We start from the raw sequence: 123,972 nt of genomic DNA, 5'->3' as shown, positions 1-123,972 counted from the left end.
TTTCCTGCCATTATCAGACTCCTGAATAAATCCCAAGAAATTACATTTATACTCTCCTTTTTCAATTCCAACTGAACTCTCTGTAACTGGACTTTGTATACTGCCTTGTACTATGTATGAGATGTCTGACCCAACTTACCCAGGCCAACCAAAATGTCCCAGCCAGTTCCACATGCCTGCATTTATCCCATATGCCTCTAAACCCATCCCATTCAACTATCTGTCCAATGTTTTTTTTTAAAACATTACAACAGTACCTGTCTTGACCACCTTCTCCAGCAACCTTTTCCATACACTCACCACCCTCGTTTTTTCAAGTTTCCTCTCAAGTTCCTATTGAATCTCTTCCCCTCTCCTTAAATCTATGTTCTCTGGTTACTGATTCCCTTACTCGAGGAAAAAGACTCTCTGTATTCACCTGATCTGGTCCTCTTGTGATTTTGTACACCTCAATAAGATCACCCCTCATCCTCCTGCGCTCCAAGGAAGAAAACCCCAGCCTGCTCAAACGCATCTGTAGCTCGGGCCTGGCCACGACTTTGCGAATCTACTGCTTGGCAGCATCTATTCTGCAGCACAAACAAGGTGTGACAGTGAACGAGAACTTGAAAATGGACCGACAATGTGCCTGCAGAAAGCAAAACATCATTAGTCGGTGGCAGAACTCAGCAAGTAAGCAAAGTTTGAGGTTATTGTCACGTACCAAGATGAAGTGATAGAGGTTGTTTTGCAAGCAGCTCGGTGGAAATCTTGCACGTCGTACAAGTAAGACAGTCCAGAGTGCAATTTTACAGTGAGATCCAATCATATAGAGCAGGGGCAGTATAATGTTGGTGTCCCACAGGCTCTCTGGGCTGCAATTTACAGTAACCAGTTATTCTACTGACTCTCAGGCATTTGGGAATGTGGAAGCTGAGTACCCTGAGGAAATGGGAAAACACTCTCTCTATACACACACACACACACTATATATATGTATATACATTCTATTCTCTCTCTCTCTCTGAAGCTAAACACCATCTGCTGGAGGAACTCAGCAGGCCACGCAGCAATGGTTGACGGGAGGAATTTGAAGAGTTGAGGGGTATGTTTTCCACACACCAGGCGGTGAATATCTGCAGCGAGCTGGAGATGCAATAATGACAAATCACTTTGACAGGTTAGAGGATGAGAAAGGTGACGAGGGATGCAGGTATAAAGGATTTGCATGGATGGACATCAAGGTCATTGGGCTGAAGGGCTGGTTTCTGTGCTGGTGAAACTTGAGGTTGAAGCAGGCACAGCTCCTGGCTCCCAATCTTGACAATATTTTACAGGATCACTCTGAGACTGTCCTGTTCAGCTGCATCATTGAGAGGAGAGTTCATCGGACCAGAGGTCAACGCAGAAGATCATCAAAACAGCCAAGGGTTTCCCTTTCCTCTATTAATGATGTTCACTGGGAGCGTTGCTCCAATATAGCTCAAAGAATTACCAAGGACCCTTTCCATCCAGTACACAGGACCTTTGACCCACTACCATCAGGAAGGAGGTACAGGTGCATCAACATCAGAACTGCCAGGCTGGGAAATAGCTTCTTCCCACAGGCTGTGAGATTGATGAATCCACATAAATCATAGTTATATTTTTAAAATTATATCTGCATGTTCATGTCATGATTGTGCCAAGATCCGTGTGCTCCATGGTGCAGAGAAAAGCTATTTTCAATCATTGTTTTTACAGATCTGGGTGTTACAGCTAGAGCAACATTTACTGTTCCTAAATTATTCTTAAGGTGAAACCTCTCGAACCACTTCAATCCCGTTGGTGAAGGAGCTCCCAGACTGATTTTGAGGAAGGATGTGAATGGAGAAGGTTGTGAATAGAGAAAGATTGCAGTGTTCTTGTGGAAGGAGACCTGGGAGTGCTTGTACTTGAATCACAAAAGGTCAGTTCGCAGGTGCAGCCACGCAAATGGGGCGTTTGCCTTCATTGTTGGAGGAGTTGAATTTAAGATTCAAGGAGTTTCTGCTGCAACTGGAAAAACACAGCGCTGGAGAAACTCAGCAGGTCAAACCGTGTACTTTAGAGAGCAAATTTAAAAGTACATGACCTACGTTTTCGGGCTTGAGGCCAAATCTATTTTATTCAGGCTACATTTTGCTCAGAGCTCAATGAAGCTCTGACACCCAAAACATCGGTTATGTATCTTTCTAAAATCTGCTGTTTGACCTACTGAGTTTCTCCAGCGCTGTGATTTGACTTCAATCACTGTGTCTGCTAGACCTTTGTTTTACTGCTGCTACTGTACAGGGTACCGGTGAGGCCACAGCTAGAGCATCATACGCAGTTCTGGTCTTGAGAAAGGTTGATTCCTGAAATGAAGAGTGCCAGCTTATGAGAAAAGGTGGAGCAGACTTGGATTGTTGGGAGTTCAATAGGATGAAGGAGGAATCTTTTGGAGACATAAAATAATCAATAGATAAAACAAGGGAGGTGGTTTCCACTTGCAGGTGAGACATAGCCTTGGGATTTGGGGAAGTAGATTTAGGATGGAGATGAGGAACTTCTTCTCCCAAGGAAGTACGGTGGGGCTCCCTCGTTAAACTTTTTTAAAGATGGGAGCTGTGCGGAATGGTGGAGCCGACTAGATGACCTGAATGAACTGCTTCTGTCATGATATATTTCTGTGGGTTTTTGGTGAGAGAAACGGCAGCCCTCGTGTGCCAACTGCCCTTTACTTTTCCCGCTGGGAAATGTCAGGGGTTTCGGGGAGGGGCTGTCAGTAGGGGATGAGGGTGTGTAGTTATGCGTCTTGAGGGCAGTGACACTGTGTACTAATTTCAGTATGTCCCAAGCTAAATGAATAGAATTTTAATGTCAAGATGTAAAACAAAAAGAGGTATCTACTTTCTGAAACATGGGAGATTTAAATTTTTTTTTTAAATTAATTCTTTTTAAAATTTTTACACCCAATTAACCCAAAACCCAGTGGGAGAAAACTGAAGCCCCCAGGGGAAAACCCATGCAGACACAGGGAGAACATACAAACTTCTCATAGGCAGTGTGGGATTCAAACCCCAGACCTGATCTCTGGCGCTGTAAATGCGTTGCGCCAACCGTGCTGCCCCGATAATTGGAACTCGTGCAATTGGTACGCAGTGATCCAAACCACGTGGCAGTTCACCACAACAGCTGATCTAACCCGTCCATTCTCCCCGATGGGGTACAGACTGAAATCATAAAATATTTTTTAATGTAGTCGGTAGAAGTATGGAGGAAACCAAACTAGACTGCTTCACAGGGAAGGGGGGCCCATAAACTTTGAACAGAGTCCTGGGGAGTGGGGGGAGAGCATAGCCAAGAAAAGGTTGGGAATGGCTAGTCTAGAGGGATGTTTGTACATTTTTCCTGTTGTTTGCATGGGTTTCCTCCCATTAAAATCCACCACCATGAGGGGGTTTGGTAGATTAATCAGGTGTCATTGGGTAGCATGGGTTTCAATAGCTGGAATCAGTTTCTACCGTGTCGTAAATAAAATTTTTAAATTTAGAGTAGGACAGTATAGCAACACCTATTACAGTGGGCAGTGACCTGAGCTCGAACCCTGTGCTGTCTGTAAGGAGTTTGTACGTTCTCCCCATGACCAATGTGGGGTTTTCTCCAGGGGCTCCAGTTTCCTCCCACCCGTCAAAATATATGGGGTTGGTCGATTTTTTATTTAGACATACAGTATAGTAACAAGCCATTTCGGCCCTCGAGTCCGTGCTAGCTAATTTATACCTACAACCACTGGTACATTTCGAAGGGTGGGTGAAAACTGGAGCCTCTGGGGAAATCCTGTGCAGACACAGGGAGAATGTACAAACTCCTTACAGACAGTGCGGGATTCGAACCCCAAATACTGGCACTATAAGTGCGTTGTGCTAACTGCTTTACCAAGTGTGCCATAATTGTTTTTGGGCGGTGTGGGCTGTTAGCATTCTCTGAATTAAAATGAAAAGATACGTGGATAGGAAGAGTTTAGAAAGGTATGGACCAAATATAGGCAAATGGGACTACCCCTGAATACCAACTTGGCCAGCATGAGTGAGTTGGACAAAAAGGCCCTGTTCGATGAGCCCTTGAATTTCCAAGACTGCAGGAGAAGAGCTGGGAAATCGGATGATCAGAGCTGGGGGATCTGCTGCCCATTTTTTCAGGCATGACAGGTTTGGCGAAGGCAGTGAAAAGTCCATGCATTACCTCACAGAACGCGGGTTGGTATGTTCTCCCTGGGGGCTCTGGTTTCCTCCCACATTCGAAACGTACCGGGGTGTTAATTGAATGGCCTTTTACTGTGGTGTACATCTAAATTAAAAATTAAATTAAAACACTGAACAAACCTCGATAGCTGTTCTCGCGTTCCTTTTCTCTCTTGTTCTTTTATGTAATAAACTGCATCTTTATTTAGTGCAATGTTAATAGTTACACAGCGCAACTCATCCTGGGTCACCTGTTAGCCGATTCCACAATCCCATGTATTTAACAAAAGATCCAGTAGCAGAGCTTTAACATAAAGGACACATGTTATTTGCATGAAGTCAGTTCCCCCAAATCTGCCCAGTGGTTTGCAGATGGGGTGAATAAATATAGTTTGCTGCCCTGCCTCTTGTTGGAGGGAGATTTTTTCCGTTGTGGGACCAGGTCTCCCTACCAGAGGTCCGCCATTCTCTGCTGCAATGTGTAGCAGGTCACTTTATGGATTTATTCAGCCGTGATCTATTTACACCCCTTCCCCCCCTATCCTTTCTCAGCCTCCGACTGTTCCACGGGGTGGTCATCTTGAGAGCCATGGCCCATCCGCCGGGCCACAAGTCCACGGCTGCTGTCTGAAGGCAGAACGCCCATCCTCTCTGGACCGGAGCCTCTCCTCTCCTGCTCCCCCGCTATCTAGACGTGCGTCTCCAGCCCCAGCAGCCGGTCCATGCGCTGCATGTTCTTGCTGATCGTGGCTTGGCACGTGATGACTTTGGCACACTCCATCGGAAACCAACCGATCTCACCGTCTCGCAGACGCTCGCCTTCACACCAGCCTGCAAGGCGAAGAGGTTGTGTTAGTGCTCGTTGTACGTCAGTCTACAGGGGCTATACAGCACATTAACAGGTCCTTTCAGCCCATCCAATTAGACCTACAACCTTCGATACATTTTAAATGGTGGGAAGAAACCGGAGCACCCAGGGTAAACCTTCAGACACTGGGAGAACGTACAAACTCCTGACAGAGTGCACTGGATTCAAACCCCTGTCCTGATCACTGGTGCTGTAACAGCGTTGTGTTAATTGCTACTGTAACTGTGCCTCCCCATCTGTGGAAAGTGCACTGGCCATTTGCATCACAGCCTGATCTGGGAGGTCAGCTGCCCAGGAATGCAGAAGACTCCAGAAGGCAGTGATTTAAAACCAGGCCCATCCCAGGCACTAATCTCATTGCAGAGATCGATGTGAGGTACTGCCTCAAGAATATTAGGAAGGACCCCCATCACCCTGGTCACACCTCTTCTCGCTGCTACCTTGACAGTGAGCTTCAGGGAAAAGTCAAACAGGTAAGGACTTTATTTCCTGAAGCGTAGAAGAAATGAGGAAAGATTTGATCGAGGTATGCACAATTATGAGGGGGACAGAGAGTAAATGCAAGCTGGCTTTCTCCATTGAGGTTGAATGAGATACAAACCAAAGGCCATGGGTTAAGGGTGAAAGGGGAGAATTAGGGGGAATTTCCTCACACAGAGAGAGGTGGGGAACGAGCTGCCAGGTGAAATGTTGAATATGGGGTCAATTTTAACATTTAGGAAAATATTGGACAGGTACATGGAGAAGTGGGGGATATGGATTGGGTGCAGGTCAGTGGGTAATGGTTCAGCACAGACTGGAAGGGCTTGTTTCAATCCATGGACCTATCCACGTGGATTGGAGTTAAGTTGGGGGGGGGGGGGGTGTTTGTATCTGGCTTCTACTTGGAATGGGCGGAATTCCTGTCAGGGTCTGTGGGGGTTGAGCAGAGGGAGGGGCTGGAAGGTGGCCGGCCTCTCTCTTTTCACTGGGTCGGGGGTGGGGGGGTGGGGAGAGACACACACACTCACCGTCCTCCACGTGCTGGTACAGCAGCACTACGTCAGCCACCTGGAGGGAGAGCTCGTCGGGCTGCTTCGCTGGGTATGTTCTGATGATCTCCACCTGAGTCAGGGCTGCCGGGGGCGGGAGAGAGAGAGAGAGAGAGAAAGAACAATGTGAGGTGTCCACAAAGGTACCAAGACCCTGGGGGAGCCTTAAACCAGCAGCTTACGAGGAGTTCACCAGCTTGTACTGAATACTAATTGGATCATAGCTGTGAAACTGCACCCACTATGGTCTTCCTACTGGAGTCGTATTGCAATTTTAAAGTTTTTTTTCAGGAGATCTAGCTCAGGTCCACGAGTCCATTGTGCTTAATTACATCCACCTGACCAATTAACATCGAAATGAATCCAGAACACCTAGCGGAAACCCAAGCAGACACGAGGAAAACAAACAAACTCCTTTCAGACCGCGTCGGTTTCAAAGCCGGGTCACTGGCACGTTGATCGTTTTGCGCTAACCGTGCCACCAATTCCAGAACTCTGGAAGCAGCAAAGACTAAGCTGACAGCTCAGTTTTCTGCAGGGAACCCCCAACCAGCCCTCTAGATTGAGCAGAAGCAGACCATTTGTACCCATGCTGACGACACCTTTCCCTAACATCTGTCTCAGTGCCACTAATCCTGTAACCCCATGTTGCTTCATAACCACAACTCTACTGGGTTTGCCCCACAGCCCCCTTAGATGGAGAGTTCCAAAGTTTCCTCACCTCTTGTGTGAAGAAATATCTCCTCTTGACCCAAGTAGATAGGGTAAAGAAAGCTTTTGGTACACTGGGCTTTATAAAGCACAGTATTGAGTTTAGGAATCAGGATGTTATGCAGAAGACATTGGTGAGAACAAATTTGGAGTATGTGTTGGTCAGCTAACTGCAGGTAAGATATCAATGGAATCTGTAGATCCATCACTGGACTCCCTGTAATGCAAGTGTCCTGAGGTGGGCAGACCAGCCAAATGCAATCATTTACACTTCGACCTCCTTACAGACAGCGTTGGATTCGTACCACGACAGGCATTCTCTCACACTTCAATGAGGGGCTCAAGCCCAAAACGTCGGTTCTGTATCTTTCCTTTTGTTGCATAAAGGACACGGTTTGACCTGTTGACCTTCTCCAGCATTTTGTGCTGTTACAGCCCTTCGAGTCAGTGCTGAACCATTATTTTGCCTACTCCCACTGACCTGCACCCATCCAGGTACCTGTCCAAATTCTTAAATGTGAAAATTGAGCCCACATTCACCACTGGCAGCTCGTTCCACACACCCATCGCTCTCTATGTGAGGAAATTTCCCCCTTTCACCCTGTCCTCTGGTTTGTATCTCACCTACCCTCAGTGGAAAAAGCCTACCTACATTTATTCAGTCTATCAAATCGCCCCTCATTCTTCTACACTCCAGGGAATAAAGTTCTAACCTGTTTAACCTTTCCCTGCAACTCAGTTCCTGAAATCCAAGCACCATCCAAGTTAATCTTCTCTGCTTCCTTCAAAATGTACAGGGTTGATGGGTTAATTGGTCACGTGAGTGAATTTGAGCGGTGTGGGTTCATGGGCCACAAGGGGCTGTTACCTCTCAATTAAATAAAACTAATTTCTCATCAGGTGTAGAGCTGCAATCTTCCCCTTGCCCAGTTGGTGGCGCTGTGTGTTCACAAATGGCCAGCTCCCTCTTTTTTCCCCTGCAACCCAGATCCCTCTGCCAGACACTCACTCGCCCTGTCTGGGTGTTGTCTCTCAGCACCGTTCTGCCCCAAGGCCGCCAGCCAGCGAGCGCGGTCACTCCTGCGGGGAAACAACCAAGACCAATTAAATTGCATTCCCCCTCCCCAGCGACTCCCGGCTTCCGCAGCCCCCAGCTCTGGACCCATTTGCTGTAGTTCACTCCTCCTCACAGTTGAGTGAATCTCGGCCGGTTTGCAAAGTGGTCCACAGACCACTGCTATGCCCAACCCCCGGAAAGCTGTTGCCTCAGTTTGCGTGAGCACTCCTCTCCCACGAGAGACCATTTCTCTCGTTATCCTCCCTCGATCGCACCAGCTCCTGACTGGCTCCTCTCTCGATTCAGCCCCAGCAATGGAGGCCTCACAATTTAGCGCCGACTTGTCAACCACTAAAGTGCGGGGACCTGACAGAAGCGAGATCAGGGCAGTACAGGAGCAAACCCTATATCGCTCAATGTCTGCAGTGAACACGATGCCCATTAAATTTTTAATTTAGACTCCTTTCGGCCAAATACTCCAAATAACCTACAAACCCTGTACAAGGGAGGAAACCCACGCAGACATGAAAAGAGCATACGAACTCCTTACTGAGCTTCTCGGATGGATCTCACCAGGACAGGCAGCGTTGATGTTTCTGGTTGGAAACCCTTATCGAGACTAAATTGATATTTGGGAGATGAAGAAGAGGGGCTAAGGTGAGGGGGCGTTGGACAGAAGGTGCGGAGAGGTGGAGGAGGGGCAGCAAGGGGGAGAGACCACTGGGAAGGTGGGGGGGGGGGTCCGTGGGGGGTTGAGCAGAGGGAGGGGCTGGAAGGTGGCCGGCCTCTCTGAAGTTAGAAAGAAAAGTAAGTTGCAGGAGTAGGTAAAGAGATGAAAACAATGGAATGAGATGGACCTAAAATGAGAACAATAAATGTTACAGCATGAAGATCGATTTCTGTCCCAGATGAAGATGATGAACTAAACCCTCTTCTGCTTGATATATACCTCTCCATCTTATACATATTCATGTGTGTTTGAGTGTGTCTAAAAGCCTTAAACATGACAGTATTCCATCTGCTTCCTGATGGCCCATTCTTGGCACCCTCCACTCTGTGTGAAATATTTGGCACCCACATCTCCCTGAAACTTCCCCCCCGCTCACCGAGGACACGTGTCCTTGAGTAGTTGACATTTTCACTGTGTTAATGCCGCTCATGACTTTGCTCTATATGGTCCCCCTCAGCTGCCGACGCTCCTGAGAAAACAACTCTGGCAGCGCAGGCGTGTGGGCCAAAAGGGCCTGTTACTGTTCTGTATCTCCAAATGGTAAAATTTTAATTTCATCCCAGATGTTTTGAAGCAGTTCAGCACCAGTAGGAAGGCTGCCCAGAGCTCTCCCCAGAGCTCAAGCCCTCTAAACCAGGCAAAATCCTGCGTAAACTTCTCTTGTCTCCTTTCCAGAGCCTCCATGTCCTTCCTGTAAACAGGGTGACCCAGTACTCCATGTGCTCTAGCTAAAGCTATATATAGCTGCAACGAGACTTCCTAAGGGCAGCATGGTTGGTGTAAATGTTAGTGCAATGGCTTCACAGCACCAGTGACTAGGACCAGGGCTGGAATCCTGTGCTGAATGTAAGGGGTTTGTACATTCTTCCCAGAGTCTGCGTGGGTTTTTCCCCAGGGGCTCTAGTTTTCACCCACTGTTCAAAAATATACCAGGGTTGTAGATCAATGGGGTGTAATTGGGTGGCACAGACTTGTGGATTGAAATGGCCCTGTTACAGTGCTGTAGGTCTAAATTGAAAATTTAAAAGGAAAATTCTTGAGAAAAATAAAATTGCAGGACGATGAGGATCGGGTATCTGGCGGGGAGACAACTTGCTGAGTGAGTGTTGTTTTCTGGGCTGTCTTCTTACTAAGTTCTTCACTGGCGATGAATTCCTTCAGCGCATCTAGTTACATTTTTAAATTTACTTTTTACAATTTTTTCAATTTCGAGATACAGAACAGTAACAGGCCCTTTTGGCCCATGTGCCCGGGCTACCTGAGTACTCCCATGTGACCAACTGATCTACTAGCCCTGTATGCTTTGGAATGTGGGAGGAAACCCACGCACGAGCAGGGGGAACAGACAGACGGCAGGGGATTGGCACCCGGGTCACTGGAGCTGTAAGACGTCGGTGGCAATCGTGTTTGGAAATTCGCTAGACAAACACAGCGCTCGCTGTTGCTGGGTTACTGGGGAGGTGAACAGGTTTACAGTGACACCTGCACTTGTGGGTCGGTGAGGTGGGGGCGGGGCCTGGAAATGTCACCATGCTGCAGTTTCTCTGCACCACCTACTGAGGTAACGGTCAGCAAGGGTAAAATGTTAAACCCAACAGTCTACAGATGATTATAGGAGAGTGGTTGTATGTTAAAAATGGGAAACATAGTGCATTTACCTCACTTGCCAAGAATTGGGCAACAGAACACACACACTCAGCCCATTGCAAAGCAATTCACACACACATACGCGATCCATTAAAGCATACATCACTCAAACACACTCAAAGAGATCCATGAAACCATCTAACTGTTTACGGCGTGGAAACAGGCCATGTCGGCCCTTCGAGTTCACTAGAGCAACTCCACTAGCTCAACCTTCCCGCTCTCTGCCCATAAACCTCCAACCCCCTCACCTCCATGTACACATCCAACCTTCTCTTAAATTTCAGAAGTGATCCTGCCACAACTATCTCTTTTGGAAGATCATTCCATTCTGCCACCACTCGCTGAGTGAAAAAGCATCTTCTAATATTTCTCCAAATGTGTTGCCCCCTTACCCTTAACTCATGCCCTCCTATTCCAACCTCCCCTGCCCTCAGGAGAAAGAGTCTGTTTGTGTCTAGTCTATCTATTCCTTTAATAATTTTAAATACTTTGATCAAGTCCCCTCTCAGTCGTCTACATTCCAATGAATAAAGTCCCCATCTCCTTAATCTCTCCCTGTAATCCAGATGCTGTAAGCCAGACAACATCCTTCTCTGCACCCTCTCCACCTTATCTATATCCTTTCTATAATTTGGAGACCAGAACTGAGCCCAGTACTCCAAACCTGGCCTCACCAATGCCTTAAATAGTCACAGCATATATCACATACACACACACACACTGAAGCATATATCACACAAAGATCTATTGAAGCACTTCTTCTGAAGCATCTCGCGCACACACATACACACAATCTGCTGCCAGTAACTGCCTGTGTTGTGGAAGAAAAACAAGCTCAGTGGCAACACATGATACACTCACACGTCTTGTGAAAGTGCATTGAATCTTCATAGTGAGGGAACGTGAAAGCCCATTGTGAAGCCAGGGACGACCGCGAGATTGTTGAATAGTTTATTTCAGCTGAGCTCCCAAGGCCTTGAACCCTTGCTCACTCCCAGGAGATTGTGCCCAGCACAGAGTGTTAATCAGCATCTGGGGGCGGGGGTGGGTGGTGGGGGGAAGGAGCTGGGTGAGCTACTTCCCCTCCCTCACAGCTTCTTCACTCTCCACCAGCAACCCTGAAGCACTGCAACCTTACACAGCTGGCAGACCCAGAGCTCTGGCATCAAGTGTTCAGTCACTCCAGCCGCCTGCCCTTTGCCACTCACTTCACAAGGGACCTTTCATCCCCTGGCAATGCCCTGATTTGAACACAGCAAGATCCCAAAGCATTGACTGGAAGTGTTGGTTGAGTGGCCAACGATGGACAGGACACAGAACACCTTCGTTCTACACCTGAGCTCTGGCTTGTGGGTTGTAACTCAAGGTGCGAAGCGAACTAAGAAGAGAAACAGGTAGATGGCTGAGTAAAATGGTGGAGGAGGAAGGGGTGAGGAGGGACGAAGGGGCAGGGAAGCAGATAGGAAGTAATGGGTAGGTATAGGTGGGACAACAGGAGGTGCTCCACTTGCACCCACACCTCCTCCTTCACCACCATTCAAGGCCCCAAACAGTCCGTCCAAGTGAAGCAGCCCTTCACCTGTGAAATCAACGGGGTTCATCTAACCGCATCCGATGCTCCCATTGTGGCCTCCTCTACATTAGGGAGACTGAACGCAGACTGGGGGAGCTCATTTCATTGAGCACCCCGGCTCTGTTCACATCAATAGCACATCCCAGTGGACAGCCACATCCATGCCGACATGTCTGTCCATTGCCTCATGCACTGCCAAACCAAAACCACAGGTAAATTGGAGAGGCAGCAGCTAATATTCCACCTGAGCACCCTCCAACCACTCCAGTGTTCCCGGACCCTCTGTCTCCTTTCCTCCAGCTCTCCACTATCTTCCCTCTCCATTCAAAGAGCAATCTTCCCCCTCACCCCAACCCCTCATCACTTCTGAGATGTTCCCTCCGACCCAAATTGACTTCTTGCCTGCAACCGCTCACCCCCCCCGCCCACCATTTAATTCAGGCGCCTGCCTGCTTTTGGCTCGTAACTTGATCATGCCTGAAACATCAGGTATGTACCTTCAACTTTGTGACATAAAGAGCCCTGAGTGACCTGCTGAAATTTTCCAGCATTTCTGTGCGAATGGCATCTTTCCTATTGCTGGACAACCAAAACTGTGTGAAGAAGTCAATGAGTAATTGACCCGATTGGTTCTCAAGGTGTTGACCGGAAGGGAGAATTCCCAAACAAACTGTACTCACGGTGAATCTGCCCCGAACACCATCACCACCTTTTCTCCGGCGTGGTTACTGAGCATTATGAGCCGGAACAGGTAACTGATGGAGCTCTGCCGGGAATACAGCATGCTCGAGGTGGTCTTCATGGGAGACAGGTTCATTCCTTCCGCCTCGCACAGCTCCACTTGTAGCTGACACCTCATGACGTAGTCAGTCACAACGTAGCTCTCCTCACTGTAATGACAGAATTAAAAACGTACACAATGAAGGATTGTAAAAATGCCCGATGCTGAGTCGGGCCTATTGGATCATGGATGGGAGCAGGAGGTAACACGTGGAGTGGATGGCTGAGCGCGAGAGGAGGTGCACTCCTTCTGCAGGACTGTCTGCGTTTTCCTCACACGCGGACTCCCTGCTCCATCCCCACAGTTGCTTCTCTACCTTGTGGAGTCATGGCCCCCAGGGATTGATTGGAATGTGGCCTTTTCTTTCTGTCTCACCTGGTCGGTACCATCGAGGCCATCTGGTCCATGCAGCAACTGCTTCAAAGGAGCAGTCCGAATCATAGGCGTTAATCACGGAACAGTGCAGAACAGGTCCTTCTGCCTGACTCATCCAAGTGGGCGGCACATTTAGTGTAGTGGAGACCCCTAATATGAGTTATTTAACATAATTTAACGTCACTTTATTCAACAAAGGGTGGGGAGGGGGGTGCAAGGTCAGGGCGAGCCTTACTAAAATAAAGCTCAGCCTAGGGGCCCGGGTGCTAGTTAATCCGTCACTGTGTAAGGAGTTTGTACGTCCTCCCTGTGTCTGCGTGGGTTTACCCCGTGTGCTCTGGTTTCCTCCCACCGTTTTAAACATACTGGGGTTGTAGGTCAATTGGGCATAACTGGGCAGCACTGGCTTATGGACCAAAGGAGCCCGTTATCGTGCTGTATATATCTAAATTAAATTGGCATCTGGACTTGTTTCATGCCTTCATTTGGTTCATTTCCTTCCAAGCCTCCATATATCTATCCAAATGCCCTTTGAATGTACCCACACCTACGGTTACCTCTGGCAACCATCTGAGAGAAGTGCAGGCCCCCTGAATTGCTCCCCCATCACCTTAAACCCATCCCCTCCAGTTCTACTCTGGGTAAACGTCTTGTGAATTTAAATATGTATTTCTGCTAATGCTCCAGGAATAAAAGCCCAACCTTTGTAAAACAAATAAGATAGAGAGAAAGATATCTTTACCATCATTAAGAGGAGTGTGGTCAGTGGTTCTCAACCCTTTTTCTTTCCACTCACATCCCACTTTAAGTATTCCCTATGCCATCGGGGCTTTGTGATTAGTAAGGGGTTGCTTAAGGTGGGATGTGAGTGGGAAGGGAAGATTGAGAATCACTGCTCTGGACCCAATTGTTACTGAAATATTTTGCTTGAAAAAAATTGTCATTGGTCCATTTCCTTTGGAGTTCTGAAACCCCGTGCACATAACGAGTCAATGAGGTACGATTAAAACCGTGGTTTTCAAACTTTTTCTTTCCACCCACATCCCACTGTCAGCAATCACTGATGGCATAGGGATTACGTAAAGTGAGTGGAAAGAAAAAGGTTAGATTGATGGTGCAGTAGGTGCACAGCATTGTGGGCTGAAGTGCCTATGCAGTTCTGCGTTTCACAGTTCTAGATCCACTACCTCATCCTCAGCGCCCACCACTGCAAGCTGCTTTCAATCAGAGCTCATCTGTCAGTGCTTCCGAATTTGGTTTTAATTGGCTGAAGAAGCAAACCAGGCACTTGGCAAGCAATGAGGCTGAAAGACACAGGCCATTCAGACTGAAATGAAGTGGAATTACATGGCTAAACATCCCAAAGCACGCTCGGCCTCTGAGGGGCAGATGCTGGAATCCTGAGCATATAAAGCAATGCTGGAGGGACTCAGCGGGTCAGGAAACAGCCATGGAGAGAAATAAACCGTCATTGGGGCCCTTGATTGACAATGATTTCAACTGGAAGGAACCGCCAGAGGGTTCTAGGACTGCACTCATCGGGACGAGGGGGTGGGTGGGACCACAGAGGAATTTCGAATGCTGAAAGGCCTGGACAGAGTAGATGTGCCAAGGGTGTTTCCCCACGGTAGGGGATTCCAAGCCCAAGAGGGCAGAACTTCACAATAAAGGGGTGCCAATTTAAAACAGAGATGCAGAAAATTGTCTTTAGCCAGAGGGTCCTGGGTCTGTGGAACTTGTTGCCACGGGTGGCTGTGGAAGTGAGGTCGTTGGGTATATTTAAGGCAGAGATTGGCAGGTATTTGATGAGTTAGGACATCATTTGACTACAGGGGCTGAATGGGAGGATGGATCAACTCAAGATTAGAATGGCGGGGTAGACTCAATGGGCCTTTATCTTGTGAACTCCCACTGGCTCAGATAAGCAGCCGGCCGCACTAAAAGAATCATCTCATCTGAGTCACCCTCCCCCTTCTGTCAGAAGGAACGTTCATGACTGTGAGATCTTAGCTTCCTTTGCTCCAGGTTTAACGAGCCTGTCCAATCACTGCCCATAACTGAAACCCTCCCATCCAGGAGATATCCTATTTACATTTAGACATACAGGACAGTAGCAGGCCATTTCGGACCATGAGCCCGTGCCACCCAATTTACAGCCAATTAACCTACAACCCCCGGTATGTTTCGAAAGGTGGGAGGAAACCGGAGCCCCTGGGGGAAACTCAGGCAGACACGAGGAGAATGTCCAAACTCCTTAACTGACAATGCGGGATTTGAACCCCGGTCCCAATCACTGGTCCTGTATCAGCTTTATATTAACTGCCATGCTATATAGATCCTGGTGAATCTCCTCTGCACTCACTCCAGTGCAACCACTCCCTTCATCGAGAGTGGCAAGCAGGAAGAGCAGCCACAACTCCAAATACTACCTCACCAGTGATTTGTTAAATTGCAGCATAACAAAGGGAGATCACCACTGGGGGCTTCAATTAAATGCTCCATGATTTTTTATAAATGAAAGATTTCTGTCCAGACTTCAAAATGTTTTGTGCCTGTCATAAACTCGTATTTAATGTTCTCCTCAGAGAAACAAAATCTGGAACAAAACTCCTCCAAGTGACTTCCACAGGAATGTGACACCTGCTGTGAGATTTTCCAACCTCGCTGTTCTCAAAACAACAGCTTTTAATTACTGGAGAAACACATTTCCAAAGCAAACATTCCCAATCCTCTCGGATTCTCATCATTGTTGCCTGATGGAATCAGAGCAATGCAGCATTTGCAGGTGGCCCATCAGCCCGCTGGTTGGGGCGGCCTGCGGGTGGGGGACCTGCACAGCCTGCGGCAGACTGGCTTGTGGGAACCAGGTATCGGAACCCGAGAGGGTGGCTGAGGGCAAGAAGGGCTCACACAGTTGCCTCAGGTGCTGAAGGCTTCCTGATCGTGTCGGAAGCTCGAGCGGCCGAGGGATTGAACAGGAGTCTGTGAAGCTGCGGGAGGGCTGGAGGTGAATCCGCGGACATTCAGCATCTCTGAAGGGACTCCCTTTTACTTCTCTTTGTCTCACACTCTAAGGGGCACCGGGTAACAATAATAGTTACTCTTTGCCCACGATACGGCCGGCAGAAGGCAATTTCAAGTATTCTATGACAATAGAGGAATCTTGAATCATCTCATTACACATCCTACACGAATTCAATTGTATTCTCTCAACATTCCCATCTGAGGTCCTGAACCAGAAACGAGGCCAGAAAACTACACACCCCCTTACAAACTAAAATGATGTGAGTTGTTCAGACCTACATGCTTTATGGTGCTCGCACTGTTTCAGATCCCGGAACAAACTATTTAAAAGTTTAAGAGGCTTTTAAAGTGTAGCTGGAAATCATTAAACACCGCAAAGTTGTTTTAATATAGTGGTCAGAAAATACTCCAAGATCTTTCATTACCCCTGGTCTGAGCTCTTTTGTATGGTTTGCCAGTTAACACAACACAGGCTTGCTTTCTGGAATTAAAACAAGAAAATCTGCAGATGCTGGGGTCAAGTGCAATACGTAAACGTGAGGGGGAAACTCAGCAGGTCACGCAGAATCCAGCGGAAGAAAACGGCTGAACCAACTTTCTGGGCCGGAAGGGCTCAGGCCTGAAACATCGACTGCCTTTTACTTCCCATGGATACTGTGAGACCTGCTGAGATACTCCAGCATGTTTGAGACTCTCCTCCTTCCCCTCAGCAGACCATTTACCCACCGCCCTTGGGAGGGCATTGAAGCAGCTGGGGAAGCTCATGTGGTCACACCCGATACATCCAAGCTCCACACAGGCAGCTCCTGTGGTCAGGATTGAATCCGCGTCTGTGGTGTTTTGAGGCAGCCATTCTCCCTGATACCTCGCTTTGCTGCCCAAATAAATATGAAATATACCTCTCGGGATAAACTTGCTGCCTCCTTCATCCTGTGATGGGGTTCAGGTTTTGTATCCAGCTCACTGACTGACCAGCATATATTCTCCATCTAGACAGCATCAATATTGTCCATTACCTCCTTCCACCAGACTCCATCTTTCCCTTACTCTATCTCCCTTCCTCCAGTTCCCCAGCCCCTTCCTTCTCTCGGAGAGCATCTTTCTCAAATCTCTGCCCCTTCCTCTATCACCTCTCAGCTCCCTCCTTCTCCCACCTGCTAGCCTGTGGTCCTCCTGCACCCCCTCTGGCTACCAAGACCTTGTTATTTGGGCAGCTGGCAGACTCCCAAAGAAGGACTCAGGCCGGAAATGCTGACAGCCTTTTACTCCCTATGGATGTTGCATGACCTGCTGGGTTTGTATACAGCTGGGATCTGCAGACATCCTCCCACTAATCGCCAGCTCGACTGAGGCTGAATGCCCAACTGGCACTCTTTTTACCTCAAAGCCCAACCATTTCCCCTAATCCTAGCCTAGACCTTCTCTTGGTGTCTTGCACTCTTGCAAGTACCAAGCACAGACAACAGCAAATTCTAAGTGGGATATTTAGAGCATAGAACATACAACAGAACAATACAGCACAGTACAGGTCCTTCGACCCTCGATGTTGTGCTGTCCTATATATTCATTCCTAAAAAAAAGTACTAACCCTCCCTACCCCAAAAACCCTCTATTTTCCTTGCATCCAAGTGCCTGTCTAAGACTCTCTTAAATGCCCCTTTTGTTCCAGCCTCCACCAGCATTCCTGGCAAGGAATTCCAGGCACCCGCAACTCTCTGCATAAAAAAAACATACCCCTGATGTCTCCCCTAAACTTCCCTCCTTTAACCTTGTACACTTGTCCTCCGGTGTTTGCTGATCCTGCCCTGGGAAAGAGGTGCTGGCTGTCTACCCTATCTATGCCTCTCATAATCTTGTAGACCTCTGTCAAACCTCCTCAACCTTCCACGCTTCAAAGAGAATAGTTCTAGCTCTGCTAACCTTGCCTCACAAGACAAGATTTGGGGAAATAGATTTCAGACGGAGATGAGGAAAAACTGATTTTCCAAGAGAGTCGTTCATCTGTGGAATTCTCTGCCCAGGGAAGCGATTGAGGGGACTTCATTAAGCATATGGTTCAGTTAGATAGATCTTTACATAAAAAAAGGAATTAAGGGATATGGGGAAAAGGCAGGTGGGTAGAGTTGACCCAATGATCAGATCAGTCATGATCCACTGAATGGCGGAGCAGGCTCAATGGGCCGAATGGCCGACTCCTGCTCCTATTTCTTATGTTCCCAATCCAGGCAACAAGCTGGTAAATCTCCTCTGCACCCTTTCAATAGCTTTTTGTCAGGTACATGGAGAAAAAAAGGGTTTAAACCAATGGATCTCAACTTTGTTTTCCCTTTCACCTATCACCATTAAGTAAGTCCTTACTAATCACAGAGAACCTATGCACGGGTGCTCTGTGGTACGTGAGTGGGGTTGCGAACCATTGGTTTAGATGGATATGGGCTCGTGGAAAATTGGTCAGCATGGGCAAGTTGGGCTGAAGGGCCCGTTTCTGTGCTATGTGACTACGATGCGACCTCTGTGGCTGGAGTAACGATGTAGGAGCAATAAAGAAGGGAACCATGAAAAGTTTTGCTTTTAAATCAAGCATTTTGCACTTGAACTCTACTTATTTGTACTTTTTCTCTTTGGAGGATATCAGGAAAGACTCCTTGTATAGGATGGGCCAGTTGGAGGGGGAGGCCATTTGTTGGGAGAATCCCGAGTCTGGAAAATGGGACATTCCATGAGCTTATGTTAACCGTCTGGCTAGTGTTTCCATTATCTACTCTTCTGGAACAGAAACCCCAAAATCAAGTTACTTTGTGAGGAGGAGAAGGACTGGGGAAGGTTGAGTGGGAACCTGATAGAATGATTAGGGTAGTGGTGAACACAACACTATTTCAGCGCCAACAACCCAGGTTCGAATCCAACACTGTCTATAAGGAGTTTGTACGATTTCTGTGACCTGCGTGGGCTTGCCGTGGGAGCTCTGGTTTCCTCCCACGTTCTAAGGACATAAGGGGGTTGTAGGTGAATTGGGTGTAATTAGGCAGCGCAGGTTTCATGGGCTGAAAGGGCCTTCTACTGTGTTGTATGGTTAAAAGCATTTTTAAAATGTACAAAATCCCGAGGAGGGATAGATAGGGCCGGTGGTGGTAGACAATTGACACAGCAGAGATACCCATCACCAGAGGACAGTGGTTGAAAGTGAGGAGTAGGAGGTTAAGAGGAGATTTGCAAAGGACTCACACAGCCTGCAAGCTGCTGGTCACCGGCTCATGGGAACCAGGTACCAGAACCAGGATTCGAGAGGAACCTGAGGGCAAAAAGGGCTCCACAAGGGCCTCGGGAGCTGAACGCTTCCTGACCATATCGGAGGTTCGGATCTGGAGATCGGGTAGCTGATGGATCGAAGCTGCGGGAGCGCTGGAGGCGAATCCACGCTCGGTGTCTCTGAAGGGACTCTCTTTTGCTTCTCTTTCTCTCATACTGTCACGGGCGCCAGGTGACGCTCATAGTTTTTCTTTGCTTATCTTCTGGCAGACAAAAGTTGAAGTATATCATGTGTATGGCATTTAACGAAGAACTTGTTCCCAACAGGATGGTTGGAATTTGGAAAACACCTCTCAAGAGAGCAATGGGGGCAGAGAATCTCACAGGGTTCAAGGCTAAGTCATGGGAAATGGGGGTAAGTCTCGATCAACCATTCTCAACGGGGGCCCACAGCGCGTTTAAACAAAAGCCTTGTTTTCTTTTCACCTCATGTAACATAAATACTTTTTAAAAAAAATGTAGTCAGTAGAAGTGCAAGAGAGACCAAAACTTGACTGCTTCACAGAGAAGGGGGCCCGTGAACTTTGAGCAGAGTCCATGGGTGGCGGCGGGGGGCCATAGTCGACAACAGGGTGAGAATGGTTAGTGTTGATGGGTATTTAGTGGTTAGCATGAACATGATGGGCCGAGGGGTTATATACCTCTATAACCAATAGCTTCTTGAGGTTGCTAACAATTGCTTGCCTCACAATTGATCAGACACATCATGAAGACAAATGCTTGAATCAGCAAACGAAAGACCAGCCTATGCAACATACATGTGAACATATACACTAGGAGTAGAAGGCCATTTAGCCCCACAAGCCCCTTCATCATTCACCTCATCTCTTTATTCCCGATTGTTAACCCTTCACATCCACGCTATCTGCATCTGCCTGAGAAATACACTGGCCAGACCGTGTGGACGAGCAGATCTCCCTCCCACTTCCGCTGTGGCCGTGCCTGCAACAGCTTCGAGCACCACTTGTCTGGAATACAATAAGCAACAAACACCAGACTGATTTTTGGAAGCACCAGGCAACATCTGGTTCTGATCGTACCCAGCAACACTGTCAACAGTCCTTCCCGCAGAACAACATGCCCCTGATACAAGCTTGGAAAACTAACATGGCAGAAGATTTGGAATTCCTTCATTTCCTTTTCCCAATCTGCACCCAATTCCTGAAAGTGGAAAAGCAAGTAAACAATACTTAAAAATGATTGGACCCAGATGATCTGAACATAGAGTTCATGGTGTTTTTGTTCCTGACTGAGAAATGACTGGTGTTCCTGGCATTGTGGCAGTAAACAAACTTCAAATTAACTTGTTATACTCTGGTTCAAGCCACAGAGGAAAACTGTGACTTGTGCGTCTACCCCTCCTCCCTCACCACCATTCCAGGCCCCAAACAGTCCTTCCAAGTTGAAGCAATGTTTCACTTGGGAGTCTGCAGGGGTCATCTACTGCATCCGGGGCTCCAGCTGTGGCCTCCTCTACATCGGGGAGTCTGGGCGCAGACGGGAAGATCGATTTGTTGAACACCTCGGCTCTGTCCTGGATCTCCCAATTGCCACCCACCCATTTCCTTTCCCCATCCCATTCCCTTGCTGACCTGTCTGTCCATGGCCTCATGTGCTGCCAGACTGAGACCACCTGTAAATTGGAGGAACAACACATCTTCCGTCTTTGGGCACCCTCCAACCAGATGGCATTAACGTGGATTTCTCCGGTTTCCATTAAATTCTTCTCCCCCCCCCCCACCCCCCCCCACTTCTTCTTCCCCATGTTGCCTTTCCCCCAGGACACGATGAATACTCTGACAGCTCAGGACTTGATTAATAATCTTCCATATTCCTTTTGTGTATCCTTGATTTTTGTTGCTTTATTAAATTTACATTTAGCCCTTCAGACCCTTTTGGCCAACACAGCATATAAACGCGGTACGTTTCCGAATGGAAAGAGGAAATCGGGAGAACCCAGGGGAAACCCACGCAGAGAATCTATAAACTTACAGACAATGCTGGATTCGAACCCTGGTCGCTGGCGCTAAAACAGCATTGCGCTAACTGTGCCACCTTAATTCAGGGGCTTCACAGGCAGAGTGAGCATTTAATTGTCCCTCCCTAATCGCCCTTGAAAAGGTGGTGGGAGTACCTCAAACGTTGTCAGGGAAGTGGCTCCAGGATCTTAATGGTGAAGGAACGGCAAATTATTTCCAGTCAGAAAATGGTTGGCCACTGGGAGGACTTTGCTGATGCGGTGGACAGAGTGGAGGATGCTCAACAAAATGATCTCCCAGCCTGCACCCAGTCTCTCCGATGGGAACACTGGATTCAGCAGACAACCCACGTGAAGTGTTGCTTCACTTGGAAGGACTGTTTGGGCCCCGAATAGGGGTGAGGGAGGAGGCATGGATGTGTTTAGCACTTCTTGCGGTCACAGCGGAAGGTGCCAAGGGGGGTGATTAATGAGAAGGGATGTTTGAACGGGGGATTCACAGAGGGAGCGGTCCCTACAGAAACCAGAGACGGGAGGGGAATACACGTCTCATGGTGGGATCCCTTTGTTGGTGGCAGAATTAGTGGAAGTTAATATGCTGGTTGCGAAGGCTGGTGAGGTGGTACGTGAGGACAAGGGGAATCCTGTTCTTGTTATGTCTGGAGGTGGAAGGGGCCAGGGCAGATGTGGGGGCAATAGAGGAGTGGTGGGTGAGATCTGAGTTGATGGTGATAGAGGGGAAGTCATGTTTTCTGAAGGAGGAAGGACATCTCAGTGTCCAGAATGGAAGACCTGGGACCAGATGCAACGGAGATTGGCAAATTGAAAGGAATGGAATCCTTACAGGAGATATTGTGGGGTGTGGTCGAGGTAGCTCTTGGAACTTCCTGATGAAGGGGCCAGACCTGAAGCATTGATTACATTACACTTCCTATGGCCAACATGGCCTGCTTCCACTCCGTAAATGGTTATATGGTTATGGTTATATGGGTGCTCTATGATCTACAAAGTTTCCCCAGCACATTTGTGCATTTCACCTGACCCCAGCATCTACAGATTTTCTGTTCCACTGTGGAAGTTACTGGGTTTACAGAAGATGTCTGTAGATCGCCAAGATGAAGATGGAGAAATTGAGAAAGGAATGACAAGGAACTTGAAGTCAGGCTGAAAGTTGGCAGCAAAGTTGTAGGAAGCAACTCAGGTAACGGAACCGGGATTCAAGAGGGCGCTGATGGAAAGAAGGGGTCTTGAAGGGCCTCGGGCACTGAAGGCTTCCCGATCAGGTCGCAGATTTGGATCTGGACCTCGGGTTGCCGATGGTTTGAACGGGAGTCTGTGAGGCTGCAGAGACTGTGGGAGCGCTGGAGGCAAATCCACGATCTGAAGGGACTCTCATTTACTTCCCTTTCCTCTTATTGTTAGGGGCACTGGGCAATGGTTCTGGCGACTCTGTTTGCCTTATGGCAGGTAAAAGTGGAACTATATCATGTAGATTACATTTTTATGTATTATCACGTGACAATAAAAGGATCTATGAAGCTCTACGTGTACATTGACTTGCCTGGATAGTCTGCAATATGAAGCTTTTCACTGTATCTCAGTGCATGCGCCAATTCAACCGATACTTCATCTAAACGAGAACATCTCCAACACTGTGACACTCTCTGAATACTGCGCTGATTTATTGGTTTGAATGAGAGTCTCGAGTGCAGGCTTGTGTGAGGAGAGAGGACAGGAGCTGGTGACGTACCTTTTCTTCTTCGTGACGATCAGGACGTCGTTGAACAGGAAGAAGTAGACTTGTTGCCTGGATGTGCGTTTGGAAAAAATCCCTGTGTCCTCGACAAAACCAATCAGTTCACCCCGCTTGGAGAGCCACCGAGAAGAAGAGACCAGGGGAAATGGCTGCGGAAATAAATGGCCAGAGGGTTAGGAAAGCAGGGGAAGTGATCACAGTTTACCTGGGAAGAGGAGAAAGGTGGTCTTGGAGTCTGGACCATCATATTGGCCTCCTGTAAAATGTCAGTCTTGGCGTTCAGCTCCATTGCCCTCATTCCCACTGGGCGAGCACTCTTAGCTTCCATCCGGGCACTCTCCAACCAGATGATATTAACATTAACCTCGAATTTCCAACTGGAGCTGATCACAGTTAAGGTTCTAAAGAGAGTAACAAGAACATCCATAGCTGCTGGGGTTGGATGCACTGGAGAAACTCAGCAGGTCATGCAACATCCACAGGAAGTAAAGGATAAACAATGTTTCGGGCCTGGGGCTTCGTCAGGTGTAATTAAAACCAGGAATGCACCTGAATAAAGAGGGAATGGAGGGGGCTGAGGTAGAAGAGAGGAATGGAGGAAGAGGCAGGAGCACAGGCGAACAGGTCATGGGGGGATACGTGGGAGGGTAGAAGCTGAGGTGAGGTGGGAGAGGGTAGCTCCCTGATAGAAGGTGCAGAAATTGATGAAAGGAGGCAGAGGGAAAGGAGACATGGGGGAGGAGGTTAAGTGGTAATTATCCAAGCCCATTTCCATCCATAACACAGTATCCTTGACATACAACCATCAGGACAATCAGGCTTGGAAATAGCTTCTTCCTGCAGACTGTGAACGGTGTCCTGTTACTTTGGTTCTCTTATAAATGATACAAGTGAATTATTCCAAAATATCTACATGTGGAACGTAGACCAGAACAGGGTTAAGATGGTGGGTTTTCTTCTCAGGAGATCATTATTGAACTAGATGGGTTTTAACCCAGTCCTCATTGAGGACTCAGTGGTGGAGAGGATATTCAAAATCCTGGGTGTCAACATCTCCGAGGATCAGTCCTGAAGCCTCCATGTCGATGCAAAGGCTATACTTTGTGTGGTGTTTGAGGAGATACGGTACGTCACCAAACACTCGAAAACTTCTACAGGTGTTCCGTGGAGAGCATTCAGGCTGGTTGCATCACTGGTATGGAGGTGCCAATGCTCAGGACAAGAATAAACTCCAGAGGATTGTTGACTCGGCCTACGACATCACAGGCACCAGACTTCTCTCCATCGTGGATATCCAAGAGGCAGTGTCTTAAGAAAGCAGCCTCTATCCTCAAGGACCCCCACCAGCCAGGCCATGCCCTCTTCGCTCTGTTATCATTGGGGGAAAGGTACAGGAGCCTAAAGACAAGCCCTCAGCGGCACAATGACAGCTTCTTCCCTGCTGCCATCAGATTCCTGAATGATCAATGAACTAAAGGAGCAACAAGGTTGGCATAGCGGTTAGCGCAATGCCGTTACAGTGCCAGCGATCGGGACCGGGGTTCAAATCCCGTGCTGTCTGTAAGGAGTTTGTACCTTCTCCCTGTGTCTGTGTGGGTTTACCCCGGGGGTTCTGGTTTCCTCCCTCCATTCTAAACGTACCGGAGGTGTAGGTTAATTGGGTGTAAATTGGGTGGCATGGACTCATAGGCCGAAATGGCCTGTTATCGTACTGTATGACTAAATTTAACATTTAAAGACACTGCTTTACTTTGACTTTTCGTGAACTATTTTCGTTTCTGTTGTAAGGTGGTTTATATGAATATTTTCACTGTGATTACTGCTGCAAAACAACGAATTTCATGACTTGTTCACGACAATAAATTTCAATTCTGAATACAATCTGGCCAATTCTGTAATGGAAGAAATGCATCAACGAATTTGCACAAGGCATTTCAGACTCAGTGACATCCAGTCATTTTTGTGATGCAGGCAAATGTGACAATCCCTTCAGCCCAACCCATCCATGCTGACCAAGTTCACATAGAACAAGTCCAGCACAAGCCATTGCGAACATGATGCCTGAATCAAACGAAAACGTCCTCTCTATCCGCACCAGTGACACGCCTCCCAGTGGCCAACCACTTCACTTCTGCGTCCCACTCCCATACTCGCATGTCTGCCCTGACTTCATCTGCTATCCCATCAAGACCACCTGTAAATTGATGGAACAACCCCATCTGAGCACTGTCCAGCTGGATGGCCTCGACCTCTCCGGTTTCTGCTTATTCCCTGAAGAAGGGCTCAGGCCTGAAATGCTGGCAATACATCTTTGCCTCCTATTGACGCTGATAAAGCCAGCTGAGTTCTTCCAGCTTTTCAGTGTGTTTTTACTACAGCATCTGCAGACTTTTGTGTTTCACTTCTCTGGTTTCTAACCTACCCTTCCCTTTGTCTTATTTCCCTCACCTCTCCACTCCCTTCCCTCTCTACTCACCAAGCCATCCCTCCACCCCCTGCTTCCTGCTGCACCCTCCCTCCCTTCTCCACCTATTACCTCCTGCCTTTGTGACTACACCTCCCCCCTTCCCACCATCCCCCCCTCTCCTTGCCTTTTTGTTCAGGCGCCTGTTCACATCTTCCCATACCTTGATAAAGGGCTCAAGCCTGAAACATTGGTTCTGCATCTTTATCTTTGCTAATATAAAGGACACTCTTTGACCTGCTGAGTTTCTCCAGTGACATGCTTTTACTTCAACCACAGTGTCTGCGGACTTTCGTATTTTACTTCAAACTAAAATTCTGCTGCCTGTACAAGACCCCTATCCTCCATCCACTTCATGTTCATGTGTCTATCTATATACGCCTCTTATATGGCTACTGTTGCATCAATTTGACATTCTAGGCACGCCCCATTTCCCTCCATATACTTCTAAAAACTTTTTATCCATAAATATTTGTTCAAATGTCTTCCGAACAGAATTTGTTGCCACAGACACAGTCTGGCGTCCCCACTATTTAACCAAACTTCTTATCTGATTTATTTGATCGTTTTTTTCTCCCTTCTGTAAAAATTAGGCTCAAGTTTGAAGTCAGACTAATTACATGAGGCATAGCTGGGAGGAAAACAATCTTTGAATGAGAGTTTTCAATCACTCTTTGATTTGATGTCAAGAATGCAGAAGTTTCAATGGGAGCTGTTTATACCAACATGGAACTTCAACTTGCTGTTCTTTTCCTTTCCTCGACTGCCAGAGAACAACACTTTGGATACAGAGCAAGCATCTGACCTGGTGACCTCCCGGCGCCCAGAAAAGGCCTCCATTGTAACGCGGAGGGGATCAATGGCAGTCTGCACTCATCAGCTCGGGCAAGAAGAATTCAAGGTCAATGAACTCAGGAGGCGCACACTTTCGGACCCTGAAGCAATGAGCAGGGGCTCCGGAAGCCTCAGCGATCGACTCCGCATCTCGGGAGCCTTCCTTCCTTGGGAGATCGCGCACCAGGATTCAACCAGGTCTCACCGAGGGCCTCTGGGAAACCGGGAGCAGGATCCACGAGGGCCACGATGGCGAGCAGGGGCTCTCAAAGGGGCATCGGGTGCTATCAGCTTCCTCGTCGTCTCGGGGCATGGGAACCAGACAGGAGGCCATGTGGCTGCCGAGCCTGTGAGAGTGCAGGAGGTGAATCTGTGGACTCATAGTGTCTCCGAAGGAACTCCCATTTGCTTCTCTTTCTCTGATTGGTGGGAGTGCCGGGCAAGTGGCACCTCTTCATGGGCCTTTACGGCAGGCACAAGTTGGCAGGTTTTATGTACTCAGGTGCGTGAAACCAATTGAAGGCGGTGGGATGACCCTGTGCCAACCTTTTGGGAACATTTGACAGATTCCTGTCTGTAACAAAGTTTAGAGTTCAGATTTATTGTCAGGAGTACAGACATGACATCACATATAACCCTGAAATTCTTTTCCTGCGGGCCAGGATGAATTTCTACTTACCGTTAGTGCTAAAAGCTGTACTCAAGAGAAGGTACATATATAAAAAAGAGAAATGTAAAGAAAGAGAAAAACGTGAACAAACTGACTGTTCAGTGGAGAAAATATTCAATAATAAATAGTGTGTTAAGTGAGGGTCCTTAAATGAGTCACTGATTGAGTTTGTTGTTCAGAGTGCTTCTGGAACCATGCACGGTCAGGTGGTTGGTGACTAAACCGGCTCCCCCAGCAGGCTTGCCTGGCGCAGAGGGTGGCCAGACACTCTGCAGGATGAAAAACAAGACCTGTCAAAGGGCGGATGCACCCTCTCGCAGGGTCAACGGCCATCCAGCGAACATGTGCCGCGAAGTGCGGAAAAGGCCTCCCTGCCATTGGAGCTTGGTCTGGCCTTTCACTTCAACAGAACCTCCCCCCCCCCAGCCATCTTGGACCTCACCGTGCCGCTGGATCTGGGAAAGGATGTCGAGAGGGTGGGCTCTGGATCTGTGCAACCCCCTACTGACCTAAATCCATTCATGCACACGCTGTCCCTTTCTGAGGAGTGGGGTATCCTCATATCAAACCCCACAAACTGACTGAAAGGAACCCTCAACGTCCTAGGGGATGGAGAGCCAGAAGGTGGAGGGGTAGCAGCTGCTCCTGATGCAGGTGGTTCAAGTCTTGTGGCACCGCTACCTCTTTCCTGATGGCAGCAACGAGAACAGAGCGTGTACTGAGTGGTGTGGATCCTTGATGATCGCTGCTGTTCTCCAACGGCATTATTCAAAACAACAATAGCAAATGCTAAGAAGCCAGAATTGAGTAGCAGCAAGAGAAGGGTAACCACGGTTAGCTCTCACTGATGGTGTGGGTTACATCGAGCTTAAGATACTGGTTAAACAATCCAGACAAATGATTCGGGCCCACATGTCAAAATACCATCATGTCAGCAATGGAATTTCACTTAATCACACGAACATTTAAACCAAAACCAATCGTCTGCCAACGGCTTCCTACATTGTCAGGATATAGCCATTCGTAAATTGAAGGAACAAAGCTGAATCGTCCTTCACGGCTGTCTCCAACCAGATGACGTCAATATCAACATCTCCAATTTCTGGTAATCTCCTCTTTCTTTTCCTCATCCCTTCAACCAGCTTCCCAGCCCCTTCCCTTCCTTCTCCTATCACACAGCATCTTTCTCAGCCCTCCGACCCCCCACTCCCCATCACCTCTCCTTTCTCTCCCTCCTCCCATTTGTACCCACTCATCGCCTGCATGCCTGTGAACCTCCCCCTTCCTCTCCCGCCCTTCTCCTTGTTATTTGGGTCCTGCCTGAATTTCCCCATCCCTGAAGAAGGCCTCAGGCCTGAGAGGTTGACTGCCTTTTGTGTTCTACGGATGCTTCCTGACCTGCACTTTAACATTTTAAAATGTTAAATTTTAACAATAGTTATGTAGAAATACCTTCCAATCCATAAAACCAGCGCTGCTCAATTCTATCGCAGACCCTGTATATTTTGGAGAGTGGGAGAAAATTGGATCACCTGGAGAAAACCCATACAGTCCTGGGGAGAGCGCGCAAACTCCTGACCGACAGTGCCAGATTCAAATCCGGGTCACTGGCGCTGTAATAGCATTGCGCTAACTGCTAACTGGGCCATCCATGACACCACAAGACTACAAGATTCTTGTATAAACCAAGTGTGGTGAATTTATGGGGGTAAACATGAAGTCTGTAGGTGCTGGGACTGATATGCTGGAGGAGGTCAGCATTATAAGCAGCGCCCGTGGAAAACAGTTGGCAGCCGACGGTCCTTTCTCTCCCCGCCAGCTTCAGGAATGCCAAGATCAAGTAAGCACAAATGGGGGGGGGGGGGGAGTTCAGTGGAAGTGAAGGGGGGAGGAGAACTGGTTTACAGTGAATGACAGAGGGAGGGAAAAGAAAAGAGATGAGAGGTGATGGGGGAAGCAGGGTTGGTGCCAAGGAGGGGACATGTGTGGGCATTGCCTCCCCAAATGAGGTGCTGTGTTCCCCACCCCCGTACGGTTGTCATCTCCGGCCGACAGACCTGCCCCACTCCCTCCCACATCAGTAGTGTTGACACGTGAGTGACCCCCCCCCACCCCACTGCGTCACTAGTGTGCGTCAAGCGCCAGTGGCTTGACACAATAAAAAGATGCACTCATGCCCTATATATCAGAGGGGCGGATGGCGTTAACAACAGGCAGGTCCCTGCCAGCACCCCCATCCCGTCGGTAGGTCCCTGTGATAGGAGGGATGAAGGAAAGGAGTGGAGGAAGGAAGAGGTGGGAGATGACCAGGGGAAGGAGGGAGAGAAAGGTGGGGAGAGATAAAGAAGGAAGGAAGGGGAACGGTGAATTTCTGGAATTCTCCACTCCAGAGGGTGTAGATGGTTGATCTTTGAAGGGGCAGGAGGGGATACATGTGAAAGATTGCGAGGGTTCTGGGGCAGAAGAGGCGTGATTGTGCGCAGCACATTTGTGTACTACACTCGACCCCCAGCATCTGCAGACTTCCTCGTTTAACTCTAGGAAATGAAGATTTCACATCAACGCATTGACCTCACACATTGTGCGATGTGTGGTTGGAAATGGCTCCCGTGGATTATACATTCAGCAGTACTCTTACAGGCAGTTTGGGGAACGGTTCCCAGGAACACACGCCATTGGGGCACGTGACCCATATGGACATTGGGTAACCACCCTGGGCAGCTGCAGCCACAACTGGCCAGATCGAGCTCAATGGCTCGTGAGCCAGGAATTCGCAACTAGAGCATCCTGCCGTAACCCTGCCTCAGCCTGGTGAACACCTGTCCCCTGCCTGTGGGTGGAAGTTGGAACTCCCCCCTGGCCAACCCCCTTACCTTTTCCACACAGGCATTTCCACTAGGAGGCCAAATGTCAACTTGAAGAGCAGCACCTCTATGTGTTTTCTCCTTAATCGATTTCATCACCCATTCCTACATCAGTCTTGATAAAGGGCCCTGACCTCAAATGCTGACTGACCATCTCTCTCCATGGAAGTTCCCTGACAGGAATTAGGGGATATGGGGAGAAGGCAGGTAGTTGGAGTTAGGTCATCAATTAGATCAGTCATGATCGTATTGAATGGCGGAGCAGGCTCGATGGGCCATTTTGAGCCTACTCCTGTTCCTACTTCCTATGTTCCTATGACCCACTGAGTCCCTCCAGCTTTAACCAGAGTGGAGAACCTCTGGAATTTGCCTCCACCTATGGCTGTGGAGGCTGGGTCATTGGGTGTCTTTTTTTTTTAATTTTTTTATTTTTGGTCATTGGGTGTCTTAAAGTCAGAGATTGATAGGAGCTATCTGAAATAGTCAGGGTATCAAATACCCCTTATTTTACAGCCATTAAATGACAGGACAATCGTCTTTAACTGCTTCACTTACCTGTGTAAATGTCATGAACGCGGGATAGGGGGTCATTTTCATCCCGTGTATTACCCGCCAAGATAGGTAGTATCAGACCCGATGTGTTTCACATCAGCTCCTACCTAAAAGGTGCACTGACCGGGCTTTTCTTCGTTCAGTGTGAACAACCACAAGCTGGCTCACATGCCAATTAAGTGGGATCGCTGTGTAAAAGGGGTAAATGGTAATGGGGGAAAAGCAGGGGAGTGGGGCTGAGTGGGAGAATGGATCAGCAGAATCAATGGGTCGAATGGCCTATTTCTGGCTTTTGCAGGGCAAAGCCAAGATGTCCCATCTCTCTGCCGCCAACGTACGGAAGGACCCATCACCCCCAGGACACACTCGCTCCCCTCCCCCCCCCCCCCACCGTCTTCACCTTAAGAGTTTGAAAGCACAAGTCAATGGGCTTAAAAACAAATGTAGTGAAACACAAAAGTCTGCAGATGCTGTGCTTGTAGTGAAAACACACCAAAAAGCTGGAGGAGCTCAGCCGGTCTCGCAGCGTCCATAGGAGATAAAGATATATTGCTGACATTTCGAACCTGAGCCATTCTTGAAGGACTAACCAAAACTGCAGTATTTATTCCTTGACAGTGAAGAGGGTTCAGAGGAGGTTCACAGGGATAATTTTGGGAATGAAAGGGTTATCATGCGAACAGTGTTTGACAGCTCTTGGCCTGTAATCGATGAAATTTAGGAGAATGAAGGGGGAATCTCTTTGAAACATTTTGCCTGCTGAAAGGCGTGGACAGAGTAGGTTGATCCCCACGGTGGAAGAGTTTAGGAGAAGAGGGCACAACTTCAGGATTGAAGGGCGTCCGCTTAGACGTGGAGGAATTTTTTAGCCAGCGGGTAGAATTTGTTGCCATAGGCCAGGGCATTGGGTGTATTCCAGGCAGAGAATGATAGGCTCTCGATCAACAACGGCATCAAATATTATGGCTGAGTGGGAAAATGGATCAGCTCATGACTACATGGCAGGACAGATGCAATGGGCTGAATAGCCTCTTTCAGCTTCTATGTCTTGTACAATTCTTGTAATGACAGTGTTCCCACACCGCTGCTTGGGATTGAGCGCCAGGACTTTGACTCAGGAACAGTGAACGAATGCCAATACATTTCCATGGCAGGATGATGTGTGGCTTGGAGGACACTTCTTGAATAATATCCATGGCTGTGATTTGCAGGTTTCTATCCCTGAGTCTGCATATTTTTAATGGTGATTTGTTTTTTTTTTAAAAAACCTTCTAATTATTTCAGGAATATTATCTAAATCCAATTAGGAAAGAAAATGCAACTTGTTTCAGGACAATGATCCCCAGGGATGTCAGACACTACACTGCCAAGCCTCTTCAGTGCTGGAACATTGCATGAATCTGATTCCAATCTGCTTGTCTGTAAATCCCTCCCACTCAGTTCTCACTGTCGGGTGTGTCCTGGCGGCTGGCTGATGCAGCTCCTGTCTGCCAAGATCTACAGCCAGCAGCATTCACCGCACCCCGTCACCGACCAGCTCATCTCCAGAAGCTTCTCATTGAAAGATTCTTTTGGTTCCTTCCATCTCTTTTGTAAAATTTAGACACACAGCACGATAACAGACCTTTTGGCTCAAGAGTCCGTGCCGCCCAATTACACTCAATTAACTTACAACCAGAGGCCCCAGGGAAAGCCCACCCAGACACGGGGAGAATGTACAAACACCTGACAGACTCCGAATACCAGTCCCGATCACTGGCGCTGTAACGGCATTCCACCAATGGTACGCAAACCACGCTACTCGGATAAGTTCTATTTAGTTCCACAATGGAAGATGGCAGTATGGCTGGCGCTGCTGACGTGGACGTGCGGAGAGTCACATTGCTCCCGCAGGGTCCAGCCGCCCAGTCCGACTGTCATCAGCTCTGTACAGGCTTTAAATGGCCTGTAAATGGAGCCGACGGTGGTTTTATTTAAAATTTCATTGACCGCGAGATCTGCACCCAAGATGGCGGTGCCGGTGATTGGCATCAGCCACGAAGGGTTACAGATTCTGTGGAAGTGGAGGACTGGTGCCAGGCACCTGAAAACTGTCTGCTGGAGGCTAGCTCAGGACTGGCTGAATGTCTCGGAACTGGGATGCGAGAGAGTGCCTTGGGCACTGATCGTGCTGGAGGTTCAGATCTGGACCCCGGGCTGCCGATGGTTCAGACTGGACTTGGTGTGGCTGCTGGAGCACTGGAGGCGAATCCACAGACTCTCAGTGATTCTGGTGGGGGGGGGGGGGGGACACCTCTCTTTTGTTTCTCTTTCTCTGACTGTAAGAGGCGATTTCCGCCGGTGGCAAATCTATCTGCCTTTCGGCCAACAAAAGCAGATTTTGCACTGACTTTACTACATGATAATTGAACCTTCAATCAAAGGAACTGTTTTTTTAATTTCCTTTTCATTTTTATACCTGTCGATCTGACCCCCTCTCTGTCAAAACCTTTATCCTTGCAACTAAATGTCCAACTCCCATCTCTGTGATTTTTTTTCTGTCTCAATGTCTCTCTCCAGCTGTCCAATTCCCCATCTAACTCTGACTGTATGAAATACAAAATAAAATCTGATGTCGGAACAGGAAATGGTGGAAAGCCTCAGCTGGTCAGGAGAGAGAAAACTAGGAAAAAACACAGAAATGCTGGAGGAACTCAGCAGGTCTTGCAGTGTCCACAGGAGGTAAAGGTACAGAACTGACACTGCGGGCCTGAACCCTTCTTCAAAGACCAGGAAGGAGTCAGAATAAAGACAGAAGAATGGAAGGGGGAAGAGACCAGACCAATAAAAGGTTAATTGGATTAGATAAGAGGAAGGACGAGACTGATTATGGCTCTGTGACAGGAGACAGGATCCCTTTTCACATTGGCCAACCGGTAAATTGGCGGCTCAAAGAACTGGCTCAAAATAGCATTTTTGCCGTCCACACTGCACCAATGTTAAGTGGTTCTCTGACCCCCTTTCACACTCACCACCTGGCATCCCAGAGCAAAGGGGCACCTATCCCCCAGCAGTGATGTCCTGCATAGGCCCTGTCCCATTCACACTGGGCTAACCAATTCAAAATGAATCTGCGATAATGCACCCTCCCTGGGAGATTCATCCCTGGGGGAATCTGGTGCCTGGGTGCCAGTTTGCGAGCATTCATACTGGCATGTTAACTGGTAGATTGGTGGTTAATTATTGGATTAAAATGCCACCGTGAATAGAGGGGAAAGGGGAGAGAAAGAGAGAAAGAGAGAGTGAGAGAGTGAGAGAGTGAGAGAGTGAGAGAGTGAGAGAGTGAGAGAGTGAGTGAGTGAGTGAGTGAGTGAGTGAGTGAGTGAGTGAGTGAGAGAGCCCTAGCGGAAAGGAGAAAGGTGGAAGAAGAGGGGTGCGGGGCAGTTTTATGGAAACTGAAATGCCTTCAGGGTGCTCAGACCAAAGATGAGGTGTTGTCCCTCCAATTTGCGGGTGGTCTCAGTCTGGTGGTGCATGAGACCACAGACAGACATGTCAGCAAGGGAAAGGGGCGGGGAATTAAAATGGGTGGCCACTGGGAGATTCCCGCTATCAAAATGGACAGAGCCAAGGAGAGAGAAAAACCGTTGGCATTTCATCGTGACGTTCTTCTGAAGGCTCCTGAACCTGACCTGATCACTGTTCTCGTGTTGAATCCTTCCAGCGTATGCGGCTTTAATTCTGTTAACCCCATGTCTGTCCTCCACTCTCATCCACTCTTTTCACCCATTTGTCCACACTTCTCTGTCTTTCCCCCCTTCCATCTCTCAATCTATTAAGAGCATAGCAGCCAAGAATAATATTTTGGGAAGATTTCTGGCAAGATCCACATTTAATTTTGGAAATCACATGATACACAAAATTACAAAAAAACCCATATGTTGTCAAACCAAAGGAGGAATAATATTTTTGCATAAATGTCTGCCCCGGCAATCTTTGACTTGTTGAGTTTATGACACTCACAATATATCGCCAAGCTGTTGAAAAGTGAGTCGCTGTCTGCAGAGTGAAGACCAGAAGGATCAGGGAGCAATGAGACCGAAGAGCATTCACCACACCTGAAATGAGGAGATGGGTCATCTGTGGCCTGGGTGGTAGCAGGCTTGCCCCCGAGCTAGAAGGCAGTGGGCACCCATCCATGCATCCTGGCAAAAGCAACCCGCTCGCCATACAGTGGAGTAATTAATGAGTGCTGCATTACTAGAGCGATACATCACGTCTCCCTCCCTCTCCCTATCGCTGTCTAAAGAGGGCATGCAAAATCACAGAGGATCTCTTCCATCCTGCACACAGCTGCTCCCGTCAGGGAAGAGATCTAGGAGGATCAGAGCCAGCACCACCAGGATGAGGAACAACTTCTTTCCACGGGCAGTGAGAATGCTGAACTGACATGCAATCAAGTCATCAAGTTTAATGTCATCTGATTGTACAAGTACAACCCAACGAAACAGCGTTCTCTGGTCCTCAGTGCAAAACACTCAGACACACAACCAGACATAACACATACAGACAAACAATACATATGCAGGACAAGTATTTCATCAATACAAATAAATCAATACATTTTGTTTCATGAATATGAGTGTCGGATGGTTAGTGGGAGCAGTTCCTTTGGTCGTTCAGCATTTTCACTGTTCATGGGTCGAAGCTGTTCCTTAGCCTGATGGTTCTGGCTCTGATACTCCTGTATCTCCTTCCCGATAGGAGCAACTAAAGTGTGGGGTGGAAGGGGTCCTCAATGATTTTGTGCGCCCTCTTCAGGCGACAATCCCGGTAGATCACTTTGATGGGGAGAGGGAGACTCTAGTGATCCTCTCTGTCTCTCTTCAGGCTGATGTGGATTGACCTCCGATCCAGTTCTCTTGCAGCGACCGCACCACATTGTGATGCAGCCGGCCAGGATGCTCGAGAGAGAGAGAGAGCTGCACTTCACAGGGAGTGCAGTCACTGTGATGCCTTCCTGACAAGTGAGGGGATGTTGAGTGTCCATGATAGGTTAAGTGAACTCCAAGGAACTTGGTGCTCTCCACCCTCTACTACAGAGTTGTTGGTGCGTAGCCAGTGTAACCCAGTGGATTAATAATCATTACAGTGAGATTAAAGGGAACGGCAAAAAAAACATTCTAGACCTTGGCTCCGATGAAAATGATAATATTACAATTAGCAGATGCACTGAAATTCTTACTTGCTGCAGCCAAATAGGAACATCATTAAAAAAATAAAGTATTGGAAGACAATAGAGTTAAATATAGTTAAAGGAAGCCTGCAGGTGCCGGGGTCAAGTGCAACAAACAAATGTGCTAGAGAGGCTCAGCAGGTCACACAGCATCTGTGGCAAGTTGAGGGGAACCAATGTTTCAAGCCTGGGTCCTTTCTCAGGTTCATCAACGGGACCAGTCCCGAAACTTTGGCCACCCTTCACTTCCAATGGATACTATGTGACCCTGCTAAGTTTTTTTCCAGCATGTTTGTGTAACACATACTAAGTACTTAATTGAACGGGCATCACGGTCGGCGTAGTGGTCAGCGCAACGCCTTTCCAGCGCCAGCGATCGGAACCTGGGTTCGAATCCCGCGTGGTCTGTAAGGAGTTTGGTCGTTCTCCCTGTGTCAGTGCGGGTTTCCTCCGGGGACTCCGGTTTCCTCCCACTGTTCGAAACGTTCTGGGGGGATGTAGGTTAATTGGAGGCTGCCTCATTGAATGCATTAGATAAGAGTTTAACCAGGCAGGGAATTAAGGGAATAGGTGGGGAGGTGGAACCGAGTCCACAGTAGGATCTGCCATGATCATACTGAATGGCGGTGAAGGCTCGACCGGCCATGTGACCTGCTCCAATTTTTAAATGTTATGCTTTACTGTAGAATGTAAAAGGCAAATGGGTCAATCTCGCAAAAAGAGAAAATCTCAACACTCATTCAGGATGAGGGGGGGTGCAAGTGGCTTTAGTACAACAGTAATGGCAGAATGAACCATCAATACTCCTTCCAAGTTTCCAACTTCCCTCAGATACAGGGTAAAGCAGGTACCTTTATCCTGAACTCCAGCTGACTGTTGATGGTGTACATCATCTCCGTCCGCTCCATCCGGCGAGCCCCTTCGTTGCACTGACGCACCAGCTGTGGAGGACACAGGGTGACAGGTTACTCCCTGCACTGGCAGAACTTTCACGTGAAGTTCATCTTGGACAGAAAGTCTGCGGTTTCTGTGGCCACAGAGGTCCATGGAATCGGTGCCGGGATCAACCTGTACTGGTGGCTTGGACTATTCACTGATTGATCTTTCTCTGTAACTAACTGATATTGGGGCACTAACTGCAAACTGGGTCTCTGTTACTGACTGATCTCTGTGTGCGATTATTAATGACCTCTCCCTGTATTAACTGATCTGTCACGAAGTGATCTGTCACGAAGTGATCTGTCACGAAGTGATCTGTCACAAAGTGATCTGTCACGAAGTGATCTGTCACGAAGTGATCTGTCACGAAGTGATCTGTCACGAAGTGATCTGTCACGAAGTGATCTGTCACGAAGTGATCTGTCACGAACTGATCTGTCACGAACTGATCTGTCACGAACTGATCTGTCACGAACTGATCTGTCACGAACTGATCTGTCACGAACTGATCTGTCACGAACTGATCTGTCACGAACTGATCTGTCACGAAGTGATCTGTCACGAAGTGATCTGTCACGAACTGATCTGTCACGAACTGATCTGTCACGAACTGATCTGTCACTAACTGATCTGTCACTAACTGATCTGTCACTAACTGATCTGTCACTAACTGATCTGTCACGAACTGATCTGTCACGAACTGATCTGTCACGAACTGATCTGTCACGAACTGATCTGTCACGAACTGATCTGTCACAAACTGATCTGTCACAAACTGATCTGTCACAAACTGATCTCTGTTCTAACTGATCTCTGTTCTAACTGATCTGTTATGAACTGATCTATTATCAATTTCTCTCTGTATTAACTGATCTGTAACTGATCTGATACAATATGATTGGTTGCAAACTGCTGTTAGTAACTGGTCTATTACTAACTGCTCTCTGTTAATCAATGATCTTTCTCTGTTATTAACTGATCTCCATTATCAACTAATTGATCTCTTTGTCACTCTCTGTACTAAACTACTCTGGTTTTGACTGGGCGAAGGCTGAGTGGGAAAGTGGATCAGACACGATGGGCTGAATAGGCTATTTCTGCTCTTTAATCTTATTGTCTAATTTTCTACCAGGCCTCCATCACCACCATCCCTGGCAACGCATTTCAGGGGGCAATGAGTCCAGGGTGAGGGACATCACGTTTTGGTTGTACAAAATACTGCAGAGGCCACATTGTCCTCAGTTCTGCTTCAAGTTCTATGAGAAGGATGTCAAGATGAAAAGATTCATGAGCATATTTCCAGGGTTGGAGAGCTGAGGTACCAGTTAGGACATTTTCTTCCTGGAGCAGAGGAAGAGAGTCATTGTCTTTTATTCAAGGACAGGGAGTCTAAATTCAGAGGGCAGAGGTTTGAGGGAAAAGGGAATGTTTTTGCACAGATGGTGATGGGCATATGGAACGAGTTACCAGAGAAAAGGGCAAACGTAGGTACAATTGTAGACATTTGGTAAGGGTTGGAGGCATCTGGGCCAAATTCACATGAACAGGACCAGCTCGGGTGGACAACTTGGTCAGCATGGATAATTTGGGCCAAAGGGCCTGAATCCGGCACTGTCTGTAAGGAGTTTGTACGATCTCCCCGTGCCTGCTTTGGTTTCCTTCCACCTTCAAAACATACAGGGGTTGTAGGTTGATTAGAACATGTGGATGGCACTGGTTTATGGGTTGAAAGCTGAACCTCTCATGTTTAAAATAAATTAAAAATTTTAATTAAAAACGTAAAGCATTTGGAGGGCTAGAATTTTGCAGAGGAAGAAGGTTCAGGCAGAAATACAAGAGCAGAGCATTCATTCCTTCACGCCTGGTCTGCATTTGACACCGGGTCGGTGCAGGGTAAATGCAGCCTCGTGACAGGTCACGGGCAGCGGTTTGGATGATGAAATGATGGAGAAGAGTGTGGGGAGAGAGGCTGGGCATTTTGACGAGCCCTTATGCTGGCCAGCTAAACAATGAACAGATAGTGCAGAGTTCCTCTGAGAAGTCGTAAACCTGGAACATTAATCTCATCCTCCTCAACCCCACACGCATAACCCACTGTTTCATTGTCATCCATGTGCTTATCTAAGAGTTTTTAAAATGTCCCTCTTGTACCAGCTTCCATCCCTCTTTCTTGGTCCTCATCTCTCTCTCTCTCCCACTCCATCCTCTCCCTCTCTTTCACAATCTCTCCCTTTTAATCTCCCTCCATTTCTCTCCCTCTCAATCCCCCAGGTTCCCTCTCTCACAATCTCTCATGCTATCCCTCTTTCTCACAATCTCTCTCTCCCTATCTATCTCTATCTCTCCTTTTCCACAATCTTCATCCCAATTTCCCTCCTTCTCTCTCTCCATCACCCCCTTCTCACAATCTTTCCCTCTCCGTATCCTTCACAATCTCACCCTATCATTCTCCCTCTTTCTCTCTCACAATCTCCTTCCATCTCCCCCTCTCGCTCACACAATCTCTCTCTTCATCTCAATCTCCCTTTTTCTCTCACACTCTCTCTTCCTCTCATTCTTGCTGTCGTCTTCTTCTCTCTCTCTTTCTCTCTCTCTCTCTCTCTCTCTCTGGAAATGCTGCCTGACCTGTTGAGTATTTCATGCATTGCTTGTTTTTCTGCCAGTTTCAGCCGCCGGTCCTGTCCCGACCCACTTCACTGAATGTTGCTACACTTGTCCAACCACATTGTGAGTTAATTTAAGAGCCGGTGCATGCTTTGTGTGTAAGATGACACTGCAATTCCTTTTGAAGAAACGATGTAAGAGCATTAATTTCCAAGTAGTGACATCACCAGAATGCACGTTCAGCTCAGTGTTCTTGAAACCATCCCCACCTTCCCACTCCCTGCCCTGATGCAGGGGGTGAAGGGCGGCTGCTTCCGAAGTTGGAAAGGGAACTAACTGCTGGTGCAATGGAATCAGCCTCTTGCACTGATGTGGCTCATGAGACCTGCTCTACCAGAAATCATCAAATACGGCCTGGTCCAACCACGGTGACACATGGCTACGAGTGCAGTGACGTTTCCACTTCCTCAAAATCCTGAGGAAATTCAGCAGGTCCCCAGTATCCCTTAAAAATGTAGAGGTGGCATGGAGAGCACCACACAGCGCCAACGACCCAGGTTCGAATCCAGTGCTGTCTGTAAGGTGTTTGGATGTTCTCTCTGTGACCTGCATGGCTTTATTCTAGGTGCTCCGATTCCCTCCCATCTTCCAAAGATTGGCAGGTTGATGGTCATATCAGCGTATTCGGGCAGCGGGGGCTCACGGGCTTGAAGAACAAGTTACGGTGCTGTATGTCCAAAATTATATAGGGAATATCTTCTATAAAGGCACCTTGGAAAGTATTCTCTCTGATTGTATCACTGCTTGAGACGAGAACGGTTCCACCCAAGTCAACGAGAAACGGCGAAGGGTTGTAGACGTGAGTTAAACAACAACGACTTGCAGATGCCAAAACCCCTCAATGAGGTAGTGGACGTATCGGATTTAAACAGTGGTTCTCAACCTTTTTCTTCCCACTCACACACCACTTTAAGTTATCCCTACGCCATCGGTGCTCTGTGATTAGTAAGGGATTGCTTAAGGTGAGATATGAGTGGGAAGGGAAGGGTGAGAATCACTGCTCCAGTCCCAATTGTTACTGAAATATTTTGCTTGAGAAAAATTGTCATTGGCCCATTTCCTTTGGAGTTATGAAACTGTGCACATAACGAGTCAATGGGGTACGATTAAAACCGTGATTTTCAAGCTTTTTCTTTCCACCCACATCCCACCTTAAGCAATCCCTTACTAATTACAGAGCACCGATGGCATAGGGAATACTTAAAGTGGGATGTGAGTGGAAAGGAAAAGGTTGAGAACCACTGGGATATGAACATCTTTCCTTATGGTTAGAGGGAATATTGTGTCTCAAGGTAGCCATGCTGTGCCACAGGCTTGTCAAAAAACTAGGAGGTTCCTCACCTTACTAACAGTCTGCAATGCTTTCTTTGTACATTCATACTCCGTCGAGTCCTTTGGAGTTTTCTGGTAAATGGTCTGAAAAGAAAAGATCAGGGCTTGAAACCATTCTTTCACTAAATAATCACTGCAATTCACAGAACATTACAGATCAAGGCGGCAGGGTCAAAGTAATGGCGGCCCGGTCAGGGTAAGGGCAGCATGTGCATAGTTGTTACAGCCCCAGCGACCTGGGTTTGAACTGGCGCTATCTGTAAGGAGTTTCTACGCTTTCCCCTTGCCCACGTCAGTTTCTTCTGGGTGCTCTGGTTTCCACCCACCCTTTAAAATACTGAAGGTTAATTCGGTGTAATTGTGCAGCATGGCCTCACGGGCAGGATGGACCTGTCTAAAAAACGCACAGATTATTCAGTCCACGATGTTGGGTTGATTAATGTAAACCTACTTCACATCAATCTAATCCTTCCCTACTTAAACCCATCACCCTCAATATTTCTTCCATCCACGTGCCTGTCTAAGAGTCTCTTGAATATCCTTATTTTACCAGCCTCCACCACCAACCTCTAGCAATGCGTTCCCGGCACCCACTGCTTTCCATGTAAAAGACCTACCTCTGACTTCTCTAAACATTTCTCCGCTCACCTTAAACCCACATCCTCTGGTGTTTGCTAATTATGGGGAAAAAATGGTGCTGGCTGTCCACTCATCATCTATACACTTTTCGTCCACTGCCGTTCCAAAGTGCAAGTTTAGGTAACCCACTGTGCTATTCAGAAATTGTATTTCATCCTGGAGACTAACGAAGCAACCAAGTCTGGGCACGTAGGATGCCATAAGTGCTCTGTGGCTAGTAAGGGATTACTTAAGGTGGTATGTGAAAGGAAAGAAAAAGGTTGAGAACCACTGGCCCAGTCCCACTGATCTGCACCTGGTCCATACCCCTCCCATCCATGAAACTGTCCAAATTCTTCTTAAATGTTAAAATGGAGCCCTCATTCACCACTTCAGCTGATAGGTCGTTCCACAATCACACCTTCTCGGTGTGAAGAAAGTCCCCCCCCCCCCCCCCACTCCATGTTACTATTTCAGCCTTAAACCTTGTCCTCACCTAACCTCAGTGGGGAAAAAAGCCTGCTTGCATTTACTATACCCCTTATAATTTTAAATACATCTATCAATCAAATCTCCCCTTAATCTATCCAGAGAATAAAGTCCTAACCGGTTTAACCTTCCCCTGTAACTCAGTTCCTCATGGACTCGGCTACATTCTGGCAAACTTTCTCTGCATTTTTTCAATCTTATTTACGTCTTTCCTGCAGTTCGATGACCTAAACTGCAAGGACATTGGTGAACCATTCACAACAACCCTGTTGATTGAACGGGACTGGCTTTTGAATGGACTTCCTTGTCTGTGACCTTCCCCCCACAACCCCACACCACCCCCCCCCCCCAATTATGATGGGGGAATGTTTCGGCCGTTCCTTACGTCCATCAGAAGGGGCAAGCGGGTTACCCGCTGCATTGGCAGAATGAGAAACGAGATCATGGGCAGGTTCCTGCACTCAGGATGGGCTTCGATCTTCATCAGGGTCTCTTTGAAGCTTGGATTTGTATTTCTGTGGGTGAGAGAGAAGAAAGCGATCACAGAGCGGTGCACAGAACTCAGCAGGTCAGGAAGCATCCACAGAAAGGACGTTTCGGGCCTGAACCCTTCATCAGGAAATGGACACAGGTGAGAGGGGGACAGAAAACTTATCATGGCAACAGCAAGAAAATTGGTTTCAACGTTATTACCAAAAATAACACGATTCACAAGTAGCTAGCCATTCCATACCATGCTGTCTGACCCCAAACTCCTCCCTTCCAAAGCGGCGGCATGGTTAGCGTAACACTGTTATGGCCCCAGCGACCGGGGTTCGAATCCAGCGCTGTCTGTAAGGAGTTTGTACGTTCTCCGTGTCTGTGTGGGTTTCCTCCCACTGTTCAGTATGTACCAGGATTGTAGGGTAATTGGGTGACACGGGCCTGTAGACCAGAAGGGCCTGTTACTGTGCTCTAGGTCTCAATTAAAAATAAATTAAATACAAATTTCAAGAGCACCACTGCATAGTTAACAGCCCAAGGCATGAATGTCGTATTCTCCACTTTTAGGAAACCCACTGCACCTTGGTCCCTTTCTCATCTACAGAGTTCGTCTCAACGTTTCCAGCTCCTGCCCCCTCCATCTCACCGTTATTCAGTTCCTTTCCCCTTCCCCACCACTCACACACCCATCCCTCCCCCACTGTTCCCACCAGACCATTATCTCTTCCTCACATGGTTCCACCAATCTCTTTCTTACATCACCTGCCTCCACCTTCATCCTTCCACCACACCCCCACTCTCCACACTGCCCCACAGCTCCATCTGAGTTTTTTTTAATCTCTCTCTTTCTCCCCCTTTCCGACCCTCTTTGTAGGCATCATTCTCCTGCCTCTGACCCCTACCTGGTTCCATTTGTCCATCTTCCTTCACAACCTCCTTGGTGCATCTATGACCTACTGTGGGTGGCATGGTTATTACAGCGTCGGAGACCAAAGTAAAATCTGGTGCTATCTGCGTGAGTTTCCTCTGGGTACTCTGGTTCTTTTTCCCACCATTCAAAATATACTTAATTAAGCACAGGCCCATGGGCCAGAAAGGCATGTTTTCGTACTGTACATCTAAATTTAAAACAAAATTAAACTGGCCCTTCCCTCAAGGGCAGTGAGACTGCTGAACGACTAAATGAACTGTTCACACTAACCCTCCGAGACCCAACTATTTATTTTTATAAATCCATATTTGTTCTGCATGAGTATCGCTTGTCAGTACGTGTGGTGTGTCTGCATGTTTTGTACCGAGGACCAGAGAACGCTGTTTCGTCGGGTTGTACTTGTGCAATCGGATGATGACTAAACAAACTTCATACTGGCCGTCTTCCATCTCCTAGTCAGGATTTCAACCCAAAATTCCAAAAATCTTTTACCCTCCTGGAGTGCTGCCCTACCTGCTAAGTTACAGAAAAGGCCCTTCGACCCAACTTGTCTATGCTGACCATAATGGCATCTCGGCCAGTCCAGTTTGCCTCCACTTGGCTCAAATGCTTCCAAACCCTTCCTATCCATTTATCTGTCCAAATGCAAATTTTGAACGTTGTAACTACCCACTTCTACAGTTTCTTCTGGCAGCTCGTTCTAGAGATGGACCCCACTATGAGAGGAAAAAGTTGCCCCTCCGGTCCTTCTTGTATCTCTACCCTCCGACTTTCAACCCACGACCTACTCCGGGGTGGGGCTCCAATACTCACTTTATCCTTGCTCTTCATTATCGGTCTTCGGTCTCCTACGCTTCAGAGAGTTAAGGCCCAGGCCCATCCCTGTGACATGCAGGCATGCCGGAGAAACTCAACAAGTCACGCAGCACCCGCGGGCATCAACAGCATTTTGTGAGTTGCAGATCTTCTTGTAAAACTCCATCCTCCGGTCCTGAGTTATTCCAACATATATGTTTAACGCCTCAAGAATCACTTCTGTTATGATTTTTTTGAAGTTGCTCAATTCACACGCAGTTTTCTGTTGGGAATTGGTTTCTTGTCTACGCTCATTTCCCTCATCTGCTGAATCATACACCTTCTCAATCTATCTTCTGTCTCAACCAAGGCCGTTAAACATGAAAACAACTCTCTGTGACTCTACTATTAAGAATATTTATTTGAATATATGTACATATTTAGTAGGTATATATAATCTTGCATGCCTGACTGTGTTATGTCTGTACGCGTGTTTTGGACTGTTCTGCATCACAGACCAGAGAACTCTGTTGTAGAGGTACAATTGAGTGACAAATATACTTGAACTTGAAGCAAATATTTGGCACTGCATTTTGATTGACAAGAGAGCTGATGAGGACACTCATTGTTGGAATGCAGGAAGTGATGAGACCATTTGGTGCAAAGCAAAATCCTGCAAACAGAACATGAAGGGCCAGACAATCCTTTTTAGTCCAATGGGGGTGAAGTATTTATATGGCACTGTGACTCAGTTGGTCAAGCCACTGTCGATCCTTTCCTCCACTGCTTTCCATGTGGAGTTTGCACGCACTCCCTGTGACCCCCCACCCCCCCCCCCCCGTGGGGTTTCTCTCAGTACTGCAGTTTCCTCCCACATTCCATACACAGGTGGGGTTTGGCTGATGTAAATTGTCCCCCATCGTGCAGATGACTGGTGGAATCGGGAGGGAGAAAGTGGGGAGAATGGATTTAACGCAGGATTTGTGTCAATGGGTCTTTGATGATCAACAGGGAATTGATGGGCAGAAGGTCTGTTTATATCTGAATCTGCAAGAGCACAAGAAACTGCAGAGGGTTGCGAACATGACTCAGGCCAACACACACACCTCCTCTCCCCTTCATTAACTACATCCATAACTTCCCCCTGCTTTGGAAAAGCAGCCAGCATATTAAAAGACACATCCAACCCCGACCACAATCTCTTCCCCATCAAGAAGATTCACAAGAGAGAAAGAGAGAGATCACACACTCCCAGATTCAAGGCCAGTTTCTTTCCCACTGTTATCAAACTCTTGAATGATCCTCACGATAAAATTGTATTGCATTTGCTCTGTACCAGCTGATCTATCTCTGTAGCTCTGCACCTTTGTACTGTGTCTTACCTGCTGTACTATGTACGATGAGTCTACTATTCTGCTCACAAAACAACTTCTGTCCCTGCATCTTAGTACACATGACTATAAACTTGCACTATCTGTCGGTAGGATAACTATTGGCCATGGTACTGGGCTTAAATCATTCTGCTGTGCTTTGCAAAGAACTAGGGAGATGTTAAGTTCCTCTCTGGGGATAGACTGACTATTAATTCTAATTTAAGTTTGACATACAGCACAGTGATAAGTTCTTTCTGCCCACGAGCCTCATTACACCCAATTGACCTACAACTCCTGGTACGTTTCGAACGGTGGGAGGAAACTGGAGCCTCAGGGGAAAATCCATGTAGACACGGAGAGAATGTAAAAATTCGGGATTCGAACCCCAGTCCCAATCGCTGGCGCAGTAACATCATTTCGCCAACCGTGCCACCTAATGTTGGCTTAATATTTCCTGTAAAAAAATGAATCTAATAGACCAGCACTCCCTCAGTGTTCTGATTTCCAGAGTGAGAGTTGAACCTGTGACCTCAGCACCTCTGGCAACATCTGTGGAGGAGACCGAGCTAACATTTCACGTGAACGCACCAAAGGGGAGACGGAGATGAAAGGGGACAAGTGACAGAGTGTAAAACATGCTGCATCAGGGCCTGGTTTGAGAACTCGAGTGGCCAGGAACGCAGAGGGCTGTAGACGATAGCAAACATGTCCAGGTCAGTCATGAGCTCTGACCCGCCAACCACAGACGTCTAACTCTGTGAGGCACAGACGAAGATATATACAACTGTACATGGGACTCCTGTCCCATCCTGTTCTCTTTACATCAGCATCTTTACCACAGAACTCAAGAAACTGGCAAAAAAAAATGGAGGAAAATAAATAGGATAAAATATACAGAAGTTTAAAATTGGAACCTTCTAGTGATTAGTTCACTAATCACTCAACCGGAAAATTCACTTATTTAGCATCTACCAATCCCCATAGATGCCAGACACCGGGGGCTTTACTGTATATGTAACCACTCAATCAAGTGTTTCAGCTCAATTCATGGGCCATTTTTCTCCCACTGATACTGCTCAACCTGCTGAATTTTTCATGCAGATTGAGTTTAGTATTTAATATTTTTGTCTCCATTCAGACATCATTCCACAATTGTTTCTTTGCTTATTTTGTAAAAAGAAACTACAGTGGCTTCACCGGTCAGGCATTGGAGACGTAGCAATGGGCTCGGGAGTACACTCACAGGAGCTTCTGAAGTGTGCGCTGTTGGTAGACCTCATTCGAGCAGTACGTCACGTAGGGTTCAAAGGTGGACGCAGCATGCTTCTCCACGATGTCGCTGATATCGGAAATCACAGCGTCTTGCTGATGTCTGGCTTCCAGCTCCTTGAAGAACCTGTTACAACACCACAACAGAACAGGCTCGATCAGTGCAACGCCACTCCAGGGCCAGTGACCTGGGTTCGAACCTGTCGCTCTCTGTAAGGAGTTTGTACCGGTTTTTAAGATTTTAATTTTGGGTTAGGTTAGGATTTTAAGGTAGAAGGGCCTTGAGGCCTGCGAAACCAATGCTGCCCAATCACGCCAAATTAACCTACTAACCCCTGACGTTTTGGAGGGTGGGAGGCATCCCATGAAGACATGGGGAGGATGTACAAACTCCTCACGGAGAGTGCCAGATTCGAACCCAGGTTGCTGGCATTGTAAGGTTTCCGTCCACGCCCCAAAGTTGTAGGGGGTTAGAGAGTTAATTGGTCACAATGGTGTAATTGGGCAGCGGGAGCTCGTGGGCTGGAAGGGCCTGTAACCGTGCTGTACCTCTAAAATTAAATGATTACTATGCTCGTCACAGTGAGGTTCCCAAGGGAGAAGACCCAAGGGGTGGGGAGGGGAAGGAGAGAGAGATGCTTTCATGCTGCCAATAACCCTCCTAGGAAGTGGGAAAACTGGGCCTGCTGGACTCAGCAGCCTTTCCCTTTGCTCCATGATTCACCTGGTTAATTGGTAACCCAGCATATTAAGGGGGGGGGGGGGGAAAGCCCCACCTCCAGTGGTGACAATGCGAGAGCAGGTTGTGCTTTCACACCACCAGAAGGTGATTAGTTTTGTTAACTCAGCTGGGCTCCGACACTTGCCCCTACCGCGTCAGAGCCTGGCTGAATTGAACTCCCCTGCCAGGTTGGAATGCTTCACACCGCGCGATTACTGGGAATGGACCTGCTAAATTAGCTGGTTAACCCATATGGAATGGGCGGTGTGAAAGGGGCTACAAACGGATTGAGGAGGGAAAGATAGAGAGGGAGGGGGGAGAGGGAGAGGGGAGAGGGGTTGGAATTTGCAATCCTTTCTATAGACAGCTGTCCTCAGTTAAGGTAAATCACACAATGCAGGCGTTTGATGATGTACTGAGCTCTCTGTTCAGAAACAGTTGTGGGCCACTGTAAGAAACATAATATTGTCATATTCCAAGTCAAAGACCACTGGATTCCTGGAATTCTGAGAGAAGGGGACCAGGCGAAAAGTGCTCCCACGGAGAGGAGGGCTGTTTCTCAACAACACAGCAATGTTTCCAGGAGGACCAAGACAAAAGCTGAGATGGTTTGGTAACATAAAAGTTACGTCTCATGGGCTCTGGAAAATGAATTGAAAGCAAAACCCTGAAAGAGCAAAGTCCACGGGGAAGGCAACAGAGCGAACATTTCAGGTCGGAGACATTTCAGCATGTTTCAACGTGGAGTCATTAGGCCCTGTCAAGCTGCTGTGTAAAATGGGGTTAACCAGGCAATTTCCCTGGTTAGTGCCCCACTCACAAGGCAGCTTGACAGGGTCTGACCTGTTCAGTGTCCTCCAAATCCAACCACGTCCCTGATCCACCTCAGAGGTAGTCAGGGAACCCAGTTAAACTTACCCAGAACTCGTCCTCTGGTGAATTGAACAGGAAAATGGCCAACCCGGTTACTCCTGTGACGTCAGCACTTGCACGATGTGAGGGGCCTGCCGCGATCGGGAGTGGGGGAGAAAGAGGTCACTGCCACGGGGCCCGGGGAGGGAGAGATCGCTGCTGTGGGAAGGGGGGGAGAGAGGGGATGCTGCAGTGGGAGGGGATGAAGAGTGGGGGACGCAGTCTGTGTGTGTGAGCGAAGAAGGATGAGAGGAGACTTGATAGAGGTCAACAAAATTATGAGAGCCATAGATAAGATAGATAGACAGCACTTTTCTTTCCAAGGGAGGGAGTAGGAAACACCAGAGGACATCTGTACAAAGTGAAGGGAGGAAGATTTAGTGGGGAGACGACAGGGTTTTTACAGGTGTCTGGAATGGTGGTGGTGGAGGCTGGAACAAAGGGGGGATTTAAGAGACTCTTAGACAGGCACATGAATAAAAGAAAACCAGAGGTAGGGAGGGTTTCATTTTTTTTTAAAGGGATATATAGGTAGGCCTGCACCGTGCTATAGTCTTCTGGGCTTTGCAGAGTCGGACAAGACTGTGGTCGATCATGACAGACAAACTCATCAGGTCACGCATCATCCATAAGGATCACCAATATTTCAGGCCTGAGTCCTTCGTCAGGCAGCTGAGTTTCTCCAGCACGTTTAAAGTCAAGTTTATCGTCATCTGATCACACAAGTACAAACTGACAAAACAACGTTCTTCAGTCCTCGGTGCAAAACACATAGACACACAACCAGACATCTCTCACACACACACACACACACACACACACACACACACACACACACACACACACACACACACACACACACACACACACACACACACACACACACACAGACAAACAATACATAGGCACAAATAAACAAATATTGTTTCATGACATTATGACAGTCTTAGATGGTTAGTGTAAGCAGTTCATTTAGTCATTCAGCATTCTGGGAAGAAGCTGTTTCTCAGCCTGGTGGAGCTGGCTCCGATATTCCAGGATCTCTTTCCCGACGGGAGGAGGTGAAAGGTGTTGTGTGCATCTCAGCAGGGTTCAATGATTTTCCTCGGCCTCTTCGGATAATGATCTCCCAGTAGATCACATCGATGGGTGGGGGATGGAGGGGGGAGCACTTCAGTGATCCTCTCTGCCACCCTCATCGTCCTGTGGATTGACGCTCGACCCATTTCTCTGCAGTACCCACACTACGACGCTGCCGGCCAGGACGCTCTCCTTAAAGCGCTTGCAGAAAGTTGATGTGATTGTGGCCGGTAGCCTTGCCTGCCTCAGTCTTCTCAGGAAATTCAGCCACTGTTGATTCTTCCTGACAAGTTTGTATACTGCACTAAAGTTTTGCCACTGTTTTATTGGTTAACTGTTTAGTCACACTCTACATGAACTGAGACCACGAACTGAACTAGACAACCAATTCTACACTGAGCCCAAGCCTGCTAGCAGCAGACAAGGGCACGAAACCCAATTTGAAGGGCCACCTTCCAAGACAGATGTGTACACAAATTCATTCTTCCCCGTACAATTAAGGCCTGGAATAATCGTCACCCTACCACACTCACACAACCAGACCCAATTACATTTAAGGCAGATCTTCTTCTAAAATCTCCTTAAGCACACCCTCCCCCACCTCCAGTTTAAATTCCATACAGAATATCTTGGAGGACCAAGAACTAAGAACTGAATTACTAATGGCGACTGCCTTACAGCAGGAAACATTTAAATTATGTCAAGTATGTTACATTTTTAATGCATTACTACGTGTCACTAAAAGGAACAATCGAATTGGATTGAGTTGTAGTGGTCAGTGCAAGGCTATTACAGTCTCAATGACCTGGGTTCGAATCAGCCTCTGTCTGTCATGAGTCTGTACGTTCTCCCCGTGTCTCTGTGGGTTTCCTCCATTGCTCCTGTTCTCCCTCACCCGCCAAAAGTGTATGGGGTTGGCAGGTAAATTGGGAGTACTTAGGTGGCACGTTAAAATTAAACTGTACTGAGATAAGAGTGTAAATCTTTGTTTATCTGTTTCATCTTGGTAAATCTGGTGTTGAACTTCACCTTCCATTGTAAATTCAAAATTGTTTAAAGTAATTCCTGGGATGTTTGAAATTGTTTGCTAGTTTCAACCTCCCTTCAACGTGCTTTAAGACTGTAGAACGTAGCAGCAGAACATAAGGCAGGACAAGTATTCAGAACCACCCCCTCCTGTCCAAACAATACAGCAGTAGCTTCCTCCACTGAGCCCTTTGGAATTTACTTGTGAAATTGAAACTCTCACCAGCCTTTTGCCCTTCAAAGAAATGTTCACACCTCCAAAACAAAAGATGCAGCTGTGCAATCATAGAATTATTTTAACATTTCCCACACAACTCCAGAGATAATGCCTTTGATAGCATTAAACAATTACTTTAGCTGGATTTCATTGGAAAGCATTTATGCATTGCCTCTATTTTTAAGTTGAGGAGAAAAACACGAGAGTCTGCAGACACTGTGAGTGTAGTAAATACACAATGCTGAGGAAATTCAGCACAGTGTACTTTAGACAGCAAAGATAAAGGTACCCAATCCAAGTTTTGGGCTTAAGCCCCTTCATCAAGAAATGTAGGCAGGCACCCAAGCAAAATGGTGGGGGAAGGGCTAGTGGAGGAGCACAGGCCCAAAGGCAGGAGTGATAGATAGATAAGGGAGGGAGGGTGGCTCTGTGAACAGAAAGGGAACTGGGGGGGGGGGGGGGGGAAGAGCTGGAGGAAAGAAGACAGAGGGGAAGGGAGAGAGAAAAGAATGGGCTAGCAGAAACCTGAGGTGTCGAAGATAATGCCATCGGGTTGGAGAGCCAGATGGAAATTCTTCCAGTTTATGGGTAGTGTTGGTCAGGGCAGACATGCCAGCATAGGAATGGGATGTGGAACTGAAGCGGCTGGCCACTGGGAGATCCCTGTCACGGATGAGGACAGAGCAAAGATGTTCAGTGACGAGTCTGTGTCCAGTCTCTCCGAGAAGTTTTAAGTTCAGCTGTCACCTACTAGAGTGAGAAGGGTTCTTCCAAGAGTAGCCCAACAAGTTGGCTCCAACATACACTATTGTAAGCACGTTTAAAGTTTGGAGTTACAATGAGAAAACAAAAAAATAACAATTCATACAAAGTGAAGGCGATTGCACATTATATTTCATTGTATGCTGTGCACCATGTGCGTGCACGTGGTCTGGCGAAACCTTGTTTCATCTGGTTGGAAATGTACGGTCAGATGATAGTAAACTTGAACTGTTGTGGAGAATCATACTTGATGGGTACGGGGAAGAAATGTTCTAAAAGCCTGTTGGTGCGCACTTTCACATTCTTGAGCCTTCGCCCCCAAAAGCGGGAGGGAGAAGAGGGCGTGCCCAGGGTGCAAAGGGACCTTCACTGTGTTGGCTGCCTTTCCTGGGCAGTGGGAGATGTAGATGGGAAGGGGGAGGGGGAGTTGTGTTATGTTCTGACCTTCTCTCTGTGTTAAGAAGGTGCCCCATAGCTGCCTTTTAAGAAATTCCCCTCTCGCTTTACATTCACTCGTTCCCTTCTAAGGGGAACGCTGGCTTCGGAGAACAGCAGCATCAATCGTCAAGGATCCACACCACCCAGGACATGCTCTGTTCTCGCTGCTGCCATCAGGAAAGAGGTAGGACTCGTACCACCAGGTTCAGAAATAGTTACTACCCCTCCACCATCAGACTCCTCAATAACACACTCAATCAAAGCAGGAAAAAGAATCTCGGGGATGTATGTGATGTCATGTATCTCCACTGACAGTAAATCTGAACTTTGAACTAAGTACACTATTGTAGTTGTTTTATAGATGTTATTGTAGTTTTGTTTACCTGTTTGGTTGGAGCAAGTAAGAATGGTGGCGTGTACGTACATTGTACAAGGTGTTTGACAATAAACTGATTTTGAGATATGATGAAACCGGGACATAAATTGAGAGGTCTCTGCTGCACCGGTTTGTCATTCATGATTTTTTGAGTTTCTTTTGGTTCAAAAGCAAATATGCTTAGAGTTTTGGGCCAAATGCAGGGGGATTTTTGAATGGCAATGGGAATTCAAAGATTTTTAAGAATGAGTGGCTTTGTTAATGCAGAGACTGGAAATGCTGGGAGAGTTCTCCTTTGGGCAATCATCTGGCACCGTACTGGTTTAATGTGCTGAGAATTGCTGTGGATGGGAATTTTAGTCTGAACGGCATTGTAATTCGGAGCCGTCAGGGTGAAGAGCCATATATCTCTCTGCCTGCCTTCAGCCTGTTGTTCACGCAAGATGCAAGAAGTTTATTTCCCACAGAGAGCTCTTTGTTTGTGAGGAAAGCAACTGATTTTTTTAAAAATGCAAAGTGCAGGTCGAGTTAGCCCATACTTTAGAGTTATTATTGCACATGCTGCTGTACTTATGGTCTGCACAGCAAGTTTGAGAGTGCAGGGTGGGGTGTTACAAAGTATGGGGCATAGAGAATAAAGAAAAGTAGTTAAAACTGTGCAAGGACACCAATTTTTGCAAAGTGTCCTAACCCTAAAGCCTTCGACACCGTGAGCAGGAAAGGGCTTTGGCAAATACTAGAGCGCCTCGGATGCCCCCCAAAGTTCCTCAACATGGTTATCCAACTGCACAAAAACCAACAAGGTCGGGTCAGATACAGCAATGAGCTCTCTGAACCCTTCTCCATTAACAATGGCGTGAAGCAAGGCTGCGTTCTCGCACCAACCCTCTTTTCAATCTTCTTCAGCATGATGCTGAACCAAGCCATGAAAGACCCCAACAATGAAGACGCTGTTTACATCCGGTACCGCACGGATGGCAGTCTCTTCAATCTGAGGCGCCTGCAAGCTCACACCAAGACACAAGAGAAACTTGTCCGTGAACTACTCTTTGCAGACGATGCCGCTTTAGTTGCCCATTCAGAGCCAGCTCTTCAGCGCTTGACGTCCTGCTTTGCGGAAACTGCCAAAATGTTTGGCCTGGAAGTCAGCCTGAAGAAAACTGAGGTCCTCCATCAGCCAGCTCCCCACCATGACTACCAGCACCCCCACATCTCCATCGGGCACACAAAACTCAAAACGGTCAACCAGTTTACCTATCTCGGCTGCACCATTTCATCAGATGCAAGGATCGACAACGAGATAGACAACAGACTCGCCAAGGCAAATAGCGCCTTTGGAAGATTACACAAAAGAGTCTGGAAAAACAACCAACTGAAAAACCTCACAAAGATAAGCGTATACAGAGCCGTTGTCATACCCACACTCCTGTTCGGCTCCAAATCATGGGTCCTCTACCGGCATCACCTACGGCTCCTAGAACGCTTCCACCAGCATTGTCTCCGCTCCATCCTCAACATTCATTGGAGTGACTTCATCCCTAACATCGAAGTACTCGAAATGGCAGAGGCCGACAGCATCGAATCCACGCTGTTGAAGATCCAACTGCGCTGGGTAGGTCACGTCTCCAGAATGGAGGACCATCGCCTTCCCAAGATCGTGTTATATGGCGAGCTCTCCACTGGCCATCGTGTCAGAGGTGCACCAAAGAAGACTGCCTAAAGAAATCTCTTGGTGCCTGCCACATTGACCACCGCCAGTGGGCCGATAGCGCCTCAAACCGTGCATCTTGGCGCCTCACAGTTCGGCGGGCAGCAACCTCCTTTGAAGAAGACCGCAGAGCCTACCTCACTGACAAAAGACAAAGGAGGAAAAACCCAACACCCAACCCCAACCCACCAATTTTCCCCTGCAACTGTGTCTGCCTGTCCTGCATCGGACTTGTCAGCCACAAACGAGCCTGCAGCTGACGTGGACATTTACCCCTCCATAAATCTTCGTCCGCAAAGCCAAGCCAAAGAATTGGTGAGTTACTTAAAATACGAAAGATGGCACTTGTGTGTGATCCAGACTTGTCAGTCCATGCTTGTGATATTCCTAAGCATGGGTTGACCTGCCTGAATGTCACGCAAAGCTTTTTACTGTATCTCGGTCCACATGGCAATAAACAATTCAACATAACCTTTACCCACTGGCCGTCCCATGTCACCCATGGGGCAAACACAGTTAACTATTAACCACTGGGCTTCATCTACAGTGTGGTGGCACCCTGGATGGACGGAGACATTGCCCTGACAGGTTGAGATAGATCCCTCAGCACCAATGTCGCAAAGGGAAGATCTCCCCAACTGAAGCAGAAATGAATAGAAAAAATCAGCAGGTCAGACATCTGAAAGAGGGGAGTTGTCCCCTCTGGGACAATACCAAAACCTCATCGAAATCAAACTAATCTGGTAATTTATTGCTGCTGGTATATCGATCGTCAGCACCTGTGTGGCTACAGTGAATAAGAATTCCGGAGTAATTGCACATTGTACTTAAGCACATAATAAACTCTTCTTCCATTTTAGTTCATGCCACATCTTATCACAGACATAGAGCAATGCACAGGGGCTGGTTTGTGCTTTCTACATTTTAACAAAGACTGTAGCCAGTTCATTGAAGACGCTGAACCTGAACAAGTTTTACTTTTGTTTATTTTCCAAACCTGCAAGGCAGGAAGTGTGTGTGTGTGTGTGTGTGTGTGTGTGTGTGTGTGTGTGTGTGTGTGTGTGTGTGTGTGTGTGTGTGTGTGTGTGTGTTTTTTTTTCCCTCTATCTTTCCTGCTTGATACATGTACAGGTTGTTTATAGCATGCAACATAGAAATCTACAGCACAGTACAGCCCCTTCGGCCCTCAGTGTTGCGCCAACTCAATAGCCTACCTAGAATCTCCCCACTGCACAGCCCTCCATTTTTCCTCAGTCTCTTAAAACATCCTCCAGTACCAGCCTCCGCCACTAGCAGCACGGTCCATGTACCCACCACTCTCTGGTGAAAAACCGCCTCCTGCATCTCCACGTACTTACCTCCCGACCACCTTAAAAATATGCCCTCTCGTGTCAGCCATTTCAGACCTTGGCCATCCACACATTCAATGCCTCTCATCACCGTGTACACCTCTATCAGGCCACCCCTCTCATCCTCTGTCACTCAGAAGAGAAAAGACCAGGTACACTCAGCGTATAAGGCACCCTCTCCAATCTGGGCAACACCCTTGTATGCCTCCTCTCTACAGCATCTACCTCTTTCCTGTAATGAGGTGAGCAGAACGGAACACAATATTCCAACTGGGAACTAACCCAAATTTTATAAAGCTGCAACATAACCTTATGGCTGTTGAACTCAAGCGCTGGCTCATTTCAAACCAGCCACAATGATTAATCTTTGCTGAACCAGGTTCAAAGTTCAGATTTATGGTCAGCGTACATACATGACGTCACATACAACACTGAGATTCTTTTTCCTGCAGGCCAGGCAGATTCACCCAACCCTCCTCCCAAAGCTACAACTGCTCTATCAGATATCAGTGGATAAATCTTCCACCTGCACATCTACGACCACTGATTGGCGCCGGGGAATTCTGCTGAGTTTCCCGATCATCATTTCCTAAAGGTGAGGGGGATGAGAGAACAGAGCAGCATGGGTAAACTGTGTGTGGAGCACAAGGCCGCTACATTTTCCCTGGGCAGGCACACAGAGTCAGTCATCCGAAACTGCTGGAAGACCATCAGCCCAGTGATAGACACATCAAACAACAGAAGGGGGAACAGTAACCCTGAAAAGGCCACCTTGATGCCAAAGATGATCTATAGTAAAATTAGTCATTAACACTACAAAGTACTGTAATAAAATGTTTACAGGAACAAAAAAATTAAACTACTTTGCATTGTTTTATATTGAATATAATTTTTATAATGAATAAAAATGATTGGAAAATAAAATATTCTCTCAGTATTTGCACCAGCAGAATTTACCCTGTGATATCTGAGCACAAAAGCGACAGTATTAATGCTGCCTCGGTCTAGTTCTAAACCCAGTGAAACATGAAAGTTTGCAGACCCTGTGATTGTGGCAAAAGCAGACAGAAATGCTGGAGGAACTCAGCCTGTCTCAAAGCATCCATTGAAGGTAAAGATATAGTACCCATGTTTCGGGTCTGAGCCTTTCTTCAAGTTGACGAAGGGCTCAGGCCCGAAACGTGCATTTGACCGTGCATCTTTTCCTCCTATGGAGGCTGTGAGCCAGGCTGAGTTCCTCCAGCATTTCTGTCTGTGCGATTTACTGAGTTCTAAACCCAGTGCTTCTCATGAATGTCTGATACACCCTCCCCAAACTGAGACAATGCGGACTGCTCTCCAGTGAACGCATTATTCACATCTCTTGGTCAGGAGGACAAGACGCTTATTCTCCTGCAGGATCAATGGTTTACTGAAATGTGTTTGCCAGGGATTCTTCACAAGACAGTAGATGCATTGTAAGAAGCTGCATTAAGGGCCTAAACACTTTTAGAGAGGCTGTTCCTGACCTCTCTGAGGATATATGTCTTCATGCTAAACAACTTAACTCACCATGGTGTCCTGACACTGAGAGAGGGTGCAAGGCATCCAGACCACAATAAATCTCAGAGAAAAATCAATAAGGGGTTTGACAAATCAGGAAAAATAAAAAAAAACCTTTGCTAAAATTAAAAATGAAATGGGCTGTGAGAGGAACATATTGGCTCGGGTAACATCTGAGGAGACTAAGGGACGGCCTCCATTTGGGTCAAGGCCCTGCATCAGGACTGAGGGTGGAGAGGGGAGATCGTCATGTTTAGTGTCATCTGATTCTACAAGTATAACCCGTAGAAGCAGCGTTCTCTGGTCCTCGGTGCAACAAACTTAATACACAGACAAATAATACCTATTCAAGACAAGTATTTCATCTACACAATAAATAATTAAATATTGTTTTGTGCATTTGAGAGTCTCGGGTGGTCAGTGTGAGCAGTTCCTTGGGTCGTTCAGCGTTCTCACTGCCCGTGGGAAGAAACTGTTCCTCAGCCTTGTGGTGGTGGCTCTGATCCTCCTGTATCTCTTCCCCGACGGCAGCAGCTGAGAGATGGAAGGAGTCCTCAATGATTTTGCGCGGCCTCTTCAGACAACAATCCTGGTATATCACATCAATTGGGGGGGGTGGGGGAAGAGGGAAACTCCAGGGATCCTCTCTGCCGCTCTTATGGTCCTGTGGATTGACCTGTGATCCATTTCACTGCAATGACCGAACCCCATTGTGATGCAGCCGGCCAGGACGCTCCCGATAGAGCTAAAGTAGACAGGTGACATAGTGGAGGCCGGAAGCCTTGCCCACCTCAGTCTTCTCAGAAAGTGCAGTCACTTGCACCCTTCCTGACAAGTGAGGAGATATTGAGTGCAACGATAGGTGACTAGTTAAATGAACTCCAAGGAACTTAGAATATAGAACACGACAGCACAGTACAGGCCCTTCAGCCCTTGATGTTGTGCCGACCATATATTCCTTAAAAAAAGCACTTCCTACCCCATAACACTATTGTTTCTTCCATCCATGTGCCTGTTTGAGAGTCTTTTAAATGCCTCTAATGTTCCAGCCTCCACCACCATCAATGGCAAGGCAGTCCAGGCACCCACAACTCTGTGTTAAAAAAAAAGTACTGCTGATGTCTCCCCTACACTTCCCTCCCTTCACTTTGTACACACATCCTCTGGTCTTTGCTATTCCTGCCCTGGGAAACAGGTGATGGCTATCCACCCTATCCATGCCTTCTTATAATCTTATAGACCTCTATCAAGTCTCCTCTCATCCTTCCTCGCTCCAAGAAAACAGAAAGTCCCAGGTCTGATTTTTGAGATAGAATTAGGGATGGTCAAAAGAGCAGATTTGGAGGAGCAAATGGAGGTCAGAGCAAAGGAGTCGGGAAACAAGGCAACGGCAAAAGGGAGCTTGAAAGCAAGGGCGAGAATTTGCAAGGTTGACAGAGCTCAGACTTCTCTCTGGGGAGACAAAAGATGAAGAGTATACAAGATTATGTTGGGTTTGGATAGGGCATCTCTTTCCCAGGGCATCAAGAGCAAATACCAGAGGGCATTGGTTTAAAATGAGCGGAGGAATGCTTCGGAGAGACGTCAGAGGTAAGTTTGTTTTTACGCACAGAGGGTGGTGGGTGCCAGGAATGCATTGCTGGGGGTGATGGTGGAGGCTGGGACAATAGGGACATTCAAAAGATTCTTACACAGGCACATGGAAAAAGAGGGATACAGGAAGGTTTAGATTGCCGAGTAGGTTTATGTAGGTCAGGATAACATCGTGGGCTGAAGGGCCTGTACTGTGATGGAATGTTTTATGTTCTAATTTTAAACTGCACCAGGAGCTGAGGTTCATAAAGTGCAAGGAAGAGGAGCTGAACAGTAATTTATGTAATTTACTGTGACTCCCTGAACCTCCCCACTCCCGCCTGTGTTCCTGTGCTCGAAATGGGATGCACAGGAAGAGGGCACTGATCCACAACAAGTTCACAGGGCTCAAGTTGCCCAGAGTAGGAAGATCAGTAACCAGAGGACATAGGTGTAAGGTGAGCGAGTGAGAGATTTGATAGGAAACTGAGGGGATAACTTTTTTTTCCACACAGAGGGAGGTGGGTGTATGGAATGGGCTGTCAGAGGTTGAAGCAGGTTCCATTGCAACATTTAAGAAACTTTCGGATTGATACGAATATGATGGGTTTAAAAGGGAATGGACCAAATGCAGGCAGCTGGGACCAGTGGCAAGGTGAGATAATTGGCATATTTCTTCTTTCTTTCTTTCTTTGGCTTGGCTTCGCGGACGAAGATTTATGGAGGGGGTATTTACATGCTGTATAAATCTACGACTCCACACAAAACTGGCACGGTTAGCGCAACACTATAACACCATCAGCGACCCAGGTTCAAATCTGCTGCTGTCTATCTGTAGACTGCATATTTTCCCCGTGCCTGCGAGGGTTTCCTCTAATGTCCTCCCTCCCACAAAATGTACCGGGTTGGGCAGTGAATTGGGTAACTAGGCTGCGCAGGTTTCATGGGGTAGAAGCGCATTCTACTGTACTGTATTGTTAAAAATTATAACAAATATTTTTTAAAAAAAGAGGAATAGAGACCGTTAGAGCGTAGGTGGCAGGTAACTGGACCAATGGGACTGGCCTGTCGAGGTGCCATGGGTTGAAATGGTCCCCACTTCCTTGAGGGGCTACGACTGACTCCAGGCATCTATGGAAACTCCAGATTAAAGTACATTGACGAACTCGACAAGGCGGCCTCCCTCACCGCGGCCTCCCATCTACCGTACCGAGAGGATCGTCCCACCTTCAGAGATAACAGGCTCTCGTACTACAGCCACTCCTCCTGTGCTGCCAACAGCAAACTCACCTCACAATTACAATGGTATTGTAACCCAGAGTGAAAATGATATGGGGGTGAGGGGGACAAAACTGTTGGAGGAGCAGCACTCAGAAAACAAAATGAATCTGTAACTTTAAGAAAAATAAATGAACTGAATTAGCAACAATAATTCTGAAACTTTGGTTTATTCATGTCTTGAAGGGAAGGAATGTTTACTCTGGACATGACCCAGGCACACACAAATGCAATTGACTTTTTAATTAATCATCCTTTAATTAAGACAGCATGGTTAGTGTAGTGGTTAGCTTGGCGCTATTAAAAGGCCAGTGACCAGAGTTTGAATCCACTGCAGTCTGTAAGGAGTTTGTACATCCTCCTCATGACTTGTGTGGGTTTCCTCCCAAGACATACAGGGTCAGGTGGGAGGCCCGGGCTCGAGGGCTGGAAGGGCCTGTCACCCTGCTGCAACACCAAACTAAAAAAAATAAAATCTGTTGATATCCTCGCTGGCTGGGCAATTGGATGAGAAGGGCCAGAGTCCAGAAGGAAGGCACCTCCCAGACTGGCCGGTGAGTGCACGTTGGCCTTGTGCCACGAAATGGGAGTGGAAAACTGCTCAGAGAAAGAAGGGTTGTCCACCAGCAACTTGCTGCAGCTGCATTAGGATCTGCTGCAGAAAACTACTTCAATGCCAGGCACCAAAGCATGTCAGAAACATACCACGTGAATTAGACTTGCCAATGTAGTGCAGGTTCGCAATGTGCTGTCGACACCCCAGTACATGTTGTAGACCAGAGTGAGTTATACACACCAACATAATGTTACGGGTTACATTGTAATTGTAATGAATAAATGTGTCTTTAAAAGAGATAGATTATGGGGGTTTAGTGTAGGTCACTTCACAAACACAGTGACACTTCACAAAAGACGTCTCATTTAAAATGCAAGAGCTTTGCTGAAGTCTGATAATTAGGCTCAGGTTGGCTTTGCAAAAGCCAATGGAACTGCTTTGGAAAGAACTTCAAAAGCAGGTGCAAATGGAAAAGTCCCAGCTCAAAATGCTGATAAGATCTTTCAAAGATTGGGTTTGGAACCTTGGGAGAGGTTTTGGTTTTTTACAAGCAGAGAGAAGAAAGAACAAACAGGATTCTTCAAAAAAAAACACAAATGCTGGAGAAATTCAGCATTGTCAAACAATTGCCTTTATGTAGCAACGGTAAAGATACATCCCCAAGGTTTCAGGCTTGACCCCTTCATCAAAGTGTGGGGGAACATGAGAGATGTCTGAACAAAAGGGATTCTTCCCTCAGAGAGAAAGAAAGAAAGAGAGAGAAGTCAGTTCGACAGTAACAATTGAGGCTGCAAAATGATAAGCTGGCAGGCTTGTTAAAGGATCCCATTTTGAAGATGTGTTGTGAATTCCGAGTTCAGCCTGTTCAAAGCCCTTGCAGTCCTTACAAGAGGAAATAGAATGTTTCTCCTGAAATAAGGGAACCAGGAGGAACTCTGTGGTGACCTAGAAGAAGGGGTTATCATCTGGAAAACCCATAATGGGGCATACAAATGTGATTTGGAAACAGCAGTGCATCACAGACACATCAACACGTGTTATATAGAGAGGAGAGTAACATTCTAATGCACTATGGACATACCCGTGTTTTAGACATACCAATCCATGTCAGAGACAAACATATCAATGTGTGTTATAGATACACCATGTACTTATTATAGACATACTAATGTGTATAAGACACACCAGTACGTTTTTCTCCTCTTCTCACTGCTACCATCAGAAAGGAGGTTCAGCACAGAACAAAAAGGGGGGGGGAGGGAGAGCCAGCAGGATTTCCAAGTTGTCTCCTTGTTCTCAGTGTTTCAGGGCTTGTGAGATCCTGTCGTTCCTGTTAAGAAAGGCTCTGGGGAGGCCATCGCACCTGCGTTTTGACGTGCCGCAGGTATGGCTGCCACACCTCAACAAATGCGCCATATCTCCCCTTCAAGTTACAGGTAATTTTCTCCAGGGGAACACAGCTCTGCATCTCCATGTTCCACCTTGCTGTGCTTAGCTGAGAGTCAGATTTCCAGGTAACCGTTATGCATTTCCTGGCAAACACCAAGGCGACCTTCGCAAATTGAATTTTATTTTTCTTCCCTTATCTATTCGCATTATTATTTTTAATAATTGATTTTTATGTTTTTTTTGCTTGGGTTGAATGGGAAGGAAGTTGAATGACAAAGGGGGTAGGGAAAGACGGTGGAGGGGGAGAGGAAAAAGGGAGCACTCGCAAACAAAGATCTGTAAAAGGGGAGGATTGTTCCCCTAACACTTGATTAACATGAGTCTGTAAAACTATAAAATTTTCAAAAAAGCTTTGGGAGCCGGAAGACGCAGAGCCAACAGCTTCTTCCCCTCTGCTATCAGATTTCTGAACAGACAATGGACCTACAGACACCACCTCATCTTCTTCCTTTCTTTCTGCAATAATTATTTTTAATATATTGCATTTGTGGAATTGTAATTTACAGCAATTTTGCCCCTGTAATGCAAAATGCTGAACAAGTTTCTTGACGCACACCCGTGACAATAAATCTGATAACAGGCCCCTTTATAGAGAAGAAAAAAGGGCGAATGTGAAGGCAGAGATTCTCCATCTTTACATCGCTGCCCTCACCTCCATAAAAGGTCCGAAGGTGGATGGGCTGCTGGAATACGCTCCATCTACCATTCACTGGTGGGGGGGGTGAACTTCGAGGAGGGGTGCAGATGCACCACCTCCTCTGTAAAATGATAGCCACTGCAAGCAGGTCCAAAGGGGAGGGCTGATGGTGCCGTCAGCCCACGACCTAGAAGCGTAAATTTAAAAAAAAACCCATATGGTTAGTAGAGGCGATTATGCTGTGCAGGGGATCTGCCCGAGTCCTGCGACTGCTTGCACAGATCTCCACTAGCGCTCGTACCTGCTCTTTGGTTGCCTTTGTCCCTTCCCGGTGCGTATGTTTGATGTCACGGTGGTGGGCGGAGCTACTGCACCACTTGCCCCGCCTCCTTCTGCTCTGGAAGCCAGTGCCCGACTCAGCTCTACATAAAGGCCCCGCGGGATCAGCCTTATAGATCGTCACCATAAAAGGTAAAATCGCCTTTTTTAAAAAAAAACGAGACGGCTATAATGTGGGGTTTCACCATAAAAAGGCCTAGGGGTTCTACATGTTACCAACATTACAATGTACAGACACACCAGGTGTTACAGATACATGATATAGACAGGCCAACACATGTTCAACCAATGTGTATTACTGACACGCCAATGTGAGATGTGGATACACCAGTACAGGTGACAGCACTGGTGAGACCTCACGTGGAGGATTGTGAGCAGTTTTGGGCTTTTCATTTAAGAAAGAAGGTGCTGACGTTGGAGAGGGTTCAGAGGAGGTTCACAAGGATGATTCCGGGAATGAAAGGATCATCATATGAGGAGCGTTTGATAGCTCTTGGCCTGTACTCATGGGAATTTGGATGAATGTGGGGGGAGGGGGGATATCTCACTGAAACATTTTGTATGGACAGAGTAGATGTAGAAAGGTTGTTTCCCATGGTGGGAGAGTCTAGGATAAGATGGCACAGCTTCAGGACTGAAGGGCGTCCACTTAAAACGGGAATGTGGAGGAATTTCTTCAGCCAGAGGGTGGTAAATCTGTGGAATTTGTTGTCACAGGCTGTTGTGGAGGCCGGGTCGTTGGGTCTATTTAAGGCAGAGATGGATTGGTTCTTGATTAGCCAGTCCATCAATGGTTATGGTGAGGAGGCCGGGTAATGGGGCTGAGTGGGAAAATGGATCAGCTCATGATTAAATGTTGGGGCAGACTCGATGGGCTGAATAGCCTGTTTCTGCTCCTGTGCCTTATGTTTTCAACCTGTGCAATACACACAGAAACAAGTGTTAAAGATAGATGAGTATGTGCTCTAGACACACCAACACATGTTATAGGCAAACAAGCATGCTATAAAACAACTGTGGACACACATATTGGTATTCAATAAAGGTACACCAATGTGTTTTATAGACATTACAGACACTCCATCGTGTGTATTTTACTGAACCTTGAATACAGGCTAGTAAAGGCATTAGTGACAAGAGCAGTTGTTGCTTTGCTTTTGGTTCCTGGTGTCGAATCTTCAGAAAAAAATTAATTTAGTGATTGTCAAGTCTTCCTGTTTAGAGGGCAACAGAAGCAGGACAAGACCGTGTCCCTTCAAACCTGCCCTACTACTCAACATGATCATGGCTGATCTTCCCCAGGCTGCATCTCCCCCTCCCCATAGGCATCAATTCCCTGATCTTGCCAAAATGGATCCCCAGAGTGAAACACAAAAATATGCAGAGATTGTGATTGCAGTAAATGCTAGAGGAACTCTCACAGTGTCCATTGGAGCTAAAGATCGGGCTTTTGGGCCTGAGGCCTTCTTCAAGGTATCCACTCCTCTTAAAATATCTCCAGTGAACCAGGGTAGAGATCAACCTCCCTTTTCGAGCGGAAGCTGTCACCCCTGCTCCTGGCCAGTTTTATGTTGTACAATTTTCAAGAGTGATCTGTGTTAAGGCAGAGCTTGGTGGGGGGAGGGAATGGGAAGAGTGAAGGAAACTATGCACGGCTGGTCAAAGCTGTCAAGGCAGTGTGCTACTGACAATGTCCAGCTGTTTCCTGCCACATCCCAACAGCATGGCTACTTGCTCTTTCTATCTGGAAACCCCAGCACATCCTTGTCACTCATCGATTGCGCAGTGAAGTATCTTTGCAAACTGGTTAAATAGCAATATGATCCAGCACGACATTCAAATTGGAATCTAGAGAGAACTGGTCAGTCATCATTTCAGATTAGGGCCCTTTAATGAGACAATACTGGGTAGATGTAGTTGCTTCTCACTTGTACTTTTGGCCATGGTCAGGTCAAGTTTGTCGTCATCTGACTGCACAAGTACAAGCTGACGAAACAGTTCTTTAGCCATCAGTGCAAACCACCCAGACACACAACCAGACATAACTCGCAAACAGACAAACCATATATATGCAGGACAAGTATTCACCTCTATATACAGGGGTCCCCAAACTTTTTCGACTGTTGACCCCTTCAGGGACTAAATTGTCCCTCATCGACCCCCAGGCATGGAATCCGGCACTGAACTGGCGGGCAACGGGTGGGCTGGACAGAGCCCCGATGCCATAGGGATAACTTAAAGTGGGATGTGAGTGGAGAGAAAAAGGTTGAGAATCACTGCCATAGAAGCAAATTCTGGCCATTAAACCTGTGCTTCCTAATTACACCCAAATTAAACTAAAACCCTTGTACGTTTTGAAGGGTAGGAGGAAACCGGAGCACCTGGACGAAACCCATGCAGTCACGGGAAGAATGTACAATCTCCTTACCGACAGCTCTGGATTCAAACCCCCCCTCACCCCCGTCGCTGGTGCTGTAATAGCGTGGCGCTAACCACTAAGCTAACCGTGATGCCCGTATATTTATTCCCACTCGGGGGGGTGTGGGTGGGTGGGAGGGTTCAAAAAGGGGGGGGGTCACAGGTGCACATTTTACAGACAGGTGGATGGAAAGGATAGGTTCTGAGGGGGATGAGCCACGACCAGGCAAAAAGGATGAGCTCAAATAGACAACGTCATCCGGGCTTACAGGCTTGTTACTGTAAAGCTATGGTGATATGGCAAGGTTCAACCATGCTCTGGTCTCATCCTGCCCTGCGGTTGGCCTCCTCCCTCTGTGCAGAGTAGCATTGCAGGGCAGGTCCAGCTTCATTTCTTTCTTGAACTGTGGTAACTGAATAATTATAATCTATCCAATCTTTTGCTTTTATTATCCTTTTTTTAATGTAATGTGAACCACTGCCCCACACGCACACTGTACAATGCAAACAATAAGCTCATTCCCATTAAAATAGAGAAACCCCTTCAGTCTTGTTGAGTGACAATCTATCATCACCACATGGTTCACGAAGTTTCCGGAAATGTGCCCAAAGCCCCAGTCACTCTTCCTGTCACTGAACCAGCTGTCACCATCCCTGTCCGTCGAGAACCACTCCTGACACTGTAATGAAACTTAAGTTTATAGCAGTGGCTCTCAACCTTTTTCTTTCCACTCACATACCACCTTAAGTAATCCCTAGGCCGTCAGTGCTCTGTGATTCGTAAGGGGTTGCTTCAGATGGTATAGGAAGGGAAGGTTGAAATCACTGCTCTAGACCCAATTGTAACTGAAATGTTTTGCTTGAGAAAAATTGCCATTGGCCCATTTCCTTTGGAGTTAGGAAACTGTGCACATAACAAGTCAATGAGGGACGATTAAAACAGTGGTTTTCAAACTTTTTCTTTCCACCCACATCCCACCTTAAGCAATCTCTTACTAATCACAGAGCGCCTGTGGCATAGGGATGTGAGTGGGAAGAAGTTTACAGTATCAGTTCTACCCAAGCGTGTCTCATGTCTTCACACATCAAAACACACAACTCTCATTTTCTATTAGTTATTCCATTTGGATCTTTACCCCTCCCCTTTGAAATATAACCTACAAAATGCCTCTTTAGAAAACAGGGTGTCATTAGATAGCATAAAAGAAATGTGTTGGAGAAACTCAGCAGATTACGCAGCATCCACAGGAAGTTAAGGACCTGTTCCGTCTCAGCCTTTTGTTGGGAATGTGGACAACAGGTCGATGTCTGAATAAAAAGGTGGGGGGGGGGGAGGAGCACAGTCTAATGGGTAAGAGGTTAATAGAGGGTAACAGGTAGGTGAGCAAGAAGCTGAGAAGTGATGGGGAGAGGGCAAAGAAGGAGTGATAGCAGAAGGGAGTGGGAGCTGGAGGAATGGACCAGAGGGTTGTGTGAAAGAGAGAGACTGGGAGAGGGGGTTAAGAGAAGGTGGAGGTCAATATTGATGCTGGAGACAGCAAAGTGGAAGATAAGGTGTTGTTTATGCATTTTGCAGTGACTTTGTTTAGCAGTACATAAAGGAACGGGCCAGACATGTCAGTGTGGCAATTTAAATGCTTGGCTACTGGGGGATCCTTGCTGTTGCAATGGATAGAGCGAAGGTGCTCATATTTTTCCACATTATGTCAGATTTTGTCCCATTCACTGAGCTAATTTTTGTCTCGTGTTAAAGCCTCCTTACATCTCTCCTCCATTCACAACCCCACCCAACACACTGTATCTTCAACACACTGTAGCTTGTCAACAGTACCGATCCCTGCAAAGCCCCACTCGTCACTGCCTGCTAACCCGAGAAGTAGAAATCCAGTGGCTGGAGGGGCTCAGCAGGTCGGGCAGTATCCATGGAGGGAAATGGACGGTTGGTGTTTCGAGAAGGAATCCTGCTTCAGGACTGAACACCTCCATGTTTTGCTCATAGTCAACCCAAAAAATGATCCTTTGCCGATTGAACTGGAAAATCTGCAGACGCTAGGGCCAAGTGCAATACGCAAAGGCGCTGGAGAGACTCAGCAGGTCATGCATCATTCATTGGAAAACAAAGGCAATCGCCTTCAAAGGGCTGCAGGCCCGAAACGTCCACTGCCTTTTGCTTCCCTTGTGACCTGCTGAGTTTCTCCAGAGCGTTTGAGCATTGCACAAGGATCTACTTATTCCTCCTCATTGCTTTCTGGCCACTAACTAGTTCTCAGCCCAATGGCCTCAGTTTCTTGTTTGTGAACCCTTTTCAATAGAACATAGAACAATACAGCACAGTACAGGCCCTTCAGCCCTCAATGTAATTCCAAGTAATAAATTCCTTCCCAAAAAAAGTACTAAACCCTCCCTACCCCGTAACCCTCTGTTTTCCTTTCATCAACGTGTCTGTCTAAAAGTCTCTTAAATGCCTCTAAAGTTTCGGACTCCACCACCATCCCCGGCAAGTCATTCAAGGCACCACAACTCTGTATAAAGAAAACTTACCCCTGGTGTCTCCCCTCAACCACTTTGTACACGTCCTCTGGTGTTTGACATTCCTGCCCTGGGAAGCAGGTGCTGGCCGTCCACCCTATCTAGGCCTCTCATAATTTTATAGACCTCTATCAAGTCTCCTCTCATCCTTCCACTATCCAAAATGAAAAGTCCCAGCTCTGCTACCTTGTCTCATAAGACTCATTTCCCCAATCCAGACAGCGTCCTCTGCACCCTCTCCATAGCTTCCACATCCTTCCTACTTCCTACTCAATCCTCTAAGTGCAGTCTCACCAAAGGTTTGTAGACTTGTTCTCTCCATTACTTCATTTTTTTTGTCGAGCCCTGGTGAAAATCTAAATACACCACATTCACTGAGATCAATTCTACCTCCTAGAAAGATTGGTCAAACACGACTTTCCTTTCATAAATGGAAACAGGCTCCACTAATTCAGATATCAGGCCCGAAACGTCGGTAATGTATCATTACCTCCTATGGACGCTACGAGACCGGCTGAGATCCTCCAGCATTTCTGTGTTCAATCACAGTGTCTGCAGACGTCCATGTTTCCCTCTACTCCATCTATTGTTCTTTTCAGAGGTGAAAATAGGTGCCTCTAAATGTAGCACGGAATTGTGGCCTGTAGCTTGTTCCAGAGCCAAGTATGACATAAGCCTTTGGGTTCAACTTCAAAGCGCTGGCCAGATTAATGGGAAGTGAATGACCAAAAGGCACGAGGTGAAGGCTGCATCACGTTAATGAGTATAGAAAATTCTTCAGCGATTCTGCTGCAGAGGAACACAATTTTTTGCATGAATTTGATTCATAGAAATAAGGAAAAAAATGAACCGGTTAACATGGGAATCTCTGCAGATTACAAAAGATGATAAAGCCCACGGTGAGAATTTATCGCCTCTGGTGTGGGAGTTAAGAGCAAAGGTGGGTGATAGAAGAGAGAATTGAGGTGGCAATTCTGGCAGTGAAGGTACAACCTCTTTCACACAGAGGGTGCTGGCTATGTGGAGGAGCTGAAAGAGAAGCTGCTTAGAGGGGTACAGTTATGACAATCAAAGGCATTTGGATGGGGAAGATTGAGAGGGCCAAACACAGCCAATAGAAACAAGCTCTGGGAGGCAATGATGGGCACGGATGAGGTGGGGCAAAGGGAAATTTTCCTTGCTGCATAGCTCTGTGACATGAACACAACTTAACGGGTATATTTCCTGCAAAATTAAAAGGGTTTTGTGGGGTTTGGTGGCAAAGTCTGTATTTATTACGCATCAGTAGTTGCCCCAGTGAAAAATGTAACTCTGAGACCTGCTGCAGAGAACACAATATTGGCCAGTGGCACTCACATCCACAGTGATGAAGTGTTTTGAGGACATCAGCTCCTGCCGGAGCGGTGACATAGATCTATTCCAATTTGCTTACCGCAGCAACAGCCTTCTCACGAGCTCTACACAAAGCCCTGGAACACCTGGACAACAATATCAAGATGTCCTTTATTGACTACTGCTTGGCATTCAACACTAGTCATCCCCTCAAAACTGAGCAGCAAACTCCAGGACCCAGGCTTAAATATCCCACTGTGTAATCAGACCACAATCATTGAGGATTGGCAGGAACATCTCCAAAATCTCCATCAGTATCTGAACCCCACAGGGCTGCCTCCAGCTCTACCCAGTGTGCCCCTTTCATACTGGCGCCTTGCCCCAGTAATTGGTGGCCAATCTGCCAGTTAAGGGCCCAGTATGAAAGCTTTTTAATCAGCATGACACCAAAGATGATATTCCCTGGGTAGGTTGTATCACCCCCAGTCTGTTGATGCCTGTGTGCCAATTAGACCAGTGTGAAAGGGACAGAGGTTATCCTAGGATAAAGTAGTGAAACATTGATTAAAGTTTTTTGCACGAGTGCAGGAACGTGAAGGAAAAAGATTAAAAAGGTATAAACCTTGCCAACTTATATAAAACCTTTATAGATATCTAAAGGACAGAGGGAAAGTTGCAGCAGGAGAGAGAGAGATGGCGGATCTGCCCTCCCAGAATTCTGTGCGACAGAATGTGCTCAATGCATAAAGCCCTTTCCCTGCCGCACACAATTCTGGGAGGGCAGGTCCACCATCGCTTCCCCCCGCCCCCCCCACAGAGATTATAAATTGTACGCTACACTTTCCCACGGTCCTTTATAAAGGTTTACATAGGTCAGCATAAAAACAGGGGCTGAAGGGATCATACTGTGCTTTACATGAAGCTTAATTATGTTATAATTAGGTATGATTAATTTTGTTTAAATACAAGATCATAATACATTGATCAGGATTTGGGGCAGGTCCACCATCACTCGATGCGTCACCCAGACTTCACCAGAGGAGGATGGACTCTCCTATCCCAAGGGACGTCCGGTGGAGAATGTGAAAGGACACAGAGAACCGGTTAACAGAGGCCTAGTGTGAAAGGCATAAATGGCTTCCTTAAACAAGACTCTGAATGGCCAATCTACTGGGACGCCAGAGTGAAAAGGGATTGTGTGGCTCAGTATGACAATTACACCTTTTTCAAATTTGATACCACGGTAGTGGGTTGTATAACAAGGCAGCGTACAGGAGGGAGAATGAAAACTTGGCCGAAAGGTGCACTAACAACAACCTCTCACCCAAGTAGTTGATTGTTGACTTTAGGAAGGGGAAAATCAGATGTATACGATCCATTAATGATTGGGGGGAAATCAGAGATGGTGAAGGTGAGCAAATTTAAATTCCTGGGAGTCACTATCTCAGAACTTTGAGTACCTCAATTAAACAGGCTCAATTTAAACTAAAACCTTGCTCTTTCCATCTGATAGGTATCCCTCTATCCATAAGACATAGCAGCAGAAATAGGCCATTCAGCCCATCAAGTCTTCCCCACCATTTAATCAGGAGCTGATCCATTTTCTCACTCAACTTCATCGCCCGGCCTTTTCCCCATCACCTTTGATGCCCTGGCTAATCTCTGCATTGAATTCACCTAATGACTTCATCTCCACAGCCTTTGATGGCCTTGCACATTGATATCCCTTGCAAATTAATACGTCTAGATAGAAGATTCTTAAATGAAACTATGGTACCTGCTTCCACCACTATTCCCGGCAACCTATTCCAAGCAACCACCACTCTTGTGTGTTTAAAAAAAACTTTCCCCACACATCTCCTTTAAATATTTCCCTTTCCCTTAAATACATTTCCTCTAGTATGTGACATTTTTACATGGTGGGGGGGAGGGAAAGATTCTATGTATGCCCTAGAGATCAGCTGCGACTCATTTCTTAATGACTGAATGGATGTGGGTTCAAATCTAGGCTAGGCATTGAGAAACTTCCGAATTCCCAAAGATATTACCTTTCCGAAGAACAATGGCTTAAAGTTAGGCTCCTTTTCCATTTGCTGCCTTTTGTATGATGTGGAAATTAACTGGTCGGATCAATGGGAGGGCAGGCTCAGATTCAAAGAGCTATGAATGGCCAAGTACACTGCAAAGGTTATTCACCATCTTCCTGTGGCTTGCAGGCGAGCTCATTTTGGGAAAGGTGCATCAATTTCCAGCTGCGGCTTCACGAGCAGCAGTCTCCGAGGATATCTACAAGAGGCGGCCTCTATCCTCGAGGACCCCCACCACCCAGGCCATGGACTCTTCACTCTGCTACCATTGGGGAAAAAGGTACAGGCACCTGAAGACGAGCACTCAAAGGCACATGGACAGCTTCTTCCCATCCGCCATCAGATTCCCAAATGAACAATCAATCACAGATACTACCTTACGCTGACTTTTCCTGGCACATTATTTATTTATTTATTTTGTAAAATGATTTATATTAGGGGTCTACAAGTGGTCAATATTGACCCCCAGGGGTCAACGGGACCATCCAAGGGGTCAATAACACTGGTGGGGGGAGGGTCAATTTAATACAGCGCCTATGGCAATGTCGGCCAAGCTCTCGTGATAGTGATGCTTGATGGCTGCGATGTTGTATTTAGCTTCGGTGTATACTGTTGTTGAGAGGCAACAGGAGGACGGAAAGAGGCATGTCCAGCACCGCCAACCCCCTCCACCCCACTGTCCAGCACAACCACCAACCCCCGTCCAGCATTGTCACCCCCCCACCCCCGCCCAGCGCCACCACCCTCCCATTTAGCAGAACCAGCCCCACACCAACTCCCTGTCTAGCACAGCCACCAACCCCCGTCCGGCGCTCCCACCACCGGCACAGTCATCACCTCCCCCCCACCCTGTCCAGCGTCTTCCCTACTCCAGTCCAGCAACGGGATTCTTTGCCTGGGGGGGTCAATGAGGGACCACATAGTCCCTGAAGGGGTCGAAGGTCTAAAAGGTTTGGGGACCCCTGATTTATATAAATGTCTGCGCTATGATATAATCATATAACAAATACAGTACGGAAACAGGCCATCTTGGTCCCTCTAGTCCCTACAGATTCAAGTCATCGCTAGTCCCACTTGCCTGACCCAGCCCATAACTCTCCAACCCCCTCACATCCATGCACCTATATCCAACCTCCTCTTAAATGACAAAACTGACCCTGCTGCAACCACCTCTTCCAGAAGGTCATTCCACTCAGCCACCACTCTCTAAGTGAAGAAGCTTCCTCTCATATTACTTCTAAACTTTTGCCCCCTAACCCTTAACTCATGACTCCTCGTTCCAATCTCACTTCCCCTCAAGGGGAAGAGCCTATTCACATCTACTCTATCAATCCCCCTCATAATTTTAATTACCTCCATCAAATCCCCCCTCAACCTTCTACGCTCCAATGAATAAAGACCCAGTCTACTCAATCTTTCTTTGTATTCTAGATACTGCAATCCAGGTAACATTTTAGTAAATCTCCTCTGCTCCCTCTCTACCTTATTGATATCAAATTTTGTGACATGTTCATGACAATAAATTCTGATTCTATTTCCTCAGAACAGGGCCCTACGATCCAAACTGGGTGATTCAAGATTGAAGTGGATTGGAGGCTGAATTTAGGAACTCCTACTTTGAACATTATTTGTTATTGAGTATTTATTTTCTGTATTGCACAGTTTGTTTGAACATCTTTCTTTCCATTTCTCTCTCTTGTATATGTAACTTTCCTGGAGTACGGTTTTTTTTTGCACCATCATTGAGTAGAAATTCTGCCGCGCCCACAGGAAAGAGAATCTCAGGGTTGTATGTGATGTCATTCTTTTTGGACATACAGCACGGGTACAGTGTAGTGAGTATGCTAACCGAGTGATAGAACGAGGGCTCGTTGGAACCCGTCAGCTTTATTCTGACTAGTGCGCTACCGCTTTTAAGACATCCGAGGCACCTGCGCACCAGGAAACTATGTCACTGTGACACAAGCCCGCTACCCGCGCGCAGGAGAACCTCGAGCTTCTACCGGAAAAGAAAGCAGCCCGATGCCATCTTTGATGCGGCGGCTCCGATGGCGCGAGCGTGCATAACACATGGAGCCAGTTCGCCTAACCTTCAAACACGCGCTTCGCCACAACATGCCATTTCGGCCCACAAGCCCATATCACCAATACACCCTATTAACCTTCAACCCCCCCCCCCCCCCACTCCCCAGCACGTTTCGAATGGTGGGGGGAAACCGGAGCCCCCAGGGAAAACCCATGCAGACACAGGGAGAGTCTGGGACTTGAACCCCAGACCCGATCACCGGCACTGTAACAGCGTTATGCTAACCGCTACGCCAACCATGTTGCCCTAATGTATGTACTCAGTCAATAAATTTAAATTACAAAAGAGGACACTCGATGCAAAGATTTCACTCTTTAACCTGCTGAGGGGAAAACTTCTTTCCCACAGTAATCATTTAGGATATATTTGATGGCCTTCTTCCCGTTCATTATCCTTGACCACGAGAACAAGGGAAACATTGTGAGATCAGCCCCAGAATTGTAATGAAGGTTATTCACATCAACATAGCTGTCAGACAATTATTGATGAATACAACCAGTGGATAATAGACAAATAAACTCCTGGTTGTATTCCCACACTGAGCCTTACTTAAGAACAATTATTTAAAGTTATGCTATTGTTTTTGCTTTTTGTAAAAAAAAGCTTTTTCATACTGGAGGCCAGAGTTCCAAAGAATGATTTTATCTGCTTCGTTATGAGTTTGCTCTCAACGGTCATTGCCACTCTCCCCCGTCACGTGAGAGGATAAAACCATCACTGGGGAATGAAGGCCGTGACCTCACAGTGCTGAACGTGTGGGGAGAAACCGACAAACCAAATTTAAAAAGGAGCATCAAGAAGAAGAGGCACGGAAGCAGTATGAGATGGTCAGATCTGGGAGAACTCAGCGGGACGAGCAGCATCCGTGGGGGAACTGTCGAGTCGAGACCCTTCATCGACACGCTCTTGCTCCTGCAGTGTTGGAGAAAGGGGCGGCGAGTTTAGCGTGGCAGTTAGTGCAACGCTGTTAGGGCACCACCGACTGGGGTTGCAATCTGGCACTGTCTGTAAATACGTTCTCCCTGCGTTTGCGTGGATTTCCTCTGGGTGTTGTGGTTTCCTCCCACTCTTCAAAATCTACATGGGTTGCAGGTCAATTGGGTGTAACTGGGCAGCATGGGCTCACGGGCCGAAAGGGCCTGTCACCGTGCTGTATGTCTAATTATTAATTTTAAATTCAGCATTTACATCAGAAATTACTTTCCACTAATGTTGTGTGAGTTTCTCCAGCACGTTTGTGCAAGGCACCAGACCCAGCACCTGCAGATTCCATTCTTGCTCCTGCGCTGAATTTGTAGTTCGAAGGATGGCCACGCAGGATATCCAAAGGTTGTCAGCTAACTACAGGATATACCCTTGTCCACCCTTTGGGCACCACACGCCCACGAGTCTGGGTCTCCCCACTTTGTCTCCTTCAGCCAGCTGAGAATCCACAGGAGCAGAGCGGAAAGCAGACATCCTCGATCCCGAGGTACTGCCTGCAAAGCAGAATCGAGATGCACCCGGGGTGCCTGTAGGTGCTGGCGATCAGCGAGGGGCCCACTTACCCAAAAGGACCAGAAGGAGGAGGCCATTCTGCCCATCAAGCCTGCTGCATCATTCAATGGATCACATAGAAATGCTGGAGGAACTCAGCCAGTCTCACATTACTGATGATTCAGGCCCAGCCCTTCTTCATGGTATAAGGTAAAGGCAGGTGGATGTCTGAATAAAGAATGAAGAAAGAATGGGAGGGACAGGAATCCAGGCCAACAGCTAAAAGGTATTAATTAGATATAATAAGAGGAAAGGTGAGAATTGATTTTGGCTCTGTGAAAGGAGACACAGAGAGAGCGAGACAGAGCTGTGGGAAAGGCAATAGGGGTAATAAGAATGGGGGAGGGGTGGGGTTTTAATAGAAAGTGGAGAAGTTGATGTTAATGCCATTTGGTTGGAGGGTGCCCAGAAGGAAGACGAGGTGCTGCTCCTCCAATCTACGGGAGGACTCAGTCTGACAGTGCACGAGACCATGAACGAATCATTGTGGCCAGAAACTGTAAAAGGTGAGTATAATTCTAACATTCAAAAGACATTTGGACAGAAATACAGATGGAAGGATATGGAATTATCCCAGAATGGCAACTTGGTTGAGTTGGGCCAAAGGGCCTGTTCTGTACCATTTTCACTATAAATCCATGATTTTCTCGCTGATTCAAACTCCATCCATCTTAAACCTAGCTTGTACACAACCCTCATTGAGAAGCTGCTTGGAACATTATAATTATTACGCTAAAATTTGGTTGGAATGGTAACAAAAAAATTTTATTTGTTCGAAAGAAAACATTAAGCTTTTCAAATTAAAAGCACAAGGCTAGAGAAACTCACCAGGTCAAACAGGGTCATTTATATAGCAAAGATAAAGATACATAACCGACATTTCAGGCTTGAGCCCTTCACCGGGGTCTGGAAAAATGTCGGCAGGCATCCAAACAAAACGTTGGTTATGTACCTTTATCTATATATATATGGACAAAGAAGACTGCAGTCCCTACCTCACTGACAAAAGGCAAAGGAGGAAAAACCCAACACCCAACCCCAACCAACCAATTTTCCCCTGCAACCACTGCAACCATGTCTGCCTGTCCCGCATTGGACTTGTCAGCCACAAACGAGCCTGCAGCTGACGTGGACATTTACCCCCTCCATAAATCTTCGTCCGTGAAGCCAAGCCAAAGAATATGGACAAAGGAGGAAAACCAAACACCCAACCCCAACCCACCAATTTTCCCTTGCAACCGCTGCAACCGTGCCTGCCTGTCCCGCGTCGGACTTGTCAGCCACCAACGAGCCTGCAGCAGACGTGGACATACCCCTCCATAAATCTTCGTCCACGAAGCCAAGCCAAAGATAAAGGACCCTGTTTGATATGCTGAGTTTCTCCACCGTTGTGTTTTTACTTCAACCGCAGTGTCCGCAGACTTTCGTGTTTTACTCCCATTAAACTTTTCAAAATGACATCTGGACAAACATCTTTACTTTCCAAATTTCCCCCAATGTGGGCATCCTTAGCAAGGCCAGCATTTATTGCTCACCCATTAAATATTGTTAGCCCCTGGATCCCAGAACTTTTTAACCCAAATATTTTTAAGCTTAACCCACTGATCTCGCCCTTGTTTTGCGATTAATATTTCTACTTGTTGCATTCACTAACGATTCCAACAATGGTTATACTATTGGTTGAACTATTGATTGTCATGTGCAGCGAAATACAATGTAAAGCTTTAGTTTGTGTGCTATCCAGGCAAGTCAGCCCATTCTTAAGATCGTGTATCAATAGTAGAATGGGCGTATGGCACAAAAATAAGAGGATCGGCCAGGGGCAGCTGACAAACTATCACCTAACACCAGCGCCATCTTGAACAAAATGGATGGCCAGTAATGCGCGTCGTAAAGAAGCGTCCACCAGGTGGAGGGAGGAACGATCAAAACCACTGAGAAAAAGGGGGGGGGAGGGGGGAAGAGAAGGACCATGAAAAGCGTGACTCACTTGCTGCTGGACTTGTGCACGTCGACAATGTTGGAAAACAGATGGTGCCTCTCGGTCTTGGTCATGGTCAAGTTCAATGCTTCGGAGTTCTTAAACATGCGAATCAGGATCTCAAGGCTCAGCATGTAGGAGTGTTCCGACGATATCACTTCAAAAATGGCCTGCGGATAAAAGGGAAGATGGTGGGAACAGGAGGACACTGTGTCCTAAGCTGCTCCTGCTGCTCACTGAGCTCGTCTCCGCGGCCTGACACCTTTCTTCATACTTGTGCTGAACTCTGTGTAGAGAAGCCTCAACCTCAAGAGTTACTATTATTTACTGGGCACCATGACATTGTGGGCCAAAGGGCCTGTACTGTACTATCCCATGTTCTATGTACTTACTTTGCTGCTCTTTTCATCATTTTATTCTGCTTGTTCCAAGTCCCCGATAAACTCCAAGGCAAACTGTGATTCAGTATTTCCGTCATCTAAACATTGTCCCATTCTCAACGTCACCCTCCTTTTAATTCACATTTCCTGCATTTCCAAGACCCTGCTGATGGGTTCCCTTTATGGATCAGTAAGATGGTTTTACTACTTTGTTTTATGCTTGTAGTTCATTAATTTCATCGCTTGCCTTCAGCTTCATTTTTTCCTTCTCTCCCGTGCTCTATCACACTTTCTCGCTCAATCCTGGGACATGACGATAAACTTCAACTTGACATCTGCACTTAAGGTTTTGCCTCTTTCCTTAGCCTTAAAGTCTTTATTCTGCTTCAACGCCTCATGGTCGTTTTGTTTGTGCCTGGAGGAATATTATCCTGCACTCGGTTGAATGCTATTTTAACATGATGTAGGAGCAGAAGTAGGCCATTTGGCCCATTGAGGCCATTCCATGATGAACTGAACCATTCTCCCACTCAGCCCCACAACCCTCGATACCCTGAACATTCAGATACCTGTCAATCCCTGCCTTAAATACAGTCAACGATCTGGCCTCCAGATCTGCCCGTGGTAGAAAATCACATAGGTTCACCTCTTTCTGACAAAAGTAATTCCTCTGCATCCTGAAGTTGTGGCCCCTTGTCCTTGATTCCCCTACCCTGGGAAACAACGTTGCCACATCTACTCTGTCCTAGCCTTTCAACATTCAAAATGCTTCTATGAGGTCCCTCCTCATTCTTCAGACCTCCAAGGAGGGCAGCCCAAGGGCCATCAAATGTTCCTCACATGCTAATCCCTTTATTTCAGGAAACATTCTTGTGAACCTTCTCCCATGCCATCACATCCTTTCTGACATATAGAACCCAAACCTGTACCATGTACTCCAAGAGAGGTTTCACCAGTGCCTTACAAAACCTCAACATAACATCCCTGCTGTTAGATACTTATCATTTAGATATGCAATCACCTTCTTCAACTCAACCATCAGGGTATCGTGCACAAGGACTCCCAAGTCCCTCTGAAGTTTGAAATTTCTCCTCACCCAACTAATTGTTTCCCATTGCTATTTTAAGTAAGTTATTATTGTCAGCATTAATTATCAAGTTTATCTTCCTGTTTGGAAATGGTCTGCTTAACCTTGCTTTTTTTTAATATAACCCTTCAGTCTCTACCATTATTTTCTCGATGGGCTTTATATTGCAGTCACTATTGCCTTAATGCTCCATCTGTAAGACAACAATTGAGCAGAGCATGAAATGTACCTCCTGTCTCTTCCTCTCTTCTTGGCTAATGGTCTGTAAAATTCCACTCTTCCTTACCTGAAAGGCAAATGACACATTGGTTATTTCCAAATATTATATTCACCAGAATAATACAATTATGACATTTAGCATTTCCTAAGTTATCTCCATTAATCAAGGATATGAATAGATGCTGGTAATTTGCATAGACACCCTTATTTTAAGCCTGAACCACTTTATATCTCAGCAAAACTGGCGTGCCTGGCAATGATGGTCTCATTGCTTGTGTTCAGCCGAGGACTGCAAAAGACAGTGACCACAGCAGAGGACCAGCGAGGGACTCACACAGGCTGCGGGCGACTTGAGTTCAGGGGACCCGCACGGGCTGCGGGCCTCTGGAGATGGGCTCTTGGGAGCCAGATATCGGAACCGAGAGATTGCTGAGGGCAAATGGGGGGGTGGGGGGAGCACATGAATTGGCCTCGCCTCAGATGCAGAAGGTTTCCTGAGGTTGGGATCTGGAACTCAGGTTTCCCAGATCTCAGGGTGGCTACAGAGGCACCGGGGGCACGGAAGGGACTCCCTTTTGCTTCTCTTTCTGTAAAGGGTGCCGGGCAACACTAATGGCCACTCTTGGAGGCAATTTTGCATATTACATTTTCTGACAATAATGGCATTTTTCATCTTGAATTCTTGAATGATAAACTGATCATTTTAACGACGTGCAGCGGCTCAGTTAACAGCACTTGCTGGTGTCAAAAGCATGGGCATTCTGGGTTTTGGGTCTCATTCTGGAGTCTCGAGTACAATGAAGTGACTCTACGGACTGAGGCTGTCTGGTGATCTATTTCTCAACACTAACTTACATTAATCAGGAATTATTTTATTGATACTTGTAGCATCTGGTGTGGAAATCTGTTACAAAATGTCTGGCATATAAACAATGTTGACACTTCAAAAGGAATGTCCCGTTAGCTGGGATGATCTTCAGGTGCGTCTGGTGTTGTACCAATGCAAGTCTGTCATTTGCTCAAAGTCCATGCCTAGCTGTTCAATCCTTGATCCTGTCTCATAATCCTGATGCCAGAAGGGATAAGATGGGCCAAGTGTTATTCAGTAAACGTTATGACAGATAAGAGCGGATGGTGTTGGTCCAGAACTTGAGGTTATAGCACCAACATCAGGGTCTCTCAGTCTGTCAGGCGTGTCCCACCACATAACGTGATCAAGGCTGATTTCAAGACTGCAGGAAACCGCGGAGTGTTGTGAATGCAGCCAGATCTTAAAGATGACTTAACAGAGGAATACAAGATTTTATGGGGCAGAGATAAGGTAGACAGCCAGCATCTTTTTCCCCAGGGTAACAATATCAATAACAAATACAGAATAAAGTTTAGGGGAAGTCTCAGAGGTAAGTTTTTAAAAAAAAAAATTATCTAGAGAGAATGGTTGGTCCCTTTGCAAAACCAGAAATTATTTCATGGAATCGCAGAAAATAGTTGTAAGAGAAGGCCATTCAGCCCTTCAAACCTGCTTCACCATTCAACACGATCATGTCTGATCATTTGACCTCAGTACACTCTCCCTACCTTTTGGCCCCTTGAGCTATAAGGGCTACACCCATCTCCCTTCTGATCAATGAACCAACTTCAACAACTTTCTGTGGTTGGGAGTTCCGCAAGTTCACAGCGCTCTGAGTGAGAAAGTTTCTCCTCATCGCTGTCCTCAATAGCTAGCCCCTTCCCCTTCAACTGTGACCTCTTGTTCTCGGGAGCATTCTTCCTGAATCTTACCTCTTTTGTCTAATTTCCAATGTGTAGAACCCTCTTCTATCCAGTCTTTTCCACAGAGCCACATCTTAGAACAGTTGAGTGGTTCACAGGACTTTTATTGAATGGTTTGTTTAAAGCCATACCTCGGAACTCTTTGGTGTGACTGCCGTGCAAATTGCTCTGATCAAAGCTTATTCCAGGCGGACACCCTCCTGTTCACAGAGTCTTCCATCCCTAAGATTCGGTCTCTTGGGTTACAATTCAAGGATCAAAAGTTCCCTATTGATTTGGTTGCTATGCACCAAGCCAGACACAGAGTACAAAATAGAACCCTGGCTTGACAACTCCATGCCGAGGTGACATGCAATTGGCTGCAATTCCACCAGCCACCAGGATAGGAATTGAAAAAATTGTGGGACTTTGCTCCTTGGCATTTTACAAGGTTATGGAATTTACAGGGATCAGATATTGCAACGGCATTAAAAGCAAACAGACAAGAGATGACCAAATTAAGCATGAATTTAGAATTACTCTGTGTCCTTCTCTTCCACAAGGTTTCACCGCTGTCAGTGTATGAAATATCATCGAGCTCAGAGAAGGGAAATCTGCTGTTTGCGGAAATTGGTTCATCAGGAGTAAAGGTTTGTATCTCATCTAATCAGTGCTCAGCAAGTCCAACAAATAGCTGGATTATCAGTTTTCTGATATTGATTTGTAAAGAAATATTTACTTGGGGCTGTAGAACCACACAGCAGGGGACAGGCTCTACAGCCCATCTTGTCCTGGCTGACCAGGTTAGAACTCTGGGCTAGTTCCATTTTGCTTGCATTGGGTCCATCTCAATCCTTCCCATCCACATATGTCTCCAAGACGTCTTTAAATGATTGCAACAGCTTCTTCCGTCAACTCGTTCCAGATACAGATGATGGAGAGAATAAAGTTGCCCCTCAGGCCTCTCTTAAATCCCACCCCTCAACCTCTCAGACTATCCCTCCCCCTTCCTCGACAACTCTACCTCCCTCTCCTTTCCTCTCCCTCCCATCCCTCTTCCACTAAACCCTTTAGTTCAAGCACTGTCTATGCTGCGGGGGTGGGGGCGGGAGGATAGAGCCATAGAACGCAACTGCTCAAAAACAGGCCCTTCCGCCCATCTCTTTATGCCGAACTATTATTCTGCCTCGTCCCATCGACCTGCCCCCCGGTCCATATCCTTTGATACCCCATCCATCCTTGTTCCTAGCTGAATATCTCTTCATTCCATCCCCTCATCACCCTCTGTATGAAGGAGTTTCCCCCTAATGTTCCTGTTAAATCTTTCTCCCTTAATCCATGTCCTTGTCTCACCCAACCTCAGTGAAAAATCCTGCTCTATACCCCTCATGATATTGCATTCCTCTGTGAAATCTCTTCTCATTCTCCAAAGCTCCAGGGAATAAACCATTCCCTATCACTCATCTGCTCAGTCCCAGCAACATTCTTACAAAGACTGGGAATGTTCACATTATCTATGCTTAAGATTTTTGGTTCTTTTAATTTAATTTAGAGATACAGCACGGTAACAGACCCTTCCGGCCTATGAGCCTGCTCTGCCCGATTACACCCATGTGACCAATTTGCTTTCCACAATGGGTGGGTGCTGACTGTCTTGTGGGACCTGACCAGTTGGTCTTGCCTCGTGGGTACTGACTCCCCTGCCTCATGGGTCCTGCAAGTGGGTGCTGACCAGTGGGTCCTGACTGGTGGGTCCTGACCAGTTGGTCTTGCCTCATGGGTGGTGACTGCCCTGCCCCATGGGTCTTGCGAGTGGGTGCTGACCAGTGGGTCCTAACTGCCCCATGGGTCCTGACAGCCCTTGGATTCCGACTGCCCCGTGGGGGCTGCCTGACCTGCTGAATCCCTTCTGCACCTCATTGTTTGTCATTCCTTGAGTATGGACTGAGCTTCATTATAAGGGTTCGGAGATCAGTAACATGGTCTTCTCCCCAACCAAGTTGTTTACCTGAGCTAGGCCTGTTTGCCTGTGTTTGGCTCATATCCCTTTGATCCCTTCTTATCTATGTACCCATCCAAATGTCTTATAAATATTGTAATTGTCTCCACCCTGACCACTTCCTCTGGCACCTCATTTCACACACCATCCTCTGTGTGAAAAAGGTGTCCATCAATTCCCTTTTCAATCTTTTTTTTGCGCTACCAATAAGTGGTCATTCCACCTGGCCTGCAGGAAAATGAATCTCAGGCTTGTATGTGATGTCATGTCAATAAACCTGAAATCTGAATTACCTTACTCCGATGCCCTCCAGTTTAGACTCCCCTACCCTGGGAGAAAATCTGTGAGTATTCACTGGATCTATGCCCCTTGTGATTTTTCCAAGGTCACCGCTCCACTTCCTACCTCCAGGGAGAAGACTCCCATCCTCAACGCTGAATTCTCCAACTCTCTAGAATCTTTTCAGCTCCTTTTCCATCTTAATGATATCTTTCTTGTTCACTGGGCGACCAGACCTGTGCACGATAGTCAAGTCTTGGGGAGCAGAATCGGGAATGGAGAATGCCGGAGTCGCAGCAGGCCTGAAGCGGATGTCCCAGGATTGGTTCCAATCTAAATCCAATTGAGATGAAGGAGCTTCTTCAAGGAAATGAAGGAATCAGCGTACCTCATAGCATGGAAACAGTTCTTTACAGCCATTAAGACTGTGCCATCTTTAGCCAGAGGGTCGCGAGTCTATGGAATTTGTTGCCTCAGGCAGCTGTGGAAGTGAGGTCATTGGATGCATTTGTTGCAGGGACTGTTAGGTAATTGATTAATCAGGGCGTCAAGGATTACAGGGAGAAAGGCGGGGAGTGGGGCTCATGATTATAATAGTGGAGCAGACTTGATGGGGCCAATGGGCCTACTTCTGCGATGTGATCTACAGCAATCCCATTTTATTCTCTATACTGTCCCCAGATTCCTGCCACTCACTTGTACACCAGAGGCAGCAGGAACTGGCCAATCATCCTACATCCGTATGTTTTTGGGATGTGTACAGAAATGGGGCACCTGCGGGGGTGAAACTTGCACGGTGACAGGGCAAACCTGCAAACTCCACAGAGTTGGCTGAGGATCGAACTGCGACCCGTCACTCTGGAGGGTTCGGATCCTATCCCATTATGAGCGAGAGCTGGTGGTCCAACCGACAAACTGATGGAGGAACTTGGCGGGTCGAACAGCACCAGTGGGAGAAAAAGAATGGTCAACATTTCGGGCCAGAACCCATCATTACGATTTGATTAGTCTTGCCGAGGGGTTTCAGCCCGAAATGTTGACTGTTGTTGCTCTCCGGCTGAGTTCCTCCAGTGGATTGTTTGTTGCTCCACATTTCACAAGACCATAAGAGATTGGAGCAGAAGTAGGCCATTCAGCCCATCAAGTCTGCCTCGCCATTTAATCATGAGCTGATCCATTTCCCCACTCAGCCCCACTGTCCGGCCTTCTCCCCATAATGATGCTAATCGAGAACCTATCAATCTCTGCCTTAAATGCTCCCAATAATTTGACCTGCACAGCCAGGTGTGGCAGCAAATTCTACAGATTTACCGCCCTCTGGCTGAAGAAATTCCTCCGCATCTCCGCACTAAGCGGACGCACCTGCAAGTCTCCTGTGGCTCTCTCCAGCTGGAGGTTAAAGGTGGGTGAAGTGGGAGAGCGTCCCACTCCTCCTGCGCAGGAGAGAACGATGGGAACTAGATCTCAGAGCTGAGGGAGGGTCAGGAGCCAGGGAAAGTTCGGGAACACTTCGGGTCTTCCCACAATAACGACACGCGCGGAGGAGATTTGACAGGGCCCTGGAGTTACATCTGCCACAGATAATCCAAGGCCTGCTTGGGAAGAATTCCTGGAATGTTGGTGATACACTGCAACCATAAACAGCACAGCGGCAGTCAGTCTGCACACTCCAAAATGTTTCCTGCGCATTCATTGGCAACGGGGAGGGCGAGAGATGCTGGCTTCATTTTTTGGAAACTGCAGATCCCATCCATACCCAAGCCAAACAGTTTCAAATTCTCTCCTCCATTTTCCATCGTCATTGTCTCCTTGCCCCTTTCACATCCGTAACATTGCCCCGCAACACGCAAACAGGCTGGAGAAACTCAGCAGGTCACGCAGCATCCAGTGGAAGTAAAAGGGGAACTAACGTTTTCCTGGCCCTTTCATCAGATAGAGGTTGAACCACTTTATTCCAGCTGCATTGGGACCTGACCATTGCCAGACCCCAGAAAATGCTGGAAAACGGAAATTGACCCCTAAGGGAGTCCCCTATGTAAACATAACAAAGCTTAAAACAGGAAATAATACTGCGGGGCGGCACGGTTAGTGTAGCAGTTAGCGCAACACCTTTACCGCGCCAGCGATTGGGACGTTAGTACAAACTCCTTCATAGCGTGGAACTCAAACCCCAGTCCGGATTGTGGTGGATTCAACCTTTACAGCACCAGCGATCGGGACTGGGGTTCAAGCCCAATGCTGTCTGGAAGGAGTTTGTACAAATGGCAGCAGATTCACACATGCCAGACCACGGGAGTTGCCGGATAAGAGAAGTACAACCCATATAAGCAAAAACTGGTCTGAATAAGAGGGGAGGGAGGAAAGGGCAGGGGGAGAAGCACAGGCTGGTCTAATCAATAACCTCATGGCTGCAGTAACCCTGTGCTTCTTCCATGGTCCCTTCCTCTCACCCCTCCACTCCTGCTGAGTTCCTCCAGTAGAGTGCATCACCCCCCCTCTCTAAAAGGGGTGGGTTCAGTCAACAGGCATCATATCATGGGGTCAACAGAGGATAGGACAAATCCTTAGTACGCCAACTAACTTTGCTGACAAAGTGAGTCAGACAAGCCAAGCCAAAGAAGAAGAAAGGATGTGTACGTGGAAGTGAGGGGGTTGGAGGGATATTGGCGGAGAGTGGGAGGATTGAGCTCGTGGATTTGTTCAAGTGAATCAGTGCGGACTCGAAAGGCCGACATGGCCTGTTTCTGCTCTGTAAATAGTTATATGGTTACAAGGGAGTGACCACTTTGTTGTGAAACACGAACGTCTGCAGACACGGTGATTGTAGTAAAAACACACACAGTAAATGCTGGAGGTGATGGGGGGTGGGGGGGTGACGGGGGGTGGGGGGGTGACGCGGGGTGGGGGGGGTGACGGGGGGTGGGGGGGTGACGGGGGTGGGGGGTGGGGGGGTGACGGGGGTGGGGGGATGACGGGGGGTGACGGGGGTGGGGGGGTGACGGGGGTGGGGGGGTGACGGGGGGTGGGGGCGGTGACGGGGGGTGGGGGGGTGACGGGGGGTGGGGGGGTGACGGGGGGTGGGGGGGTGACGGGGGTGGGGGGGGAGGTGACGGGGGTGAGGGGGGTTGGGGGGTGACGAGGGAGGTGGCGGGGGATGAGGGGAGGTGACGGGGGATGAGGGGAGGTGACGGGGGTGGGGGGGTGACGGGGATGAGGGGAGGTGACGGTGGGGTGACGGGGGGTGGGGGGGTGGGGGGGTGACGGGGAGGTGACGGGGGATGAGGGGAGGTGACGGGGGGGTGGGGGGGTGACGGGGGGTGGGGGGGTGACGGGGGGTGGGGGGTGACGGGGGTGGGGGGTGACGGGGGGTGGGGGGGTGATGGGGGATGAGGGGAGGTGACGGGGATGAGGGGAGGTGACGGGGGATGAGGGGAGGTGACGGGGATGAGGGGAGGTGACGGGGGTGATGGGGGAGGTGACGGGGATGAGGGGAGGTGACGGGGGGGTGACGGGGGGTGGGGGGGTGACGGGGGGTGGGGGGGTGACGGGGGGTGGGGGGGGTGACGGGGGGTGGGGGGGTGACGGGGGGTGGGGGGGTGACGGGGGGGTGGGGGGGTGACGGGGGGTGGGGGGGTGACGGGGGGTGGGGGGGTGACGGGGGAGGTGACGGGGGATGAGGGGAGATGACGGGGGATGAGGGGAGGTGACGGGGGATGAGGGGAGGTGACGGGGGGGTGAGGGGGGGTGGGGGGGTGACGGGGAGGTGACGGGGGATGAGGGGAGGTGACGGGGGATGAGGGGAGGTGACGGGGATGAGGGGAGGTGACGGGGATGAGGGGAGGTGACGGGGATGAGGGGAGGTGAGGGGGGTGACGGGGGAGGTGACGGGGATGAGGGGAGGTGACGGGGGGGGTGACGGGGGGTGGGGGGGTGACGGGGGAGGTGACGGGGGATGAGGGGAGATGACGGGGGATGAGGGGAGGTGACGGGGGGGTGAGGGGGGTTGGGGGGGGTGACGGGGGGTGGGGGGGTGACGGGGGGTGGGGGGGTGACGGGGGGTGGGGGGGTGACGGGGGGTGGGGGGGTGACGGGGGGTGGGGGGTGACGGGGGGTGGGGGGGTGACGGGGGGTGGGGGGGGTGACGGGGGAGGTGACGGGGGGGGGGGAACCCACCTTTTTCGCAGCAAATTTCACCTCCATGCTTTTTGAAAATTCAGTTTTGACTCGACGCACAGTCAGACTCGAAAAGCTGCGGCCACACACGTGAAAATAGAAGCAGCAGGAGTCCAATCATCCCCTCTCTCCTAGCCCACTCTGCAATAAATCGTGGCTGATTTCTTGCATTGCCCCGCACCAACATCCATCCTATTAAAACGCCCCCCCCCCCCCCCAATCTATCCTCTCTGAGTTTGCCCAGCCCTTGGGGAAAGGCTGTGAAAGGGCTCAGGAATCTTGGTGAGATGAGATTCCGTCCTCTCCCTGCCCTAAATCCGTGGTCCCGACAGTCCCCTGCAAACCCATTTCGCTTTGCTGCCTCGGGAGCTTTTGTGCGCAGATGAAGAGGGCTCGAGTTTAAAAAGAAAGAGCATTCGCTGGAGCACCGGTTCTCCGTGGCAGGAGGATGGAAACAGGGAGTGAAACCTGCCTGAAGGCGAGACATCATCTCTGGGCAGCGCTTCCATGAACAGCCCCGCACTCCCCAGCGTAACGGGAACCAAACGAGGCGATTTCCCGGTGGACTCGATTGGGGAGGGGGTCCCTAACCCTTCTGCCACCCCCCAATCCCACTCGTGCACACCCAGCCAGAGAAGGAAAGAAATGAGCGAATGTTCCCAGCCCTCACCTTCTTTGCTGCCCTCATTTCGAACGCTGGTTCAGCCGACGGCCGGGACGAGCGGCGCCCGGGAGATAGATGGGCTGGAGATCTGGTCTTGGCGCTGGACGTGTCCCCCCCCCCCCCCCCCCCCCCCCCCCAAGTTCCAGCTCACACGAGTGCACGGAGCCCTGCCCGCACACCCTCTCCACAGCACGGCTCCCCCCCCCCTCCACCCACCCCATTCACAGGGACAGAGGGAACAAGTACAACAGGGGCAGCCAGAGAGCCCCTTCAGATCAGCTGGGGGGGGGGGGGGGGGGTCCCAATTTCACAAAAGCCTGACCCTTCCCTACACACTGACCAAGGATTCTCCATCTGCATTTCAAGGGTGCCCTGGACGAGTCCATCCCTCCATCTGCAAATTCAGAGCAAATGTTCTGCTGCATCAGTTCAGCCCCTGATTGATCTCCTTCTCAGAGGGAACATATGGCAGCCAACTCCATCCAGGCGGAGAGCAAAGGGACAGGCAGAAGCACTTTGTCTCTGCCGCAGCCACCTTCAATGGGATCTAATCTAGAGACCCCAGTTCAAATGGGCAGCTGGGGGAAATTTTAATTCAAGGACAGCCTCTCTCCGACTTATGACCATCCGTACATACGACCGGGAACAAAAATACTGTCTGCATTTTTTAAAAGATAAAAATGACACTTGGTCCGACCAACATGTCAGACCAGATCCTCGCATGGTGCACAACACAGCCTCTCTCTCCCTCTCAGTTGCCATTCAGTCAGCGGATGAAACCCTTATGGAACGAAACCCCGAAGAACGATGTCTGGGTAGACGACTCCTACATGCCCTGCTCACACGCGTCCGACTTGTGTCCATTTCGAGATCCGACCGGTCGGTCAGAACAGAACTCAGTAACGAGGGCAGGACTGGTTTACTTCGAGAACACTGCAGCACAGTATGGGCCTTTTGACCCCCCCCACCCCTCCAATGTGGTGCAGACACATGCTTCATTCTAACCCATCCCGACCTCACAGCCCATAACCTTCAAACTTTTGTTTTTAATCCATGTGCCTGTTTAAGAGGCTTTTGAATGACTCTATTGTACCAGCCTCCACCAACACCCCCAGCAATGCTTCTAGCCACCTACCACTCTCTTACCTCTGGCATTTCCCCTATCTGGTTTACTTATGGAACATTACCGCACAGGCGCTGCAGCCCACGACGCTGTACCGACCGATGTGAACCTAGTGCACCACAATTTAAGCTTTCCCTTGTATTTTCCTGACATCCTGACTAAAAGTCTTTTGAATATCCCTATTCAACCAGCTTCCACCACCGCGCCCGGCAATGCATTCCGTCCAGGTACCGACCACTCTCAGCGGAGAGAGGGAAAAAAAATGACCGCTGACATCTCTAAACTTTCCTCCACTCACCTTGTACAGATGTCCTCTGGTATTGACCATTGCCGCTCTGGGAAATAGGTGATGGCTGTCCACCCTATCTATGCATCTCAACCTTGTACACCTCTAATGTCACCACTCATCCGTTGCTCCAAAGATTTTTTTTAAAAGTAGCTCAACCTTTCTTCATAAGACATAGGAGCAGAATTAGGCCATTCAGCCCTTTGAGTGTGCCCCATCATTTAATCATGAGCTGATCCATTTTCCTCACTCAGTCCTTCTCCCCAGAACCTCTGATGCCCTGGCTAATCAAGAACCTATCAATCTCTGCCTTAAATACACTCAATGACTTGGCCTCCGCAACTGCCTGTGGCAACAAATTCCACAGATATACCACCCTCTGGCTGAAGAAGTTCCTCTGCATCTAAAAGTGGATGCCCTTCAATCCTGAAGTTGGTCACTCTTGTCCAAGACTCTCCCACCATCGACTCTGTCCGAGGCACATTGTCAATCCTGGTAAATCTCCTCTGCGGCTTCTCCTCCAGGGAGGAGATGTGCCGACATTACTCTGGCCTGTGTACAAGTCATCAGTGTGGTTGACAGTATCCTCAGGTGGAGGGATCCCTTGGAGATGGGCAATAAATGCTAACAAACTGAACAATAAATGTTGTTGGGGGAAGGGGGGGGAGTCACAGCCTTCGATGGATGCTGCCTGACCCGTTGGTTCCTCCAACCCTCTGTGTGCTGTTCCAGTCTCTAAAGGACTGTGTTAAAGGAGAGATGTTTCGGGAAAGAATTCCAGAATTTAAGTACTTTGAATGGAATGGAATTGAATTTTAAGAGAGGCACAGTTGTTGAGGACTCTGATGGTGGAGGGGGAGTAGCTGTTCCTGAACCTGGTGGTGCGAGTCTTGTGGCACCGATACCTCTTTCCCCATGGAGCAGTGAGAACAGAGCGTGATGATGGTTGCTGCTCCCTGACAGCAGCGCTCCCTGTAGATGTACTTGATGGTGGGGAGGGTTTTGCCTGTGATGTCCTGGTCTGTGCCCACTACCTTTTGCAGGGGTTTACACTTGGGAGTATTGGTGTTCCCGTACCAGAGCAAGATGCAGCCAGTTAGCACACTATCTACCACATGTCTGTGGAAATTAGCCAGGGATTCTGATGCCGTACCAAACCTCTGAAAACTCCTAAGGAAGAAGAGGTGTTGGGAGTTTATGGGTTCTTCCTGTGTTCTAATTGACTGCCTGCATTCCTTATATCACATCATGTTCAAAAATGTTCTTCATTGGTTACAGTGTACTGTAGCTGCGAGAGGCACTACATAAATGCAACGGTGTCATTGGTTTAATTGAGCAGCAGACCTCTAAACTTGCCAATATTTACAGACAATAGTGCAAATTCTTGCCTTTTGTTCCCTTTGTTCCCTAGGGCAGAGCTCCTACACCAACCAGTCAGGCAAAATAAAAACATCCGGTCAGCGCAAGACAAATCACAACTCCAAACTCTGAGTCAATCACAGCCAAAGTATTGCCTTTGACCCATCAAACACCCCGAGGAGGGCTAAGAGGTGATGCAGTCAGAAAGTCATACAGCGCAGAACAGGCCCTTCAGTCTGACATGTTCATGCTGGCCTAGTTGGCATTCTGGGCTGGCCTCATTTGCCTGCATTTGGTCTTTATCCCTCCAAGTTCCTCTCATCCATGCCCACTGCTTCTTCTAGCAGCTCGTTCCAGATACAGAACGCCCTCCAAGTGGAAAACGCTGTTCCCTAGCCCCCCCCCCCCCCACCCCCATCTTACCTCAACCCTATGCCCTCTAGTTCTAGAATCATCTATTCTGGGCAGCGCTGTTACAGCCCCAAGGGAACTGGGTTCAAATCTGGGTCTGTCTGTAAGGAATATGTACGTTCTCCCTGTGTCGGTGTGGGTTTCCTCCTACGCTCCAAAACATATGGGATTGGAGGTTAATTGGGCAACACAGGCTCACGGGTTGAAGGGCTTGTTACCGTGCTGTATTTTAAATTTAAATACGAAAAACCCTGGGGTGAGGGGTGGGTAGGAGTGGAGATAAAGGGCATTTGAAGATCTACTGCCCCATCCTTCATGTTTCACCTATACCTGGTCCACCAGTCCCCATTCTCTGCTCCCACCCTGTACTCTTTGCACTACTTTCCCTTCTCCACATCCCGTCTCAATAGAGGGTTTTGGCTCAAAACATCGACCCTTCTTTTTCTCCCACTACTCGACCCGCTGACTTCCTCCGGCAGAGGAGTCAACTACTCATGGTAGAGCCTGAAGGTTGGAAATAAAGGTCCCCTTTCAAAGTGAAATATTCATTGAAATGTTACCCCACTGGGGCCAAATGAAAGTCAGTGAATGAAGATGGATGAGCAGGATGTGGAGTCGTTGGATCTGGGTTTAAACTGAGCTCTGGTTCGTGAAGAATTCAAGTAGTTTCCAATCAGGATCACACCAGATTAGCAAATCATGGCTGCGTGCACACAAGTTCCAGTTCATTGTCAGCTCGCTGTACAACCAAACAAAACCGCATTTCTTGTCCCACGGTGCACACACACATACACATCACAGAATAATCACATAAAACGATATAATTTAAAATATACAGTATATAAATATTTTGGAATAATTTACTCATTTCATTTATAAGAGAACCAAGATTACAGGATACCATTCACCAATCTCAGCTTGCGGGAAGAAGTTATTTCTCAGGCAGGCAATCTGAGAAATGCCTTCTTCTTGATAGTAGTGGGCAAAAGATACAGGTACACAATCCTTTATCAGGACATCTAAAATCCAGAAAGTTTCAAAAACTGGCATTTTTTTCCTGGTGCTGGTACAGTGAAAGGAGAGAGAGCTACAACAGCGCGACTAAGTTGGATGGGGGGGGTGGGGGGAGGGAGAGGCAGCAACGCGACTTGGGCAGGCAAGGGGGGAGACAGTAGCACGACTTAGATGGCCGAGGGGGGAGAGAGAGGAGACAGTATGACTTGGATGGGCAGGGGGGAGGAGAGAGAGACAGCAGCGCGACTTGGGAGGGCAGGGGGAGAGACGGTAGTATGACTCGGGCAGACAGGGGAGAGACGGCAGCGTGACTCGGGCAGACGGGGGGGGAGAGACGGCAGTGCGACTCGGGCAGACGGGGGGAGAGACGGCAGTGCGACTCGGGCAGACGGGGGGAGAGACGGCAGCGCGACTTGGGCAGACGGTGGGGGGGGAAGAGACGGCAGTGCGACTCTGCAGACGGGGGGGAGAGATGGCAGCGCTACTCGGGCGGGCGGGGGAGAGACGGCAGCGCGACTCGGGCGGGCAAGGGGAGAGATGGCAGCGCGACTCGGGCGGGCAAGGGGAGAGACGGCAGCGCGACTCGGGCGGGTGGGGGGGAGAGACGGCGAGAGATGCCAGCGTGACTGGGAGGGGGGTGGACAATTCGGGTGGGCTTAAATGTGGGGCAGCAGGCTTTTGTTCTGAAATCCATAAAAATCCGAAATTCAGAACACACTGTCCCCCCCCACCCCCCAAAGGATTCCGGATAAAGGATTGTGTACCTGTACTGTGTGTGAGATGGAAAGGGTCCTCAATAATTATTTGAGGCCGATTTAAGCAAATGTTCCCATGAATCTCTTGAATAGAAGAGAGGGAGTCACCAGTAACCTTCTGAGCCGTTTTTGTGATACTCCGTATTGACTTCTGGTCTGATACTTCAACAATCATTTCATCTTCTTTCTCAATGCCACAGAAGGAGTGCATTCATCCCACTGGGTCTATACTAGCTCTTAGAATTCCCAGCAGCCCACTGTAACTTATTCTCTCTCAAATCCTCGTTAAATCTCGTCAATTCCCCTGCGCCATTCGGTTACCCAGCCAATCTGCTAAGGCTTGGGATGCAAGATGGAACCAATAGGATTGAGCAGCATGATTAGCACATAATCACTGCAACACTCTTCCAGTGCCAGCGACCCGGGTTCAAATCCAGCACTGTCTGTCAGGAGTTTGTACTTTCTCCCACCCTCCAGAAGAATTCCGGGGCTGGTGGATTAATTGGGTGGCATGGACCTCAAGGGTCAGACCACACTGTGCTGTTGAAATGAAATGTAAAAATAGACACACTTTTGTTTTCTTAATGCTGTATACTTGAATGTAGAAAATGCAGTTCTTTCCCAGATCGAAAAAGGAGGACACTCGCTTGCAAACTCCACACAGACAGCACCCAAGGTCAGCTTCGTTCCTGGTCCATTGGAGTTGTGAGGGCGCAGCTCTATTGGCTGCGACAATCCACTGCCAGGACACAGCATTGCAGCTGGTAGAATGGCCACCTCTCCACCTTCAGACCCCGGTTTGGTCCCGGCCCCGGGCGCCCTTGATGGCGGGGAGTTTGCTCCTTCTCCCTGCGATCATGGGAATTCCCTTGGGTTTCTCCGGTTTCCTCCCACATCACAAGGAGGAGCAGGTTGGAAGGTTGATTGACCTTTGTAAATGGCCCCAAGTGTATAGGTAAGGGGCCGAATCTTGGTGGGGGAGGAAAGCGGGAATGTGGAGAAAAAAATAATTAATGTAGGATTAATACAAGTGGGCTGGTGATACTAGCACAGAGTCAGTGGGCCGAATGCCCTGTATCTCGCTACAACAAGCTCAAACAATACGAAAGCACCACGTTAACCAACATTGCAGAGTGACTTTAATTCTCCTACCACAGAAAGTTGGCTCCAAAAAGAGCGAATTGGCTTGAAAGACATTACAATCTTCTCCTCCGACCTCTGCTCCTCCAGCGGGGCATTGTGATCTGAGTCTTCATCTGAGTCCCCATTGTTCAGGGTTAGTGCCTTCTCCTTGTAGTTCTGGTAAAGGACCGCATTTTCTGCAATCAAATTAACAGCATGAAGAAAATCCATGCGCATATTGAACAAGCTCCGGACTTCACACACATGCACACGATTTATGAAGCAGATCACAGAGGTGGGAATGTGCTTCCAACTTGCACACAGAGAGAACTCCCACGCTCAGCAATGCGAGCACGAGCAGGGAAAGGCTTGGCCAGCGATGTCGCTTGAATGAATCAAAATTGTTGGATGCAATGGAGGGACAGATCAGGCAGAATCCACATAGAGAAATGGTCTGTCGATGCTTCCGGTTGCAACCCTTCAGTGAGGCTTGACCCGAAACCTTGACTGACCATTTCTACCGGTGAACGCTGTCTGACCCTCTGTCTCTCCAACCTCTCTCTGCTTGCTCAAGATTCCAGCTCCTGAAGCTTTTTTTGTGTTCAACAAGGAGAATATTACAGCACAGTACAGGCCCTTCAGCCCACAATGTGATGCTGACCTGTGTAAACCCACTCCACAACAATCTAATCCTTCCCTCACACTCGTAACCCTCTATTTTTCTTACATCCACAGGCCTGTCTAAAAGCCTCTTAAATGTCCCTGTTGTACCAGCCTCCATCAGCATCCCTTGCATTGCACACCCCAGGAACCCCCACTCTCTGCGTAAAAAAAACCCACCCCTAAACTTTCCTCCACTCACTTTAAACAAATGTTCCCTAGAATTTGCTACTGTCGCCCCAGAAGAAAGGCGCTGGCTGCCAGCCAATTTATAAACCTCATCAGCTTATCTCACCTTCATTCCTTACCGCTCCAGAGAAAAAGCCCTAGGTCTGGCAACTTTGCTTCATAAGACACATTCTCCCTGGTCAATCTCTCCTCTGCTGCCACTCCACAGCATCTTCAAAATACACCATTAATGCTTTACATTTGAATCAAAGGGTATGGCATTCTTCAGCGAAGGAACACCTGGGCCTGTGCTAAAAAGTGGCACGCCTGCCAGAGTGGCTTTCTGTCGATGCTGCACTGCTCTGTCACCCGAGACTACGTTCTCGATCCTCTGCACGAGGATGCTACCTCTCTCATCATTTGGCTGCAATCTTCTTCCCTCTCCCGCCAAGACCTTCCGACATCCAGAGTTTGACAAAGAAAGAGGAGAGTAAGAACTTCTCCCACTACCGAGCGAAGACACAAGCCTAGGAGTGACCTGAGCAGCAACGTCTGGCTGTCATTTCCACAGTCAGCCACGACTGCCTTGTTCTAAACTCATTTAAATTAAAGAAGGTTTCGCACCATGACAACACTAAAACAATGTCCCTGGGCTAGGGTTGCCAACTCTGGGTGAATAAATTCACAGAGGTCTCTTCCCATGATTTCTTTATTGAATTCGATCCCCCACCTCACAGTGCTCCACCCTCTCTTTCTCAATGCAAGTCTTTTATTTTCCATTCAGCTGTGGGAAAAGTCTTCATTAACCAAATTTTCACTGCCCTATGCATTTTCTTTCTCCCCCTTCCTTCTCAATCTCCAACGTGTGGAATTGAATCCTATTTTGTCACATCTGTTGAGGTACAGTGGAGAGTTTTGTTTAGCATTCTATCCAGGCAAGCCAACCCATGCTCAAGTACATAGAACACCAGAACAATGGAGTACAGTACAGGCCCTTCAGTTCACAATATGGTGCCTACCGATGCAAGCCTACTCCACAGCAGTTGACTTTTTCCCTGGAACACACCCAGAACCCTCTAATTTTTCCTCACAGTTTTCTATCATTATTGCATTACCTGCAAATAACAATCAACTAACAAAAGTCCAGGCTGTTGTGTGACAAGTCAAAAGGTGCAGGGTATAGTGTTACAGATACAAAGTACAGGGGATAGATGAATGGACAGGTAAATGGTCCAGGGGCCTCAGTTTTAACTACTGAGAAATCCAGTTTGTGGAGATTTGCTATGAGATCGGAAACCTTGGCAAACCTCGACAGATGCGTGGTGGGAAGTGCACTGACCAGCTGCATCATGGCCTGGTACGGGGGCAATGATACCTCTGAGCGGAAAGTCTTTCAAAAGGTCGTGGACACGGCCCCAGTATATCACAAAACTCTCCCCGCCATGAAGAAAATCTACATGGATCACTGCCATCGGAGAGCAGCAGAAATCATCAAGGATCCACACGACCCAGGACATCCGAATCAGAATTTACTGTCATGAACTTTGGTGTTTTGCGGCAGCGTCGGTGTGCAAACATTCATATTGTAACCATCTTACAACATTACTATATTTTAAAAAAATACTATGTGCATATATATATAAAAATATAGATAAAAAAATAAACGGTACACAAAAGTAAGGCAGTGTCTTTGGATCATTGATTATTCAGGAATCTGATGGCAGCGGGGAAGAAGCAGTCCTTCTGCCACTGAGGGCTCGTCTTTAGGCTCCTGTACCTCCTTCCCGATAGTGGCAGAGCGAAGAGGGCATGGCCTGGCTGGTGGGGGGTCTTTGAGGATAGAGGCTGCTTTTTTAAGACACTGCCTCATGTAGATGTTCTTGATGGAGTGAAGTCTGCCGCCTGCGATGTCGTAGGCCGAGTTAACAGCCCTCTGGAGTTTATTCTTGTCCCGAGTGTTGGCAGCTCCGTACCAGACACTGATGCAACCAGCCAGAAAGCTCTTCTACCTGTAGAAGTTTTTGAGTTTTCAGTGACATACCGAATCTCCTCAGATGGACTCACAAAGTATATAAACACGCTCTGTTTTCACTACTACCATCAGGAGAGGGTATAGATGACACAAGGTTCGCACCACCAAGTTCAGCATCAGCTGCGACCCCTCCACCATCAGACAAACTCAACCAGAGACATAGTTAAGAACTCAGATTCTGCTCATTATTTATTGGTGAATATTAATATTTTTCTGCATGGCACAGTTTGTTTACATTTCTTTCTTTATATTTCTCTCCTTTACATATGTATCCTCTCTTGAGTACAGTTTTTGCAGTAGAAATTCCGCCTGGCCCACAGGAATAAGTATCTCAGCTTTATATGTGACATCATGTATGTGATCTGACAATAAATCTGAGCTTTGAACTTCCCATGGGTTAAGGGGGAAAGGAGAAATGTTTAAAGGGAACATGAGGGGAAATTTCTTCATGCAGAATGGTCGGAGTGTGGAATGAGCTGCCAGCTGTGGGATTTTGACATTTAAGAAAAATTTGGATAGGTACTTGGATAGGATGGCTGTGGGCCGGGTGTATGTCAATGGGACTGGGCTGTATAATAGACTAGATGGGCTGAAGGGCCTGTTTCTGTGTTGTAGTGTTCTCTGGCTTAAAAGGAAATGATTGGAAAGAGGAGGAGACTTTTGCCTTTTGGCTGCAGATTTCCCAGGCGGAGTACGATGGGCTTGATGCACCATCAATCACTCAGGAGACGATTGTGGAGAAACCAAAAGGCTTTAATTCACTTGAGAACATAGCATATCCCTACTGTCCGGTTGTTCTGCGGGAGCCTGTGGGGAGGGGGCCACAGATACATCTGGCCAATCGGTCTGCTCGACCAGATAATTATGCATTACGGTGATTTACCGCAGGGCTACTCTTCAAACTTGTGTCTGGCTTCTGCCCCCCTGCAATGGAGAAGGGATAGAACAGAGTGGGAAAATGGAATTAAAATGAATTGCAATCGGAAGGTCCAGCGGGCACACGAGCAGAGAACGCAGGCATCACTGTGGCATCCAAACACACACTTGCATTAATCACTGAAAGATTTGGAGGGCAAAGAGCAAAGGATTTATTGCACGAGGAGCTGGCAGATAAAATAGGGGCTGAACTCCCTCCCATCCTCCTGCTCATTAGTAACATAAGGAATGTTCATTATCATCTAGGAACAAAGACACTCACTGTAAGGGGAAACTATTCACTTTATAGCCTGCATTGATGGGATGATAAATGCATTGTTGCCAACATTGAGGGTGTGCCAGAGAACTCCTATCAGTTCACCATCTGTGTACTCTGGAGAAGGGAACACAGCGTCCCTGCTCAGTTTCTCCACCATTTTATCCCCGACTCCTCCACCCTGCTTGGAATGACACGCTTTTATATTTTTAAATTTATATTTAATTTTTATTAAAGGGATTTAGACATTCAGAACAGTAACAGGCCCTTCCAGCACACGAACCCATGCTGCCCAAACATCCCAATTAACCTTCGACTCCTGTATGTTATAGAGGGCAGGAGGAAACAGTAGTACCCAGAGGAAACTCACACAGGCATGGGGAGAACGTGGAAGCTCCTTACAGACAGCACTGGATTCGAACCCAGGTTGCTGGCGCCGTCATAGCGGCTCGCTAACTGCTACGCTAACTGTGCCATCCCCCTGTGATGCAAAGAAAAGATGCCACTTTTAAACCTTCAACAACAGCCAGATTCTGGTCTTCAACAATATATATATAGTGAATTTTCCAATAACACACCTTGTATTCTGTCGGGGTACTCTCAAACCAGATGGCATTAACATCAACTTCCCCAATTTCCAATACCACTCCTCAGTTTCCTTTCCTCCAGCTCCCTACCCCTTTCCCCTCCTATCAGTATGCTGCCTTCTCCCACTTTCACCCTGCAGCTTTTCTCTCATCCACCCACCTGTAACCACCTTTTCCCTCTTACCTGTTACACTAGGCTCCTCCCTCCACGCCTTTCCTGCCCCACACCCTGACCTTTTTATTCACGCACCTGCCGGATTTTTGCTCACACCTTGACCAAGGTCCCAGGCCGCACCCTTTACTTCCCACGGGAGATGGGTGGCCAGCTGTGTTTCTCCAGCATGTCAGGGTATTGCAGTGAATTTTCCACTTTCAGGTACCCGGGATGGCTGTCTGAAGAGGGTGCGCAAAATCAAGGAGAACCCCTTCCACCCTGCACAGAGCATCTTTCAGCTGCTCCCGTCGGGGAAGCGATACAAGAGTATCAGAGCCAGCACCTCCAGGATAAGGAAGAGTCTCTTCCTACAGGCAGAGAGAACGCTGAACAATTAAAGGAACAGCTCACACTAACCATCCGAGGCTCGCTCATTCATGAAACATTTATTTATTTGTACAGATGTAATACTTGTCCTGCATGAGTATTGCCTGTCTGTAGGTATGTTATGTCTGGTTGTTTTGTACCAAGGACTAGGGAATGCTGTTCCGTCAGGTGGTACTTGTGCAATCAGATGACAATAAACTTGACTTTACATCCCCCGACCCATCTGATTTCCTTCCAATCCATCATTTCCATTTTTTCTTCTTTATCCTGCAATCCCATCACACTCCCCCATCACTTATCTTCATCCTTCGCCCCATCCCTGTTCTATCCAGCTGCTACCCATCCCCTTTCTGCTTCCATTCACCCTTCTCCTCCCTCCTAATCATTCCCATGGTCACCTCATTGGATTCCCACTCCAGCAGTCTCTGTTGCCCCTGCTCAACCTCCCTCCTTCCCTTCTACAACTGGCTTCATCTACTCCCCCCCCTTTGTTTCCCCCCTTTCCTGTTTGTCTGTCACCAACCAGTCATCTGTCTCTGCACCCCCCTCCCAACCCCACTGCCCTCCCTGAGCTCCTTCCATCCGCCATCCTTCATCTACCAGCCCCTGTCTTATCCCTCATCTTCTTCACACTGGATATCTTCCCTCTCCACCTACTGTCTTCACGAAGGGCCTCACCCTTCCAACATCGATTCTCCATTTCCCTCCACAGATGCTGCTTGGCCTGCTTCAAACGTCCCCACTTGAATAAAGTCCATCTTCAAAAATTAAAAAGGAACGGTGGTTTGACATTTTCGATATTACTTTTGGACAGTCAATATACGCAACGTGATTCTTTTGTTGCAATTTGATAATAGAGTTGAACGCCCCACATGGGTAGACATGGAATTAAATTTTACTGAGGATATTCACTTGATGGCAATTTTTGGGTCTTCTCTATCTTCTTCTTTATATACATTAACTGACAACCTGATCTTTAAACACAGTTTGAGAATATAGGCACGATTTAGAAGATTTTTTGGATTTCAGTTTTTCTTCCATCATGTTTTCCAACCTTTGCAAGACGCAGCTTGTAATGAGCGGCATAGATTGGGTATTAAATGTTTTAAAGACCTTTTTATTGCCAACAATTTTGCATCCTTTGAACAATTGGTTGTAAAATTTAAGTTCATTTTTTTTTAGATATTTACAAATTAGTGATTTTGTTCAATCCCAGATTCCTCGTGTTCTCTGGAATTCCCAAGGCAAATACTCTGGATACATTTTTGGAACTACAACCTCCCTAATATCTCTTATTTATGTCAAAGTGGCTAATTTAAGACAAGCCTCGTTCATTAAAATCAAGAATCCTGCGAGCAAGATTTGAACCTTTTAATTTCCAAAAAGATGTGGAGTGCTATTCTTAACATGACATCTCTTTGTGCCCGGCATTGCCTGTTGCAATTAAAAGTGATTCACAGAGCGCACATGTCTAAAGTTAAATTGTCTTGTTTTTATTTGGACATAAATCCCCGATGTGACAAATGTAAAACAGCCTGATGCCTCTTTAACTGAAATGTTCTGCACCTGCCCGAGATTAGAAACATTTTGGAACTTTTTCAAACTCTTATTGGTTATTTTTAAATTTAAATTGGAACCTAACCCTTTAATAGCTCTTTTTGGAATTCTTCGAGATGATGATGTTTTACCAACTTCAATTCAATGTTGCATTTTATCCTTTTCTTCATTAGAGACCAGACATGCAATTTTGATCAAATGGAACTACATGCACAATCAGGGATATTATGTCTTGTTTAAACATGGAAAAAAAATAGATATGCTGTCATTCATTCAAATATTAAATGTCAAACAATACGGGGCTCGTTTATGGACGACCATCATAACCTTACGAGTTTGTGTTGATTTGGAAATTTGGCACGGTGCCGTCTGCATCCAAGGTTATCGCACTTGTCAACCTTGCTTAGGGGAAGGGGTTTAGAACAGTGGTGCTCATCTTTTTTTCTTTCCATTCACACACCACTTTAAGTATTCCCTATGCCATCGGTGCTCTGTGATTAGTAAGGGGTTGCTCAAGGATGGATGCAATTGGGAAGGGAAGGTTGAGAATCACTGCTCTAGGTCCAATTGTTACTGAAATATTTTGCTTGAGAAAAATTGTCATTTGTTAGGACTAATACTATTAATGTAAGATATAGATTTTTTTTTCCTACACTAATTGTGTATCACAAATTGAGTAGATGGAGATCAAATTGATCAGATGTGGAAAAGAAATTGGAACTTTTTTAAATTTCTCATGGTCTTGTTCGAAGGTTCATTCTATCTGGGTTTCTGCTAGTAAGTTTTTACAACGAATAACTGGAATGATTTTTCTGTTAAACCCTGAAATATTGTTGTTAGGAAATTTTGAAAGTGTTACTCCAAAATTACTTTTGTCGGATTCTCAATCAAAATTTGTTGTCTTGCTATTACTAAAGCTAACAATGTTTTGCTATAACATGGAAATCTGATGTTTCATTAAAACATTAGGTAGATGGCATGCCGAGATTCAAAGTTTAGAAAAAATTACTTCTAATTTGAGGGGCAAATATTCCTTATTTCTACAAATTTGGAGCCAGTACGCTAGGAGTATGACATTTGAATTATAATTTACTTTTTTGACCAGTGAGGTTTTCCCTGAATGAATAATAACTTTACAACATTTTTGGGATCCTTGTGTGTCTTCTGATGCAATCCGAATCAATCAATATGTAGTAATGATATTATGTATGTTAGTTATGGGATTAGATGAAGTTGGTTGGGGGAGGAGGGTTAGGAAGATTTTTTTTGTTTCTAGTTTTTTTAATATATTTTCAGCTTATATTTGTTAACGTTGTAATATGGTAATTTATTATTGTTTGTTATTGTTAATTGTTATTGTTTGTTAATTTATTATTGTTTGTAATCATGATCCTATATATGTTGATTAAATAAAATATTTTTTTTAAATTGTCATGGGCCCATTTCCTTTGGAGTTCTGAAACCATGCACATAACGAGTCAATGAGGGACGATTAAAACAGTGGTTTTCAAACTTTTTCTTTCCACCTACATCCCATCTTAAGCAATCCCTTACAGAGCACCAATGGCACAGGGATGACTTAAAGTGGGATGTGAGTGGAAAGACAAAGGTTGAGAATCACTGCTCTAGACAAAATGATAATGAAGAAACTATTATTTAGTCCCAGGCTCAGATGGTGTACAATTCTTGGAGAGATAGATCTAGATTCATATCAGACTTTGCATTGGTAATGCTTCCTTCATCTCCCCCCAGTCGTTCCAACCCAAGCAGAAATCCCCTCTTTGCTTCTCCTCATGAAGAGAGGAGCAGTTCCTCTGTTGCGTCAGCGTTGTGCAGGCAATGAACAAAAGCCCAGCTGGCAAGCTTTGTGACAATGCTCCCTTCAAGGTCTAGAAACTGCTGCAGGAAGGGCTGATGACCAGACCACCCACTGACCCCAAAGATGAGGATGAGCAATCTGCACCCCCCCCGAGCCCACCCCCTCTGCTGGACACCCACTTTTAGTGCCAGTGCGATGTATTCCCTTTGTAGCGAAAGTGAATGAAAAGTGGAGAATTCTGCATCTGATGAATGGCCACTCCAATTTGCTCAGCTGCTTTTACAAATGAAAATGCTGTGTTGCCTTTGAAGGATGCACCAGCACATGGAGATGTCAGTGAGGGAACGCTGCCGACTGGCACATTCCAGGCTGAAGGCGTACACTCCGAGGCTTGGCGCAGCCAACATGAGTGCGCCTTGGGGAAGGATCACAGTCTAGAGTCCTTCCCATTAACGGGCACTGAGGGGCACCCTCTAATAACAAAGGGGGGGGGGGTAATGATAAGGTACTGTTGTGGTGGCAATGGTGTAAATCAGTGGTTCTTTCCACTCACATCCCACTTTAAGTATTCCCTATGCCATCGGTGCTCTGTGATTAGTAAGGGATTGCTTAAGGTGGGATGTGAGTGGAAAGAAAAAGTTTGAAAACCCCTGTTTTAATCGTATCTCATTGACTTGTTATGTGCAGAGTTTCTAAAGGAAATGGACCGATGACAATTTTACTCCAGCAAAATTTTTCAGTAACAACAGTAATTCTCAACCTTCCCTTCCCAGCCACATCCCACCTTAAGCAATCCCTTACTAATCCCAGAGCCACGATAGCATAGGGATGACTTAAAAGTGGGATGTGAGTGGAAAGAAAAAGGTTGAGAATCACTGGTGTAAATCGAAATAAATATAACAATGTACAGCGATGGATATGTTCGGAAACGACACTAAGGGTGGGAAGATACTTTGAACAGGTTTTCCTTTTGTAAATAATTTGTGAATAAAGTCTATTTTTGGTTAATAAAAATATTATGCAGTTTCAACCATCTCACAAACCAACCTCCTCTCCAATGATTCTCTACGCTCTCTGGTGCTCGGGAAATCAGCCCACAGGATACAGCCCACTTTCTTCTCCCCCTTCCCATCCAGCAGAAGATGCACAAGTTTGGAAAAAAACAGATTCAAGGGCAGTTTTGTGCCCGCTTTGATCAGAATCTTGAAAGGATCTCTCATAGCGGGGGGGGGAGTGCCAATGGTGAGCAGGGCCTCGGGTGCTGATTGCTTCCTGACCCTATCGGATCTTGGAGCTTGGATGCACCACTGCATTGGACAGGAGTGCGTGGTGCTGCGAGCACGTAGCAGGTAAATCCACGGACACAGTGTCTCCGAAGGGAATCTCTTTTGCTTTGCTTGTGGAACCTCTTTGTCTGCCTTTATGGCAAGCAAACATTGACAAATTTTGTGTATCGTTACCTTTTGCATTAATATACATAGAACAAAGGCCCAGAGTATTGTGCTGACCTAACAACCTACACTAGCAGCTATCTACAATTTCCGCACTGCATAACTTTCCATTTTTCTCAGATCCATGTAATAGTCTTTTAAAAAATCCTATTTAACCTACCTCCACCATTGTTGCCGGCAGCGCATTCCATCCACCCACCCACTGCTGTGTAGAAAAACTTGCATCCTCCTGTATTTACTCCCAAGAACCTTAAAACTATGCCCCCTCTTGTTAGCTAATTCAACCCTGGGGTAAATGCCTCTGGTCATCCACCCAATCAATGCCCCTCATCATCCTGTACACCTCCATCAGGTCATTCCCTCATCCTCCATCACTCTAAGGTTCACTCAACCTCTCCTCATAGGGCATGCTCCCCAATCCAGGCAGCATCCTTGTAAATCTCCTCTGCACCCTCTCCATAGCATCTACATCCTTCCTTTAGGGAGGCGACCAGAACTGAACACAATAATCCAGGTAAGGTCCAACCTAGGTCTTGAGCTTGATCCCATGAATAATGAAGGCCAACACACCATACACCATCTAAGCAACACCATCAACCTGTGCAGCAGCTTCAAATGCCCCCCGAGTATCCCCAAGATAAAGGGATGTTGAATCTTAATAGATGACCTCCTGATCTCACAAAGCCTATCTCATCATAGCCCTTGACCCATCTTAACTGTACTCTCTCTCTGTACCACAATACTGTGCACCTTTGTAACGCAGCTGTTGTACTTGGGTATGAGTGGACTTGCCTGGATAGCATGCAAAACTAAGCCTTCCCCTTGTATCTCCGTACACGTGACAAGAAATTCAAATTCCTTCCAGGCGCATTGCTGTGGCATACATGCGAGCAGATGGACAATAGGAGCTGACAAGTGTGCGACCTCTCCGGTCTGGAACACCAAATTTCTTCACAATCACTGCCTTATGTGTGAATTCCACTTAAAGTGCTTTCTGAGGTACCAGCCAATTTCTTGGCTTTTTTAAAGCAGTACGGTAAAACCCCTGGTATCCAGCACCTATGGGGACTGGTAGATGCCGGGATAAGTGAATTTTCCAGTTTCTTGAGGTGGCATTGAATGGCAAACTGACAGTGAGGCACACCAATTTTAAACTTCCCTTTTTTTTTTACTGATTTATTTTCCGCAATTTTTTTTTTGACGGTTGCTTGAATTCCGGATATCAGGGGTTTTGCTGTATATTGTTGTTCATGGGCTTACCTGATAGAAGTTTATAAAATTATTGACAAGGTAGAGTCAGAATCTTTTCCCCCAGGGGCTATGGTCTGGGTGCAGATCAATGGGGAGAGCCAGAATAATAGTTCGGCATGGACTAGATGGGTTAAAAGTCCTGTTTCAGTGCTATGGTGTTGCATGATTCTATGTCAAAGGCTTCACACACCAGAAATCATGTATTTAAAGTGTTGTGGGGGTGGGGGGGGGGGGGCGCAAAGTTTACGGGAAATGAGCAGGCCAACCTTTTAAAAAAATATTTACATGCAGAGAGCGGTGGGTGTGGAACGGGCTGCCAGGACCAGCTGTGGAAAAAGATGCAGAAAGAGCATTTAAAAGGCTTCTAGATAGAGATTGAAGAAGAAAGGAATGGAGGGGTATGGGATACAGAACATTACAGCAGAGTTTGGCAACGTTGGGGAAACTTAGCAGGTCACATTTACAGCACAGAACACAGGCCCTTTGGCCCTTCTCCACAACAATCTAATCTTACCCTATCTCACATCCACAAACCCAAATATTTGTATTTAGTTCAAGTTGGACAGACATGTGGGCCAAAGGGCCTGTTCCTGTGCTGTACTGTTCCACCTTCTATGTTATACCTTTGGCATATCAACTATTACAGTGACAACATTAATTATTTGGCTGCAAGGTCCTTGGGTCAGGGGGACGAGGCAGAATAATAATTCACCACAGTCTAAAAGGGCTGAAGGACCTGTTTCTGTGCTGCAATGTTCTATGGTTCAATAAATCCTAACCATTTTTGACATAGACACAACTGGCATGTGCTGAATGGTACAGAGAACAAAGTTAAATTTACAGCCAAATTCCCCTCCTCTCTAAATTACACGGTTGTGGAACTGAAGCATGATCTAGTCATTCAGTGGGAGCAGTTTACTGCTGTGGACGGCTTGACACGGAGTTCCTGAGAGATCTCTCCAGAAACAATGGCCCATTCTCTCTGGTTCTCAAACAATACCCAGTGAGCTTCTCGACCTGCGGGAGGGCAATGAGCATCTATCGCACTTCCTTCATGTTAATGAATCACCAGATGTGACGCGGAGAGCAAGATCCTTTCTTCTTTGCTGCCTACCCATTTGGAGCAATCAGCGCATGCGTGAAGACCAAAACATAAACAAGATTGGCTGCAGCCCGAAAGTGCAGCACATTGAACTCCACAGCCACAGCCAGACGTGGGGAGTGAATCCTGGAGAGAATCCAGAGAGGTGCTGTGTGTGGGACTGGCAGCTGGGCTACCATGTGGAGGGTGGTGGGGAGAGGAGAGGGGGAATAAGGATAGGGGCAGAGTTGCAGATTGAGGAGTGGGGTATGACAAGATCATGGACGTTTGTGTGCACATTGGTGCATGTGTGGGTGTGTGTGTATACTTGCACCTAAGTGTGTACACGTATGCACATTGGTCCAAGACTTTACAGTGCCCATATTCAATAACATTCCCCCATGCTTAACTCACAGGCCATCCTCCATCCCAAGGGAATGTCCTGAGATTAAACCGACCCATGGCGCAAGCAGAAATAAATTGGACCAAACTGACTGATGAACAGGTGGAAGAGTCAACATGGTTTGCTCTCTGTATGGTTAGATCATGAGTTTAGATCATCCTGAGATCAATCTTTTTCTTTTCTTTGGCTTGGCTTCGCGGACAAAGATTTATGGAGGGTGTAAATGTCCACGTCAGCTGCAGGCTCGTTGGTGACTGACAAGTCCGATGTGGGACAGGCAGGTGCGGTTGCAGCGGTTGCAGGGGAAAATTGGTGGGTTGGGGTTGGGTGTTGGGTTTTTCCTCCTTTGTCTTTTGTCAGTGAGGTGGGCTCTGCGGTCTTCTTCAAAGGAGGTTGCTGCCCGCCAAACTGTGAGGCGCCAAGATGCACGGTTGGAGGCGAGATCAGCCCACTGGCGGTCCTTGGACCTCTTCTTTGGTCCACCTCTGTCCACTAATTATGACTCATTTTATACTGTGACAGACCCATCCCCACCAGCACCGTAGTTTAGAACACAGCACAGTGCTGTACAGGAACAGGACCCTCAGCACAAATGTCTGCACTGAACATTTCAGATTTATTGTCAGAGTATATACATGGGCCTCACAAACAAACCGGAGGTTCTTTTTCCTATGGGCAAGGCAAAATTACCGCTTATTGGTAGCAAATACAGCATATACACATAAACAAATAAACAGATAACAAATGTAAACAAACTGACTGCTCAACTTGGTGACAAACTTAAATTAACATTATACTGCCTGCCCATGGTCCCTCTATTCACGTCTACCCAGAAGCCTCTTAAACACTGCTCTCGTATCTGCTTCCAGCACAACTCACGGCACCACCGACCTCCATGGACCAAAACTTCCCCACTCACTCCCTTTAAATGCACGTCCCCCAGATTTTCCTGGGAGTACATTCTGGCCAGCTACACTATCTACGCTTCTCACAGTGGTCCGGCAGCTTGTATGACAGACTGCCCGGGAGGTTTCCACAGCACCAACGACCATCTTGTTCCCTTCCTGTGGAGAGTAAATACCCTAGTGCAGACCACAAGAGATGGCCCTTGGAGTGAGACAGAAAAGCCAGCAGAAATGCTGGAGGAACTCGGCCAGTCTCGCGGCATCCATAGGAGGGCAAGATATATAACTGACGTTTCAGGCCTGAGGCCTTCTTCAGATCAGGCAGCAGAGCTCTGATGATCATAAAGGCACAGTGGGCTCTCCCGAGCGTACAGCGAGTTCAGCAACTCTTCTTCCCCACTGTCATTCCAGCTCTCCCTCAGCACTACAATGGTGCGCCTGCCAACACAGGTTTTCCTGGTGACAAGACAGCCTTCACCTTGGTCCATGCACCAGCTAGAGTCATGAACTGAGCCCACCTATCGGACGTGCAAAGGAAGAGAGCGCCAATTACCTTGTCCATCGAATGGGCCCTGCATCGCCGCCTGGTTCCTCTCCAGATCCTTGCCGCCGAAGGAAAGAAGGATAAAAGATGGTTAGCGTTTGGAATCATGGGTACACTGAAGACAGCTTAATCCAGTGCATAGAGGGAGAGGAGAAGCCAACATTAGCTCCATGGCCAGAAGTAATGAAAATGAGCAAAGGAAAGGTGCAGGACCTGCATTCCTATAGCAACTTTCTCATCCTCCGTGGGACAAATGCAAGTGAGGTGATTTTGTGCAGCCTGTGGTCAACCTGAGCTTTGTGAAGGCAAAATACTGCAGACGCAGGAAATCTGAAGCAAAGCAGAGGAGCAGCTTGAAATACTCAGCAGGTCGGGCAGGATCTCAGGGGGTAAGATGCAGCCTACATTTCAGATTGACAAAACTTCACTAGAACAGCAGGTCGCTTCTACAACCCGTGTTATTTTATGAAATGATTTGAAATGTCAATATAAATCCAAAATGGTGCCAGACAGTGGTGATTTTCTGTTAAGTCTACACAGCATCCAAACATTTTAATTTAAAAGACATACAAAACAGTAACAGGCCCCTTCGGCCTATAAGCCCATGCCACCCAATTACACCTGATTGACCTGCAACCTCCAGTACGTTTTGAAGGGTGAAACTGGAGTCCCCCGGGAAAACCCACGCAGACACACCAACACCTTTTTGATGGTGTGGGACTCTAACCCCAATCCCGACTGCAAAAGCATTGTGCTAACCACGCCACCATTCTCATAGAGACAATAAAGGTTTCAATATAGAAATTTTAAGCACAGCAAGATCCCATCAAGAGCAATCCAATACGCCGTTGGAGATGCTGGTTCATTACAGGGCAGGGCACCACAGAGGAATTTCTCTCATTATTGATGTTGGTGCTGCCAAACGTGTTCTACAAGCTAAACAGTTCCAAGGACACTCACAGAAAATAATTTTCATTTTAAGGAAGCAGATACATAGTTTAAGCTGCTCCTCTCACTCTCCCTCACTGTTCCAGGAGCTAACGCTGCAACAACATCATAAAATGACTTGCTTGTGTACCCAGGACTAGACCCCAGTGTTGTACAGTGACAGACCCATCCCCACTAGTACTGTATCCCAGTGTTATACAGTGACAGACTCGTCCCCATCAGTACTGAACCCATGTTATACAGTAACAGACCCATTCCAACTAGTACTGTACTCCAGTGTTATACAGTGACAGGCCATTGCCCACAAGTACTATATAACACTCTTCCCAACCAGTCCTGTACCCATGTTAATCAGTGGCATGTACATCCCCATCAGTACTATACCCCAGTGTTATATAGTAACAGAACCATCCCCACTAGTACTATAGCACAATGTTATACAGTGACAGACCCTTCTTAACCACTACTGTACCCCAGTGTAATACTGACAGACTCATACCCACCAGTACTGTACCTCAGTGTTATCCAGGGACAAACCCATCCCCACTAGTACTGTATCCCATTGTTATATAGGACAGTCCTATCCCCACCTCTTACGTACCCCAGTGTTATAAAGGTGCTAGACTCTTCCCCACCAGTACTATACCAAAGTGTTCTGGAGTGTGAGACCCGTCCTCACCAGTACTGTACCCAAGTGTCATTTGAAAACTTTTCACGTTAATCATTGATAGACACCAAATAAAAACTTTTCTATCAGATCCTTTCAAAAATGTTGAGAGAGAGCAAAATATTGCAGAATATTGTCTCTCAACAAAGTGAGATAAATAGTTGACCAGATAACCAGTACTAGGGCAGAATTCAGTGCGTACACAACATGGTAAGTACATCTCCTCCACATTACTGAAATGACAGCATGCCCACTCTATTGATGCCACACAATAGATGCAAAGAGCTTGTGAGACTAGAATGAGGCGACACAGCCTCAAGATTCGGGGTAGTGGATTTAAGACAGGGATGAGGAGGAACTGCTTCTCCTAGTGTTATCCAATGACAAACTTGCCCTCACCAGCACTGTATCCCTGCTCCTAGAGAGAAGCGAATCTGTGGAACTCTCTGCCCAAGGAAGCAGTGGAGGCTTATTCATTAACTGTATCCAAGCTACAGATAAGTGGATTTTTGAAGAATAGTGGAATTAGGAGTAAATGGGAACTGGCGTCCAAATTCCCTGGCCAGATCGGCTGTGATCTTACTGAATGGCAGAGTTGGCTCGATGGGCCAGATGATCGACTCCTGCTCCTATGTCACGCTTTCCTTGTGTTGCGAATGCAATTCCCAAGATCACTGTGAATGGACAAATTAGGACTTGCAACCAGCCAGGCATGCACGAGGAGCCAAAAAAACATGGACAAGAAATCGAGGCTCTGTCTCCATTAAAGTAGAGATTGTGCAACACTCCAACACACACTTGGGGAAAGGATGGAATCTAGATTTCAGATTGGGGCAAGGTCCCACAGCAGGAATTTGCACAAGAGAATGAGAAAGTTGGAAACTAATTATAGGAAGGATGTTCAAGAAGGTGCAGAGAGGAATTACCAGGACTTTTCCTGGATTTCAGAACATGCCTGATGAGGAAAGGTTGAGTGAGCTAGGGCTTTTCTCTTTGGAGCAATGGCGGATGAGAGGCAATTTAATAGAGTGGTGTGAGGTAGAGAGGTATAGATAGAGTGGGAAGCTAGCACCTTTATCCCAGGACAACAATGGTTAACACCAGTGGATATTGATGAATGGTGTGGAGGAATGTTTAGGGGAGATGTCAGTAGTAAGGTTTTTTTTATATAAACATTGTGGGCCAAAGAGCCTGCACTGTGATGTAATGCTCTGTGAGAGCGGTGGGTGCCTGGACTACATTGCCAGGAGTGGTGATGGAGGCTGGAACAATCGGGGCATTTAAAAGACATAGCTGGGAACATGGATGGAAGTAAAATGGAGGGTTGTGGGCATAAAGGAAGGAAAGGCTAGATCAGCGGTTCTCAACCTTTTTCTTTCCACTCACATCCCACTTTAAGTCATCCCTATGCCAAGGGTGCTCTGTGATTAGTAAGGTGGGATGTGAGTGGGAAGAGAAGGTTGAGAATCACTGCTCTAGACCCAATCGTTACTGAAATATTTTGCTTGAGAAAAATGGCCATTGGCCCATTTCCTTTGGAGTTAGGAAACCATGCACAGAACGAGTCAATGAGGGATGATTAAAACAGTGGTTTTCAAACTTTTTTCCTTCTACTCACATCCCACCTTAAGCAATCCCTTATAATCACAGAGCATTTACGGAATATTTAAAGTGGTATGTGAGTGGAAAGAAAAGAGTTGAGAACCACTGGGCGAGATTGATCATGGAATCTATTTTTTTGTCAACACAACATTGTGGGCCAAAGAGCCTGTACTGTGATGTGACACTCTACGAGTAGAACAGTTAGCCTAACACTATTACAGCACAGTGTTCAAATCCGGCACCGTCTGTAAGGAGTTTGTACATTGGCCCAGTGTCTGTGTGGGGTTTCCTCCTACCCTCCAAAATGTACAGGGTTGTAGGTTAAGTTAAGAGTAATTGGGCGGCATGGGTTTAAATGGCCAGAATCAACTTCCTTCATGCTGTAAATAAAATGTAAAATTTAAATTCAATCCCCTTTATCAGGGGCCACGCTAATCTTCTTTGTATCATTCCAATTTTAGTATCTGTGCTGTGAAAGCGAGCATTACCCCAAAATCATCTGCGAGAGGTGACGGTCCACAGGATTTGTTACTCTTGACTATCTCCACTTGGGACTGAGAAGGAGTCCCTCTTCACTTGGCTGACAAAAGGCCGTTTCCAGCAATACCCTGAGAGGTCAAGCGTTTCCCACAATGAAGAGGGGCAGAAACTGGCAGCAAGTGGGGACTCGGGAAGGCTCTTGGCAACAGCTTTGTCTTGCAAAGCGACTTCGCAAAACATGCTGGGGTTCCAGCTCTCTACTGGGCCGAGTGCCAGAGAGGTGGGCGTTGTGGGGAACAGGAATACTGCCAATTTGTTGGGAATCTCAAGCTTGTAAAAGCAGCAGGGTGCCCATTTCACCCCTCTCCGTGAGCAGTTGGTAAAGAAATAACATATTTGAAGAGAAATTCCAAGACAAATCTACCTCTTATAAGGTGTGTTGGGTGATAAGAGTCAGTACACAAGTCTTTGTGTACTAGACCAAGTGAAATGCAGTTTATTCATGGACTTTGAGTTGTCAATAGAACACTACATCACGATGCAGGCCCTTCAGCCCTTCAATGATGTGCCGACCCATATATTCCTTTAAAAAAAGTACTACGTGTAAATCTTTATTTTTATTCTATGTGCGTAAGAATCTCTTAAATGCCCCTTATGTTTCAGCCTCCACCACTATCCCTGGAAAGGCATTCCAGGCACCCATAATTCTCTGTGTAAAAAAACATACCACTGATGTCTCCCCTAAATTTCCCTCTCTTCAATTGATACACATGTCCTCTGGTGTTTGCTATTCCTGCCGTGGGAAAAAGGCACTGGCTTTCAACTACACCACTCATCATTTTGTCGACCTTTATTAAGTCTCCTCTCATCCTTCTTCACTCCAAAAAGTCCCAGCTCTGCTAACGTTAAGACCGGTTTCCCAATCCAGATGACAACCTGGTAAATCTAAATCTCCTCTGAACCCTCTCCATAGCTTCCGCATCCTTCTTATAATGAGGTGTCCAGAGCTGAACACAATACTCTAAGTGTGGTCTCACCAGAGATTTGTAGAGTTGGCTCTTGAACTTAATTCATAGAACCATAAACCTGCACCCAGTCCATAGTCCTCCATAGGTCTCCCATCCATGTACATGTCCAAATTCTTCTTAAATGAACCTGCATTCACCATCCCAATTGGTAGCACATTCCACACCCCCACCACTTTGTGTGTGAAGAAGTTCCCCTTAAACTATTCCTCTTTCACTCAACCTATGGAGCTCTGGTTTATAACTCAGTGGAAAAAGCAATCTACATTTACTATGTCTATCCCCCTTATAATTTTAAATACCTCTATCAAATCTCCCCTAATTCTTCTAAGATCCAGGGAATAAAGTCCTATCCTGTTTAACCTTACCCTGGAGCTCAGTTCCTGAAGTCCAGACAACATCCAAGTAAATCTTCTCTGCACTCTTTCTATCTTATTGATATCTTTCCTGTAGTTAGGTGACAATACTCCAAATTTGGCCTCACCAATATCTTGTAAAATCTCACCATAACATCCCAGTTCCTGTACTCAATACTTTGATTTATGAAGGTCAATATGCCAAAAGCTCTCTTTACAACCCTATCCACCTGCGATGCCACTTTTAGGGAATTATGTATCTGTATTCCCAGATCCCTCTGTTCTACTGCACTTCTCAATGCCTGACTATTTATACCGTTTCTTGGTTCGTCCTTCCAAAATGCAACACCTCACACTTGTCTGCATTAAATTCCATCGGCCATTTTTCAGCCCATTTTTCCAGCTGGTCCAGATCCCTCTGCAAACTTGAAAAACCTTCACTGTCCACAACGCCTCCAACCTTAGTGTCATCTGCAAACCTGCTGATCCAATTTACCACATTATTATCCAGATCCTTGATAGAGATGACAAACAACAATGGTCCAAGCTCTGATCCCTGAGGCACCCCACTCATTACAGGCCTCCAGTCTAAGAATCAATCATCCACCACTACTCTCTGGCTTCTCCTGTCCAGCCATTGTAGAATTCAGTTCACTACTTCACCATAAAGACCAGCACCCAAAATTCTAGACTAGCCTTCCATGTGGGATTTGTCAAAGGCCTTATTAAAGTCCATGTAGACAACACCCACAGCCTGCCCTGCACAATGTTGACTATCCTAATCAGTTTCAGGCTATCCAAATAATTGTATATCCAATCTCTTAGAACATCTTACAATAATTTACCTACTACTGACGTCAGGCTCACTGGCCTATAATTTCCAGAGCTTATTTTGGAGCTTTTCTTAAACAACAGAAGACCACGAGCTATGCTCTAACCCTCCAGCATCACACCTGTGGCTAAGGACGTTTTAAATATTTCTGCCAGATCCCCTGTAAGTTCTCCACTAGCCTCCCTCAAGGTCCGAGGGAATATCATGTCAGGCCCTGGAGGTTTATCCACTTTTACTTGCTTTAAGACAGCAAACACTTCCTCCTCCATGACCTCACTGCTTGTTTTTCTGACTTCCCACAACTGTTTCCTGAGTGAATACTGATGAAAATTATGATCCCCATCTCTTTTGACTCTGATTTTCAAGGGGACCAATTTTCCCCCTTACTATCCTTTTTATCTTAATATACCTGTAGAAACCATTAGGATTTTTCTTCACTTTGTCTGCCAAAGTAATCTCATGTCTTCTCTTTCCCTTCCCGATTTCTTTCTTGAAATATTTCTTGCACTTTCTATGCTCCTCAAGTACCTCATTTGCTCCATGTTGCCTGTACCAGTCAGACACCTCTCGCTTCTTCAGAACTAGATCCCCAATATCCCTCAAAAACCAAGGCCTTCAAAAAAATGTATTATGTCAACCTGGAAATTGGAAGATAATTTGAAAATACAACAATGGTATATAGAAATGAATAAATGTATTCCATTAGAAAAAATAACATATAGTTTAAGAAATAATATTGAAATATTCGAACAAGTATGGGAGCCTTACATTAAATACAATAGCGAAAACCTACCGGGGACAAACATTACCTAAGTTGATGGAAGGAGAAGGAAAGAAAAGAATGGACTCTGTAGAATTTCTGGTGTATTTTTGTTGAATGACAACATTGTCTGACTGAATTAATGCAACCTAGATTGTATACCTAAAATGGATGAGAGGGGGGGGGGTGGGGGGGTGGCTTGGGAGGAGGGAGGGGGGGGGGAGAAAAAGTCACTGTAAATGTGTGAAAAAGAAAAAGTGTATATCATGGCTATTGTGATTTATGGTGTGAAAAATAAAAAATTTAAAAAAAAACCAAGGCCTTTAATCCTGACAAGAACATACAAACTCTGAACTCTCAAAATTTCACCTTTGAAGAGAATCCACACATTCTAGATCCTTCCTCATTTGCTCAAAATGAGTCTTTTTCCAAGTTACAATCGCAACCCAAGGCCAAGACCTATCCTTCTCCATAATCAACTTAAAATCAATGGCATTATGATCGCTGAACCCAAAATGTTCCCCTACATCTATTTCTGACACCTGTCCTGTTCCCTAAAAGGAGATCTAGTATTGCATTCTCTCTAGTTCAGTGGTTCCCAACCTTTCACTTTCCACTCACATACCACTTTAACTATTACCTATGCAACAAGCGTTCTGTGATTAATAAGGGATTGCTTAAGGTGGTATGTGAGTGGAAAGTAAAAGGTTGGCAACCACTGCGTCTAGTTGGAACCTCTAGTGGTTCTCAACCTGTTTCTTCTCACTCACACACCACCTTAAGTAATCCCTATGCCATCAGTCCTCTGTGAATAGTAAGGGATTGCTTACGGTGGTGTGTGGGTGGAAACAACTGTTTTAATCGTACCTCATTGACTCGTTATGTGCACGGTTTCCGAACTCCAAAGGAAATGGGCCAATGACAATTTTTCTCAAGCCAAATATTTCAGTAACAATTGGGTCTAGAGTAGGGATTCTCAACCTTCCCTTCCCACTCACAGACCACCTTAAGCAATCCTTTACTAATCACAGAGCACTGATGGCGAGGGATTAGTTAAAGTGGTATGTGAGTGGAAAGAAAACGGATGAGAACCACTTCTCTATATATTGATTAAGAAAACTTTCCTGAACACATCTGACAAACTCCAAGCCATCCAGCCCTTTTACAGTATGGGAGTCCCAGTCAATATGTTTCTGTGACATAACGTTCTGTGTTTCTACAGTCCGAGGAGAAAAGTATCCTTCTATTTGTAGATGCCTCAGGATCTTTCAGTGCTTTATAGCCATTGAAATGTAGCTTAAAGTGTAGACATGTTGATGGTGTATTGTCACGTGACAAGAACAGGAATCTTGAACCAACTCCAGACTGGAGAACTTTGGCATCTGAAGGTATTCTGTGCACCACAATCATTTTATCAGCCTTGGAGCTTACACGGAAAATTTTACTCTAGGACTTGTTTCCATGTTGGGGATGGACACAGGGATAGAGAATGTTGTTGCTGTCGTTTAATGAGATCATTCATACCTGCTCTGCTCAATCCAATCTACTTGGGCAATTTATTGATGGCAATATCAAGGTATGTCAATCCCCTGAAAATGGAAATTGGTACTCTATGGTTAGTAAGGGATTACTTAAGATCGTGTGTGAGTGGAAACAAAAGGTTGAGAACTACTGGCTCAGAGGAATATGGAGCCAAAAGCAGGCCAAGTGGACTGGCTTTGGTAGACAACTTGGTTGGCACGCATAGGTTGTGTCAAAGAGCCCATCTCCGTGCTGTGAAATGCTGCGATATTTCCAACTGCTTTCCTCCTGATCCTTAGCAAAAATGCACCAAAACGCCGGAGGATCTCGGCTGGTCTTTTCAAGCATCTAACAGGAGGCAAAGGTTTATTGTCAAAGTTTTTCTTTGTTTCCTATGGATGCTGAAAGACCAGCCGAATTCTTCCAGAATCTCGGTGTGTTTTTACTACGTTCACTGTGTCTGGAGACCTTCATCTTTCACTCTCTTTCTGACCCTTAATAGCCTTTATAGAAGGAAAGAGATTCCTGATTTCACAACCTTTCATTTGCATGGCAGAGTACATCAATTAAGTTGATTGGTCATTAATCCAATACAAACTATAATTACCTTTGCTCTGGCCACGATGCAGAACTTCTCCTTATCCTCAACAACGGTCTTTAGGTTGGACTGGGTCCTCCGGTTATTTGCCTTCCCCTCCGACACATTGTCAAGATGAAGTCCACTGACCACTGCCCTCCTGTACGAGGTGGACCTCAGTCCTCGGCAGAGTTGCCCAGGGCTATCCAGTTCAGAATCGGTATCTCCATCCGCCTCCCCTCTGGGTACGAGAGGGGCACTGGGCGTCTCCAGCATGCTCTGCACTCTCCGATTCCTGGCATTAAACGGGCGGCTACTGCCGTTTTGGTGATGGTTCTTGACCTTGATGCCTGATGCCAAATCCCTGGGAATGATCTGGTGGGTGCCGTTCTTGAATGACACAGCACTGTTGGTGCTCAGGACACAATGGCGTTTGTCAGGCATGGGGAAGGACTGGGTGGAGAGCTGCCTCTGCACCAAGATGTGGCTGGGAGGAGCAGTCCTCACATTCCCGTTACCAGAGTGGGCAGCGCTCCCGCTGCCATCCACTGGGAAGTCTGTCACAAGGTAGGAAGCAGGCCTGGCCTTGGTCCGATGGTTCAAAGAACTGGTGACAGGAGATTTGGATACCGGCCTTCTCTTTCGCCACAGTGGAGCTATGGCAAGATTGGACAAGTCAACCTCACTCTCCTCCTGATCCATTCTGGCCATCGAGGATGCACACCCCTTTAAAGCAGGCAACAGTCCTGTTCTCTAGACCCCATCAGCTGTAACTCATTGCAGGCACTGGGGGAGGATCTGGAGATTCATGCCAATCTTCAGGAGTTGACCTGTCCAACAAGAGACAGAGGTATGTTAATTCAAGCTCAGACAATGCATTCGGAAGGAGGGAGGGGCAAAGTTGTCAGCAGAAAAAGAATAGACACTCAGCAAAGCATAGAAGGAACTCAGCAGATCTCACAATGTCCGAAGGAGGTAAAGATCTATTATGGATATATTGGGCTCTTCCTCAAGGCAATATATCTTTACCTCCCATGGACGCAGCAAGACCGGAGAGTTCTCCTGGCATTTTGACTACAATCACAGCCTCTGCACACTGTTGTGTGTTTCACTTCATGTACCCCAGTGCCACTCTGTCATGTTTGTCCAAGGCCTCGTCACTACCAAACTGAGGCCACCCACACAAATTGGAGGAACACCTGAAATCTTGTCTCGGCATTCTCCAACCAGACTACATCAATGTTGACCTCCAATTTCCGTTAACCCCCTCCTCCTTAGTCTAAGTATTTTTTTTCATCCCTCGCCCTCCTTTCCTCCAGCTCCCCACCCCTTTCCCTTCTTTCTCCTATCAGAGAGCTACCCTTCCCATCACTCTCCTTGAACTCTTCCTCCTGTATTCCATCTCTCACCATTTCCTGATTAGCCCCTTCACCCCCCTCCTCTCATCTTTTTAATCCAGGCATCAGCCTGATGTTTTGCATTCCCCAAGGAGGTCTCGGTCCAAAACTTCCTGAGGTTGTTGCATGACCTCCTGAGTTTGTCCATGCAGGTTTGTGTGCTGCAGTACTCTCAATCTTGGATGAGAAAGTAGGGCGTGCAAGCCTTCACATGACACTAAGTTTGGCAAAATAGCAGATGATGTAAAAGTCTATGAGCAGCGGAGGAATTTCTTTAGCCAGAGAGTGGTGAACCTCTGGAATTTGCTGCCAAGGGCAGCGGTGGAGGCCAGGTCGTTGGGTGCATTTAAGGTAGAGATTGATGGGTATCTGAATAGTCAGGGTATCAAAGGTTATGAGGAGTGGGGCTGAGTGGGAGAATGGATCAGCTCATGATAGAACGGCAGAGAGGACTCGACAAGCTAAATGGCCTACATCTGCTCCTATAACATATATTCTATATCTTGTATCTCTTTGTCCTTTGCCACGATTGGAGTCTGCACTCCTGTGAAGCATGTTGGGTATTTTAGCTGCAAACAAAATGCATAAATAGTTCATCTCGATAATAAGCTTCTTTTTACATTTTTAATTTTACTTTACTTACAGCCAGGGAAAGTAGATTCTGGCCATAGAAACCCGTGCCATCCAATTAACCTAGGGATCACAGGTATCATCTTTTTATTGGAATATTTTAAAATGATCAATTTTGTAGTCTTCTCAATGCTCTTTTTGTTTCAAGCTCTTTTTGTTCCCCGTCCCCCCTCGACATTTAACACTTAACTAATCACAATTATACACAATATTCAAGACACAATAAAGGTACAAGACCTATAATCAGGGTTTTATGGGTTTGTCATGACATGACTTTTCCTGGTTGGGATGGGATGGATCCCCCCCCCACCCCTGGTTGAGGGATAGACAGGGAAGATTGGGCAGCAAGGTGCAATAAGGCCATCTTAAAACCCGTTAGAGTACCAATAAAAGCAGTCTTGTGCACTAATATCCCCAAAGGAAGAGTGTTTGGGAGATCAGAGTTGATTGTCATGTCCAATTTACAAATGCACTGAAGGTCTTTGAGCAGCTTTCAAGGAACACAAGGGACACCATCTATAATAGAGTTCAAATTAAATTATCAAAACATTCCAACATTAAAAAAACCAGATAATAAATGGAAAGGAATAGATAAATAAATATTCATTAATGCAGTTAGTTACAAGAAAACACAATAAAGTTTCAGGACTAAAAACACAACAGTGGAGAAACTCAGCAGGTCAAACAGCAGACTTTATATCGCAAAGATAATGGTACAGAACCAAAGTTTCAGGCTTGAGTCCTTCATCAAGGTGTGAGCAAAATATATGCAGGTGTCTGAATAAAATGGTGGGGCTGGGAATTTGAGGGAGGAGCACAGGCTGGGAATTTGAGGGAGGAGCACAGGCAGGAGGTAATAGGATAAGGGAGGGAGGGCACACCACTGAACAGGAGGGGATGGAGAGGGAAGAAGATGGAGCGCTGGAGGAGGCAGGGGAGAACAGGAAGTGGACTAACAGAAACCGGAGAAGTCAATGTCAATTCCGTCTGGTTGGAGACAGCCCGGATGGAGGAGTTGCTCCTCCAGTTTATGGGTGGCCTTGGTTTGGTGTGCACAAAGCTATGGACAGGCATGTCGGCACAGGAAACTGGCACAGATTTGAAATGGTTGGAGATTCTAAAAGAGAAAATTCGGGTTAAAGGTTCGATTGCAGACTTCGAATCCTGCTGGAACTAACAATTTCTGAGAATTAACTTCATTAAGATTTTCCACTTTACAGGAAGAAGTGAATCTGTTGCATTGTTCAAGTGAACCGGCGTGGACTTGAAGGGCCGACATGGCCTGTTTCCACACCGTAAACAGTTATATGGTTAGTTATATCACAGTCATTGGCGCGGACAGAGCAAAGCAATCTCCCAGCCTGTGTCCAGTCTCTCCGACGTAGAGAAGGCCTCTGATGTTTCAGTAGTAATAGACAGATCTTTTGGTGGTCTTGGATAGGTTAGGGTAGCAAGGGGAGGTTCAAAAGTTTGATAGCTGTTGGGGAAAAGTGTTCTTAAACCTAAAGATGCTGGACTTCAGGATTGAGTACCTTCCTCCCATCGGCAGCAGTGAGAAGAGGTTGTGACCAGGGTGATTTACCAAGGCTTTACATTAATAAGAGCAAGCCATTCCACTCCCACCCATGTCCCCTGAGATGACACATTAAGTCAGTCACAGACTAAACAACGGACAATAAAAATAACAACAGTTACCCAGAAACAGGCAACAAATAATAAGAATAAATTCCTCTCAAAACATCTATCAAGAAGTTTGGCAGCTTGACATTTGGGTTGCTAACCTTTCAAAGGTTACACCAGGTATTGTAAAACATGATGCGTTTGTATTTTCCTTCATCGATTCTGAATTTTGACAGGCCATTTCAGCCCACGAGCCTGTGCCGCTGAATTACACCCAATTGACCTACCCCCCAGTCGAGTGGGAGGATGCAGGAGCCCCCCAGGAAAAGCCCACACAGACACGGGGAGAGCTTACAAGCTCCTTACAGACACTGTGGGATTCGAACGCTGATCCTACTTCACAACCAGCGGTGGTGTAAAGTACTGAAAACACTCTTCTTCCCCTCTCCATTCTCCAGAAAAACTCGGGCTCCATGTGGTGGATGCCTCCTTATCGGATTCCTTCCCATCAGATTTGGTTTGGCGGTCATTAGGTCAGCACAACAGACAAAATGGAAAGGCATATTTATTCATAGGATGTCATCCTTGCACAAGATGGAGAGAACCTTATGGCCTCTAAGCCACAAGCTAATTTACTACATGCCTAACATGTGTTGCACTTGAATTCCCAGGCTGCACAACACAATCCCAAATGTGAGAGACCTCCCCACCAAGAAGCAGACACAGCAGAGTTTGACGTCCAAGGGACCATGAACATTCTGGAACCCGGGCCAAATTTTGGGATGAATATTAACAAGTTGTAGCCACCAGAGAGCAGAAGTAAAACATTTTAAAAGAAGGGGGGTGGGGGGGAACTATTTCGAAGGACTATCTCACAGTGTCTAAAATTAAAAACAAAGTTGGGGGAGGGGGTGGGGGGATATTCAGCAGGTCCAACAGCCCCATGTAGCAGAGAGGACGATCATTGCCGGCGTCTCCAGTCCGATACATGGGTCCGTCCTGTTTCGTTCTCTCTGCTGCAGGTTCGACCTGCTGAGTTTCCCCAGCGTCGCTTTAACTTCGCTCCCAGTATCTGTAATGCCAGCTGGAGGAACCTTCACAACCAGCGGACCTTCACAACCAGCGGACCTTCACAACCAGCGGACCTTCACAACCAGCGGACCTTCACAACCAGCGGACCTTCACAACCAGCGGACCTTCACAACCAGCGGACCTTCACAACCAGCGGACCTTCACAACCAGCGGACCTTCACAACCAGCGGACCTTCACAACCAGCGGACCTTCACAACCAGCGGACCTTCACAACCAGCGAACCTTCACAACCAGCGAACCTTCACAACCAGCGAACCTTCACAACCAGCGAACCTTCACAACCAGCGAACCTTCACAACCAGCGAACCTTCACAACCAGCGAACCTTCACAACCAGCGAACCTTCACAACCAGCGAACCTTCACAACCAGCGAACCTTCACAACCAGCGAACCTTCACAACCAGCGAACCTTCACAACCAGCGAACCTTCACAACCAGCGAACCTTCACAACCAGCGAACCTTCACAACCAGCGAACCTTCACAACCAGCGAACCTTCACAACCAGCGAACCTTCACAACCAGCGAACCTTCACAACCAGCGAACCTTCACAACCAGCGAACCTTCACAACCAGCGAACCTTCACAACCAGCGAACCTTCACAACCAGCGAACCTTCACAACCAGCGAACCTTCACAACCAGCGAACCTTCACAACCAGCGAACCTTCACAACCAGCGAACCTTCACAACCAGCGAACCTTCACAACCAGCGAACCTTCACAACCAGCGAACCTTCACAACCAGCGAACCTTCACAACCAGCGAACCTTCACAACCAGCGAACCTTCACAACCAGCGAACCTTCACAACCAGCGAACCTTCACAACCAGCGAACCTTCACAACCAGCGAACCTTCACAACCAGCGAACCTTCACAACCAGCGAACCTTCACAACCAGCGAACCTTCACAACCAGCGAACCTTCACAACCAGCGAACCTTCACAACCAGCGAACCTTCACAACCAGCGAACCTTCACAACCAGCGAACCTTCACAACCTGGGAACCTTCACAACTAGCGAACCTTCACAACTAGCGAACCTTTACAACTAGCGAACTTTTACAACTAGCGAACTTTTACAACTAGCGAACCTTTACAACTAGCGAACCTTTACAACTAGCGAACTTTTACAACTAGCGAACCTTTACAACTAGCGAACTTTTACAACTAGCGAACTTTTACAACTAGTGAACTTTTACAAAAGCCTTCGCTTTTCAGCAGAAAATGACCTTTTTTTAAAAAAAAATGACGCCGTAATGTTGGCGTTGCCTTTCGCAAAGGCTCTGAGATCGGAACGTACCTTCATTGGGGTGGCAAAGCCGCTCAGTCAGGAGGAATCCTGGCGTCTAACCCCATCCCACAGAGTCAGGGCTCGGTGTTGCAGCGTTACGTTGGATGGGAATCTCCTCTTCCCGAATCCAGAAGGGTTGCACCCTCTCAGTATCCACCCCCACCCCCCCCAACCCCAACCACTTTGTCCCAGTCCTGAGCCTGGTCCCTTGCGGGAGAGGTGATTTGGGGCTGAAAGTCCAAACGTAATTGCTTCACCTTCCCCGGGCCAGAGAGCAGGAGTCCCGGGCCCGTCCTCCCTCCCTCCCTCCAACGCGCACCGCCGCGACTGTCCGCCCACCCTCTTGAAGTTTGTGAACTTTGCAAAACATTCCCTCCACCGAGGCAAAGTGCAACCCCCCCCCCCCCCCCCGAGCTGTGGCGCCTCACTGTGGGCAGCTCTTCAGCGAGAGAGAGAGAGAAATCACTCAACAGCATTTCCATAGTCGGTTCATTGGTGCTAATTTTAAAATGACGCCGTCATGTTCACGTTTGCAAAGGCTCTGAGATCGGAACGTACCTTCATTGGGGTGGCGAAGCCCCTCAGTCAGGAGGAATCCAGGCGTCTATCCCCATCCCACAGAGTGAGGGCTCGGTGTTGCAGCGTTACGTTGGATGGGAATCTCCTCTTCCCGAATCCAGAAGGGTTGCACCCTCTCAGTATCCACCCCCCCCCACCCCATCACTCTTCCTTCCCCTCTCTCTACTACTTTGTACCAGTTTGAGACAGAGGATTATAAAAACCATGAGGGGCATGGAGAAGGTGAACGTTTGCAGTCATTTCTTTTATGGTACATGATGTTAGAACTTGGGGGGGGGGGGGGGGGCTTAGGTTTAAGGTGAGAACTGCCAGAGGAAGAGATAAATCATCCCTATATGTTTATTTGAAATGTTATCCTTATGGCAAGGAAGAGCCACAGTTTAGGCCAGTGGCTCTCGACCTTTTTCTTTCCACTCACATCCCACTCTGTAATCCCTTGGCCATCCATGGTAAGGTGGGATGTGAGTGGGAAGGGAAGGCTGAGAATTACTCCTCTAGACCCAATTGTTCATGAAATATTTTGCTTGAGAAAAACTCCTTTGGAGTTCGGAAACCGTGCACATAACGAGTCAATGAGGGACGATTAAAACAGAGGTTTTCAACCTTTTTCTTTCCACCCACATCCCAAATTAAGCAACCCCTTACTAATCACAGAGCACCTGTGGCCTAGGGAATAGTTAAAGTGGGATGTGAGTGGGAAGAAAAAGGTTGAGAACCACTGGTCTAGAGTCCTTCCATTACCGGGTATTGAGGGTACATAGGGGAAACCCCTCAAACAACAAAAGTGGGGAGGGGTAACGGCAAGGTACCACAGTGGTGGGAATATATAATGGTGGAATGTATGGACATGGCACTAAGGAGGCGAAGAGATTGGAATGGTCTTCTATTTCATAAATGATTTATTGTGAATAAAGCCAATTTCTGATTTAAAAAAATGTGATTATGATTAGGGTGTGTGTGTGCTTGCGCGTGCACCGTGGTTACAAGATCACAAGATATAGGAGCAGAAGTAGGCCCATTGGCCCATCGAGTCTGCTCTTCTATTCTAATCACGAGCTTCAAATGGCATCAGAGAATAAGAGGACCCAGATACGATCCAGCCCACAGTATCTTGAGACTCTCCCTTCAAGGAAGAGGTACAGGAGCATTAAAAGCAGGACTGCCAGGCTGGGAAATAGCTTCTTCCCGTTGCCATCTTGAGCGCAGGCCCCAGCCTTGGGCGCAGACCCCTCCATCTATATTCAGCAGATTTCCATTTCAGTGTTAACTATGGCACTGAACTGTCCAGTAAATTAA

General features: G+C 47.1%; 1 protein-coding gene and 1 pseudogene across 4 annotated transcripts; both read right to left on the bottom strand.

Annotated features, from left to right (window-relative positions):
* Positions 1–4,387: 4,387 nt before the first annotated feature.
* LOC138742721 (rho guanine nucleotide exchange factor 26-like) lies at positions 4,388–122,760 on the bottom strand. 4 transcript variants are annotated; one of them, XM_069897501.1, is made up of 15 exons: positions 122,656–122,760; positions 116,099–116,898; positions 107,310–107,358; positions 93,140–93,306; positions 78,183–78,239; positions 76,496–76,656; positions 46,530–46,682; positions 42,090–42,219; positions 40,607–40,681; positions 36,514–36,603; positions 23,058–23,212; positions 12,521–12,730; positions 7,843–7,913; positions 6,102–6,206; positions 4,388–5,054 (listed from the first exon to the last, which is right to left on the bottom strand). In XM_069897501.1, the coding sequence occupies exons 2-15, from the start codon at positions 116,777–116,779 to the stop codon at positions 4,912–4,914; spliced, it is 2,247 nt and encodes a 748-aa protein (XP_069753602.1). In that variant the 5' UTR covers positions 116,780–116,898; positions 122,656–122,760; the 3' UTR covers positions 4,388–4,911. The 4 variants fall into 4 exon arrangements, with proteins under 4 accessions (XP_069753602.1, XP_069753600.1, XP_069753603.1 ...); XM_069897499.1 differs by lacking the exon at positions 122,656–122,760 and adding an exon at positions 122,107–122,349; XM_069897502.1 differs by lacking the exons at positions 46,530–46,682; positions 122,656–122,760 and adding an exon at positions 122,107–122,354.
* Positions 110,903–111,002, bottom strand: LOC138743760 (U6 spliceosomal RNA; annotated as a pseudogene).
* Positions 122,761–123,972: the final 1,212 nt, after the last annotated feature.

The sequence above is a fragment of the Narcine bancroftii genome, chromosome 9 (assembly GCF_036971445.1).
Source record: "Narcine bancroftii isolate sNarBan1 chromosome 9, sNarBan1.hap1, whole genome shotgun sequence".
Taxonomy (NCBI): Eukaryota; Metazoa; Chordata; class Chondrichthyes; order Torpediniformes; family Narcinidae; genus Narcine; species Narcine bancroftii.
This window is presented reverse-complemented; position numbering and strand designations above follow the sequence as displayed.

Bases quoted from the DNA above. Each gene is read 5' to 3' on its own strand.
- LOC138742721 (XM_069897501.1), bottom strand. From the start codon at position 116,779: ATGGCCAGAATGGATCAGGAGGAGAGTGAGGTTGACTTGTCCAATCTT. The intron at 36,604-40,606 runs GTGAGGAACCTC...TGTCCTCCACAG, and splicing joins CATTGCAGACTGTTAGTAAG to CTGGTGCGTCAGTGCAACGA. The intron at 7,914-12,520 runs GTGAGTACAGTT...GTTTCCCCGCAG, and splicing joins GTGTTCGGGGCAGATTCACC to GAGTGACCGCGCTCGCTGGC.